General features: G+C 32.7%; 14 protein-coding genes and 1 long non-coding RNA gene across 25 annotated transcripts in view; 8 read left to right on the top strand and 7 right to left on the bottom strand.

Moving 5' to 3' along the window:
* Positions 1–1,028, bottom strand: part of LOC146932094 (Protein kinase superfamily protein) — a 5,591-nt gene extending 4,563 nt beyond the window's left edge. For all 3 annotated transcript variants that reach the window (XM_085703739.1, XM_085703740.1, XM_085703741.1), the window contains exon 1: positions 735–1,028. In XM_085703739.1, coding sequence (XP_085559865.1) covers positions 735–810 — 76 coding nt within the window. In that variant the 5' untranslated portion in view covers positions 811–1,028. The remainder of the gene's footprint in view (positions 1–734) is intronic.
* Positions 1,029–3,562: 2,534 nt separating this feature from the next.
* LOC146932093 (PI-PLC X domain-containing protein At5g67130-like) lies at positions 3,563–6,120 on the top strand. Of its 5 annotated transcripts, none has more exons than XM_085703746.1 (8): positions 3,563–3,837; positions 3,916–3,981; positions 4,368–4,481; positions 4,579–4,716; positions 4,933–5,022; positions 5,169–5,472; positions 5,621–5,844; positions 5,925–6,120. In XM_085703746.1, exons 1-8 carry the CDS (start codon positions 3,832–3,834, stop codon positions 5,985–5,987), a joined length of 1,005 nt encoding a protein of 334 aa, XP_085559872.1. In that variant the 5' UTR covers positions 3,563–3,831; the 3' UTR covers positions 5,988–6,120. The 5 variants fall into 5 exon arrangements, with proteins under 5 accessions (XP_085559872.1, XP_085559875.1, XP_085559873.1 ...); XM_085703749.1 differs by having other exon boundaries at positions 3,567–3,837; positions 4,368–4,446; XM_085703747.1 differs by having other exon boundaries at positions 3,567–3,837; positions 4,368–4,454.
* Positions 6,121–9,581: 3,461 nt separating this feature from the next.
* LOC146932092 (PI-PLC X domain-containing protein At5g67130-like) lies at positions 9,582–13,780 on the top strand. Its single transcript, XM_085703745.1, has 9 exons — positions 9,582–9,641; positions 9,725–9,799; positions 9,887–10,009; positions 10,114–10,251; positions 11,897–11,995; positions 12,100–12,403; positions 12,715–12,944; positions 13,075–13,161; positions 13,265–13,780. The coding sequence occupies exons 1-9, from the start codon at positions 9,636–9,638 to the stop codon at positions 13,424–13,426; spliced, it is 1,224 nt and encodes a 407-aa protein (XP_085559871.1). The 5' UTR covers positions 9,582–9,635; the 3' UTR covers positions 13,427–13,780.
* An 11,535-nt stretch (positions 13,781–25,315) lies between these two features.
* On the top strand, positions 25,316–28,947 carry LOC146932091 (putative F-box protein At1g67390). The gene is made up of 4 exons (XM_085703689.1): positions 25,316–26,294; positions 26,799–26,939; positions 27,064–27,383; positions 28,649–28,947. The coding sequence occupies exons 1-4, from the start codon at positions 25,380–25,382 to the stop codon at positions 28,668–28,670; spliced, it is 1,398 nt and encodes a 465-aa protein (XP_085559815.1). The 5' UTR covers positions 25,316–25,379; the 3' UTR covers positions 28,671–28,947.
* A 15,919-nt stretch (positions 28,948–44,866) lies between these two features.
* Positions 44,867–46,662, top strand: PUB26 (plant U-box 26). Its single transcript, XM_085703675.1, has one exon. The coding sequence runs from the start codon at positions 45,165–45,167 to the stop codon at positions 46,395–46,397; it is 1,233 nt and encodes a 410-aa protein (XP_085559801.1). The 5' UTR covers positions 44,867–45,164; the 3' UTR covers positions 46,398–46,662.
* Positions 46,663–67,913: 21,251 nt separating this feature from the next.
* Positions 67,914–70,332, bottom strand: LOC146932089 (transcription factor bHLH95-like). The gene is made up of 3 exons (XM_085708358.1): positions 69,973–70,332; positions 68,322–68,783; positions 67,914–68,196 (listed from the first exon to the last, which is right to left on the bottom strand). The coding sequence occupies exons 1-3, from the start codon at positions 70,330–70,332 to the stop codon at positions 68,113–68,115; spliced, it is 906 nt and encodes a 301-aa protein (XP_085564484.1). The 3' UTR covers positions 67,914–68,112.
* An 11,754-nt stretch (positions 70,333–82,086) lies between these two features.
* On the bottom strand, positions 82,087–83,970 carry LOC146932088 (transcription factor bHLH95-like). The gene is made up of 3 exons (XM_085708357.1): positions 83,584–83,970; positions 82,567–83,040; positions 82,087–82,300 (listed from the first exon to the last, which is right to left on the bottom strand). Exons 1-3 carry the CDS (start codon positions 83,941–83,943, stop codon positions 82,217–82,219), a joined length of 918 nt encoding a protein of 305 aa, XP_085564483.1. The 5' UTR covers positions 83,944–83,970; the 3' UTR covers positions 82,087–82,216.
* A 9,415-nt stretch (positions 83,971–93,385) lies between these two features.
* Positions 93,386–98,640, bottom strand: MBR2 (RING/U-box superfamily protein). Of its 2 annotated transcripts, none has more exons than XM_085703674.1 (6): positions 96,939–98,640; positions 95,020–96,864; positions 94,626–94,676; positions 94,082–94,180; positions 93,860–94,003; positions 93,386–93,762 (listed from the first exon to the last, which is right to left on the bottom strand). In XM_085703674.1, exons 2-6 carry the CDS (start codon positions 96,700–96,702, stop codon positions 93,631–93,633), a joined length of 2,109 nt encoding a protein of 702 aa, XP_085559800.1. In that variant the 5' UTR covers positions 96,703–96,864; positions 96,939–98,640; the 3' UTR covers positions 93,386–93,630. The 2 variants fall into 2 exon arrangements, with proteins under 2 accessions (XP_085559800.1, XP_085559799.1); XM_085703673.1 differs by having other exon boundaries at positions 95,020–96,721; positions 98,544–98,640.
* Positions 98,641–99,979: 1,339 nt separating this feature from the next.
* Positions 99,980–105,820, bottom strand: LOC146932086 (uncharacterized). Its single transcript, XR_015006920.1, has 2 exons — positions 103,792–105,820; positions 99,980–100,495 (listed from the first exon to the last, which is right to left on the bottom strand). It is a non-coding gene; the product is annotated as an uncharacterized LOC146932086 (long non-coding RNA).
* Positions 105,821–108,062: 2,242 nt separating this feature from the next.
* On the top strand, positions 108,063–109,648 carry LOC146932085 (caffeoyl-CoA O-methyltransferase). Its single transcript, XM_085703688.1, has 5 exons — positions 108,063–108,226; positions 108,312–108,391; positions 108,537–108,681; positions 108,915–109,046; positions 109,143–109,648. The coding sequence occupies exons 1-5, from the start codon at positions 108,134–108,136 to the stop codon at positions 109,434–109,436; spliced, it is 744 nt and encodes a 247-aa protein (XP_085559814.1). The 5' UTR covers positions 108,063–108,133; the 3' UTR covers positions 109,437–109,648.
* Positions 109,649–111,430: 1,782 nt separating this feature from the next.
* LOC146932084 (filament-like plant protein 7) lies at positions 111,431–116,242 on the bottom strand. 3 transcript variants are annotated; one of them, XM_085703687.1, is made up of 5 exons: positions 115,404–116,242; positions 115,107–115,216; positions 112,545–114,919; positions 112,370–112,430; positions 111,431–112,202 (listed from the first exon to the last, which is right to left on the bottom strand). In XM_085703687.1, exons 2-5 carry the CDS (start codon positions 115,203–115,205, stop codon positions 111,741–111,743), a joined length of 2,997 nt encoding a protein of 998 aa, XP_085559813.1. In that variant the 5' UTR covers positions 115,206–115,216; positions 115,404–116,242; the 3' UTR covers positions 111,431–111,740. The 3 variants fall into 3 exon arrangements, with proteins under 3 accessions (XP_085559813.1, XP_085559812.1, XP_085559810.1); XM_085703686.1 differs by having other exon boundaries at positions 115,107–115,287; positions 116,084–116,242; XM_085703684.1 differs by having other exon boundaries at positions 116,084–116,242.
* A 5,711-nt stretch (positions 116,243–121,953) lies between these two features.
* LOC146932083 (uncharacterized) lies at positions 121,954–122,625 on the top strand. The gene has a single exon (XM_085707724.1). It carries the CDS (start codon positions 121,954–121,956, stop codon positions 122,623–122,625), a length of 672 nt encoding a protein of 223 aa, XP_085563850.1.
* A 624-nt stretch (positions 122,626–123,249) lies between these two features.
* CER9 (RING/U-box superfamily protein) lies at positions 123,250–129,742 on the top strand. 2 transcript variants are annotated; one of them, XM_085703683.1, is made up of 9 exons: positions 123,250–123,646; positions 124,127–124,819; positions 125,577–126,344; positions 126,433–126,644; positions 126,740–127,090; positions 127,350–127,507; positions 127,590–127,753; positions 127,868–128,014; positions 128,807–129,742. In XM_085703683.1, exons 1-9 carry the CDS (start codon positions 123,308–123,310, stop codon positions 129,308–129,310), a joined length of 3,336 nt encoding a protein of 1,111 aa, XP_085559809.1. In that variant the 5' UTR covers positions 123,250–123,307; the 3' UTR covers positions 129,311–129,742. The 2 variants fall into 2 exon arrangements, with proteins under 2 accessions (XP_085559809.1, XP_085559808.1); XM_085703682.1 differs by having other exon boundaries at positions 127,347–127,507.
* Positions 129,743–131,318: 1,576 nt separating this feature from the next.
* Positions 131,319–131,753, top strand: LOC146932081 (uncharacterized). Its single transcript, XM_085707722.1, has one exon. The coding sequence runs from the start codon at positions 131,319–131,321 to the stop codon at positions 131,751–131,753; it is 435 nt and encodes a 144-aa protein (XP_085563848.1).
* A 5,496-nt stretch (positions 131,754–137,249) lies between these two features.
* Positions 137,250–143,181, bottom strand: LOC146932080 (polyadenylate-binding protein 2-like). Its single transcript, XM_085703681.1, has 9 exons — positions 142,594–143,181; positions 140,426–140,544; positions 139,643–140,299; positions 139,483–139,560; positions 139,305–139,394; positions 138,402–138,539; positions 138,097–138,270; positions 137,807–138,010; positions 137,250–137,686 (listed from the first exon to the last, which is right to left on the bottom strand). The coding sequence occupies exons 1-9, from the start codon at positions 142,853–142,855 to the stop codon at positions 137,444–137,446; spliced, it is 1,965 nt and encodes a 654-aa protein (XP_085559807.1). The 5' UTR covers positions 142,856–143,181; the 3' UTR covers positions 137,250–137,443.
* Between the last annotated feature and the right edge of the window lie 998 nt (positions 143,182–144,179).

The raw sequence follows: 144,179 nt of genomic DNA, 5'->3' as shown, positions 1-144,179 counted from the left end.
GGTAACATTGATTTTGACATGTTTGGTTGCTCTCGAGTAGAATTGATTTTGCCTCTAGAATTGATTCTAACTAAAAACTAGGATTTGTAGCTTGAGTCTAAACGTGATTTTTAAACTGAAATTCATTGTTCAACTCACTTATACGTAAATGTATCTAAACATAAACCAATTTACATACAACTCACTTTTAAGTAAATCAATTTTACAAAATCAATTCAACTTGCCAATTCAAAATCAATTTTTATCACCGTATAACCAAACATGCACTAAAAACATCAATTTTATCAGGAGTAGCTCATACTAGTACAAAAATCTTAACAGAGAAAGTAACCTATATATGCAGGTATAGACTTATCCAATTACTAGTATTAAATGCAAGTCAAAAATTGCCACTTTAAGCAGACCTAGAGTAATAACTGTCATTTTGCAATGCTATAAATCTTGGGTCTGCTAAAATTTTTCAATACTGATTTCTGCAACAATTCTAGTACTATTACTAAATGCTATTGCTACAAATTCAATCAAGATACTTCTTCCCTAGTTCAAGCAACTTTATTCAAGAAAAGACAAACAAAAAAAAAGAGAAAGAAAGTGAAAGAAACAAGCTTCATTGAATAGCCATTCAATAAATGCACTTGTTATGTTACACATAACAAAAAAAGGGTAAAAGGGTTTGAAGAAAATGATGCAAAAGCTAAGAAAGGAAAAAACTTTTTGTGAATGAATGAACTAACCAGCCATTAGAAGAGGGAGGTGCATTCCAAGAAAATGTAAGAAACCCAACAAAAAGAGAACTTTGTAGAGGAACATGGTGGTGTTGAAAATGAAGAAAGTTGAAGAATTTAAGAAGTTGAAGATAGTACAATGCTAGAAGATGGTACTTGAACATGACCCATTTTGGGAATAGTGTTCAATTTGCAAAAAAACAATAGGTTTTTGAGACTTTTTAGAATGTACTGTGTATTGGTCTCTGTGTGTCTGTGAGAGAGAGAGAGAGAGAGAGAGAGAGATTTGGTATAATGAATGTGTTGTGATGAAGAAGAACAACAAAAAAATTTGATGCTTTTGTGGGGTACACCTTTATTTAATTAGAGTCTAGGGGCCCAGGGTTACCCTTCATTTATTGTTGTTATGCTATATTGCTATCCTTCTCAAAATATCCATGTGATAATTGTTCCAACTTGTATGCACAAAATAATTCATACATAATGTATTTAGACTTAGGATTTACCATGAAATTTATTGGTTAAATGTGAATTGACTTAAAATCTAAATTGCTGAATCAGTTGTATTATTTCAACAACCAAATTTTTACAACTCTCATGATTGACTTTTTAACCAAGTAAATTTGTAATAGGGTTTGTGTATTTTATATTAAATATAAATCTTCTTAATAAATAATTGTTTTTCGATAAAAAAATTGTTATTTTTAACTACTTCAACGTGTACAATGTTGTATATGTTAGAAAAACCATTAATAGACATATCAAATGTTAAGACTTATTAATTATTAAATTAACTTTGTTAACAATAAATTTAGACGTAATTAACTTTTTTTTGAAGAAATTTAGACGTAATTAACTATAATTTTTAGGTGTTCAAATCTCTACATTTAGTTTTTTGTTTTGAGAAAAAAAATATATACATTTAGTTGAACACCTAATAAATATGGTTAACCACATTTAAATTCATAGTAAATTACATTGGTGATTAATGAGTGTGTATATGATAGTCGGGAAAATATTTGGTGGACAATAAAAAATATAGGTGTATATATTTTAAGAGAGAAAGAGATAAGAGATAATGATGTGATAGATGTGATATGTTGATGATCTGATCTATATGATATGATATAAGAGAGAATGATGCGATAGATGTGATACGTTGATGATATGATATAATTAACCACATATTTAGATTGTGTTAATCACTTATAAAGTTGTCTAAATTTAGTTTCATACAAATTAATTGTCTTGATTGTAACAAAAAAAATGATTTGTCTTGATAAATATATAGTAATAAAATTCAATTGATTTACACAAAAATGGCATTCGTTGTTGAAAAAGCAACGTGACAAGTATGTCCAAAAGAGTTCAGATTCAGAGAAATATAAATAACAAACAAATCATGTTTTACTGCATTTATGACATGAATTAGGTCCATGTATGCCTGTATTTATACTTTTGATTTGTCTTTTTTCTTTCTTTCATTTTAATGTGACAGTATGACTTGTTATTTTGGCACTGGCATACAATTCAATTCAAGCCTAGGTTTGTATTTTTACCTCTTTACTCAATGATAAAAGCTTAAAATACCTCCATTTCCCCTTTAAATATAATTTAATCAAATGACTAAATGAGTTGTTGCCGGTGTTTAGTTTCAAATACAATGATGTGTTGCAAAAAATTTAATATGAGTCATCTTCATAATTGGATCAACACTTAAAAAATGTTTAAAATTTCAAACATATCAGAAGTCGTTTTTACGTTAAGTTTAATGGTAGAGATTAATGATTATCTTCGTTTTGACGATTGAGATAAAAGTTTAATTGATATCAATTCAATTAAAACAACGAAAAATAAATGTGTAGATCACATTAAACCGACGTCAATTATGTCACTCTCTTTGCCATAAAAATTTCTTATAAATTTAAATACCGATCTACCATGGATCATTTCTTAGAAGTGACCATTGTTTTGGTACATAAGTTTTGTCCCAAAAAGGAGAGATTCTTTTCTTACATATTGTAAAAGCTTAATCCTTTACGTGGCTATAGGTGTTTCTTTCCGTTTCGGCTGGATTTTGAGGGATGAAAGAAGAGAGATTTGTCACATTCAAAAAGTCCTAGTTAATTAATTAACCTCTCAAAACTGTTGAGGGCCACATAGGTCTGGACCATCTCTCCTAACAAACGTACTCGTAGTAGTATGGACTTACCTGTATCCCCATGTGAAGTTTAGTGGGACCTATGGCTTATATAAGCACTAGCATATGTGATGTGTGCGTGATTTGTCGTCACAAGAAAATGAGAAGAGAGAGAGTCTAATATTCAACAAAACAAAACAAAAAAACTAGTAGAGAAAAAAAAAAACATGTTGAATTCTCTGCGGTTTTCGATTTTTTAAAAATTATTTATGGTTTTAATTTAGATCAGTTTGAATTTGAACACCTCAATGAAAACAAATTGTTGGTACTTTATAAAAGAAGGTAATGTGTAGTATGAGTTGTCCTCATGAATGATTGAATACAATACTCAACATAGATGAAGTATTTCAACAACAAAGAGTAGTCACATAAAAGACGATAAATAACCCACTCGAAAGAGTATCAAAGAGTTACAATTTTTTTATCCTTTTTCACTCTTTGGACGACCGTTATAACATTATTGTGTGTAACAAAAAAAAGTTATAACATTATTGTTGCTTGCAACTATTTTAAAAATATACAAGAACTAAACCTTAGTTTTTTTATTTATTATAATCCAACTAAGCTATCATAAGAATCTAATTAATGATAAGACCAAACATTTTTATTATTCTAAGCTCCATAACCCTTTGGAATTGCTTAAGACAAATGTCATGGAATGGTCGGAATAAGACATCAAGAAGGCAAAAATCTCAAATTTCAGCTTCAATTGATTTAATTATAGAAAGAATTTGAGCAGAAGTAATGTAAAAGAAGTTGGATAAAATATAGAAACGTAAAATCTTGGATGTCTTCAATCATAGAAAATGAAATATTTGAATTTTCTTTCATTGCAATTCAGTACATAATCTGTATTAGTAGCTTTGGTGTTGTAATTTGTTGAACAGAATTTAATTAAAATAGCTAATGGAGGTAAGTTTGGTTAAACTTTGCATTTTGCATGCTCTACCATTGCATAAATTTTACTCTTGCATCCTTATTTTCTTGCAGAATTACCTTCTCATCGCAACTTTGATTAGTGCAAGTCTTGTATTTGGTTGCTATGTACTTGTTCAGGTAGATTATTATCATTAGAAAGTATATAAAAACTCTTCAAAAAGTTCAAGAATTTTACATATTTGAACCATAAATACATAGTGATACTACCTTCTGTTAAGAAATTTATTCTTTACTGAATTGCTTTATATTTGAACCATAAATACTAAATACATAGTACTTTATACTAATAAATATATGTGATAAACAAAGGTATCATGACTCTAAACATTTCAGAATTATATTGTAACACTTCATACTAACTCTAAAAATTTGAGATTCTAAAAACTTAATATCAAAAGTTGCAAAGAGTTAGTATATTCTCTTCATCTTCAATTCATCAGATAATCCATGATCAAAATTTTAAGTACATATTTTTGTTTCATGTGAGAAACAATTCATAACAGATTGGGGAAACATGCTCCCGCGACGTCAATGACTGTGGTACGGGGCTGCAGTGCCTGGAATGCAACTCACAAAGCCGGTGTACACGAGTCCGAACTTCAAGTCCTATTTCAAAAGTCCTTAGTCCTCATCATACATTTTTCATTTTTGTTCTATAGCTCCTAAAATAAACTTTCTATAAGATTAATTATGATAAATGATTTGTATGTGTAGGTGATGGAGCTTCCATTCAATCATTACTCATGGCTTACAACTCACAATTCTTTCGCTTCGAGGGCAGCAAACTTGAGTATAGACTCTAAAATTTCGTCGGTCATGAACCAGGAAGACTCCATTACAGATCAGCTGCGCGTACGTCAAAAGTTTTATGTATATGGAAACTATAGATTAAAATTAAAAGACTTTAGGAATCAAAATAAAGGGGAATGAAATAAATTTCTATGCATTTGAATTCAGTGACCAATCATTTTGCTAATAGGTGTCAAAAGTTCTATGTTTATAATTCTGTCTATAATTTTGCTTAGTAAAATTTTTTCTATACTTTTAATGAGCCATTTTCTGCTGCAGAATGGTGTGAGAGGAATAATGTTAGATATGCATGATTACTATGGTGACATTTGGTTGTGTCGCGGACCGTGCACAATATTTACCGCCTTTGTAAGAGATCCTTTAATTTTACTAAATGATTATGCATAGTGAATGTCTTCTAATTTCATTTGATTTGGCAAAATCTTGATTAAGTTAAGCATTTCTCTTACATTGTTTAGAACATTGAGTTTGATTTATGAGATGTTATTCAACAGCAACCTGCTATTAATGTTCTGAGAGAGATCAATACATTCCTCACACGACACCGAACTGAGATCGTCACCGTTTTCATCAAGGATCGTGTAACATCACCAAATGGTGTGAACAAGGTGTTTAATAAAGCTGGTTTGAGGAAATTCTGGTTTCCAGTATATAAAATGCCAAAGAATGATAGTGATTGGCTAACAGTTAAAAAAATGTTAAGAATGAATCATAGGCTAATTGTGTTCACTTCAAATGCAACTAAAGAAGCTTCTGAACGCATTGCCTATGAATGGAACTATGTTGTGGAAAATAAATGTGAGTTCCTTTTATTTTCTTCTAAGATCACATTACTTAGGTTTTGATTCTTATATACTGTAAGTGTAAATAATTTTACACTGTCCATCGATCATAATTGTCGGATCATTAGGGACAATTTTAATGACTTTGTGAAATTGCATTGCAGATGGAAATGATGGAATGGGAAGAGGTCATTGTTTACATAGAGCAGAATCATTTCCAATGAACACAACAACAAAGTCACTAGTCCTAATGAACTATTACAGAAATGTTCTAAATTCCAATGAAGCATGTAAGGATAACTCATCTCCATTGATTCGCAAAATGCATACTTGCTATAAAGATGCTGGTAACCGATGGCCTAACTACATTGCTGTAGACTTTTACAAGGTACAATTTTAGAACCATTTAATTTAATTTTAAGTTAGAAATTTGTACATTTTATTGAATGGAGTTGATTGTGCATTCAGAGAGGTGATGGTGGGGGAGCTCCAGAAGCATTAGATGTTGCAAATCGAAATTTGTTTGTGTGAGTTCAGTCATTTGGGAGGTGTATTATATAATATATGCAATGTATGAAACTATACTTTCATGTCGTTTTTTTGGTTACATGGGATGTAGATCTTACATGCTTAAGAACTATACGTTATATTGACGGTTTCTGTTTCTGTCCTCCACTATATATTTAGTTAATAAGCATACTTTTGTTTTGACAAAATATAATCATTTTTGTTTGTTTCGGTAATCACGTTATTGGTGCGAATTATTCAATGGTTTTGTCAGTAATTGATCTTTGTTGAAGAACATGTTCATCTATAGTGGAGTCTCTCCTATCAATCACGTAATTTTTTTTCATTCATCGAATTTAAATACGAGAAGTTGCTTAAGCATCAATACTTGTACTTGAGTAGGTTATGCTGTTTTATTATGTGGAAGTGGTGTAGTGTGATTTTAGCACAACTTGTGCTCATATAAATAAATTTGGCTTTTTAGAAAAACAAATTTCAGGAAATTTTTAAATTACAATGTGTTGAAAAAAAAAGTCATTTAATAACATGTTTTTATTAGACAACTTAATTTGTTTTTTAGACAATTTTTCCAAAACATATCACCTTATGTAGAGCTTGATTGTAGTAATTAAGAAAATTGAAAAATTAAGTATATGTAAAAACTGTTTGTAGGCCAAAGTTTAGATTAGAGCCTTCCTATTTTACCCCTTGTTATAAATTAAATTTATTTGAAGTAAAAAGACTTAAATCAACCGGTTGATATTAAATGTCAAAACTTAGCATGATTACACACATTCAATGTTTTCTTTGTAGAAAATGAATCAAATCAATTCAACTAATTCGCATCGTCTTATATTATGTTGATTTTTTTTTTTTTTTGAAAAATCTTATATTATGTTGATAATCAATAAATGTATAATTTCAAACATTTTCGATATTCGATGGTAGACTTTTTAATAATAGATGTTTACATTTTTTTCAGTTTTTTTTTTTTTTGAAGAAATACATTTTTTTCAGTTCTAATTTGCTTATGTTTTAAAAAACATAATATATGTTAAAATAAGATGATTCGATGAAATATCATATTGCTTTAAAATTCTTGTAACCAAAAAAAATATTGCTTTAAAATTCTATGAACTTTTATATGCTTTAATGCTTGATCTACTTTACTAAATTTAACAATGAGATTGATTTCATTCATCTTCTACAAAAAGTTATTGAATGTTTAAGTATACTAAGTTTCGGTTCCTCACTGTTCACTTCACAAAATTCACAACTCCGCAGACATGACTGACTTCACATGATAGATTTTCATTATTTAAACTGTCATGGAGTCTTTGCCTTTTTCATTATTTGAAAATCAATACTTGTATTAAATGATAATGCATTATATTAATTAACTCTATCATATATCTTCTGTGGTATATGCCAAAAGAGTCTTACAAGTTAAAACTAGGAAGGGACATGTTATACAAAATGATGATAATGATATGTTATACCCTAATCAGGTTATATAAGATGATTGATTTTCTTAAATGTATTGGCCAACAAGGTAGAGGAAAAAAAAGGAAGGGAATCCCATAACGTTACGTCGTGGTAATGGTCCATTATTGCCTAACTATTTATCCCAAGTTCTTTATGTGGAATATGCTTTGTTGGTGACCATGCAATTGCCGGCCTTACTTGAACTAAAAGCAATTAATTTTGGTAAATTGCCGGCCTTACTTGAACTAAAAATTCATAACATAAGTAATTTTGGTAAATGACATGCAACTTTAAGAATATATAATTAATTTTTAAAATTTTACCTTACTTTTGAAATTACCTTAATTAACTCCATTTATAAATAATATGAAAAAAATTACGATAATTGAAATTTTTTAGTAGGGAATAGCTAGAACGTAGTAGTAAAAAAGTATTGATGTCCTGAAAACGACCTATAATATCAGACAATAAAATAGTTATAGCGTGAGAATACGGGAACAAGCATACATTAGTTCTTCTGGACGGTTTAGTTTGCAAAGGTTTTCTAGTTAAAGCTCTGGCCTATGAATGAAGTAAAGCAATCTACACTATCTCATGTTTGAGAACTTGTACGTAAAGCAACTTTCTTTTTGGGGAAAAAATAATAAAAAGTTGCTTCAACAAAATGTTTTCACAAAAATTGCTTCAAGAATTAAAATTTTGAGCTTTTTTCTTTAGTTACTAATATGACATAAGCGCTTTTTATTGTTTAAAACAAATAAATATCAAACTCCAAAGGTTTAGTATAGTGGTACAGAAGACAAATCTCAAATTTGAATCTAAGAGTTTTTTTTTTTTTTTGGTTACAAAGCTGCTAAGTAAAAGAAAATAGGAAAAAAGAGAGAGAAGCAAACTACTCTCTAGTAAAAATTAGTTCCGGCTACATTCATCTTTAGAAGACTTTGAATGTCTTTTGATGGAGAAGCATGATAACAATGATCAATATTTTAAGATGTTTCAAGTTTGACCATAAAATTCGCACATTGATTTCCTTCTTTTAGAGTACGACAAAGCGTGGTATTACTCTGCTCAATCAGATCCTTTCTGTTTTGGATCAATGCTGCATAAATATGAGACTTCGTGGTTGGCACTTTGATGAGATTAATACAATGCAGTGAGTCTAAATAGCAAACAAGCTCCGTAATTTCCATTTTCCTAGCCAAAATGAGATCTTGGTAAATTGCACATAATTCAACAAGAAGAATGTCAGTTGAAATATGAACCCTAAAAATCCTGATAAATAGAAGCCTGCATTATTATGCAAAAGACCGTCATATCCAGCTCTCGTAGGGGTGCCAAGACAACTTCCGTCGACATTAAGGATTGCACTAGAGTAGTTGTTGTTATTCCACTTGATGAATCTTTCCTCAAAGATGTGATTAGGGTTGATATTGAGGCAATTTTTGAAATTTTCTACCATAGTTTGGATGTTGAAGAAGAAAAAATTAAAATTGTTAAAAAAAAAAAACTAAAGGACTAAATTGACTTTAAAAATGATAAATTTGACAAAATATTAATTTGAAATTAAAATGATTAATTCGATCCAAACTTTAAATTTAAAAGGCCTCAAAATGCATTTGACGCACAATAACATATACTTCACCATATCTCCGTGAGCATATAACATATATATTATATGTATTTGTAACATGTACGTGTCGGAATTTGAACTTCGGACTCCTCACGTATTTATCCAACAAATCTAAAAAAAATTATATATTTTCAACCATAATAAATAGGGTCTTGCTAACAAGTGCCTTAAGGGTATTGTTTAAGGAACCCAAAAAAAGAAACTATGTCTTGAAAATACAAGTTAAACACTTTTTAAAGTCATAACTGTACAATTTCCAATGCAAAAATTACTACTTTTAGATGCTTAAACAATGCCCTTAGGACACTTGTTAGCATTTTCCTAATAAATATGTATCTCTCCTAGATAACCCGGTCCACCTTAGAAGTGCACTGGTTTATTTATGCTCACACGTCTTGCTCATAGGTTTCACACCTGTGCTTCACAAATTCAAATTTCGCATTCATTTCTCCTTTCTTTATAACTGTCACATATATATTGCCATTATTACTACCTTACCTTCCAATTTACTCACTACATTTTCTCTTCATTTCATTCATTCCTCCACAAACCAAATCATGAAGGTATCTATTCTCTCTTCTTCTTCTTCTTCTTCTTCCTCTGTTCAAAAATAGAAACTTCACTTTACCTATTTTCTCTCTTGCAGAATTCAACCATTGCAACAGCAACAACAACCCTTTTCGCCATTTTGCTTTTTCTCCATTCCTCTCTTGCTCTCAAGGTACACAGTACTAACACATTTAGCACTTTTTTTTTGTTATTTTCAATAACCCTTTTTGCTTCTTTGAGCTAAAACCCTATTCTACAGCAAGGACAAATATGCTTAGCAGACAAAAACTGCAACTCTGGTTTACACTGTGAGACATGCGTCGCAAATGGAAACGTGCGACCAAGGTGCACTCGTATCCAACCAACAAACCCCACTTCAAAGGTCTCACCTTTTTTTTTCTATGTTATTGTTATGTTCATTTTGGAGTTTTCTTGTGCTATGAATGTGTTGGTACCTAACATTGTAAAGTATTGGTTTTTATATAGGTGAAGGGGTTGCCATTTAATCGGTATTCATGGTTAACAACGCATAATTCATTTGCACTTCTGGGTCAGAAATCTGCTACTGGTTCTGTGATTCTTGCTCCTACAAATCAGCAAGATACCATCACTGCTCAGCTTAATGTAATGTTCTCTTCTATCCCTTTTTTTCTTACAAAATTATGAGTTTAATTTTGATAAGATGTGATAAAAAGTTATATAATGTCAACAAATCACAACCGATCATATGTTTTAGAAGTAGTTATGATTAAAGTTAAACTTAATCGATTGTGTAGAAATCATTTACGGTGACCGACCGTGTATATGAATTAAATTCCAAAATTATTGATTATAATGTGTTCTGACCTCAAATCCACGACACCGATTTTCTTAGGTCTTGTCGTGGTTTTGTCATTTGTAAAAGATGTTTGGGTGGATAAAGGAACGTGGATGTTTATAAACTATCTTTAGCCTCGATTTTCAAGCATATAATATTTAGTTGTTTCTAGGAAAGTTTTAAATTTGAGAAAAATGAAAGTGAAAAGAATAGGAAACCTCATTGAAAATTTAAGCATATGTTAGTTAGATGATCATTCATTTGTGGTGTCTCTCATTATGTTACGTCTGAGCCTTCTTACCGAGAAAGCTAAGGTTGTGCTTTCTGAATATTGCATCAGAACACAATGTCCCCACTTTCTGTTTTTTAATTGAAAAGGTCTGAAAGTGGTTGTTAGGTTGTTGGAGAATAATAATTCACTATATATGATAGTTTAGTTCGTGAATGTGATGCATGTGTGGTTATGGGAGATTATATTTTAAATTGACTGAACAACAACTAAGATTTTTTTTACATGGTTGAATAGTTCAATTAATTAGTTAATTACTTGTTTTGTTGGATTAGTTAGAGACTTAGTATCATAGTATGAAATGGTACTATTTTCTTGTTTGAGAATGTTTGTAGTTTTTTAATGACATGTTGGGACATGTTGATGAAGACCGATTAAATAAATAACATCATCTGTTTTTGGATAATGGTATTGAAGCAATCAAATCTATAGCTAAGAAGGAAGTTTACTGGTCAAAGTTCAAACATAAGCAAAACAGAAGTTAAGACTTGTAATTTCATCATGTTCGGATAAGCAACTTAATTAAGCGTTGATAGCACATATGCTTATGCATAAGTTATTTCTAGAGCAAAAGATAAAATAAAATCAAACGGTTTCCATATAATCTATGAGTTATTTTCATAAACTATCTTTGAGAGCTTATGAAAATAAGTTGAAAACAACTTATGGATATGTTCACAAGTTGTTTTCATAATCCCAAATAATGTCACAGTACTTATGTCGCTAGATAAGCTCAAATAAGTCAAACTAAGGACCCGTTTGGATTGACTTATTTTTTAGCTTATGAATAAGTTCTCATGTGAATTCATAAGTTCTCACTAACGAAAATTGTATTTTCGTGAGCTGTTTGTTTTTTCGTAAAATATCTTGACAAACTTATGAATAATACCTAAAAGTTTATTTATTTGCATAAGTTGTTTTGCCTAAGCTCAAAATTAAGTCAATCCAAACGGTCCCAAAACAATAAAAATAACTTCATTTCATAACTTGGCCACAATCGATCACTTGGTGAGGATTATTTACATACCTCGTTACAAAGTGAAGTTATCAACCGTTAATTGTCCAATTCCTAACAGAAAGTTAAGCTATTACAACTTTTGAGGATGGATATAAATGATTTCAGTTTCTGGCACCTTAAGTTATCTTTAACATTTTTCTTTCAGAATGGTGTACGAGGATTGATGCTTGACTTGTATGACTTTGAGAATGATGTTTGGCTGTGTCACTCATTTGGTGGCCAATGCTACAACTACACAGCTTTTGTAAGTAACACGTCTTGGACACTTAGCTTGATTTCTCTGGATAAGAAATCTGGTTATACTTTTACTTCAATAATAATTAGTTATCCAAAATGTGAACAATGCAGCAACCTGCCATCAATGTTCTAAAAGAGATTCAAGCATTTCTTGAAGCAAATCCATCAGAGATTGTTACTATCATTATCGAGGATTATGTTACTTCACCAAAAGGCCTAACAAAGGTGTTTAATGCTGCTGGGCTGAGAAAATACTGGTTTCCGGTATCTCGAATGCCGAAAAATGGTGGAGACTGGCCAACGGTTGATGATATGGTCCAGAAGAACCAGCGTTTAGTAGTCTTCACTTCAAAAGCAGCTAAGGAAGCTTCCGAAGGAATCGCCTATGAGTGGCGATATTTAGTAGAAAACCAATGTAAGTACTACAAGTTCATAAAATTTAAGTTAACTATGGAATTGGTAGCCTATATACAGCACTGATACCTCGAATTGAAGGCGTATTTGGTGTCCGACACATGTCAGTGTCCAATATCAACATGATACCGACACATGCGGTTACATTCAATCACTTTCATTTTTAAAATTATTATTTGTGTCTAAGTGCCAGTGTCTGTGACGTGTCCGGTATACATATCTGTGTCATTGCTTCATAGTTAGTAACAAGATTTCAGTTGTATATTGGTAAATGGTAAATAGAGTTTGAGAGTGCAATTTTCACTTTTGCAGATGGAAATTCAAATGGAGGAATGAAGGCTGGTTCATGTCCAAATCGCGCAGAATCACCGTCTATGAACACAACGTCAAGATCATTAGTCCTAGTGAACTTCTTTAAGGATCTTCCAGATGTAACTCAATCTTGCAAGGATAATTCAGCTCCTTTGCTTGATATGGTCAACACTTGCTATCAAGCTACTGGAAAACGTTGGCCTAATTTCATTGCTGTTGATTTCTACAAGGTGGCATATTATTAATTAGCTTATGATAAACTAAAATAGCTTTTGAATTGATATTTTCAATTTATAGAGTAAGGGTATTGTGATATGCTAGTAAAAATAATCAATTTTTTCTGTCACATTGATGTTTTAGAGGAGCGATGGCGGAGGAGCTCCAGAAGCAGTTGATGTAGCTAATGGTCATCTAGTATGTGGATGCGGAAACATAGCCTCCTGCAAGGTTTGTAGCCATACTTTCAATCTCTTTTATGTTACTATCATATACTTTTTTTTGAACAGCATGTTACTATCATATACTGAATTTTGGTTTTTGATCTGCACAGGCAAACATGACATTTGCAGCATCATGTGAGTTACCTGAGGCTGAAGTAACTCCTTTCCGTGAAGCAACACTAGAATCCAGCTTTGGCATTCTAAATTGCAAGCCACTTAATTTATTGTTGTCATTTGCAACTACTATTTTTGCCATGCTCTTGGCATTGTGAAACGATTTGGGTTTAGTGCAGTAACTGCGTCACACAGTTTTCGATCTTCCTTTTCCCACTGCAGAGAATCCAGATCCTTGTTTTGGTAACACTGATTCCTTAGATTAATATACAGGGTTTTGTGTAGTGGCTTTTGTTTTTATTTATTGTAGGTGTGAGATTTGAAAGCTGTAGTTGTAATTTTACAGTCATGTTAGGTATGCAATGGGCTCACTAACTTGATGTTGTGAAATTGTCAGTGTGCGTGCACCATGTGGTGGGTGGTAAGGTATCTTATATTGTGAAAATGCACCTAAAGTAAATTCAAATGTGTCTTTAAGATCAGCCTTTTATAATATTGGAATGTTTGACATATTTTTGATACGTTGTGGTAAGATCAGCCTTTTATAATTTCTTTTTAGGTTAAATAAGTAGATGGTCCTTCTAAAAATAAAATAAGCATTTATTTTTTGAGTGTCCTTGGTGTCACTGGGTATAGATAACGATAAAATTGTTGAATAAATGGAGCTAGCAAAATTGAGGTGTTGTTTGTACATTTTTAGAAAAATCAATTGGAAAATTATTTGCAGGACACTCAATATCAAATTAATTGTAGGAGAACAATATCGTGTAGAACAATTTTTTAAAGGAATGTGTATACGGCATTTTCCAATATCAAATTTATTAAAGTTTTTTTTTTGTGGTGAAATTTATTAAACTTATTTGCTTGCTTTTGACAACAAAAAAACAAAATAAGAACTATAAATTAATTATACTCTTTGGTAAAATCCAAATGTTTAAAGGGCTTATTAGGACGATTTTGATGGCAATATTGTATTTTATTAAATTCTTTTATGTTTTTATATACCTCTGCATCACACAAGTTAAAATTCTAGTTTTAAAAGTTAGTTAGATAATCTCATTTGAAAACGGTGACATGAAAAGCGTCACAATAGATTCAATAATGTTAGAGTTGAGTGTTTTAAATTTGATAATTGATACATTCACTCAAATTAAACAAGTAGTCTTCTATCATTTCTATCATAATTTGTTCTCTTTGAATCCTATATTTTTTATTTTGAGTTTCCACTCATTGCCATAATGTATCAATGTATTAATTCATAATTGGTACATGTATAAAAATGGAATATCTTTTTGGGTATGATTTTAGATATGGTCAATGGGAGGGTGAAGCTGCTAAACCAAGAGTTTTAGACTTTACAATAAACTCTCCAAAAACAAAAATTGAACAGTAAAAAATGGAATATATTAAACAAACAGGTTACAAGCGAATTCTCAAGCACAAGGTGTGCTAGAGAATGCTCAAAAGTACATGGTTACAAGGCCAAAGTAAAGAGATAAAAGACAGGTTAGCCAATGCCCAAACAAACAAAAGTGCTCGACCACCACATATGAAAATCAGACCGAATAGAAATATTAAACGTCTTCATCCACCAAAAGAAATGTAATTTGACTTTCTCTACCAATTGATGGATGGTGCTCTCTGTATTTTTGAAGACCCGACTATTTCTTTCATTCCACACAACCCACACACAACATAACCAAATGGTTGCATAAAAGAACGATGGGTACACAATCCACCTGCAGAGTAAACAAACTGGTAAAAATGGTTTGACACTCGACAAATTAACATGGAATGTAGGCCCAAATAACTAAGCATACATTATGAATTGGAATATTATGTTTTTTCTATTAAGTGTTGATTTATATACACGTAAAATAAATTGTTTTTCTCTTTTCTTTTTATTTAAATAAGTGATTGTCACACATATTTGCTTTTCTTTGTGTGATTAGGTTGTCTTAGTGCAGTGTTGTTTTGTTCGTCGTCTTTGTGCGATGTTTTTCTTTCTCGTCTTGTTCTGTTCAGATTGTCATACCAGTTTCAATTCAGCGCAGATCAAACCAATGACTTTAGTGTCGTCAACGTTGCAAATCTAGAGGCAAGAGTATTTCAGAGACTTGAATATAGTCATATTCATAGGCTTATGTATTTTGTCGTTTTATGTTGTTAACATAGATGTTGTGAGTTTGTTCGCAGATTCATCCTATTTGTTTTTAGCGAATTTGTATTATATCGATGTACTTTATTAATATGAATAAATGAATATCGTTTTCTTTCCAAAAAAAATGAATATCGTTTATTTTTAGTCAAAATTTGATGGATGAAGGAGCTCAAAATCATGGCCAGATTTGGCAAAATTGAGCACGATTTTGAGTGTTTTTGGAGCTATTGGTTCAACCAAACTCGGGGCCAGATTTGTTAAAATCGTGGCCCGATTTTGGATAATGTTCAGTTGTTCGTATTGTGTACTATGGGGAAATCGGGGCACGATTTTCTCGGGATCTCGACACTCTATAAGGCTTTATTTTTCATGTTTTGTGTGTGGCTTAAAGAGAAAAACTTGGAAATACAAAGGAGGTAACTTTAGGGTTGAGTGTCTTTGTAGTGAGGTTCTCTTAGGTTGGGTAACATTATAAACACATTGAGTAGTGAGATTTCACCGCTGGAAGGATCAAAAGCTTTCTTTAGTGTTTTCTCTTAGGATTCATTGAGAGTATGTGTGACTTGAAAAATGGGTAGAAATTAGGTTTTGTTCTTTGGGAGCTATTATACTAATTTCTCGTAACCCCTTTGTATCACTTTCATCTTAGTGGATTGGAGAGCTGCTCTCTCCCTTCAGAGTAGGTCTTATTGGACGGAACTGTATAAATAATATTGGTGTGTTTGTTTCCTTCTTTCATTACTTATGTTTATTGTTTTGATTATGCTTGTGGTGGTGCTCACACTTAGATTTAGGTTTATTTGTTATTGTTGTTTGAGGCTCCTTGATTCATTGATTATTACTTCCGTTGCTCCACACATCATAGTTTTATTGATGTGATTTTTTTCGAATTCACAACATAAATAATAAATCGGTTTAGTTGGGTTATTGAGTGTTTGGGGCTGGTGAGGCCAATCCGTATGTGTTGGTGAGTTAGTGGTAAAAGTCAAATACTTAATTGGTATTGATTTCTTTTGACCAAAACGTAACTCGGTGGCTATGGCCTTCTTTCACATTTCATGAAATCTTGATCATATGAAATCTTGATCATGTGCAATGAAAATAATAGAATCCTCTTAATAATTATCTTGTTTTAGAAAAGAAGTATTGTTAGTAAACAATTCTCTTATGATGTAACTATGAAAACCATTTTTCCTACTTATTAGTTGCTGGCAAACGTTGGCCTCATTTCATTGCTGTTGATTTCTACAAGGTGGCAAATTATTAATTAGCTTATGATAAACTAAAACTAGCTTTTGAATTGATATTTCTCTTAGAATAATATACCGGGTTTAGTGTAGTGGCTTTTCTTTTTATTTATTGTAGGTGTGAGATTTGAAAGCTGTAGTTGTAATTTTACAATCATGTTATTGTTAGGTATGCAATGGGCTCACTAACTCGATGTTGTAAATTTATTAGTGTACCATGTGGTGGGTGGTATGGTATCTTATATGGACAAAATTTATATGCATTTTTTTTACATGTTTTTTTTGTGGTTTTTTTACATAAAATTCATTTTTTGTGATTGTAATAAACTTTGAGAAAATTGTAGATTTAAAAAATCATTGGCAATTATGAATATTTTATACGAAGAATCAATGAAAAACACCTAAAAAAAATCTTATAACTTTTATCATCCTGTATCGTTAAGAATGCACTTGAAAGTAAATTCAAAGCACATTGGGGAGACTGTTTGTTCATGAATTGTAGTAGTAAGATTTATAACATTCAAAAATTTACTAACTGCACCGTAGAAGCTCCCATTTTTTATATACATCGTAAGATCAACCTTTTACAATATCTTTTTTAACTTAAGCCAGTGTTATTAACGAAAAAATTTGGCTAAATTACATAGGAAAAATTACACTTTTAGTCCCTTAACTTTATTTTAGGTAACAGTTTAGTCCTTTATCTTTTTTTTCATTTCAATTTTGTCCTTTTGATTCATTTACATATGAATTTTTAAGCTTAAAATTCATGATTTTATTTTCTTATGGTTTTTCAGTTTTCAAATCTATGATCCTTGTCTATGTTTGCATAAGAATATTAAATTTGAAGCTTGAAAATGTATATGAAAATGGACAAAAGGACCAAATTGAAATGAAAAAAAGATAAAGGACCAAACTGTTACCTGAAATTAAGTCAAGAGGGACTAAAAGTGTAATTTTGCCAATTACATAAGAGGTCCTTTAAATTATTTAATTATTCTCTTCAAAAAAAAAATAATTATAACAAATTGGTTCTGTAAGTTTTTTTCGTATCACTTACGACCTTTAAGTTATTTAATTATAACAAGTTAGTCTTTGAAATATTTTTTTTCGTAACACTTAAGTCCTTTAAGTTATTTAATTGTAACTTTTAGGCCCCGAATAACTTGCATTTTCAAGATTTGAAATCTCGCAAATTGTTCAGTTAAATAGCTTAAAAGCCCTAATTGGTACGGAAAAAACTTAAAAGACCAACTTGTTACAAATTAATTAACTTAAATGACCTAAGTGATAAAAAAAACATAGAAGATCAATTTATTACAATTAAATAACTTAAAAACCTCTGGTGTAATTTAGCCAAAGAATTATTTTAAATAGTTTTGGATAAAGTTTTCATGAAGAACTTGTAATAAAAGAAATTTTGAAATGGTGCAATCCATCAGAGTGCTCAAGTAGACCTTATCGTGATATATCATTTTTAAGCAAATATCTCATAATTATATTTTTCAGTTTTTTAATGACTTTTTTCATTACCAATTATTCCCACTTGGGATCAGGAAGTTAATATGACATAACTCGTAAGTAAAGTCCGATCAATGCTTATTTTAGTCAGAATTCAAACTCTGACCTATTTTGAATGATTTGTCTTAATTCATTGATCACTTGAACTCAAACACATAGATATAGATGGAAGACCCTGCTAAAGTTGGAGTTAGAATATTTTCTACAAATTAAATTCATCTAACCTGGTCTATCGTCTCATGGATCGCTGGTTCTTTTAATCAAGAGAAAGAATATTAAAAAGAATATTTGATGATGTTGTGCGTGGACTATATCGTCAGTTGAAATTTGAATATTGATCATGTGCTACTACTAACATGTTGCCCAGAATTTATGATTTTACGGACTAGTTATAGGGAGCATATGTCTTCTCAAATATTGGTTAAAGTCCTTATATCATCAAATCAGACGTAAAGGCATATGATATTTAGAAGACTTCTTTCATAACTTGCTATGGTCACTATAAGCACCAATTTATGTCATATAGAGTGACAAAAACCTGTTGTATTCATGAACTATTTTTTTATTTTTTTTTGAAAGATATTCATCAACTATATGAATATCATCTTTAATTTAGACCATACTTGAATGAATTTAGAGTAAATTACAATATCTTCCCCTCAAAGATGCTTGAATTACACTCCCTTCCCCTCTTATGTTAAAATATACACTCCCCTCCCCTATTATTCAAAACATATTAGAAAATATTTCACTCCCCTCCCTTGAGAGAAACTTGAATTACATTTCCCTCCCCTCTTAAGTTAAAATCTACCCTTTAGTCCCTCAATAGTTTTTTTTTTATTTCTAATAATCTAGAAAAAAAATAATCTAACACACTTCAAAGAAAAATAGTATTGCGGGTTCATTTTAATATAATCAAATTTTGAATACATATCTTTCTTTATTTTTTATTCACAATTTCATTAACATATAGTTTTAAACCATATTATAAAATATGAAACAACCCAAAATAAAATTGAAATATTTAAAAAATTACTAAAGTCAATTAAGTATGGTTATTTAAAAGTGAATTTTATACTCTAAATTATAAAATTAATAACAAAAGATTTAAATTTAATTGTAATTGAAAGATAGTTAGGAAAGAGGCTAAGAAGGCGATGAGCGAAGCGAGAACTCAAGCATTTGAAGGATTATACCAATCTTTAGGTACCAAGGAGGGGGAGAAATCCATATACAAGCTTGCGAAGGGACGAGAATGAAAGACAAGAGACCTGGACCAAGTGAAGTGTATTAAGGACGAAGAGGGTAGAGTTTTGATGCAAGAAAGAGATATTAAGGATAGATGGAAGAAGTATTTCCACAACTTATTTAATGAAGGATATGAGATCTTACCAGACTCTAACAGGTTAGACATCAGAGAGGAGGACCGGAACTATAACTATTATCGTCGAATTCAGGAGCACGAGGTGAAAGAAGCGTTGAAAAGGATGAGTAATGACAAGGCAGTTGGGCCGGACAACATACCTATCGAAGTGTGGAAAAGTCTTGGCGATAAAGGAATTGTGTGGCTCACAAAACTTTTCAACGAGATTATGAGGACGAAGAAAATGCCAGACGAATGGAGAAGAAGCACCTTAATTTCAATTTATAAGAACAAGGGGGATATACAACATTGCTTGAATTATAGGGGAATTAAGCTAATGAGTCATACCATGAAGTTATGGGAAAGGGTAATTAAGCGAAGACGAAGAAAAGAGACTCGGGTTACGGATAACCAATTTGGTTTTATGCCTGGGAGGTCGACTATGGAAGCGATCTACTTACTTCGACGCGTGATGGAGCGATATCGGACGGATAAAAAAGACTTACACTTAGTTTTCATTGATTTAGAGAAGGCGTATGATATAGTACCTAGAGAGATTTTGTGGAAAGCCCTGGAGAAGAAAGGGGTGAGGATTGCCTATATAAGAGCTATCCAGGATATGTATGAGGGGGCTTCGACTAGTGTGAGGACGCAAGATGGGGATACCGTAGATTTTCCCATAACAATAGGACTACACCAAGGGTCAACCCTAAGTCCTTATCTTTTTACTTTAGTTTTGGATGTACTGACGGAACATATCCAAGAGTTAGCACCGAGATGTATGCTTTTTGCAGATGATGTAGTCTTGCTTGGTGAGTCGAGGGAGGAGTTAAACGGGAGGCTAGAGACTTGGAGGCAAGCCTTAGAAGCGTATGGCTTCCGCCTGAGTAGAAGCAAGACGGAGTATATGGAATGTAACTTCAGCAAAAGGAGAAGTGGGTCTACCTTGGAGGTGAAAGTTGGAGATTATATCATACCCCAAGTTACACGGTTTAGATATCTTGGGTCCATAGTACAAAATGACGGAGAAATAGAAGCTGATGTACATCATCGTATTCAAGCTGGGTGGTTGAAATGGAGAAGAGCCTCAGGTGCTTTGTGCGATAAGAAAGTACCACTTAAGCTGAAAGGAAAGTTCTATCGGACAGCAGTCAGACCGGCAATGTTGTATGGTACGGAGTGTTGGGCGGTTAAGAGCCAACACGAGAGTAACGTAAGCGTAGCGGAGATGCGGATGTTGCATTGGATGAGTGGTAGGACTAGACAGGATAGGATTAGGAATGACACCATTAGAGAGAGAGTGGGGGTAGCACCTATAGTATAAAAGTTGGTAGAAAATAGGCTTAGATGGTTTGGACATGTAGAGAGAAGACCCGTAGATGCTGTTGTAAGAAGACTGGATCAAATGGAGGAGAGTCAGGTTAAAAGAGGTAGAGGAAGACCTAAGAAAACCATTAGAGAAACCATTAGAAAAGATTTAGAGGTCAATAAGTTGGATCCAAATATGGTTTTTGATAGAACATTATGGCGTCATTTGATCCATGTAGCCGACCCCACTTAGTAGGATAAGGCTTGGTTGTTGTTGTTGTTGTAATTGACATTTAGATTATAAAGAAAGAATTTATATTTTTTAAATGTGATTCAAAATTAATATATATTATAAAAATATTTATTTATGTTAAAATAGATTAAAGTGTAATCCATATTTAATTATTAAGGGAGGGGGATATAATTCAAACATCTTATAGGGGAGGGGAGTATAAATTTTACTTTTCAATGGAGGGGAGTGTATATTTTAACATAAGAGGAGAGGGGAGTGTAATTCAAACATCTTTGAGGGGAGGGGAGTGTAATTCACTCATGAATTTATTGTTGTCTTTATTGCAATAGTTGACTTATTTTGAGAACAATGAGAAGCACAAGGAGCCTCTCAAAACGACATTGTAAGTACTATAAGACAATTTACATCATTAACAAAATTTCATTTGTCCTTCTATTAAAAAAATATCGTATTTCCTTTGAAAAAATGGTTAACTAAATGGTTCCTATAGATATCTAGAATTTTGTTTTTAGTTCCTAAAAAAAAATCAGATTTTTAGTCTTCTAATTTTTTTCTATCAGCATTTATAGTCCTTGTAAAAAAATCGTCAGCATTTTTGGTACCTAAAAAGCTAAAGAAAAATGTTATAGGGAATAAAAAGTGTGATTTTATTTTAAAGAAAATAAAAACGAAATTCAAAATATTTATAGAAATCATTTAGTTAATTAATCCTTAAAAAAATGTACGATATAAGGGAACTACCGATTCAAATTAGAGTTGGGATCTTTCCCTATTAGATAAACCCTTTTATTTGAAGATAGATAAACATAATCATGAATATAATAATATTGATTTTTAAATAATATTACTCTATTTATGCTTAATTGCAATTTTGGTCCTCCCATTTTTACCATTTTGTAGAATTGGTCTTCTTATTTTTGAATTTGACGGTTTTGACCCCTCACTCAAATATTTGGTTCAAAATACGATGATATGCCATATTTTAAATGAAGTTTTAAGAAAAAATTTCTTTCAATTCCATAGATGTTGGTCTTCTTTCATCATCATATCATAAACCACGTCATTTAAAACATATTTCACATTAATTTTTTAGTTAAAAAATATGATGAAATGACTAAAATTGACAAATTTTAAAATAGGTGACAAAATCCGCAAAATAGTAAAAATAACGGAACCAAAAATACAATTAAGCCTTATAAAAAGATTTATATCTCTAATAAAATATTCATTAAAGTTAGAACAAGAAATTCATTAAATAGAGAGATCTTAACTTAATACATTGGTAATTTGTTGTAATAAGGGCATCTCCACGGGGGATATCTAAGAAATTTTCATGTGATATTGAGTTTGTTCCTTTTTTTATTTCTTTCTGTCTATTGAAGAAATATGAGTTGGCAAAATGGAATGCATAAATTTTATGAAAATAGCTTTAATTAAGATGAGGTAACATTGAAATAAAATAAAAAAATTATGTAAAAAAATAAATATAAATTTGTGGGTTACTGTTTTTGTATAAAAAAAAAAGTGTGAGTGGTTTAAGAGTTGTATATTCTGTATATCATTATCACAAAATATGTATGAGTGTTTTTTAGAGGAAAATATGTATGAGTTATATATGTATTATCATGGGTTAATTATGTTTTTGGTCCCAACAAAATTGCGACCTTGTAAGTTTAGTCCTTACTTAATTTTAATAGCTTTTTTAATCCCTACAGAAAATTTCTGCACTCAATATTAGTCCTTACTCAATCCAGATTTGTTTAATTTATGCTTAAACTCTTAAGTTTTTCAACAATTTTTTACAGGCGTGTTAAGAACGTTATTAAAAGGTCCTCCGAAAAAAAAATCGCAAAAATTTTATTTCTACGTCCATATGTTTGTTACTTATATCTTAAACTTTTGTCATTTTAAAAAAATCATATTTAATTTATTTCATGTTAAAAAATTATAGATTTTAGTAAATGAACCTTTCATAGTGTCCTAAACTTGTATAAAAAGAATATTTAAAAAATTTAAGAGTTTAAGGATAATTAAACAAAATTTATTTTAGCAGGGACTAAAATTATAAGTAAATTTTTTTTTGTAGGGATTAAAAAAGCTATTAAAATTAAGTAAGGACTAAACTTAGAATGTCGCAATTTTATAAGGACCAAAAACATATTTAACCCTATTATCATTGTATTGTAGAAACTAGAAAACATTTGATAGTAGTGTAACTAAGTCAAAGTGAATTCCTTAAAAATAAGGGTTAAATATATTTTTGGTCCCTATAAATATACCAACTTTTCGTTTTGGTCCCTCTAAAATTTTCCTTCAACTTTTAGTCCCTATAAAATTTTCAATTACTACTTTTGGTCCCTATTTTTAAGTTAATTTTTGTATTTTTTAATGAAATTATGCAGAAATGTGTAGAATATTGTAAGAAAAATTCTCAGAAAAAAATAAATTTTTTTAACAAAACATGAATTTAATATGAATTTTTAACCGTAAAAAATGTAAAAATTCATATTAAATTCATGTTATGTTAAAAAAATCTAAGGAAAGATTCTTATAATATTATGAATTTTTCTGCAAATTTTTATTCAAAAATATGAATTCTACGTATGATTTTACTTTAAAAGAGGGACCAAAAGTGAAAAGGAAAAATTTTTAAGGGACTAAAAGTTGAACGAAAATTTTAGAGGGATTAAAACAAAAAATTTGTATATTTATAGGGACCAAAAACATATTTAACCTTAAAAATAACCATAGAGTGTGCTATAATGTGCTCTAATGAATACACGGGATAGTAGGAGTGCACGTGTTGAGCATTTGTTTAACAGAGTGGAATTGGGTTAAATTATTACTAAAAAGAATAGATTAAATTATTTGACCTATAAAGATTTGGATTAGACGAATCAAGAAAAAAGATCGAATTCTTAGGGCGAATCGCAGGGCCAACTAGGCTTTGATTAGGTTCTACACTCGTGGGTGGGACATGGTTACCAGAACAAATCACAAATGTTATGTAAAAGCGAAGTGACATGAAAGAAAGCGTCGCGTAGATTCAATAATGTTAGACTCTAGTGTTTTAAATTTGATACATTGACTCAATTGTTAAGAGCATTTCCTAATCCGTGAAATTATTTACCCGTTTCTATATTTAACAAGTACTTCTACCATAATTTATTCTCTTTGAATCATAATTTTTTACTTTGAGTTTCCATTCATTACTAATTAGATGGCAAAGCGGACTGACCCGCCCCACTTAGGACCTCCCCGTTTAAACCGCTTAAAACGGGACGAGACGAGGCGAGTCAAATTAGGTGGCCGAGTCCAAAATCTCACCCCGCTCCGATTAGTGGCGGTCAAACAAGTTTGACGGGCCGACCCGTAAAAAAAACAACATTTTTTATTGTATTTTTTTACAACTTAATTGTTACAAAAAAAAACTATGTTGTTTTTATCATAAATTGTCGAACTTAATATCATACTTAATAGCAAATAATGAAAATTTGCCAACAAAAAACAAATCCAACAACCAAAATAAATCTAAAAGGATAAAATAAGTATAAACGAAAAAATAAAAACGAGTTAAGCGGACCTGCTCGCCCCGCCACGAGGCAGCCCCGTTTTTTCAACGAGTTACGGGACGAGCCAATTATAGAAAGCGAGTTCAAAACTTCGACTCAGCCCGTCAAAAATATTGAGCTAAATGGACCGGTCAGACGGGTTGGACCCGTTTTGCCACCCCTACTGATAATGTATCAATTCATAATAGGTATTTTTGTAAAAATGGAATATCTATGTGTATGTGTATGATTTTAGATATGGTCGGCCGGAGGGTGAAATAGCTAAACCAGGAGCTTTGGACCTTACAATAAACTCTCCAAATTAACATGGAATGAAGGCCCTAATAAATAAGCGTACATTATAATGAATTGGGATATTATGTTTTCCATACATGCAAAATAAATTTTTTCATCATCAACTTTAATACTTTTATTTATAAATTACAAAAATAAATAAATAACATAAATTTTATAAAAATATTGTTATCAATTTTAATAGGGCCTCACTATTTTTATAAAGCCGTAAAGCCTCGCTCAAAAATCGCTTTCGGCCTCAAAATCTAATGGGCCGGCCCTAATTGTAGAACATATCATAACATCGTGTCTATCCAATCTTGTTATATATTAAAATTCTAGCAAACAACCTTTCTCACACAACAATTTCACCAATAGTGGCATCTCCTCATGGTTTTGATTCCCTAGAAAAAATGACAAGATCAAAAACAAAGAAAAAAAGAAAAAATCGTGGAAAACCAGACCTCATAAGTACACTGTCAAATGACATTTTGTCTTCCATCATCTCTTATCTTTCCATCGACCAAGCCGTGAGAAGCAGTGTCATTTCAAAGAGATGGAAGTCTTTGTGGAAGCATGCATCACACCTTGATTTTGATGGGACACACATGATAAAACCATTATTCTTTCGAGCCATCGAAGAAGATGCTCGAAAATATAGTGAACTGGTTCATGCCATATTAGATCGTCATCAAGGTAATTTGACTAGTTGTCGATTTAAACATTCCCCTCAAAATATTGCCCTTGGTGACGTGGAAGGATGGGTTGAGCTTGTGAAGGAGAAAAATAAAAGGTTGAATTCTTTGACTCTAGAATGTCTGGATTCAGTTCTAGCTCCTAACAATCAAGATCTTAAACCTAATTTTCTTTCTGAGGTATTTTCAAAACTTTCTTCACTAGATCTGACCAACTATGCACTGGAACATTCGGTTTTATCAGCATTTATAAGTGGTGAAAATTTGAAGATCTTGAAATTGAAGAAGATGGATCTACAAAGTGAAACAATCAATGGGATTTTAAAAAAATGCTTAGGTTTGGAGAAGTTTAGCCTCATTGAGTCAAATGGATTCGATGTACTCAAAATTAAAAACCCTAATCTTAAGTTTTTGGAGCTTAAGTGGTTGACTGTTGAAGAGATAGATATTTATATCGAGGGCCTTCAAGTTGTTGTGATTGATTCCCTGATTTGCCCGAAAAAGGGTCTTAAAATGCGTTCTCAGAATCTCGATACTTTTTCTTCTTCTTATGATCCAACTATGCAAAGCATTTATTCGAGTGGAAAGAGTCTCAAAACTCATGAAATTCTTGAAAATTGCATTGATCTTTTTGTAAGTTCTTCCCTTTTTATTTTTATTTTGGTTATAAATTATGATCAATTACTTCAATTATTTATCTTATGATCGTTGATATTACATAAAATTACAAAAATTAATATAATTGATGTAACAACACTTATAGTCGTGATTACTAGATCTCGATAATACTTCTTCTAAAATCTTGATGTAGAAATTATAACCAGAATTTTAAAAAGATTATTCAGTGTGATCTAGATTGTTACATCAAGATATTTGATATCTTTGTGATTGAAGTTGTATTTCATTGTGATTCTTTACAATGTTGAGGATTGTGATTTGAGTTCAACCATCACTGCGATCACAATTTAAAATCTTTGAGATGATTGTTGCAAACCACAATTGAAATCTTATTATTGTGATTTGAATATATGTTGCATAAAATAATGAACATTTAATTTGAATGTTCATATGGATTATGATATATTTTCATTTCAATATAGTATATAATTGTGCTAACTATATATCACTTCAATGTAGGAATCTCAAACAACAAACAATTTTCAAAATCTATCGACCTTATCAGTTGAATTGGATTTGAATAATATAAGAGAAGCTTTGGCACTTTCATACATACTAAGGTCATGCATCTATCTCAATACCCTTGAAATTTCTATACCGGTATGTGACTATTAACCTTATTGCGCTATAACATTCCTTATGTTATTGGTTTCTTAACATGTATTAAAGAATGACACTCTTTTATATAAAATATAATGTTTTGAAATGAAATTATTGTTTATAGACTCTTGGAGATTCATGTTTAAGTGCCACTTCTCAAGATTGTGCTCTACCGTTTCCTGAGACAATGTTCTGGCAGAGGGAGCAAATGTACAATTGTATCATTCACAAATTGAAATTTATGACAATGGTGGGATTTACTGGAAAAGATCAGGAAGTGCAATTTCTAAAACATTTGATTACAAGAGCACATGTGATAGAAAAGATTATTGTAATTTGTGATATAAGAACGGTTGACAAGGCAAACGATCTATTGTCACTTCCAAGAGCTTCAGCTAACCTTTCAATCATAGTGAAGTCCACATACCGGATGATCTATATAAGGTAATTTTCATATTTTCTAACCAAATTTTTGCAAAAAAAAAAAAAAAAAATAGTCAGAAGTAGCACCCTAGTTTCCCCTTGCTTTCTATGCTTGATTTTGTGCATATAATTTGTCGTTGGGTTGTACTTTTGGTGTAAATAAAATTAAAATGGAATTGAGTTAGTTTCCAAATGTTGAAAATCCATATTTTTGTGTAAAGAATCGTTGTGAATTTATTCACCCTATTATGAATTGATTCGCTACTATTTTATTACTTTTGAATAAGTTTACAGAAAATACTAAGCATTTTCTAAACAAGTTTTTACTTCATAATGTATTTTATTACTTTTTAAACAACTATGTAAATTAATTCATCTAGTCACAAGTCGTTTTCGAATTGATTCACAGTCAAGTGGTTCTTTAAATCATTTACATTCAACGTGAATCAGTCTCCACTCTTTTTTTAGATTATTTACTTATTTATTCTATTAGTTTGTACTTCTGAGGTTGTTGTGGTATATAAGTACATGATATCTTGATATAATCGATTATATTTGTGTTTTTTAACCTATCACTATTATCTCAAATCATGAGATTGAGGAGTGATGATTGGGTATGTGTTGAACTTGTGTAATTAAGTGTTTCCTATGACTTTAAACACAATAATTTGTAAAGAATATCAATGTGACGTGTGAACTAGTATATGATGGTACTCAATTGATATTTAGAATATGATGTACATGAACTCTGAGTCGTAAGAACGGTATTCCATTTTGAAAATGAATAAGGGGATCTTTATGTGTATTGTACATATATGACATACATCATATCATTGAACTTGTATGTGGATAGAAAATAATTTATGAATTGAGAAAGTTAAGACCATGAGAGGTTTGCTAACCTGGCCTTGAGGGTTTTTATATCTTGTGTGCAACCTCAATGGAGCGTATTTTGATTATCAATCCTAGCTGGTCACCCAATAATATCTTATTAGTCACATTGAGGCATGTTACACTTTTTTTTGCTATTAAGTGTGTATTTATAATTTACTTTCTTGATTAAGTTATAATAGTACCACAAGTATATATAATAGAATTGAAGAAACGTTATTATGTCATGCTTAGATACGTTATTATATGGTATGCTTAGAATATTTGCTATTATGATATAAGTTTGTGTGTTTGTTCTACACACTTTAATTAAAATACTGTATAAATATGATTTGAAATTCATATCTTGTGTTTTTATGACCCTTTTTTTTTTGTTGCATGTTTCATGTATGCAGAAGTTTGTTAGGAAGACGATGAGGAGTGATTGTTGAGCCTTTGTCCTGGAAGACACAGTATAAACAAACATTGATGTTATGTTATGTTATTTTTTTTAGGTAATATGTTGGTTTACATGTATTAACATGATTATAGATGCACTATTGAGACATCGAGATATTATTTTTCATTGTCTTTGATTTATTTAGTTTTCGAAGAGATGAAATTGTGATACATTATTTTAAAAAAGTTTGTATCAATATGTTGTGGGTCCAACTTAATCAGAATGTTATGTGTTGAAATTATAGAAATTAGGTGATGTTCTTATGGTGCAAAAAATAAACTGATTATTTATGGGTTAAGTAAGTTTTTTGTCCCTCAAATATCTCAAATTTTGTTTTTAGTCTCTCAAAATACTTTTAAAAGGTTTTGGTACCCCAAATATTTTTAGTCACGACTTTTGGTTCTTATTTTTAAGCTAACTCATGTGTACCCTTCACATGTTTGAATGAATTTTTACAATGATGTTTAAAATATTAGAACAATCTATCACTTAAAAATTTAGAATTTTTTAACAAAATATAAATTTTTAAAACACTGCTAACTTAAGATTTCATATTTAATTTACCATTTGTTAAAAATATTTAAACTTTTACAAGAGAAATTTTTATAATTTACTAAACATGATCAAAAAAGACAATTCAAAATTTCAAATAATACACGTGATTTTACTTAAAATTAGAGACAAAAAATGGTGACAAAATATATTTGTGGACTAAAATTTGATGAATTTTTTTAAAGAGACTAAAAAGCAAAAAATGAAAATTTCATAAGGAGTAAAAATTTATTTAAACATTTTTTCCTTATTAATCCATTATAAACTTATGAATAACAGTTATCGAAAAATTTACAATACCGTCCTCGTTTCATTTATTTGACTTGTGTCTTTAATATCCATTTTTCTTCATTATTTTTTATTTAAATCTATCACATTTTTATTCATTTTAAAAAGTGAGAAGTTGTCACATGTCGACTTTATTTTTTTTATGTCACTTCACTGTTATCATGTTTTTTTTACTGCAAGTGAGTTGCTAAAGAATGTCATTGGAAGATATAACTCATACCCGAGACAATTGTTTGTCAGTAATCAATTAAATTAAAGTTGAACTTTTCTATATCTTCTAAATAAAAATGAGAATAATTACATTATACTAATTATAAAAAAAATACACATTTTCAGTCATTCTAAAAAGTGACAAAGTGTCATTTATCAACGTTGTCTTGTTTTTTGTCTCTCACTTCATTGTTTTCGCATTATTTTATACAAATGAGTCACTAAAGAGTGTCATTGGAAGATCCATTCATAGACGATACAATTATTTGTCACTAATGAATTATTTAAATTTTTTTTTATATCTTCTACATAAAATGGAAGATGTTATCTCTCACCACGGGGCACTACGAATTCTCATTTGCATCCTTAGAGGATTTATGCACGGTTTAGGCATTAGAAACAGTTAACTTGAAACATGGGGTCCTTCGTCTATTTAACTTGAAACCTGCTCAAGTATGGATAAAATTAATGGAGCTGCCCAAAGAATATTGGATGGATCTTGCTCTCTGTGAAATCTCTAGTTCAATCAAGACTCTTTTGATTATTGATAGCACTACAAAAAACTTTGTGGTTAGCCATTATGCACGTTTGTTGGTGGATATGAACCTTTCTTATAATATTTTTCATCAGATTATGGTGGAGAGGGGAGGTTTTGCATTTTTTGTATAGGTAGTTTATGAGTGGCTACTTGACTTCTGCTCACATTGCAAAAATATTGGACACAATGTTTCTACTTGTTGTTGGTTGCACCCTCAGCAAAAAGGCAAGGTTGATAAAGAAAGAATTGACAGGGGTACCAAAGGCAAGAAACCAGAAAAGCCTCATCAGCAAACCTCCTTGGTCTGAAAATCAAAAGATAACCCTGCATGTATGGGTTCTTCAAAAGCATTTGAGACACCAATTGCTCAAAACGCTATCATTCTCCTCTATGTCGTTGAACATAGAGTTGTGCAATCTGAATTAAGAGTAACATGTGATGCACAACCACTTACAAATGAAGCGTAACCAGCTATAGACGATGAGCAGTCAGGCCTAGAAGTTGCGCTGCAAGTGATGGATGAGACACAAATAGTTTCTCATGCTGCACCATAGATCCCTTTGATCACTGCTAAGTTGACCGCATTGTTTCATTTATCGCTACATGATGTCGCATATGAGATTGTGAGAACAAGTAATACTGAGTAAATCCCAATTTTGGAATTGGTAACCGTTAATGTACATATGGAAGCTATAACTTTGGTAGAAAATGTATCAAATGATAGCGCAAAAGTCAATGTTGAAGCCCCCTATTTGTCATTATTTACTGATTGCATGCATTTGTTTGGTACTATGTAAGGAACTTGATATTGTTAGCAAATATCTTATTCAAGGTAAAAATGCCGACGTCTCTTTTATGCCTTATCTGATGAAGAAGCAAAAGAAATAACTCAACAAACTAAATTCCTATAACACTCAATCCAAGGGTGGTTGAGTTGCACCATTTCTTTTAAGGCAGTTTTCTTTGCTTTTTCTTGTTTTTTTTTCCCTCTTTTCCTTGCTTTTTGAGGGTTTAGTTTGACCCCAACCCCCTCCCCCCAACACACTCTAGTGTGTGTGGGTGTGTATTTTCCATTTTTTTAATAACATATTATGAGTAGGGGCATAAGATGGGGGTATTTGCCACTAAAGAATGATGTTTGGGCGTACAATTCATACACATGACAATTTTTTTGGCCAATAACCACTCTTTGGTTAGGTTTTGACTCAGTTTTTCCAGCTCACATTACATATCACTTTCTTCAGTTTTGTCATCTTGGAGGATCTTTAAAGAAATATCGGTTACTGTTACACCTAATTTGGCTATCATGTGTATGGGTCATATGGAACGAGAGAAACAGAAGAACTTTCAAGCATGAAGAGATCTCTTTGAGTCAACTTCTTGAGAAAGTAAAGCTACTAACGTTCGGGTGGTTGCAGGTGAAATATCATACTGTTTTTTTTATTACCATTATTGGTGGCAATCCCCTCTTATGTGCTTGTGATCAATCTCGTAACTCTTGATCCTTCTTTTTTCTTCTTTTCTCTTGTTTGGCTATTTTGTATCAGGATTTTTTAATCTGATTCCTTCTGGCACGCCTTATGCTGGGAGGGATTAGTTTTGTGGTAATATATTTCATTTTAGCTTCTTCAAAAATAAAATGTGTCATAAGGACACTTGTAAAGGAATCAAATATAGTAATTATGTCTTGGAACATATGTAAAACCACTTAATTTCATAAGTTTCATTTTAAAACCACAAGTGTGACTCTGCCAATGGTGGAGTCTCTTAATTTCAACCGCTTGACTCATTTGGAGTCTAGTAATTTAATTAGGTCGTTCTCTTTAGATGAGGTGAAGCAGGTGGTTTGGGACTACGATAGTTTCAAGAGTTCGGGCCCTGATGGTATTAGTTTTGGTTTCATCAAAGATTTTTGGAGTGACCTTAAGAATGATTTTATGCAGTTCTTGTCTGACTTCCATTGCAACGGAAGGTTATTAAATGGGATTAATTCTACTTTTATAGCGCTTATTCCAAAGATGCCTAGCCCACAACAGATGAATGATTTTAGACCGATTTCCTTGGTGGGTTGTATGTATAAGGTGTTGGCGAAGGTTCTGGCTAACAGATTACGTAATGTGATTGGAAGTGTGGAGTCTGACTCTCAGTCAGCTTTTGTAAAAGGGAGGCAAATTTTGGATGGTATTCTTATTGCTAATGAAGTTGTTGACGAATCGAGGCGCTTGAATAAGGAGTTGTTGTGTAAAGTTGATTTTAAAAATGCATATGACTTTGTTGACTGGAAGTTTCCAAAAGCGGTTATGATCAGAATGAATTTTCCTACTTTATGGAGAAAATGGATTTTAGAATGTATCGGTACAACAACGACTTCTGTTTTAGTTAATAGTTGTCCCACTGATGAATTTTCTCTGGAGAGGGGCCTTAGGCAAGGTGATCCGTTATCCCCTTTTTTTGTTTCTGTTAGCGGTCGAAGGTTTGAATGTTTTGATGAAATTAGTGGTGGATGCCGGGTTATTTCGTGGGTATCATGTTAAAAGATTGGGCGAATGTGCGATCTATGCGAGCAGTGTTGATTTTGTTTGAAGAAACTTCAGGCTTGAAAGTTAATTTTCACAAGAGTATGCTGACTGGTGTTCATGTTACAGATTTGTGGTTGAATGAGGTTGCAGTGGTAATGCATCGTAGGACCAGGTCAATTCCTTTTGTGTAATTGGGATTGCCAATTGGAGGTGATGTTAGACAGTTGAGTTTTTGGAACCCTGTGATTGACCGTGTGAAAGCCCGCCTTTCGAAGTGGAAAAGTAAATATTTTTCATTAGGGGGCACATGATTCTTCTGAAGTCTGTCATGTCCTCTCTTCCGGTTTACTTTCTTTCTTTCTCAAGGCTCCAACATATATAATCTCTTCTCTTGAATATATTTTTAAAAGATTTTTTGGGGGGTTGTGAGGACAATAGTAAAATTTCTTAGGTGAAATGGGACTTTGTTTGTTTATCAAAGGAGGAGGGTGGTTTGGATGTTAAGAGGTTGAGGGAGTTTAATCTAGCATTGTTAGGGAAGTGGTGTTGGAGGATGTTAGTGGATAAGGAAGGTCTTTGGTATAGAGTCCTAGCGGCTAGATACGGTGAGGAGGGTGGCCAGTTTAAAGAGGGGGGGGAGACATTCTTCGGTGTGGTGGAGGATGGTGTCAGGTATTCGTGGTGGGGTGGGTTTGGGCGTGGGAAGGTGGTTTGACAACAACACACGTCAGGTAGTTGAGGATGGGAGGAGTACCTTCTGATAATTGGGTTGGTGGTGTGTCGTTGGGGGTGCGTTCTAGCAGACTATTTGAGTTAGCCGTTAATATGTTCATTTCGGTGGCGGATATGGCACAACTAGGGTGGGAGGAAGTTAGGGACTGCTCTTCATTGTTACTTAACTTTGTTTTGCAGGCTAGTGGTGTTGACAAGTGGAAATGGCTTCTTGATCCCATTAATGTTTATTCTGTCAACGGAGCTTATAATTTCCTTACAACTTCTGATGAACCATTTGATAGGGGTTTAGTTGACAACATTTGGCATAAACAGGTACCCTTAAAGGTCTCAGTGTTCGCTTGGCGTCTTCTTCGCAATGGGTTACCAACAAAAGATAATCTTGTGCGAAGAGGAGTTTTTCAGGAAGCTGACATCAAATGTTGGAGGGTGCAGTTTGGGGGAGACGGCGAAACACTTTTGCCTTTGGCAAACTTGTTTACTTTTGCCTTTGGCTATCACGACTGGTGGCGTTACCCTCTTTATTGTATGAGTTTATTTGTTGGTTGTTGCCGTTTTGGTTTTGTTGACATTGTATTAACTCTCAGTATCTACTCTTAGCATGCCTTGTGCTAGGTAACACTCTCTCTGTGTTTATATTATATTTCATTTTGGTTTGTTCAAAAAAACAATGTTCTAAAAGTCTAAAATATATTATTCTCAACAACACCTTCTTTTTTTTCTTCTAACAAATGTCATAAGAGCACAAAACACTTGTTAAAATGATTCTATAAGAAAAAGATAGTTAATCCAATCAAATATAACAAAATTTATAGGTCTTTTTATTGAAATCGTAAATGAACATAAAACAACAACTAAAAAGAAACAAAAAGGGTCATATACAAATATAGCTATATATTTCAATATTTTTATACTATTAAAAAGTGTGAAACTGTCATTAAAGCTTAACTTGACTAGAAATTTTCAAATTGTCAAGTTGAACACTTTCCATCTAAATTTGAATTCAGGACCTCATACAGTAGAAACTCTTTAATTTAATACTCGGTAAATTAATAAACTCTCTAAAATAATAAATTTGTCTGGTCCCGACTTGGGCCAATGTAAAAAAATTGAAAAACTCGATAAAATAATAAGATAATAATTTTTCGGGAGATCCCTTTATAATTTTCGGTCCCAAGAAAATCATAAATTAATAATTCATCTAAACTGAAAAAATATATTAAGAATACATTGAACACATTTGTTCCTCTTGTTTACATTTACTGTACTTCAAAAGTCATTATTGATTTCCAGTGCATATGAACACAGTAGTTACTAATTTACGTTGAGTGTCCCAAGGTTCGCTGCAACGTAATTCTAAGAGGCATAGACTAATTTGCCTTTTTGTTTGGTATGTACAGTATAATTACTTAAAAACTCTTTAAATTAATAATTATTAATTTATCGATAAATTAATAACTCTCTAAATTAATAAATTTCTCCGGTCCTGACATTATTAATTTATAGAGTTTTAACTGTAATTGTATACGTTAAACTCGTAGAAAGAAAAAAAAACTTATTAAAATATTTATTTTTTAGTATTTATTTTCTGCAGATGGGATTACTAATTTAATTTTCTTGCCGAGAGAGGTACTTATTTGGTGTCAACTTTTATGAATTTTATGGAGATAATTATATCTTAGTAGTGGAAAATACTTGAATGAACACAAGATTTTATACCTAAAATTTAAACACACATAAACATATATATTATTTAATTATGTTAAAAGTACGTATAATTTTATTATTTTTTATCTATTTTTTTCTTTTATGAGAATGCTCGAATCTTGTGTACAAAAGTTTGTATCCACGCGAGATTTTCTCCGTAGCAGCAGTAAGAGCATCCATAATGGTAGTCCACTAACAGATACTCCTTAAATGGATCACACGTGTACACATCATTTATTTATATTTTTTTTTAATAAAAGTACCTATTAAAGACTCATTGACTCCATTAGCAATACACTAGTAATGACTTCAATGAAAAGTACTTAAATAAGTCCCACTAACTTTACATCATTAAACAAATAATTTATTACTTCTTTTGCAAGTGGGACCAAGTAGTACATATTTTATTGACAGATACTACCCACACCCCAAATAATCCAAGTTACACCCCAAAGTTACTAATATACCCTTTATTCATGTTCACTGCACATTAATTATGTATACGTAAATTTAGTTTACATAGTGTATGTAAACTCAGTTTACGTAGTGTATGTAAATTCAGTTCACATGAGTTAAGTAAACTGAGTTTACATACACTACGTAAACTGAGTTTACATACACTATGTAAACTAAATTTACATAAGTAAGTTAAGACTGAGTTTTTAGTTCATGTAAACTGAGTTTACGTAGTTTATGTAAACTGAGTTTACATACACCAAGTAAATTGAGTTTAGGTGTATGTTATTTCTTTTTAGAATATGTACGTAAACTAAATTCACGTGAGACCTATATGTAAACTAAAATTATGTTACCCTTCTACGTAAACTTAAATCAAACAAATCGATGTCGATAGACAAACGTGAAATTAACAACAACTATAAACATCCATGGTAAAATTAACAACATCGAATAAATCATAGAGCAAACGATAAATAGAAACTCGAAGAAATTTATGAAATTCTCTTACTTGTATTAATCGAGTACGTATCAATGGAAGAGATGTTGATTCAATTGACGATTTTAGTAGGTATTGATTGCATATCCATGGTGGTTTGTGGGTTAAAAAGGGGTGAGGGTTCAGAATGATAATAAAAGAAGGGTTTTTCGAAAGAAGGGTTTTTATAAATTTAGATGAAGAGGGCAATTTTGGTATTATTGTAAAAATGTTAATAAATTTGGGTGTAACTATGATTATATGGGGTGAAACTAGAAAGAGTCTATTTTATTACTTCTTTTAAACGTGAGACCTGTTAGTTGCCAATAGAGATATGGTCCTTATATAGTAACTCGTTCCTTAATAGGGACTCATTTTTTCTTCCTTCAATGGGAGTCCTTAATGGAAAGTGGTCCTTGTTAAGTAAGGACCCCCCATTGGAGATGCTCTAGGTAGTACTACTAAATACTACTATCTTCATCTCATTATAATTTATTTCGAGAGAAAAATTGTCCTAAATTATATAAGTCGTTTTACAATATCAATGAAGCTTTAATGTTATTTTTCGTATCGTACCATTAACTATTTTTTTATTTTATAGAACTTTAACTATTTATTACTTTTTTTTTTTCAATTCTTAAATTTATTTTTTCCATGACATTTATTAAGAACAATTTTGTAAAACAATTAATAATATAATTTTTTCATATAAAATTAATTACATTTCTTAATACATGTGAAATGGATAAAACATCGTATAATTTGGAACGGAGAAAGTAAAATAAATATTGAGAAATGAAAGTTGAAAATTTCAAGTGAACTAAAGAGAGAAATAGTACTACAATATACTACTCCCTCCGTCCCATATTACTTGACCTAGTTGACTCTGTCACGTATGTCAATGCACAATTTTAAACTTAAATTTCTTTAATAATCTAGTAGAAAAAATTACGAAAATTTGATATTTTAAAAATATTAATCGAGACGAATCTAACAACATCTTATATGCTATATTTTGTTTTTATATATTAGTAGAAAAATAGAGTCAAAGCATGGTACATGAATAGTGCAAATATTCTAAATAGGTCAAGTAATATGGGACGGAGGGAGTATTCCTTAGCTCGCTTGAAATTTCCATCTTTCATTTCTCTATTTTATAGGGAGGGAAATTCCAAGTGACCTAGGGAGTACTAGAAACAGTTAAAAAAGAGTGGATGAAAACAGCTGGAATGCACGTGCAAAGAAGGGAACAGTGTGTTTTGGAAGAAGCTGTAGTTGCAAAACATTGCCGGGTTGACCAGAGACAATAGGGTCACACTTGAACGTCCTTCTTTCGTGCTCGTGCTTCTGGGCCGCATTTGTCTCTTCCCACACGCGTGCCGCCAAATTCACCCACCGTCCTCTCAATTCTCATCCACTTCCAAACATCACAAAGTATACTCACCTTCAACCAAACTCCGTATACCAATATCACTTGTTTTATAAAGTATTCATCCGTTTTAAAATGAATGTCGCTTTAGCCAATTACACATAAATTAAGGAATGAAATAAAATAGTTAAATGTCATAGCAATTTTACTAAAATAACCTTACTTTATAAGAACAAGACAAACTTAAAGTTGCATTGAAAATTGTGTGAGAGAAAAAAGTTTAAGTATTCATTAAGGGTAAAGTTTGAAGAAAAAAATTAAAGTTGTATTGGAAATGTAAAGTGACATCATTTTAAAACAAATTTTTTTGGCTAAAGTGGCACTCATTTTGAAACGGATGGAGTAGTATACAATTTCTTTCTAAGCAAGTTTTATTTTTAGGGATTCTATGCAAATTTTATCCAATAGAGTCTCAGTCAACTGAATCCTTAAATTCTTACTAATAAGCATAAAAAATGAGTTATGAGTTTTTCTAACCTCGGAGGAGGTCCAGTTTCAATCATGACCATTTGATTGGTCTTTTATGCTTTTTAATGAACCCATGTCAGCCAAATCAATAGTTGGGATTCCACTGAACTCTCCAGTGACCGGAGAAGATCCGTGTCCTCTAACCAGTGCCTTAAAGACAATGATTAATGAATCAATTAGCAAAAAATTTATTTTAGAAATGCAAGATTTTACCCTTGTCATAGCAATAATTACACAAATTTTTCTTGTAAAGTTACTTATTTTAGTACTTTAATCAATGCTCAAAGGATACTCATTAGCATTCTCCTTAAAAAATTCGATCCAACACCTCTAAAAGTAAATACTATTAAACTTACTTAGGTTTGAATATAATTGAACTGACCTTAATTATAAACAAAAACTTGTCAAACAAAGTTGACGTAATTGTTTTAAAATTTAATCCAAATACATTTTTTTGTTATATTTTTTTCTTCTTCTTATAATTAAGGTCGAAGGGAGTATTAGTCCTTAGTATATCATTTTAATTTTTATGGACGGTCTAGATCATCTTTATCGATCTTAATTTAGTGGATTTACGACAAGTCTATGTCATGGTCTGTGTGAGCTCTAATGACTTGGAGTGACCTGACCCGTTGAAAAAATGAGTAATGGCTCAGTTTAAAACACATGTCTCTAGTAGCTCTCACATTTCTCTATTTCATCCCTTCTTTCATTCACTTACTCATATCTCTCTCTCTCTCCCTCTCCCTTTATCTTTATCGTATCTCTATCTTCTCTTATTAATATTGGATCTTCTAGAGAATTTTTCTTGTCTGTTTTTTTATTACCACCTTCACTTAATATCATTCTTATAAATTATTCTCACTTAGTATCAATCCCCTGTTAAAATTATTCACTCCCCTCATCTCTTATGTAACACATATTAGAAAGAATTACAACTCAGACCATCCACAATGGTGGGTGTTTCACCTATTTAGCACCACATTAAATAGACACCCCCATTGTGGAGTATAATACATGGGTGCCTATGGAGAAGGGTGGCTATGGAAGCACCCTCTCTCTCTTAATTTTTCATGGGTCCCATTTAATAAATCTTAATGAAATAAATAAATTTTGTTGAAATGTAATGATATAAAATTATTTGTGATACCTATTTAATAATTTCTTTTAAGGTGCTGAGTTGGAGAAAATTGGTGCTTATTAAGTATTACGGTAAAATGAGTGATGTGGACATACGAATTTAATGTAAGCACCCAATTTAGGGTGCTCTGTTGTGGATGGTCTCATGTAAATATATGGGCATTGAAAAATGAATTGTATATTCTAAAACATTAAATTGACTATAAAAATTCAAATTTAATTATTATTGATATTAAAATTATTAAAAAATATATTTTCGTAAATGGTGGCACAAGTTAGCAGATATCATAGAAGTATTTAATTTTGTTAAAGTTGATTAAAGTTTAATACATATTGAATTTTTAATGGTTAAGTTTGTAATTTGGGCCTCTCTTAAGAAGAATTGTAATTTACTCGTTTTTACTTCTCAAGAGCAAAAATGTATATTTTAATATAAGAGAGCAATGTATTTCAAACTTCTCAAAGAAGAGGAAAGTGCGAATAACTCTAAACATCATGATGAAAATGTAAATCAATTTTCTATCCGAAAAAGGGAAAGTAGGTAAAGTAGTAAAACAATATCTATAGTCAAATTTATTACTATTAACTCCCTCAAAAAAAAAATTATTACTATTAACAATTTTTTTAATTCTCGTGCTTTCCTACTCAAAATCTAACATCAACATTGAATTTTTATACAACTTCTAACTTTTATACTCTTTATGTTGTTAATTATAAGTAATTTTTTTTAAGTTCATTTAATTACTGATCTATGTGATCTATAATAATAGAGAAATATATTAATAATAAATAGAAACAGAGAGAGTATTAATTAATAGAGAGAGCTATGAGATGAGGGGTAATGTTATTGAGCAAAAAACATAAATGATATTTTTTGTATTTTATGTAGCTTGTATTTGAAACAAAAGATTATCCTGTAAGACAAAATATCATGCGTAGGTGATGCACAAGATTCAGAAAGTCACTCAATAATAAAAATTGTGTAATGCGTGGAATATAACAAAGTGTATGTCTTGTTTTTTTTTTTTTGGTAATAAAAGTGTATGTCTTGTTAATTGTTTATGCAGTGACATGAATGTATTTTAAGTGAATTGGTATTTTAAAGGAAAGATTGATTTTAGTTATTGATGGACGAAACTGGCAAGTGCATTAAAGAGGTTCACAAGGTTTGTCGTTCAATTCGATAAATAGTAGAATTTATTAGAAATAAATGAATTTAAAAGAGATGAAGTGGTTTACGGGGTTTTAATTGCCCTGCTCTATGCGAGATTGAGTTTTGATTAAGAAGTTTAACGGTGATTAGAGAATCGTTGAACCCCCTTTCGTCTTTGTTGGAATTAACTCGATTGATTATTAGTTTATGACTTGTCTTTGGATTTAAGAAAGTATAACATAACCCTATGATAGAACGGGGGAAGTTTTATTTTAATATCGTTGCAATACAATCAATTACAATTGTGGCGTTCCCTTAAGATGAGTCATATCTCTGAATTCATACTTAGATTTGATTAAATGAATTTAATTCAGAAACTAAGCAATTTACTACTGTCTTGTTTGGACGGAATTAGGGTTGTCACTCCTAATATTCTTTGTCTAATATATGGTATATAAACAGGCATATACATATTAAATTAAATTATACACTTGAATCATAAACTGAATAAAAAACTTTATTAATTGAATTCAACAAATAAGAAGGGGTTCATCGTGGAACTCTAATCAAAGAGGTTTAGTTGTGCATGCCAACCGACATCATTACAAAACAATAGAAAAACATACCCTAGAGAGAACAAAAGGTTAATTATGTTTTTGGTCCCTACAAAATGGCGACCTTGTAAGTTTAGTCCTTACTTAATTTTAATAGCATTTTTAATCCCTACAAAAAATTTCTGTACTCAATATTAGTCCTTACTCAATCCAAATTTGTTTAATTTATGCTTAAACTCTTAAGTTTTTCAACAATTTTTTACAGGCGTGTTAAGAACGTTATTAAAAGGTCCTCGGAAAAAAATATCGCAAAAATTTGATTTCTACGTCCATATTTTTGTTACTTATATCTTAAACTTTTGTCGTTTTAAAAAATTCATATTTAATTTATTTTATGTTAAAAAATTATAGATTTTAGTAAATGAACCGTTCATAGTGTTCTAAACTTGTATAAAAAGAATCGTTAAAAAATTTAAGAGTTTAAGGATAATTAAACAAAATTTATTTTAGCAGGGACTAAAATTATAAGTAAATTTTTTTTGTAAGGATTAAAAATGCTATTAAAATTAAGTAAGGACTAAACTTACAAGGTTGCAATTTTGTAGGGACCAAAAACATAATTAACCCGAGAACAAAAGGATGATGGATATCTTCTGCCGTGAGGCTTTGATGCTTGACCCTTGCCTTGTACTGCTAGATTTCTGAATGAATAAAAGAATGTGCAATGGTCTTTATTTATAGTGCATCATTACTTAGGGGTTAAGAGAATAAATCTGGATTTTATTTCCACCGATCCAACTTTAAAAACAAGCAAACATCACTTTCTGCCTGTAAGGCATGCACAAGGCGCATGGGATGAGGCGGAGGGGGTCATGAGACAGTAGCCTAAGCTGCCTCATACGCATGGGCGCATGGTTCATGTGCAGGGGCGCATGAGCCAGTAGTTCCTTTCTGAATTTTGCAATTTTCTTCTCTTTTTCGAGCGTTCTCCCGTCTTGAAATGCCTTGGAATTTGAAATGAATTTTCTTCAACTTGTATTGTCTTCAAAGACCTTCTAAAAACGATTGAACTTCAATCGTCATATATTATCCTCGATTCTCCATGTGATGTTTTGTTTTGCCGATTTACATGATTTCTCACTAAAAAGACTCAAAACATCTATGAAGGTGCATGATTTAAGATAAAATTGAATCGCAACGACTTAAATGAAAACAATACAAAATATTCCTCAAACTATTGACAAGTCCCTTAAATGACCTCTTATTTGCCTTCAAATGCAAAGAAAATAATTAAAAACCTAGCAAAAAGTATCACGCGGTGTTCCATCATCAAGTACTAATGAGTTAAATGTAATGTGATTTATGTTCGGATGCATTTATATAAAACAGAGTTGAAAAATAAAGTGAAGATTAAAAATCAACTCTTGAATTAAAAACTTTCAAATTCTACCTTTAAATTATAATTAACGGTTCAAAATCAATTATACTAAAGAAACACCTAAACATGTAAAAGACAATTTCAAAATTTCAGAATCAATTTTAACTCTTCTTATCGTGAAACCAAACAGATTCTATTGTTCAAATATCTCACCCAACTGTTGTTATGACACTGGACTTTAATTTTGATGCGTTTGCTTATCTATCTATATACATTTTCTAGTTAGTTGTTGAGAGGTCGAAGGACCATCAACATAAATTTCAAAGGAATCACTGTTCTATTCAAACAAAGTTGAATTTTTATAAGAAAATACAGGTCATAAACTGTTTAAGATATACATATACCCCATCCATTTATATAGACATCGACACTTTGAAATTTTGAGATATTAGCAAGATAACAAAATCAATATATTAACCACTATTTGGTTTATACCCCATCCATTTATATAGACATCGACACTTTGAAATTTTGAGATATTAGCAAGATAACAAAATCAATATATTAACCACTATTTGGTTTATACAAACAAAAATTTATTTAATTAAATACCAAAACCAAGATCTCATTGTCACGACAAAACTCGAGCTTTATTTCTTAAAATTCAGAAATGTTATATCATATGTTTTTGTTTTTTTATCAAGTAATCTAATGAATAGAAAAATTCACTTTAAAAATATGAACGAATGGGGTGTTTAAGATTCGAACTAAAGTGGACTAAATTCATCAGTATTTTTGTGATTTATGGATGCAAGTAGGTTAATTGAAAATGAAGGAATATCTAACGTAGGTGTCACTTGTTGAACCAACCACGTCCACAGATAGGACCACTTTACTAAGGATGGCAAGCACCCGTTATTGTTATCCACACGAAAGTTGTTTTTTGCTCAATAAAGAGGTTAGACAACCTGGACCCCCCACTTTCCTTCTAATTTCTTCATCTTTGACCTTTGACTCATCATCATTACCAAACGATTCAAACCTAATCATATTCCCTAACTTATTTGCACCTGCTCCTTTCTTAATTTCATGCTCCTTTCTTAATTTCATCTATTATCCAAACTCTCCCTATATATGGTCCTATACCATTATTTCTTTTTTCAATTTCCATTGATTCCTCTAACCAAACAAACTACCAAATAATGGAAAATATCCTTGTTAACGAGTGCCCTCAGGGCACTCTTTAAGCATGCTAAATTAGAAAGTTATTCTTTAAAAAAGTCAAACAGTTCAATTTCCAATGTATTAAATACACAAGTTTTCATAAAAAGTTACTATTCTAGGCTCTTAAAGAGTGCCCCGGGGGCACTCGTTAACATTTCCCATTTTATATTTATGAAGTCAGATTCTTAAAAAAATTATCGATGTTCAAATTTTTAAACATTACATTACCTAAATTGCATTATGCACTTAAGATATCTCTAATTAATAAAAGAAGGAATTCCTCTAACCAAACAAACTACCAAATAATGAAAAATATGCTTAGATTTTATCTACTCTATAAGTTTCATGTAATATATATTATTTTATATTTATGAAGTCAGATTCTTAAATATAAAATGGTGTGTGTAAATATACAGTGCCCCACTATTCAAAATTCTTGGATCCGTCGTGTAGTTAATTAATACTATCAAATTATCAAGTCTCTGTATGTGTGAGCAGCAGCTATCAAATTATCAAGTCTATGTATGCTTCTTTTTTTTGTGTGGCATATCCATGTATGCCAAGAATCATTTGTTTTGATAGAATATATGCCAAGAATCATATGCTTAGTACACTCCATATGCTTCAAGATGCCACCAAAAAGGCAATGGATGTTTAAATTATTCATTCAACTTATATTATATCTTCAATAAACCAACTTCTTGAGCTTACAAGTGTATTCGGCTTGGGAGAGATTTTGACATCAAATATCATTTAATTCATAACAGTGTGATAATTTCATCATATTTTTTTCAAGTGGCATTCATATATCCATTGCAATTGATTATAAATTGTATAAAAGGCTTTCCTACCTTTTCCTTTTTAATTATAAAAGCTTTGACAAGATGATTAATCAGGTTATGCAAATAAACAATGGTTTAGTCAATAACTTTGCAATGAACCATCAAATAATCATATACATTGATCCATCTCCTGTACATACCTTTCACTACACACAAAGAGTTGCAATGAAACAGTTCAAAGCTTTCTTTCACCTCGATTTGCAAAACAACAAAAGCAGAGTCTAAGACTAGTCTAAGATAAAAAAAGTAAAGAGAACAAAAAGGCCATGAATGCAAAGAAAGATGAAAGAGACATAATAGAGAAAAGAATGGAAAAAAAAGAGGGAGCAATGTGCAGTGCAAAGTGACCCCAAAAAATACTAGTAACAAATAAAGTAAAAAAATGAAATGGAGGACAAGACGTAATTAGTTGATGTACACAGGAGTAAGATTTTAGGCAGGAAAATAATAGTGGGACCCATAATAAGCATATTTCATTTGACCAATCCTTTGTCTGTGATTGAATTCCCCAACCAGGGTTAGATTCCAAGTTAGATGCCATGCCACCACACACCACACGTGTGGGAGGGGGCAATAAACGAGTCAGGGGGCATGGCAGAGAGTTAAGGGTTGGTCCCTCTCTCTGTTCCTGTTGGGTATGTTCCTCTGTTTCATCTCATATAAGAGAAAGCACACACACAACTTAGCTAAAGAGAATTTTCAGAGCCTTCACATTTAGCATTATTATATTTTCTCGTACTATACTAGTACTCACTCTCCTATTATAAAACCTCATTCCTCTTCTGTCCCATAACCAAAAAAAAAATGCGTGGCCGTTTAGAACCATTAGATTTAGGGGTTCAAATTCCTTACCACTTCAGATGTCCAATCTCGCTCGAACTCATGCGAGACCCGGTGACTGTCTCTACCGGTCAAACCTACGACCGAAATAGCATCGAGTCGTGGGTTAACACCGGTAACACGACGTGTCCGGTAACCCGGACCAATCTCACAGATTTCACCTTCATACCAAATCACACCCTCCGCCGTTTAATCCAAGATTGGTGCGTTTCCAACCGCGCGTTTGGAGTTCAGCGGATTCCAACACCCAAACAACCCGCAGATGTTGCTCTGGTTCGTTCTTTACTTAACCAAATATCTTCCCATTCTGCCCCTACTCAACTACGTCTCAACTCGCTCCGGCGACTCAGATCGTTAACTCGTGACTCGGATTATAACCGTTCTCTTATATCCTCTCTCAACGTTCGGAATATTGTATTACCTATTCTTTTTAACAACGGTTCAGACGAGTTAAAAAATGAGTCACTCGCTTTAATAGTTCTTTTTCCACTCAGCGAGTCAGAATGTACTTCACTCGCTTCCGATTCAGATAAGATTAACTATCTTACAAGCCTTCTTTCACATGATTCCTTCGATGTTCGAGTCAACTCAGCCGCGCTTATTGAAATCATCGTCGCTGGAACTCACTCGCCGGAGATTCGTCTTCAGGTGAGTAATGTTGACGGGATCTACGACGGTGTTGTTGAGATATTGAAGAATCCGATCTCATATCCACGTGCGTTGAAGATAGGAATCAAAGCTTTATTCGCGCTATGTTTGGTGAAACAAACGCGCCACCGTGCAGTTTCCGCCGGTGCACCAGTGGTACTTATTGACCGGCTTGCTGATTTCGAGAAGTGTGATGCTGAGAGAGCATTAGCAACAGTGGAGTTGTTATGCCGAGTTCCGGCTGGTTGCGCGGCGTTCGCCGGTCATGCTCTCACGGTACCGATGCTTGTGAAGATAATATTAAAGATATCGGATCGTGCGACGGAGTACGCCGCCGGTGCGCTAATGGCGCTGTGTTCGGAATCGGAACGGTGTCAACGAGAAGCGGTTGCGGCGGGGGTGCTGACTCAGCTTTTACTTCTGGTGCAGAGTGATTGTACTGAGAGAGCGAAGAGGAAGGCGCAGCTGTTGCTGAAGCTTCTTCGGGATTCGTGGCCTCAGGATTCCGTTGGAAATTCTGATGATTTTGCATGCAGACATTTTGACTGATTTTTTCTTTTTCTTTTCATTATTGTATTAATCTCTCAGAATTTGTAATGTAATTCATTAGTGAAAAATTTATTTAGATTTGAATACAAAATAGAGGAAAAAAATGGACATAGATTTGTGAAGTTAAGGAAGCTTAGAATCTTTTTATTTTATTTAGACTGGTAAATAAATAGAACTGAATTTCTGTATTTCATTCATTTTTCTTGTTTGTATGTAGTAAGATTTATTATTGTTATTATAAAATGTAATGTTTGATTAGAGTTTATATTTTAGGTTCTGTAAATGTTATTGGAAGGTGGGTGAGTTTCGGGAATTTGGTTTGCATGTGAGAATCTTGTGGTGATTGGTTTGGAAGAAAACATTCACTGCACTGCCATTTGGTGAAGTACACGTTTCTGAAAGCTCAATGGACACAAGTGTTTTTGACTTCCAAGGAACATCATTTTGAATAATCATTATGTTGGGGACTCTTATTCATGGCTGCTCCTTCTCACCAAAGAAGAAAGATACTTTTCTTTATCTTTTTTCTGTAGTCTTTATGCTTTATACATCAATTTGAACGTTGTTCTTTCCCGCACTCATCTCACCACGACTAAACTCGATTTTATGTTAGGTGAACATCCTATTGAGATAGAAAGAGATTAGAGAGAGCGATAGGGTTAGATATATACTAGTTACATTTTTTTTATTGAGTGAAATTCGTGTAAGTCTCACTATCTTATGTGAGATTCATTTTTAAAAGGTGAAAGCCACGTAGATTTCATCCAATAAAAATGTTATAAAGAAAATGTCTATAATACTTTTCCTGATATGATAGGTCGATGATGTAAAATGAAAAGATAAAGATAAAATATAACGTTGAACTTATGTAGAAGGGTACATATAATTGTTGCTTTTATTTAGCGAATAAGCCATTTTCTCCTTGAATTTACATGGATTCGACAACTTCGCCTTTGAATTTTTTTTAAAAAACCATATTTGTCTCTCAATTTAATTCAATTATATCCCTCGATCATGTCCCGATATTAGACGCAATGACTTGCAACATTATGGCTAATGCATCTGTCCATGTCACCTCCCGCGTATGCAAGGTTTAGTTTGAAGTTTGCTATTGGAATTTGTTTTACGGTAAAAACGTGAAAGTGATGTAAATGGACACATCAACGTGTAAAAAACACTTAATAGTGAGCAAATTGAGAGACTATTTGACTATTTCAAAAAATTCAATAACGAAATTGATCGATGTACACAAATTCAATGATGAAGTAGTCTATTTGTTTCAATTATTCATATTGATGCAGTGTACTGATAAATAATGTTATGCAGATATGGGTTGAATCCAATTAGAATCTTTGAATAATAACAGACAGATCAAATGTACATAATAAATGAATAAATTATGCTAGAAACTAGAGACACTGTATTCCAATGGAAAAGGCTATCTGATATGGGCCATTATTGTTAGCATGTAGGTGAATAGCAGTTATAGTCAATGACTATGAAATTTGAGCAAGAACAAAACAGAGAATACAGCAGGGTTGCACGGGTTTGAAACGTCTTTGAATAAAAAGGAAAATAAATGCACATGTGAGGAAACATGGTGAGGTCTAGTGGGTCCCACAAAAATGACTTGGAAAAAAGGTTTATGTGGTTTACAAATAGAGGGGGATGGATGATGGTCACATGTTGGTGAGAATGGGGAATAAAACCATGGAATCATCACATGGGTACATGGGTGCTTGCTTATTTGTTATATCTCTTAGGTCACTTTTCATTTTTTTCTTTTGTTGTGATGGCCACCATCACTAAGAATCCAGATTTTTTGTTCATTGATTGAACACATTCACACACTTAAACGGTCCATGACCATCCGACCGAGATTAAACGGTAAAAAGAAAAAAGTTGATTTTGATTTAAACTGAAATCACCGTGCTTGTAATCTATATTGTTTCATCTCGACTAGACAATTGCTAATCTTCTAACTATGTGAATCGTGCAACACCAAAATTATCGAGCTTGAGATCTAGGCTGTTTAATGTGGATCGAACAATTGCTAATCTTCTAACTATGTGAATGCACGCAATGAATGACTATATTCTACTATGGTGCTCACACATCACATGTCCAACTCAACTTTTGTTTTTGATCCAAAATCGCTACTCCCTCCGTCCCGGAATAACTGACCCATTTTCTAAAAAAAAGTGTCCCAAAATAACTGACCCATTTCAATTTTCAATACAACTTTCATCATTCCCAATACAATATAACACTAAATAATACTACTTTTATCATTCTCAATACAATATATTCCACTTTTCCCTTCATTTATACACTTTTCTTAATCTGTGTGAAAAACCAAAGTAGGTCAATTATACCGGGACGGAGGGAGTAACAGATAGGAATTTAATTTGTCATTCAACCCCAGAATATGTAGCACTTGGGACCCATTATTTACTGTCATAGCTTTTAGCTTTTTCTAATTATTCATTTATTCCCCTCTATTGGGACACCAACCACTCAAATTCTACTCTACAAGGTGAAACACATCACCTAAGAAATGGGGTAATGGGGTAACCTTTCCAGCTAGTTTTTAACAAGAAAAGCATTATTTCAATTTTCAAGTCAGAGATTGATTGTATAATATGTAAAGAAACGTTGGGTAAGATTTCATTCATAATTCGTCGGTGTCTTGCTGCTTTTAGGTTATATCCAAGAAAACAAGTCAAAATGTTTATCCTATTAATTTGAGGTTGAAATCATTGATATTCTTGACAATGAGGTTGTTTTGGTTCATTCGCGTGCATGATAAGTTGTTTTCATGTTTCAGAAATTCTACTGTACTGTTGAGTGATTTTTCTGAATACAATATTCAAGCCACTACAGTTAAAGTCTACGATTGAGCAGTGAGGACAAGACAAAACTCAGCAGAAACGTGGATATTGTATGTATGCATTCATAGATATTTAACCACCACATTCACACACTATTTGAAGTTGAAAATACTATAGTGAGGTGAATTACATACATTACAACACGTGCTCTTCTTTACTACCAAAATTCAAATTCACATTGACAAAATGTCGGTCATTTTGGAATAATTCAACTTCTGTTTAGAGATTAAGATCATCAAAATGGACTGATGTTGTCAAGAACTAAAATGATGCTCCATTGGGAGGATTATTTTATTTTTATGTTTTATTTTAGTGTGAATATTACTATGATTGTAATAACTCTTTTTTTTTTTTTTGGAATAACCTACTTTAAAAAAATCACAATATACCTCCCTTTGAAAAAATATCTCAAAATACTCTATTTTTAAAATCATGGCTCAACTGTATTGTTTAGAACATCGAGGTATGAATTGTGGATCTCATTATTTGAAATAGCGAGGTTGGTCCACCCTATTTTTCCTTTAGTTTCCTTTTTTTTTTTGGGGGGGGGGGGGGGGGGGGGGGTGGGGGGGTAAAATATGGAGTAAAAATTAATTTGAAATACATAAATTAGAATTAAAAATCACAATGTTTGAAAAAATATCTCAAAATACTCTACTTTTAACATCATGACTCAACTGTGCTGTTTAGAAGAACGAGGTATGAACAATGGACTTTGCTATTTGAAATAGCGAAGTTGATCCATCCACTTTTTTCTTTTCTTTTTTTTTGGGAGTTGGGGGTGGGGGCGGAGTTGGGTAAAAGATGGATTAAAAATTAACTTGAAATATATAAAATGAAATTATAATTATATAATAATTAAAGAACAAATTACATAGAAATAAAAAAAAATGACGTACTTGACGATGATCATGTGCCACATGAAAGATACCGATAATGACGTGTAAGATTTATCTGTTGGGGTTCGGGAGTTTCCTGTGTGGGTATTTGACGACGTCTTGCCCTTCAGCTAACTAATAATTGTTGTAGTTCTTCCTCTTCGCCATTTGACTGCTTTGCCCATGACTGCTTTCACCTTGTCGTAGTGCAATGACTTGCTTGTTAAATTAATGTTACAATATTATCATGTATTTCAAGCGACGACGCATCCAAAAAGTATTATCACTTGAGCTTAAAGGCAAAGGACTCGTTGACAAATTGACCGAAGTCAAATTGAAGTGTCGAGATTTCTAAATCAAACTCATTTGTCGGTATGAACCCATGTCGTAGGCGAATTTTAATGTTTAGCCCTTCTTTTGTAATATTTTCTCTATAATCCGATTAAAACTAAACCAAACTAATAAATAGTCCAACTCAATAAATTTGACATTTTTTTAGGGGTTATATCAAAGTGATAAGGTTTGAATCTCAGTGGATCGTAGCAACAAGGTCTCTCTACCACTTATAATACCCCGAAATTTGTAATTTTTAAAAGTTAAAATACTAATTAATATTATAAAATATAAAAGAATTTACCTTTTTACCAGCACTATAATTTTGTTATACTATTAAAACATATGCATAAGCTAAGATGAGAATATATATATATATATATATATATATATATATATATATATATATATATATATTGATTAAAAATGCATAGATTTTTGTTTTTTTGATAAGCCAAGAGCAAAATGACATCAAAAAGAATAGTGTCCAACTAGGCTGGAACAATACTCTCCTCTCTTGTCAATTGCTCATATATATTATTAAAAAAAGGAAAAATTACATAAAAATTGGGGGGGGGGGGGGGCATAAAACCTGACCCAGTTAACAACCCTAACGGGCAAAAACAAAAAATGATCCATACAGTCGGTACAACCCTAAACAATTCTAACAATTAAGCACCTGTCTAAAGTTTGGCGAATGAATCGATCGTCAACACGAATCGGATCACGTACCATCAACTCCCTGCAACAACGACAACAAGCATTGATGACTCTTTCGAGTCCACACAGTCCCATGTCAATCAACAAGATGACTGGGATACCCGAGAATGACGTATGAATCGTCTGCCAACACATAAACGATCCATGTAACGCCCTCCTTTTTATTTAATTATTTTAATTAGTTTTAGAATATATTTATATATTCATATGATGTATATGAGGGATATATGATTTGTTGAGATTAGATGTCTTTTTATAATTTAGTTAATATATTTTGTTGAGCGATATTTTGTTATGTTATATGTTGGTATTTACTAGCATAATATATTTGTTAATTGTTATAGATATATATTTGTTATTTGGTGTATTATTATATATTTAGTAGAGAAATATTATTTATTAGAATATGAGGATTATTAGTGTGAGTAAAATTGGAGGTTAGAATAGAAAGAAGAATAAGTTGTTGGGCCTAAATAGATTTGGGAAGAATATTTTAGTATTATAAATAGAGAAGTTTAGGTTAGAAAGAGTTTACCAAAAACCGCTTTTTGGAAAAGAGGAGAACAAGAAAGAAGAGAAGAGAAGAGAAAAGTCAAGAGAAGAAGAGAAAACCTTAGGAAAGAAGAACGCTGCTGCTGATTCAGGAATTAATCTAAGGTGAGGGTGAGACTATCTTGCATTAATATTAAGTTGTTAAATCATTAGATTACATCTAACAAGTTGGGGAGAATTTGTGAGAATTTGAGAATTAGGGTTTTGAGAGAGATTTGATGATTAGATGATGAAAACTTGTTGAATTGATGTAGAAATTGTGTACAAACCTTACATAATCATTAGGATGATAATTAGAATCAGTTTTGAGGTTAGCACCATGAGATTATGTGAAACTTGAAGAAAATCTGCATTCTGCCCGAATTTTGATATTAAAACTGGTATTGATCGGTGCAGAATTGGTCTTAGGTGTAAACACGAAAGTTGTAGGTATGGAGGTTAGCTTTCTAATGTCATTGGTCTCACGTCAAAACGATTTATAGAACTCGAGTTATGGTCAAATTACTGCACGTAGGTCACCGTGAATTTTTATGGACTTTCAGCACAACTTTTCCGAATTTAAAATGAAAACTGGTATTGATAGGTACAGAATTGGTCTTAGGAGTAAACATGAAAGTTTTAGATAATTTTGTTAGCTTTCTAGTGACTTTGGTTTGACGTGAAAAATAATGTTTGGTCTTTGAGTTATGATGAAAATACTACAGGGAGGTCTTAGCGAAATTGTACAGTGACAACATTCTCTATTTCATGTTTTTGCGTTTTGTTCATATGTTTCTGTTTTGAATTGATCCTTGTTGTAAACATGAAAGTTATTGATATTTGTGATATCTTTCCAGTAGCTTTGGTTTGACATGAAAATATGTTGTGGATAATTTATTATGTTTTTACAAAGATACATAGTGAATTATTATTGATGTTTAAATACAATGTTATATGAAGTTGTTTATGATTGATGAATATGATATTTTAAGATGTTGTTTATTATCATTTGATATTGTTATATTATGATATGACATGAATTATTTATGTGATCCATATGTTGTCAAGATGCTAAGATGTTAAGATGTTAAGACGTTAAGATGATAAGAGTTGTTAAGTCGTCGAGTCGTTATGAAGTCATCAAGTTGTTAAGATGTTATGTTGTCAAGATGTCAAGATGTTAGGATGTCATAGATGTTCATGAAGTTGTCTAAGTTGTACGAAAGTTATGTCGTTGCATTAGAGTTGTGTCGTTGCATAGTCAGAGATGGGGGCTTAATGCCCGACAGGTCCTTTATGACCTTAGAGATGGGGGCTCAATGCCCGACAGGTCCTTTATGACCTTAGAGAAGAGGGCTTAATGCCCTGGTGGTACCACATGCATAATGAAGATGTCTAAGATGATTTAAGATGATTTGAGAAGTAGAAGTTGCATAGTCCAATCGAAGTTGTTAAGATGTTGAGATGTCAAGTTGTTAAGTTATTAATGAAGTGCTATGATGAATGAATTCGAATGATTTATGATAAGATGTTACGTGAGTTATAATTATGTTGATATATGAAGTTGATTATGAATTTGATTATGAAGTTGTTTTCGGTAATGCTATGTTTTGATAATAATACTTATGTGAAATTACATGATGATGCTTATGATTATATTTGATATTAGGTGTTGATGCTTATAAATAATGTTTGATGAAATGTGGTGACATTTGTGATTAATATTGATGTTATGTGATGATTGTTGGAGACTATTATTTGATGTTATATGATGATGTTAAGATTAGTAATTGATAATATATGAAGATGTTTATGATTAGTATTAAGATAGTTTTACGACCAATATAAGAAGATTAATGACACTAGTTAAGGAAGTTTAAGTTGTTAGATATGATTAATGAATTATAAGATGTTTAAGTTGTTGAATGTACTTTATATGATTTATATGCTTAATATTATTGTTTGAGAAATCTCACCCCTCTGCTTGGAAATGTTGCTCTTTGTATGAGTAACTTGCAGGTAACCAAGATTAGTTGCGGTCGTGAGTGAACTCCTCACAAGTGTGTCTTAGGTGCTCTGATACGTAACGGGATGAGATTATGTCTTCTATTTCTATTCCTTACGTATTACTTATGGATTTTTATGAATAAATGTTGAACAAGACTTGAGATTTTTATGATGAGGCATGCGTGCCAAAGACTTTTTATGTTGAATGAACTAATTCCGCTACGAAGTTTTGAATTACTTATGTTAAATGATTTTGAAGAATAAATTGCTATTTATTTAGTTTATGAATTTTTAAGAAGTGTAGCATTCCGTTAAAGTTGAATTACTCTGATTTTTAATTATGAAATTTTTACGTTGGGAAAACGGGGTGTTACAATCCACGATCCATCAACTCCCTGTAAAACAACAACAAGCAATAATCGCCCTTTCGAGCCAAACCATCCATGAACACGACGTTGCGATTCAAAAAGAATCAACATAAGCCGGAACTGATTTTCCTAACAGTAACCAAACAATCCAAATTCATTCAAAAATGATTGAGACCGATTGAAGACCTTCCCCAATTTCTCCGTGCAATGGATGTAAACCCGTAAAATTTGTGACCTGCAGATCTCATCAGACCTGAGTTAAAACCAGAGAACAAAGCAAGATGAGCAACACAACAACAATCAGACAAAACCGAGAAAAGTCATTAAAAGAGGCAGATGTGAAACTCGGATCAGAAAAGATCTAAGGTCACATTTTTCAAATACAACATCAATCCACCACCACCGTGAGGGAAGTGGAGTTTTGATCCAGATCCGCAACCACCAAGGTCACCGACGTGAAGGACGATAAAGGTGGTTGAAGAACAAGAACGTACCGCCACCATGGACGACGGCGGCACTGGAAGAAACATACCCCTGAAGGAGTTTGGTGATGACGCAGCCGTGGAGGCTGATCGCATCACCAGTACCAAGGCTACGTGATGGTCGGGAGATTAGGTGGAAGGATGGTGATGGCGGCGGTGAAAGGTCAAAGAGCGGTGATGATAATTTGCGATTGAGAGAGAAAGGGGTAAAGCGGTGACTATTCAATATTCTGTCAAAATAAAAAGTGACTATTCAATTTTCGTCAAATGCATAGATTTCATAGATACTCATTATATATAAAGGAATAAAGCATAAATACAACGTTTTTTAAGAGATAGAGAACCAAAACTTAGTGTCAAATAAAATAAATAGTAAAATATAACGATTTGGTTAAGATCTCATAAAATCGATTTTACTACTATCCAATCAATGACTACAAGAATTCATTGTTTTAACGGCATGTATTTGTGGTGGATTTGAGTCCCACGCAAATTTGCTGCAACAATATATGCATTTGCGGCGGAATAAACCCACACAAATGCATTTATGTTTGAAAAAAAAACCATTCGGCAGAAAATTGGCATTTGCGGCAGACTGAGAGTCCCACGCAAATGTCCTTCTAAGTCAGCCTGGCTTTTGCGGCGGACATACAGTCCCACGCAAAAGCCACTTTATGGGAACCTGCATAATGACTTTTGCGGCGAATCAAGTCCCACGCAAATTGTAGACGCTAAATTTGAATTGACATTTGCGGCGGATATAGACTGACGCTAAATGTAAGCGGGAAAAATTTTATATCTCAAATTTTGCGGCGAATTAAAGTCCAAAGCAAACAACACCAGCAAAAATTAAAAAGGGATTTTGCGGCAGTCCTAGTCCCACGCAAAATGTGCGCTAATGCAACATTCAATTTTTTTTCTTCTGTGTATATATTTCACTTCTTTCTCTTACATTCATTCTTACACTACTACTTCTCTCTATAACTTCTCTATCTTCTCTCTACATCTTCTATAATTTAACTTTTCTATCAATATTTCTCTACTTTCTCTCTACAATTTATATGCTTCAACTTTTTTAATTTTGGTTTATTATTAATAAAATAGTAATAATATGCCTTATGGTCAGTGGCGTAGCCAGGATCCTGGAGTAGGGTTCAGACCTTTCAACTTTATCAGAGCTATCAAAGTTTTGTGCATTTATTTTTTCTTTTAATTATCATTTATTTATACTACTAAATTTATTAATTTCGTCATTTTTTTTCCAACCAAATATCTATTTTTTCTGCATAAATGTTTAATTATTATTTTTTATATTTTCCATATTTTTGTATAAATTATAAATTTCAAAATCTATCAAATGAAAGTTAGAATTTGTGGAAATTATAAATTTATAATTCTAAAGCATAATAATTTGGTGTATAACTTTTTGTGTTCTTGAAATATGTTTCATGGGAAGAAGTAAAAATAATTTGCATAAGTAATTGGTTACAGAGAAAATGTGAGGGAGAGTAATTTGGATACACCTTGAATTTGAGTTCATGAAAATTGAGAATAAGTAAGGTTTATTTTATTTTATTTGGAAAAGATGACATTTGGAACCAACTTGATTAAATAGGGTAAAAATTTGTCTAATTTATTTATAATTTGGGACAAAGAAAGTGAACTTTTTCTGTTAAAATTTAAGATGGTGGGAGTATTAAGTTATGAAAGAATATAAAATATTTAGTAATATATATTATATTTGCAAGAATTAAACATTGCGACATACTTGGTTTAGTGGTAAAAGCTTCTTAAAAGACTTTTAGGATTTGTGTTCGATCTTCAAGCACTTCACTTTTACTTTAGAAGGAATTCAATTATTACAATTACAATTATTAATAAGAAAATAAAAGAAAACAAATGTAATAGGAAAAACCAAATAGAGAGTTAGCCTTTTAAAAAAAAAAAAAAGAGTAATATCAAAAAGGAAGTCAATTATCTCTAGTTGAGCCAAATATTGTTGTGCTAACATAAAAGTGAGACTCGTGTCATTCATAGGGTGAGAGAAACTTGGGTTATTGGTGCAAAATGTTTGGTTCAATTGCAATGTCAAAATATGAGGAGGTTCATCCTTAAAATATCAGGAGGTTCAAGCACTAATAAAACAGTGCAATCATGTGCAAATTTTAAAAGCCAGGGGATGCAACTGCATCCCCTCACTTATTTGTGGCACCGACACTGCTTATGCTTAATAATATTAAATGAAGCATTTTTTTTACTTATGTTAAAAGTAGTAGTATAAATTGATTATGTTTATAGTGAAAAGTTTTATTACAAAAAACAAAATATGTATCATAACTAATTATTATTATTATTATTAAATTATATATATACACACACACACATACATACATATATATATATATATTATAAAAAAATAATTTTTTAATATATATGTATGCTTTTGCGGCTAAAAAGTCCCACGCAGATGCATACATATTTTTTAAAATTCGGTGACATTAGCGTGGGTCATAATCCCACGCAAAATCCATGTATTTTGCTGCGGACTGACAGTCCGACACAAATACCCTTTCTTTGTCAGCCTGGCTTTTGCGGCGGACTGAGAATCCCACACAAATGTCACTTTTAGCCAGCCTGCATAATGGAATTTGCAACGGCTGGTTTCCCACGCAAATGTATGTTGGCTTTTGCTGCGGCTAGTTTCCGCCCAATCTTTTGCGAGTTTTTTTTGCTAGGGCCATTTTCGGCTGCAAAATGCTATTTGCTTGGCCTTTTTTTTTTACCTTTTGCGTGGGAATTTATCCCATGCAAAATTCGTACATTGTTGTAGTGAATAAAACCAGATTGGTTTGTTTTGATTCGGTTTAGATTCAAACATAGAAAACCCCAAACCAAATTTATTGATTTGAATTAAATTTTTAAGTTCAACGGGTCGTTTTGTTTCTTACTCCTCTGTATATTATGATGATCAGTTATGAAATATTTATTATATGTTATCCTTGACTATAGTAGAAGAGGTTTGACACCCACAATATAGAGGACCAAAGTTCAAATATCATTTGAGAGAGATATCCACATATTTAACATCTTAACGTATTGAATATGATTATCCTTGATAAAGAAACCTATGAAAAACAATAAAAAAAATTATTAGTTGTTGTTACATTACTTTTGACTCCATTACCTTTAGCAAAATAGTTTTTGGGCTTAAGTGTAGTTTTGGTTCCCCTATTTTGAGAAAACCACAATTTTTGTCCTCTTATTTCTAATTGCATAATTTTGGTCCCAATTTCAGAAATTTAGATCAATCTAACATGAAAACAACGAACATAATTGTTGAGAGTCTTCATAAATAAGATGATAAATTGGATTGTGACCAAGCATACAAAACCAAAACAAACGCAATTCAAATGATCGAGCTGAATGTAATTGAGCAATTTATTGTTACGTCGTCAAATTTAATGGTCAAAATATTAGAAATGTGGGACCAAAATTGCAATTTTGCCAAACCAGACGAGTCAAAAATACATTTAAGGTTAGTATTTATCTTCGATGGTGAGTGGTGACGACTAGTTAAGCTTTGCATTTTGCACCAAATTTAAAGTGTCTCGTTTAAATTTGGTTTCATTTCATCATTGATTGCATATCAATGCCATTGTACGTGTTGATAGATAATTAGATATAAGGAGGAGAATCATGCATGATGAAGAGGCTAGGAGCTATTGGCTATGGAAAATGTTTTTTTTGGGCACATATACATCTATTAAATATCTTGAGAGAGTTATATCATAGATGTGGTATATTGATGATCAAAATATAATTAAAAAAATATTGGTGATCTGATATGAAGAATGAGATAGAGAAAAAAAAAATGAGATGTTGAATGTGCATTGCAGAGTTAGAGGGTCTTCAAACATCATTGTTGCCTATTAGCTTTCAACTTAGCCAAGTGATTTGCAATGAAACATTGAATAAAGAATTTCTTTACGAATGAAAGTAGACTATGATTTTTGTTTTTTTTAGCTAAATAGAAAATATTTTGATCATTAATAAGACATCTAAGCCCCCTAAATTCGTGCCAATTAACTCACTAACATCAACATTGAAAGCAGGGGCGGTTTCACTGCCCGGCGACCCCGGGCGGTCGTCCGGGCTCGATCGATAATTTTTGTACATTAGACCCAACCCAATAGCCCATTAACACACTTATAAAAATAAAAAATTGGGCAAAATTTGAAAATTCTCACACGCAAATAGGCTCGGAAAAGACATTTATCTCCTAATTTTATTTAGCACACTATTGACGGGTTCATCTTTCTTATTTTAACGGGTTAATTGTTCAAATTGACCCTGTAATGTACATTATGTCTAAAAATGACTCTGTAAAAATAAAACATATATTCTAACATTGTAAAATATAGCTTTACACATAAAATATAGCATTGTAAAAAAGACCTACAAGTTAAATTTTTTCACTATTTTTTCATACATGTTTAGCACGTTAAAATATAGCTTTACATAAAAAATTAAATTTCTTCGACCAGGGATAATTAAAATATGTCGTTTGTCGAAAATTTATAATTTTTCTTTGTGTAAAGCCGTATTTTAACGTTCTTAACTCGCCTCTAAGAAAGCATGAAAATATTCAATCTTTTGGTTGTTTTTTTGGACTTCGCGTATATTACAAGGTTATAAATAATAAAAATCTCGAATTACATGTTCAAAATACATGTTATTTAACTACAAGGTCAATTTTTCAGACATCACGTATATTACATGATCAATTTCAATTAATAACCCTATTTTAAATGGTACTTTTGTTGACAAAATGAGGAACCTCTTTTATTTCAATTTATGACTGTTTATATATTATGTAACATGTGAATTTGCGATAAATTTTTTGCCCGGGCTCTATAAATTTTCTGGCTCCGCCACTGATTGAAAGCCACTAATTCCAATGCAAGATGTTTCTAAGGAAGAGGCTTATTAAGAAGAATGCTTAAGCTTGGAATTATCACAACCAAAGACAATGATAACATAATTCAGTAAGGGAAAAATTGTGTGCAAGTCTTCAAGCCTGAGCAGTTTCCATTAAAGTCAACAAGACCAAATCATCAATCGATGGGCGATGAAAATGTTTTGAAGTTGTTACTTTTGGGAAGTTTGTAAATAGCGTCAGGATGTAGGAAACACTCAAGAAATCACCCAACTGGGGACTTCGGTTTTGGAAGTATGCAAGGTGAGGTGATCTTGAATGTCCTAAAGATCCTTAAGGAGGTTTGACGCGTCAAGACCAACATAAACAAAGGATTTTGTATCACATTCTTATTTCATTTCAACCAATTGCATTGAAAGAGACATGTAAGCAACTTAGGCTCTGATTGGTAAAAATAGCGGATAGCTGATAAGCTAGCTGATAGCTTTTAGCTGATAAGCTAGCTGATGACTGATGACTGATAAGCTAGTTGAAGTGTTTGGTAAAATTAGCGGTTTAACTAGCTGATAAATGTAAAATGACATAAAAGGGTATTATTAATTCAAAATATAAAGTTTATATAACTTGATATTTAAATATTCAGGAATTCTTAATTCAATTTTGTTTTTTAAAAAGTAATTGAAATTTATAAATTTAATATATCTTTTATATTGTAAATTAAATTTTATTCACTAAAAAATTTATTTAAGTATAACGAGGTATATATACTTTTTTGTCAACGGAGGTATATATATTTTTTGTCAACAACATAAGGCAAGAGAGATAAATGGAGGTATTTTGTAAAAAAAAAAAGAAGATAAATGGAGGTATATATTGTCAGCAACATAAGGCAAAAGATAAATGGAGGTATATATATTGTCAGCAACATAAGGCAAGTGAGATAAATAATAATGAGGGATGTATTTGTAAAAAAAAAAATAACGAGGGATGTATATTTATTAGGGAAAAAAAACGAGGGATGTATATTAGGGAATTGTAGGTTGGAATTAAATTATAATAAAATGGTAAAAATGGATTTTAGATAAAACAATAGGGGTAAAAGTGGAAGAAAACATGAGAAGCTATAAGCTATAAGCTCAAACGCTACTTGGAACAGCTTCTGAAAAATAGCTTATAAGCTCGTGAAATAAGCTATAAGCTCATGGTCAAAAAGTGTTACCAAACAGAGCTATTTTTGTCAAATGAGCTTATAAGCTAGAAGCTAAGAGCTAAAAGCACTTTTTTGGTGTTTACCAAAGAGACCCTTAGTTGTTTTTTTAGGATTGATTTCAACCAATTACGGGCCCAGCAATTAAATCCAACTAACAAACTCACCTATAAAATTAAAATTTTAATGGTAATTTTAGTTCTTCAAAATATTGTAGTTTGTAATAATATATATGTTCTATTTTAAAATATGACATAACATAACTCTTAACTCTTGCGTTTTTTTATAATTTTTTCATGACAATATAAACAACATACATAAATAAATTTACTTGTAAAAATAATTAAAATTAGTGAGAATCAAACTTGTGAACTCCAAACACATTGACTTGATTATCTTCCACTAAGCTATAATGCTTGCTATGCTATTTTTTTGCAACTTTGATATAGAAAGATAAATATGTGCGCGCGCGCACGAGCGCGTTAGTGCACATGCGTGCATTCTAAGACAGTGGCGGAACTAGGGGGTGGCAAGGGGGAGCCTTGGCCACCCCATCTTAAATAAAAATATTTTTTTTTTATACCCTGAAATTTGGCAGAATTGTAAATGATACTTTAATAAACCCACTTTTCTTGTCTAGCACACTTAATTTTGTTTCTTTTGTCAATTTTAATCATTCTTGTTTATTATATTTTGTTAAATTGTGAAACAAGATGTGTCCTGGTTTCTAGCCTTCTAGCCGATAACATGTCAGTTTATATTGAAAGGAAAATTAGTTAATGTATTATTTTCGAGTCAATTATTGATGATTTCAAGTCATCCGCAACGCACTTAATTATCCATAATCTTATCAAGACGTGAAAAATTGCTATCTGACCAAAATCAATTTACCTTTACTATTCAAGGAAAGTTGCTAAAATGAAAGTAAGAATAAAAACACTTGCACATGAAAAGCTATTTTAACCTTTTTTTCTCCGAGGTAAAAAAGTATTTTAACCTTTGTTTTGTGGATTATGGTAAAAATTTAAGGATATTTATGAATTTAAGCATAGTTCGGTGAAATTATGTTGAGTAGCTTAAATTTATTTATGTTTTTGCTAATAAAAGAGTAGCTTTAATAAGTCAATGAAAATTGTTTACCACAAATAGATGTAAATTTATTGAATTCTAGTCTCAAGCTCACCAAAACTGGGCCACCTTCGCATGAAGAGTACATAGTGTGGAAATAAATGGGTAAATAAGGAGTTTTATGATGGAAAAGTTGCTTATCCATATTTGGAATCGAAAAAAGAAAATGGGAGAGAGATATTAGGCTTCATCTGACCATTTCATATATAAGAAAATAAAAAAGAATTATTTTTTAACCTAAAAATTTGATGTCCAATACGTCTCATTTGTTTTTAACGTGTATTTTTTAAATGTGCGTAACTCATAGAAGATACAAAGTAAAAGAGAGTAGAGATAAACTTTTTTTTTTTTTAGAGAAGAGTAGAGATAAATTTATTTAGTGCTACATATAGTGTATGTATTTTGACGTTCAAATAACAATTAATAATAAATTGTAATAAACACATTTAAGAGGTGGTGGTCCAGTCCGTTTACATGTTTGGGCATCGGCTAATTTAATTTGAATCTTTTGGTTGAGTATTTGTAAATTTTAGTGGTTTTCTTGGTACGTATTGTGTTAAAGAGACTATTTTGTTAGTGTTATTATATTTCATTTTTGCTTGTTAAAAAAAATTAATAGATTAAAAAAACATCAATCACATATTAAATATGTTTTTCGTCTCTATAAAATGTTTTAATGTTCTTGTAAATATTTTCTTCAACTATAGGTCCTCCAAAATATTTCCTTCATCAAATTTAGTTTTTATCATTTACTTTTTATTGAGAAAAATAAGAATACAAAGTTAGCTTGCTGAAACACCTCTTCTTTTCTCTCTTTTTTCCCTCAGCCAAAAAAAGACCTTCCACACCAAACCATCACAATTTTATCAATTCATCCATTTTTTCCAAATCCAAGCCACATGCAAGAGTACAATTAGATTAAGCATTAAATTCCAACATGATAGAGGGTTTAAAGAGAAGAGAAGCAAATGGGTTAACATTAAATTATCCACATATGAGGTGAAGCATTTCTATTTTTTTTGAGGTGAAGCATTTCTATAATCTGATAGTAGTATTAATAGTATCAGTTTTCCTAATTCAATCTACTTATATAGTTTGTATTCAAATGTTGTTTGCCTATTTTTATGTGTTTCTTTAAATAATGTAAATTGAATTATTTTTATGTGTTTCTTTAAATAATGTTGTCTGTATAGAAAAATCAATTTTTCAACAACTGGTAAAATGTACCCAATTACACATGACTGTAAAAAAAATGAACATGCCCAGAAAAAGTCTTCAACATTTGTGTGATTTTTTTTCACTGTGTGGGGTATAGGTTAAGTTTGTTGCATTTATGTGATTTGCAAGAGAATGAAATGGAGTGATAGTGACCTAAAAATAGGGGTGACAATATGATCCATGAGATTCATATCCATCTAATCCATCAATTAGAAAATCTATCCAATCCATCCACCAAACAAAAAATTTATTAATGGATTGAGTCCATCCATCTTATTTTAAAAATCCAACGGATCACCTCTTTGAAAGAAAAAAAAATCCAATGGATAAATTCAAATAATATTTAATCTTTTTTATTGAAATAAATATATTTTTGATAAAATAAAAAAAATTAATAAAAAAAATTATAAAAAACTGATAAAAAAAGAGAAAAAAAAAAGAATTTTTTAAGATTTTTTTTGAAGGATTAATTTTTTGAAGGCTAAAAGTACACTCTCCAACGTTTGGATATCTTAATATGTGTTTTTTCTCTCTCTCAAAATATATTTATATATTTTGCTAATATAAATATATTTTTAAGAGATATCAGAATTTTTTCAAGAAAGATTATTCCTTTTTTGGGTGGTGTCCTTCTTTAGTTGCGAAAATTAGTCATCTTTTTTTTTTTAAAGGGAAATTAATCATAAATGACTACCCATATACTTGCCCCTAAATAGTCACAATTTTTTCATTACGTATCAATGCAAAACTAGCATGATTGATGAGCGTTTCTTTTCTAAAGAACAAAACAGATCACATAGTCAAAGCCCATGCCCCTAGTTATCTTTTTGTCTCACCAAAACAAAGGTTGAAAATTACATAAAACATATTTTATACAATAGTAAGTATGATGTATTTTTGTATCACAGTCTTATTTGATTTCAACTAATTGCATTGAAAGAGACATGTAAGCAACTTAGTTGTTTTTTTGGATTGATTTCAACCAATTACAGGCCCAGCAATTAAATCCAACTAATAAACTCACCTATAAAATTTTAATGGTAATTTTAGTTCTTCAAAATATTGTAGTTTGTAATAATATATATGTTCTATTTCAAAACATGACATGACATAACTCTTAACTTTTGCGTTTTTTTGATAATTTTTTCATGATAATATAAACAACATACATAAATAAATTTACTTGTAAAAATAATTAAAATCAGTGAGAATCAAACTTGTGAACTCTAAACACATTGACTTGATTATCTTCCACTAAACTATAATGCTTGCTATGTTATTTTTTTGTAACTTTGATATATAAAGATATATATGTATGCGCGCGCGTTAGCGCACGTGCGTGCGTTCTAAGACAATGGCGGAACTAGGGGGTGGCAAGGGGGGGCCTTGGCCACCCCATCTTAATTTTTTTTTATACCCTGAAATTTGGCAGAATTGTAAATGATACTTTAATAAACCCACTTTTCTTGTCTAGCACACTTAATTTTGTTTCTTTTTGTCAATTTTAATCATTCTTGTTTATTATATATTGTTAAATTGTGAAACAAGATGTGACCTGGTGCTAGCCGATAACATGTCAGTTTATATTGAAAGGAAAATTAGTAAATGTATTAGTTTCTAAAAATGACTCTATAAAATATAAAACATATATTCTAACATTGTAAAATATAACTTATATAGCATTGTAAAAAAGACCTACAAGTTGAATTTTTTCACTATTTTTTCATACATGTTTAGCACGTTAAAATATAGCTTTACACAAAAAATTAAATTTCTTCGACCAGGGATAATTAAAATATGTCGTTTGTCGAAAATTTATAATTTTTTTCTGTGTAAAGCCATATTTTAACGTTCTTAACTCGCCTCTAAGAAAGCATGAAAAAATTCAATCTTTTTGTTGTTTTTTTGGACTTCGCGTATATTACAGGGTTATAAATAATAAAAATCTCGAATTACATGTTCAAAATACATGTTATTTAACTACAAGGTCAATTTTTCAGACATCACGTATATTACATGGTCAATTTCAATTAATAACCCTATTTTCAATGGTACTTTTGTTGACAAAATGAGGAACCTCTTTTATTTCAATTTATGACTGTTTATATATTATGTCACATGTGAATTTGCGATAAATTTTTTGCCCGGGCTCTATAAATTTCCTGGCTCCGCCAGTGATTGAAAGCCACTAATTCCAATGCAAGATGTTTCTAAGGAAGAGGCTTATTAAGAAGAATGCTTAAGCTTGGAATTATCACAACCAAAGACAATGATAACATAATTCAGTAAGGGAAAAATTGTGTGCAAGTCTTCAAGCCTGAGCAGTTTCCATTAAAGTCAACAAGACCTGGGCGATGAAAATGTTTTGAAGTTGTTACTTTTGGGAAGTTTGTAAATAGCGTCAGGATGTAGGAAACACTCAAGAAATCACCCAACTGGGGACTTCGGTTGTGGAAGCATGCAAGGTGAGGTGATCTTGAATGTGGTAAAGATCTTCCTTAAGGAGGTTTGACGCGTCAAGACCAACATAAACAAAGGAGAAGAAATAAGAAGGAGATCCTGGGTTGGATTCATCAAGGTCATGGGCAATAACTGAGAGAATGATGATTTTGGGAATAAGATAAATACAATATAAAATTAGGGTTTGGTAAAAATGAGAGTGCTTGGAATAAGTTAAAAGATTAAAAGAAAGCACTACGCATGTAAGCAAGAAAGTAAGAGAGGAAGAGGAAGTAGATAGCAAAGGGAAGGACATATAAGGTTTAACCAAGCTATTTATAGAAGAGGTTCACCTAATAATAAGGTTGATTAAATGCTCCAACTAGTTTGAAAAATCAAGATTACTGTTGGGATGGTTGATTTGGCATAGTTTAAGAAATCTATTAAACCCTAGTGATTTTTAACCCTAAACCATTTATTAAAACCTTCTCTCTCATTCTTCTACAGTGATTCTTTTGATTCCTAAGCTTCTTCCAGATCTAATCATCTCTTTCGATCCCTAATCCTTTTTAAGATCAATTTAAATTAGTTAGCAAGTTCATCAAACCACAACATCACTTCCTCCACAACCACATCCTGTGCCGGCAACGAATATTTCACTTCCACGTGATCTTGAAAACTCCATAGTATTGGCTATTGCCGATGAGAATGAATTGCATGATCGATACGAAAATTTCAAAAATTTCATATTTCAAATGATATATTGGAGAGATAGATCTACATCATTAACGTTGTGCTTAATGGTTGTGCACTTCAGTGGCGGAGCCAGGATTTTCATAGAGCCTGGGCGAAAAAATTACCGCAGCGCAAATTCACATGTGATATATATATCGAAATAAAAGAAGTTCATTATTTTTTCAACAAAAGTACAATTTGAAATAAGAGAGATGAAGTATAATCTTTCAACGGATGTTGTCAAACACCAACAATATCAAAGCCAACTCAATGAGGTTTGTTGGGGGTATACATATTCAGTAGATTATTTGGGTTCGCGGTACATTCGGTTCAAATATACTAATCGATACATTATTAATGAAAACAATTATTTAGGAAAATAATTATTTACTTACAAACATTAAAGTACACGAGTAAAAATATTACTCTATCCGGTCCTATTTATAAAAAACAATTTACTTTTTAGATTAATTGAATAACTAATGTATATGGTCTATATTCTAAACCAAATACATAAATTATTCAATGTATCTAAAAAGTCAATTATTTCTTGTAAATAAGACCGATTGAGGTAACATTAATGTAAATAATTCCTTTCAAGAAAAAAAAAACCTTAGATGGTTTTTCTTTGCAAATGTATTAGTGATCAAGAAGTATACGGATAGATTACTCAAAAAAGAAGTATACGGATAGTGTTTTAAAAACAAAGAGTCTTCTTATTCCAAAAAACAAAAAATCTTGTTAATATTTTTTCATAACAATGTACTAGTAATTATTATTTATCGCTGTGCATGGGTAATCAAAGAGTAGGTAATATCTTTTTTAAAGGATGAAAGGCTATAAGAGTAATTAATATTTAGTAAAAAAAAAATAGTGGTTAACACCGATTCTTCAGAAAACAAAATAATTAAAGTTACTTTACCAACTAGACGAATCTCTCTCTTAACTGTGCAACTCATCTTCCTCAACACACTCTTCTCTTCTCCCCTGTTTTTTCATTATCTCTCCTTTCTTCCAACTTTCAATTGATCATATATATAATGGAAGCCAAATCTACAATACAACTTGAATTTGCCTCTTCATAACCTCTCAAATTGAAATACGAATCTATTATAAAACCCAATTTGTCTCCCCTGTTTTTTCATTATCTCTCTTCTCTTGACTATGATTGTGAGTTTGCCCAATATATATTTTTTTTCAAGTGTGTTAATCGACTTTGGGTTGAACCTATTGTGAAGAAATTATCGATTGAGCCCGGGCGAGTGCCCGGGGTCGCCGGGCGGTAGATCCGCCACTGGTGCACTTGTACTTATGAGAATGAACTTGGTACCTTAGTTTCCAATTGCAGATCTCAACTATCCGCTAATGCTAGTTTCAGTCTAGCTTTTACCCAAAATCAAGCTAATAAAGTCGCTCATAATCTTGTTAATTAGTCTAGCCCTATTATATTTTACTCTCCTTATTATTGTATTTTTCTGAAAGGACTCTCATTATTGTATTGATACTATTATTATGAATGGAATGAGATAAGCTTGTTTTGCCTAAAAAAAAAAATCTAAATCCTAACATGCTTTTTATTTTACGATATATATCATGACATACTTCAAACGATGGAAATGGATATTCCATTTGTTAATTTTCAAAGTAAACTTTATTAATTTAAATAAACCTTATGCAGCTTACAATATTGGAAAAGCAAACACAAAAAGCATATAATTAAACTGGTTTAAACACCATAAAAATTGCTCATAGGACCATCAAAGATGGCCATTTCTAATTGTTTTCGATCGGGCGAAAATAAAATTCATACGGAATGAAAAGACAAGTTTTATGATCAACATTTTAAGCGATCCGCGTCATAACTTCTAAAGCTGCTTGCTTGTAAGTTTCCTCCATCGAGTTTGCGCCATGTGAAGCTTGTTTTGCCTGCAAAATCAACACAATTCAATTGAGTTGTTCACACTCGTACTACTCAAGAAAATGCATTACATAATATTAAAAATGTGTTGATATTAAAAAATGATAAAGAGGAGAGAAGGTTTGAAACTTACATGGGCCATAATCATGTAGAAGTTTCCATTTGCATTGCACATAATGTTGGCAGAAATAACATCAATCTTATGTTTCTCCAGCACCAAAGCAATTGTGGTCAAGAGACCAGGCTTCTTAGTTGCACAAATGCAAAATTGTGCTTCACCACCACATATGTTCAGTACAACATTTTGAGAAGACCATGTTTTAAAACCTACATGTTGTGGTGGAGGTAATGAAAATGCATTTGAAGTTACAATTGCGCTAGACAAGTTATTATTATAACTTGAGGATCCTTGATCAGCTAAGAATGCTTCCCTTGATTCATAGGGATGCCACTGTGAGTTGATTACAGATGACTCACTCCCAAGTGGGGATACAGATTTGAGTCTTTCTTGCTTCTTCTTTTCTAGCTTTTCCTTAATTTCTTCAAGATTTTTAATGTGCTTCACTGCTGCATCCACAATGGTTGATTTATCAGCCTGTAAAATATCAAAATCAAATTAAACATCTTCCTTAGTAAATAAGTAATTGTAGTTTTACTAGAATATAATCATTTGTATATTGATAATTATAATTATCACATGAAAAATTCCTCCAAGAAAATTATTTATTTCAGTGTTTTAAATCACTAATCAAATTTTCCACCAATGCCATTGACTTAAATTTTCTTAGGTAGCAACAAAAAATATTATTATTATTATTATTATCAATTATAATTATATTGATTATTATTAATAAAAAAATTAAAAATTAAAATAAAGACTTCAAGTCCATGGGTTGGCTCTAATACTGTGTGCCCTAAATAAATGAATACTATCAAACAATGTCTAATTAAAATAAAATTATTTTCTCTTTTCAAGTGAGAATATAATGGCCATTTTTTTTTTATTGTGTCCACTCTCTAATCTCTTTAACTACACCTCAACCGTAAGATTTAACTGACAATTGAGATGAATGTATTATCTCATATTGTAACTCAATTGTTGGATTAATCTCACGATTAAGATTGAGTTTTAGATTAACCAAACAATTGAACTTAAGTGGTTAATGAATTCCACAAAGGACGAATGGTTCAGAAGAACCTGAATTCCATTCCTGAATGGATCGATTTTTGGTAAAATTATACTTACTTCACGACCGAACTGAGGTTGACACAAAGAAAATTGAATTTTAGATTAATTAGTTCAATAATCAAGGTGCAATCAAAGATACTAATCATAGTAAACGATCCAAGTTTGACATTGTATACGAGCCAGATCCCCATCTATGGTAACAAGAAGGATCAAATTTTAAGAACCCTAGTAGATCTATTGCCCCTTTAAGAACCCTAGCTAGATGGGGGCTTTTAAGGATCGTGATCAAGAACGAAAAATACATCTTTTGTTGTTACCCTAGCTTATATGAGTGTTGTTTTTATTATTTTTTTTAGCCTGATCAAGAAGGAGAAAGTTCAAATAGTATAGTGAGAAAATAGAGATGTTTGTGTCCTAAATACATTTTTGTATTTGCCAAATCGGAAAAGATATAGAAAAGATAAGAAACATGACATATATGATTTTGATAAACTTTAAGGGGAAAAAGGAAATACTTGATTTTCAAGCGATTAAAATTATTATGATCATGCAAGTATTATCTTTGAAATGATTGAAGATAAAAATGAATTTATACCTTAGAAGGAAGTTCAGGAAGCAAGGCATGAAGGCTATCGAACATGTTCCTCATTTTCTTTCTCCTTTCTCTTTCAGTCAATATGTGCATTTCATGATCAAAATCACGATACTTTTTATCTTTTTCTTCACCAGTTGCAATATTATTCTCACTTCTAATTACAACCCCACCCCGATTTCTCTTCTTGCTCACGGGAGCTTCTCCTTCATTGATTCCTTCTTTCTGGTTCAATGGTTTTGTGTCCAATTGTTTGCTACTCTCACCTAAGTTATGATTAGAGTTTGGGAGATCATCCCATGGATGATTTTCCCAAATGAAATTTGTTTGAACATCTTGATCATGATCTACTCTCATGGCCATGTTTGTTTCTGAGAAAGAAAGAGAATACAAGACACTCAGAAGAACATAAAAAGAAGAGGAGGGGAATGATGTATTTATATACAAAAGTATGGTAGATTTTAGTTGAAGTTTCTTAGAAAAATATTAAAATATGATAATTGAAATGATTAGTTTGGTTTAGAAACTTCCAAATTATAATCATAAGACAGTTGTTTTTACGATGAATCTTAACAAATACAAATAAATTAATTATATTAGTATTTATCATTAAAAAATGGGTTAATTAAGTTTTTAGTCCCTATAAAATAAAATCACACTTTTTAGTCCCTGTGACATTTTCCTTAAGCATTTTAGGGACCAAAAATGTTGATGGAAATTTTTTATAGGGACTAAAAATGCTGATGGAAAAATTTTATAGGGACTAAAAATGCTGATGGAAAATTTTATAAGGACTAAAAAGTTTGATTTTATTTTATAGGGACTAAAAACAAAATTTTGAATATTTACAGGGACCATTTACTTAATTAACCCTTAAAAAATACATACTAGAACTAAGAATTGTGTATAACAAATTAAAACTATTTGGTGGATATTCTAGATGGTTGTAACACCATGAGAGAAAGAGAAAATGAGAGTCATGTGATAGATGTAATAGGTTAATGATATGATAGGAAGAGAAAGAAATATATAGATAAAATGAGATGTTGAATGAGTGTTAAAAAATATGAGATATACATGTATCATTGTCGATAACAAATACAAAAGATATCTCACAAATTAGAGTCCCACCACATCTATACCACCAACACTACTTCCTTGTGCTTAGTACAACTTATTTTATTTTTACAAAATTAACAATTCAAATATTCAAAAGTTAAAACTAATTAATTTTATTAATATGAACTAAATTTTTATCAAATATGATGACATCAAAAAAAAAATTTGTCAAGTAGTCTGGTGGCTAGAAATTCTCTTTCTAAGGAGAATAAGTGAGGTGGGTGGGGTTCGAACCTCATCCCCTGCATATATTATGCGATGTCCTATCAATTGAGTTAAGCACACAGAGACAATGACATCAAACTCTTACCGCTAAGCTGACATTTCATGGACAAAATATTTTGTTTATGAAAAAACTTTATATAATTTATGATTTATACAAAGAATATTTTAGTTATAAATTCTTTTTCAATTTCCAATTCCATTATGGAATTTGTTTATTTTTTCTTTTTAATCACATCAAGTCTACCTTTAACATATTTTCCTATGAAATTAATACATACTAGTACTAACATACGTAATATTCTTTTTTTGGTGATGGTCGGGGTTTGAACCATGGACCTTGCATATATTATGTATTGTCCATACCAACCGAGTTAAGCTCAGGATGACATACATGATATCCTCTCTCTAAACAAATGCAAAATTGAGTAAAAAAAACAAATACAAAATATAGCTTATCTAATTGTTTTCTTTACAATTAACTTGTAATGTATATAACAGTTATTTTACAGCTGTTTTACATGAGTTATTTTGGAATATTTAAACTTTAAAAATTATAAATTAAAATTAATTTATTAATTTTTTTAAAAAATGAATGAATTAATTTACTTATTCAAAGTAAATTGATTTTATTAAAAAGTGTTTATTCCGCATTACATTTCCAAGCGGTGAAATGATATATCCCATAACCATTTTTGTTTTTTTCTTCTAGTTTAAATGATGAAGGATTTTCGTTCTTTTCTACACTATACGCAAAGAGTACACTCTTAACTGTATTCTTAACCAAAGAGAAAGAATAATGCTAATGTTATGAGTATATGTAATGATGATTTAGATGCATGTTGTCAGCATTAGTTCTACATTATATTCACCTTTATATTGATGATGATATCATCTGTTCACCGTCCATTTTTTGATTAAAATGATACAAAACAATTAACAAAAAAATATTGAACTAGAAGAAATGTGCCGCGATAAAAAGTACTTTTTTTTTGTCAAGTAACCTAGTGGCTAGAGCTCACACAATTAATAACCTAGTGGCTAGATCTCACACAATTAAATGTGGAGAAGTGGGGTGTCCAGGGTTCGAACCTCGGTCCCTGCATAAAATATGCATTGTCCCTACCAACTGAGCTAAGCTTACGAGGACCGATAAAAAGTACTTCTACATAGGACAAAAACTTTTAGAATTATATTCCTTCATAAATACATAAAGCTATTGCCAAAATGATACATTAATTGATGGTATACGCTCTTAAAAAATGGAGTATGTTCCTTTTATCTAGAAAAGAAAAAGATATTTTTATATTTAAATTTGACATGTGTTAACAATTTATGTATAAATTCAAAAAAAAAAAGTATAAAAATGTAAATATTTAAAAATTTAAAAATAATTTTGAAAAAATAAAACATTTAATATATTTAATGGGGCAATTTATTTTCTTAATACTTGTAAAACAATTTCTTTTTCTTAATATCCGTAAATTTTGTAAGTTTGTCTAATCGAAACGTTTCAAAATGGAGATTTGTGTGTTATGTTTTTTTGGTTAATTAACATAATGCCAGCTGATGAGCAATGATTAGTAAGTTAGAACAAATCTAATCATTAGAGGGTAAGTATTGCAAGACTCGTTTTACGATTTACGTTTTGATTAATGAGTAGTTTTCTACTTTCTAGTGTGCTCAAGTTGTAAGGAAAAAAAACAAAAAAAGAAAAAAAGTTGTATTGTGTACAGTTTCATACTACTCCATCCGTTTCAAAATGAGTGTCGTTTTAGATGTTTACACACATATTAAGAAATGCAATGATTAAGAGAAAGAGAATAGTTATTTTACCAAATTATCCTTATTAACTATTGGTTAGTTTTAAAAGTAATACTTTGTAAGTAGTGTGCTGAGTATTAATTGGAGGGTACAATTGAAAAGAAAAAGTTATTATTGCATTGGAAACTGAAAGCGACACCAATTTTGAAACAAATTTTTTTGGCTAAAGTGACACTCATTTTGAAACGGAAGGAGTACTACAAAACTAAGGGCGTAGCATACGCCATACGCCACCCATCACCAAAACCACTTTGCCTTCACATCGCCAATTTTTCCGTTTCATAGAATCTTAAAAAGTATACATATTGTCATTTAGTTGCACCACCATTAATTGTCAGTAATTACTTTTTGACGCAAAATATGGATTGTTTGTATAAAACTAATAAACATCCACTAAAATTTACACATACAAGTGCGAGATATCGAATTCGAATTCAAATAAAAATATCAAGTTTAATAATATCAACATTATCAATTGAGTATGGTCAAAAAAAACATTATCAATTGAGTGAACCCTAATACACAAAAATATATATTTTTATGCCACTCTTAATTAAACAAAACAAAAATATGTCACATGCATATTTTGTATTTTTTTTTATCCTTTCTCTCATTGATGATTTGAATTAAAGGTGTATATAAAAATATTATTTTCTTTTCTATATAAAAGGAGTAATCATTTTCTCTTCAACTAAAATGTTAAAAAAGTTCTAAAATAAAAACTAAAATATTAAAAAAAAGGTTAAATACCACTTTTGGTCCTTTTAGTTTGACAGAATTCCCAAGTTAGTCCTTTAAGTTTCGAAAGTTTCAATTTGGTCCTTTTAGTTGTACAGAACTCCAAAGTTAGTCCTTTAAGTTTCTAAAGTTTCAAATAGGTCATTTTAGTTTGACGAAATTCTCAAGTTAGTCCTTTAAGTTTCAAACTAAACGGACCTATTTGGGTCCCAAGTTAGTCCTTTAAAGGGCTAACTTGGGAATTTCATCAAACTAAAATGACCTATTTGAAACTTTTGAAACTTAAAGAACTAACTTGGGAATTCTGTCAAACTAAAAAGACTTAATTGAAACTTTCGAAACTTAAAAGACTAACTTAAGAATTCTGTCAAACTAAAAGGACCAAAAGTGGTATTTGACCTGAAAAAAAGTGTGAAAGTCTCCTTTTGAAATGGTAGAAATGCAAAAAAGACTATTCCCTAACGTGGCTTTCACACACTTTTTTAACATTTTAGTTAAAGACCAAATGATTACTATTTTAAAGTGATGATTACTTTAAAAAGTGAACTCAATAATCATGAACAATTTGAGTACTAGTACGAATAATGTTACGTCTAACTACTCCTCTTTAATGAATGTCATATTTATATCAAGGGTCATGTTAACTTGTGCCCTAAGGACACATGTTAAGGAATCCAAAATGAGCAATTTTGCATTAGAAATCATGATAATTTAACTTTTAAGAAGTTGACTGCACGACTTTTGATACATATATTTCTATAATAAGTTCCTTAACATGTGCCCTTGAGGGCACAAGTTAACATTTGCCTTATATTAAAAAAATATTTTAAAATGAGTGTTATTTTTAATGTAATAATGAATACTTTTTTGCCACTCTTTTTTTTTTTACTAACATAAAGTTAACTATTATCATTAATCAACCAATATTCAATACAAAAATGATAAGAATAAAAAATACGGTTACTAGATCAAGAACAGGCCGTCCTAGCTAAAGTATAAGTAACCATGTTCGCTTGTCTCATAACAAACTTCACCTCGAAGTTGGAACGTTAAAGATAACTGATAAATAATATTAGAAACAATAGCATAGAATTTCGAATCACCATGGCCCAAAGACGATAGAGTTTGCACTAGAGTAGCTGAGTCGAACTCGAAGCCAACTCAGTCCCATATGTTTACATCAGCAAAATGAATGGCATCGAGTAAGGCTATTGTCTCCCACTCCAACACTGTCATATTTGCCCGCTGTATTTCGTTTGAGCCCGAATAAATTGCCCACGAGAGCCTCTAACATAACACGCAAAAGATGTAAGATGGTTACGGTTATGGAACACGACATCCACATAGTTAACTTTGTTTTTTTGGAGATCGCACGTACACCAAAAAAAGAAACAGATCGCTTTCTCCTCTCTCTTGAAACAACCTTTCCAGCCACCGCGATCCCCTCTCTTCCTTCACATCCAAACCATTCATGATGTAGCTCCGACGTTGAGGTGGCGCGATCAAATCATTTGATTTCGCGTCGTCACCCTCTTCCAACACAAGATCCTCCGATGGGTTTAGCGGTGGTGGCCATTGCAACGCCGGTGGTTTTTTGTGTGGTGGTTCGTCAACGCGTTTGTATGGGTTACACCACAAAATGCGTCGGTTCTGGTTTGGTCTTTTTCGACGCCGCCTTGTGGTGACTGGAGTGGCTCCATCTAAGTTCTGTTTGATGGTTCTGCGGTTGTGGCTCGTTCCCGGTGGTGGTTCCTCGTTCTAGATCTGTTTATGATTTAACGGGTTTCTGAAAAATCCGGTTTCGATCCGGGTCATCTCAGTTTCGATCCGGATCTAGTATCTTAAAATCACTATTGGCTCAGCCGTGGTGGTTAGGTTCTGTTCTGGTTCCTATTTTTCAACGTTGTTGGGGTCGACCGTAGTGTTGGTCGTACCACTTTTGTGTTGTTATTGTGTGTATCACCCGTTAAGGGCTTGTTTCTGTGGTTTGGCACCCTCAACGTTGTATTGCTCCTCCAAGATCATGGATGTGCTTCGTAACAAGTCTTCTAGACTAGAAATGGTCATGCACTTGTTGTTCGTTGTTGATGTGAATGGTGGGTGCAAGTGTTACCGTGTTGGCGGTGCTCGTAGTGCTCAGACCCATTGATTGACCATCCCTCGACCTGGCCTTCAATTGGTTTTTAGTTGCTATCTATTGGATTTGTCTAGAAATGGTCATGAAGCTTTCTGTCGCAGCATAGTGGGTTGCAGGCGTGGGGTTCTGTATCCGTGTTGATAGTAGAATCTCTCACCTTCACGAAGTTTGGCTCTATATAACTTGGATAAGGTTTCAAAATCCTCATCAGTCTATCTGATGTTGGACTGTTTGGCTCGAAAGAGACGTTATGCTTGTTGCTTTCGCAAGGAGTTGTTGGTTCTTGGATCCATTCAGTGTTGACGGTTTGTCCATACACCGCTTGCTAGACATCCACCGGTGTTATTTTTATTTCTGTGTATCACCCGATTGGGTTGGCATACATTTTGTGTGGATTGACTGAGTTAGGTTTATGTCTCCCGAGTTCTTTTTTTGTATTTATTTTTTCCTTTTTTTAATAATACATATGAACACATGACATAGACTGGAATCTGCAAGACATTCCAACTTTTGGACTGTTTTCTATTCCTTTATATGTATTTGGACTCTTGCCTTTTCAAAAAAAAAACAAAATTGCACAAATATTTTAATTAATTAAATAATTATTATAATTATCTTTATTTATGAGGGGTAACCTTGGCGCAACTGGTAAAGTTGTTGTCATGTGACTGGAAGGTCACGGGCTCAAGTCCTGGACACAGTCTCTTGTGTAAAAAACAGGGTAAGGCTGCGTACAATACACCAAATGGTGGGACCCCTTCCCGGACCCTGCGTATGCAGGAGCTTTAGTCCACCGGGTTGCCCTTCTTGTTTTTTTTTTTTATAATTATCTTTATTTATATTATTTTTCTAATCTATGTATAATAAGCAAATGTGTCATTCTTTGTGTGACAAAAAAGTATAAAAGTAAAGTTTTCTTTTAAAAATAAATACCGCTTCATTTAAAACTGGATATTTGACCCATCCTCCGCACAGGTTTATTGTAAAGGGATTGACATACGAATAAGGATATAGCCAACATGATAGGAATGAAATTGGTGCGATACATTTTTTTAGTATTAAATAAGTGTGCAAAAAAAAAGGCAAGAGGATAGGAATGAAATTGGTGCGATGCATTTTTTTAGATGGAATTTGTTAGGTAAAATTATTGTTAACCTAATATAGCAAATGAACGGGAAAATATTAGGTAAAATTGTTGCAGACCTAACAAAATTAATAAATAAGGATACTTATTTATCACATATAATTTGTTCTTTTAGATTACCGATGAAACTTTAATTGGTTTTTTTTTTATAGACATACTTGTATTTATCATATTTGAATAAACCTAACTACTACGGAAACTACTACAAATTAATAAGGATACTTTAGTAATAAAACTCATTTTATAACTGTAGAAATCAGCACACTCAACTATTCCCATAAGAACATGTCTGAAAAGAAAATATTTTTATAAGAAATGTACATACAAGATGTTTAATATGAAATAAAGAGAGTAATGACCATATGATGATATGTCATCTTACGTTATTCATAGCATGTTTTTCAGTTATTTTCAGTAGGTTTTACCAGCAAAACGGAGGAGGGTTAGAACAATTGCCTATGATTTTGGAACATTTGTAATGTTTTTCTATATTTTGAGTCTGTAATTCTATTCTTCCCAAAACATAGATGTAATTAACAAAGAAATCATGTAAATCAGCAAAGCAGGAACTTCCGGAGATTAGTGAAGACCTTGGAAGATCAAGAATGAAGATTCAAGAGGCCTCATAAGACTTTACAGAGGGATGAATTTTGTTCCCAGGTCCCAAGACATCTTATATGGAAGCAAACACCCAAAAAGATTAAAAAAAACAGAGAAATTGGGCCAGAAACGCACTCACATGCTCCTAGGGAATGATTCATGCGCCTAGGGCATGGTTTTCATTGCACTCTCATGCGCCTAGGGCATGAGGTGTGCGCCTAGGGCACTGAATAGTGCTGGCCAAAACTGCTTTTTCCTACTTTTGTTGGGAAAGCCCGGCTTTTGGGTCGAACTTCAGGTGGAAACTCCCCTCATAAATACCACATTCCTCGTTCACAATTTCTCATTCAGAACAGGAGCAGTTCAAGAGGAAGAAACACACTATGAACTTTTCAGGAGGAGTTTCTCTCTCCTCTCCAAGTTTTTCTAAAGTATGTTTATTTCTTTTGTAATTTGTTTTTAGTCACCATGGTTAACTAAATCTTTTTAGGCTAAGGTTCTAAGATGAACCTTTATTTTATTTGTTGGATAATTATTTAATTTAAAGTCATTTATTTAGTTATTTTTTGTTCCTATTTAGTTTTAATGTAGTGCGTAAAATTCATCTCCTCTAAAGCGCAACCCTATTTTACACACTTAGGTAGTGACATAGCCTAATATTGATATTTATATCTTGATATTTGTATTTGTCTATCTAGGAAGTAATTAGTTAGTAGCTAGCGAAAGATGCCCAAAGTGAGTAGACCCTGGTAGTAAGTACTTAGGAGGTGACATTACTAATATTGAGTAAAATCTGCTAAACCCAAGATGTAATTAGTTAGTAATTAAGGAAACAAGTGACTCCACGACTTAAATCAGCCCAATAACTTCATTATGCTCGCACCTTGTTAAGATAGACGCTAATAGAGTTGCCCGTTTGTAGAACTACCGAGAGGGAAAGTGTGCTATGTACTCCTAAGATCCATAGACGAGAAAACCTTTAGGGGCAGTGGACATCATACATTTGGGAATTTAGGAACGCCAACTTAAGTTTATGTTTTAATTACCCCTGCGGGAGTAAGACCCCACACGTAAGGATCACCGTGTGACCAGTAGGTGCAACTCAACATGCGGAGGGATAGACCGAAATTAACCGAGAGAGTAAGACCCCGCACGTAAGGATCACCGTGCGACCAGCAGGTGCAACTTGACAAACCGATTAGGATACCACGTCCCAGCGGACTCATCACTTAGATAGTCTACTTATAATAACTGAACAAGACTTGACTGTTAATTAATTCCAACAAATGAATAGGGGGATTCGAATAATTCTAACCGTTGCCAACATTTCCGCAACTAAAATAGGTAACTTGCTCTGTTGCAAACAGATAAAAATTGAAAATCTCTAAACCCTCAACTATTTTATATTTTATTGTTCAAAAATAAATAACGTTAATTGTTTGGACGAAACGACAATCCATGTGGATACGATACTACACTTATCACTTTATTACTTAGTAAACGATTTGGTACACTTGCCTAATCTAACCATCACCATCATTATTATAGACATTTTTTTTTTTGTTAAGTAATCTAGTGGCTAGAAATTCACCTCTTAAGATGAATAAGTAATGTGTCTCGGGTTTAAACCCCGACCCCTACATATAATGTCCTTACTCATGAGCTAAACTCACGGGGACGTCATTCTTGTAGGCATTATTAGTGTCAGCTACAAGGAACAAATTTGAAGTTGAGAAAATACTATATATATATATATATATATATATATATATATATATATATATATATAGATGATGTTTATTATGAGAATGACTATCTTATATGAGAATGGTGAGAATGATTATTAACCATTAGATTAACATTTAATGGCTGAGATTAAAATATTCAATTGAAAAAAGCATGTGCCTGTGCGTTTATGATAACCACGCCCAGCTCTTCTTCTTCCACATACATGCTACCTTTTCAATCATAGTATAACCTAACGATTCTTTTCATAGATAGATAGATGAATGTATCTCTTTCTCCCTATTCCTATTATTTTTTCTCGTTACGAAGATTGGTGTAACAATTACCCAATTAAAAATCTTTTCTTCCTCATTCATCAATGTTTGTGAACCCAGATTCAACAATTTCAAAACCTAAATTCTCAATTTTTTGAATCTGAACAAAAAAAAAAAAATCAAATATGGAGTAGTTGATCGGGAAATATTATTTAGAATCTTTTTTTTTAAACTGGAAAACAAATTAAAAAAAAAGTTGTAAATGTTGGTAGCCCCAATTTTTCATAATCCTCTTTGCGTTCAACGAAATAAGAAAGAGTGAAGTGTAACCTTTTCCATACATACTCTTTTCCAATAAGTGCCCATCACCATTCCCTTTAGAGACAATCAGAATAATCATAAAGTGTTGTTGTTTATGGAAGATGACGGTGAATTGGAGAAGATGAGGAGAGTAGTAGTAGTTCACAAGATTGGATAGCGTGAGGGGAGGCACATGCTTTTTTCAATTGAACATTTTAATCACAGCCATTAAATGTTAATCTAATGGTTAATAATCATTCTCACCATTCTTATATAAGATAATCATTCTCATAATAAACATCCTCTATATATATATATATATATATATGAAACAAATATGCGTATAGTAAAAATTTATTATGGATGCACGTATGATAGTGTTGTATATCAAAAATAGCAACTTTTATTGTATCCACAAAAATTTGAGTGATTGTTTACACCTAAAATCATAATCACGTCAACCAAAATTGGTAGATATGCGATTCAAGGACATACGAGATTCTCTCGGATGATATCAGGTTAGACAATCGCTACTAAAGTCGAAAAAGAGTTAGTTGAATCTTTCTCAGATCTACTAAGGAGTATGTGGGTCTTCAGGATATCAGACTTAGTCAAATCTCAGTAGAACTGGACAGTTAGGCAAGCTCCGTGTTTATTGCGCTGCTAACCAAAATGACTGATGGAAACAAACACATGTTTCAAGGGAGGTTGTACGCATTGGACCCTGTCAACGGATCATGTCGGAAAATGGATAGCCATAAGCCGAAGTGGGGGCCCACGTACCTCTTCAATGAGATAAAACTAATGCACTACCCGCACAAATAGCCGAGCAAGGCTAAACATTATGGTTCATTTTGTTTGACTAGTAGGAAACTATGATTTGTTTTACAAATACTCATCATGTACAATTTTGAAACACACAATCAATCAAACTTGTGTTATTTAAACAATTTTATCCCTTTACCTTTTTGTCTTTATCATTATGCATCTACTAGACCATCGACCCGTGCTAACGCACAGGTCATATCGAAGGTGATATTTGACGGTAATATGTAACAAAATAGTTTAGATGAATGTCATGATTGTCATATAGTATTTCATAAAAATTAGGTTAAAATTAGGTTAAGTATAGCGAGACGGGTTAACATTTATAAGTAAGAGATAGTGAGACGGGTTAAAATTTATAAGTAAGAAATTTCCAAAAAAATAGCATATAATTAGGAACATAGTTTTATTTTACTTTAGATAAACATTAAATGCAAAATTGTTGAGTCAAAAATTAGGTTAAAATTAGGTTAAGTATAGCGAGACGGGTTAACATTTATAAGTAAGAGACTAGTTTAGTAGCTAAAGCCCCCCAAAAACGGAGTACTTAACGCTCTACTAGAGTTATGCATATGTTTTGATGAAAGCTCGAGGCATTTTGTCCAAGCTCAACCGATGGGTTTCTCATCCATTGGTTCGATGGTTGAATCTGAGGCTACTATTCTTCAATTAGCAATTTAGATAGCGACAACCAAACTATCGTTAATGTTGTGCTTAATGGATGTACTTATTAGAATGAACTTGGTACTTTAGTTTCAAATTGTAGATCTCATTTATCCCCTTATGCTAGTTTCAATCTAGCTTTTACCCAAAAATCAAGTTAATAAAGTTGTTCATATTTTTTTTTTTTTTAACTTGGTATCTGACCCAAGAACCGACTAATCTGAGGGGACTAATCCCTCCGTCCAGGGCCTATTTAAAACGTATAAACTTTTCCACCGAAATTAACATCAGAAGGAATCGAACATAAGACCTTAAGAAGAACACTCTAATATCCCCAAGCCAACCATTAGATCAACGCCATAATCATGTGGAAGCTTCATAATACTATTTCAGTCTAGCCCTATTATATTTCATTCTCCTTTTTGTATCCATACTATTATTATGAATAAGATAAGCTTGGTTTGCCTAAAAAACATATCTAAATCATGACATGCTTATTATTTTACGATATAAATCATGACATACTTCAACGATAAAAATGGATATTCCATTTGTTAATTTTGAAAGTAAATTTTATGAATTCAAATAAACCTTATGCAGTTTACACCGGAAAAGCAAACACAAAAAGCATATAATTAAACTAGTTTAAACACCATAATCAAAGTGATCAAAACTCTAAGCGATCCACATCATAATTTCTCCAGCCGCATGCTTGTATGTTTCCTTCATTGAATTTGCGTCACGTGAAGCTTGTTTTGCCTGCAAAATTAACACAATTCAATTGAGCTATTCACACTCGTACTAAAGAAAATGCATTACATAATTTATTTTTGAATTTTCTTTCTTTTGGTTTGCTGAATATTCAATTCTTTTTAATGAATTAATAAGATGTTATAACATATTTGTTGTAGGATAGGCCAAATACTATTAATTTTGAAAGATAAACAATTTATTCATCACTGAAATAGTTCAAAAATGTGTTAATATAACAAAATGATAAAGAGGAGAGAAGGTTTGAAACTTACATGGGCCATAATCATGTAGAAATTTTCATTTGCATTGCACATGATGTTGGCAGAAATAACATCAATCTTATGTTTCTCCAACACCAAAGCAATTGTGGTCAAGAGACCAGGCTTCTTAGTTGCACAAATGCAAAATTGTGCTTCACCACCACATATGTTTAGTACAACATTTTGAGAAGACCATGTTTGAAAACCTACTTGTTGCATTTGAGGTATTGAAAATGCATTATTTGAAGGATTTGAAGTTACAGTTGCGCTAGACAAGTTATTATTATAACTTGAGGATCCTTGATCAGCTAAGAATGCTTCCCTTGATTCATAGGGATGCCACTGTGAGTTGATCACAGATGACTCACTCCCAAATGGGGATACACATTTGAGCCTTTCTTGCTTCTTCTTTTCAAGCTTTTCCTTAATTTCTTGCAGATTTTTAATGTGCTTCATTGCTGCATCTACAATGGTTGATTTATCAGCCTGTAAAATATAAAAATCAAATTAAACATCTTCATTAGTCTTGAGGTGAAAATAAGTTATACTTACCTCAAGTGCAAAAATACAAAAATATATTTAATTATCAAGTGATTAATGAGTTCCACAAATGACGAATTGTTTGGGAGAACTCGATTTTCATTCCCGGGTGGAACAATTTTTGGCTAAGTTATACTTACCTCACCGCCAAACTTCGAAGGTTAACACAAGAAGAAAATTGAGTTTTAGATTAATTAGTTCAACAATCAAGGTGCAATCAAAGAGACCAATCATTGTAAATGATCCAAGTTTGACATTGTATTCGGGCCTGGTCCCTAACTATGGTAACAAGAAGGATCGAAGTTCAAGAACCATAGGGGATCTAGTGCATGAAAAAATTGAGTTTTTTTCTTTTTTAAGAAACATGACATGTATGATTTAGATAAACTTCAAGGGACAAAAGAAAATACTTGATTTTCAAACAATTAAAATTATTATGATCATGCAAAGTATTATCTTTGAAATGATTGAAGATGAAAATGAATTTACCTTAGAAGGAAGTTCAGGAAGCAAGGCATGAAGGCTATCGAACATGTTCCTCATTTTCTTTCTCCTTTCTCTTTCAGTCAATATGTGCATTTCATGATCAAAATCACGATACTTTCTATCTTTTTCTTCATCAGTTGTAATATTATTCTCACTTCTAATTACAACCCCACCCCGGTTTCTCTTCTTCCTCACCAGAGCATCTCCTTCGTTGATTCCTTCTTTCTGGTTCAATGGTTTTGTGTCTATTCTTTTTTTGCTACTCTCACCTAAATTATCAGAATTTGGGAGATCACCCCATGGATGATTTTCCCAAATGAAACCTGTCTGAACACCTTGATCATGATCTACACTCATGGCCATGTTTGTTTGTGAGAAAAAAAGAGAATATAAGACAATAAGAAGAACATAGAATGAAAAGGAGAAGAATGATGTATTTATATACAAAAGTATAGTAGATTTTAGTTGAAGTTTCTTAGAAAAATATTAAAATATGAATATTGAAATGATTAGTTTGGTTCATAAACTTCCAAAATATAATCATAATGCAGTTGTTTTTACGATAAATCTTCACAAATACGAGAAACTAATTACTATTAGTATTTATTATTAAACAAATACTTATCAGATCTTAGAATTGCGTATAACATATGGAAAATGTTGGATGTACACCCTATAGTATACACCTTGAGAGAAAGAGAAAATGAGAATGATGTGAAAGGAAGGAAAAGAGAAATGATATTTGTACAACCACTTTTTGACAATTTTTGAAACAACCCTCTCTCTCATATTCACATGTGTTTTTATTCTCTCTCTTCTTCTTTCTCTCTATTGTTTTTATCCAATAAAAAGAGAGGAAAAGTGGTTGTCACAAAAATTGTTTAAAATTGGTTGTACAAATATCATTCCTCAAAGGAAAATAGATAAAAATAAAATAAAATAAAATGTTGATTGGTGTTGGGAAACATGAGATGTACATGTATCATTGTTGATAACAAATACATTGTTGAAATGATTAGTTTGGTTTAGAAACTTCCAAATTATAATCATAATACAGTTGTTTTTACGATGAATCTTAACAAATACATATAAATTAATTATATTAGTATTTATCATTAAAAAAAATACATATTAAAACTATGAATTGCTTATAACAAATGCAAACAATTTGGCGTATATTCTATATGGGTGTGTATACACCTTGAGGAAAAAAAATAGGAAAAATTTGGCGTATATTCTATATTGGTTAATGATGTGATAGGAAAAGAAAGAAAAAGATAAAATGAGATGTTGAATAGTGTTGAAAAATAAGATACGTGCATGTTTAATTGTTGATAATGAATACAACCAATATCTCACGGATTAGAGATCCACCACATCTATACCACTTACACTACTTTCCTTATGCTTAGTACAACTTATTTAAAATTTACAAAATTAATAATTAAAATATTCAAAAGTTAAAATTAATTAATTTTATTAATATGAACTGAATTTTTAAAGAATTTGATGGCATCGAACTCCTATCACTAAGCTGACAATTCATGAACAAAATAGTTTGTTTACCAAAAACTTTATATAATTTATGATTTATACAAAGAATATTTTACTCAAAAATTTTAGTTTCAAATGTTTTTTCGATTTCCATTAAGGAATTTGTTTTTTTTTTCTCTAATCACATCAAGTCTACCTTTAACATATTTTCCTATAAAATTAATATATACTAGTACTAACATACACAATACCCTCTCTCTAAACAAATACAAAATTGAGTCAAAAAACAAATACAAAATAAAACTTATTTAATTGTTTTCTTTACAGTTAGTTTGTAATGTATATAACAATTATTTTACAGCTGTTTTACACGAGTTATTTTGGAATATTTAAATTTTAGAAAATATAATTTCAAATTGATTTATTAGTTTTTTTTAAAATAAATTGATTAATTTACTTTTTGAAAGTAAATTAATTTTATTTTTTTAGGGAGAAAGTAAATTAATTTTATTAAAAAGTGTTTATTCTGCATTACATTTCCAAGCGGTGAAATGATATATCCCAATCCCATAACCATTTTTGTTTTTTTCTTCTAGTTTAAATGATGAAGGATTTTTGTTCTTTTCTACACTATACGCAAAGAGTACACTCTGAACTGTATTCTTAACAAAAGAGAAAGAATAATGCTAATGCTGTGAGTATATGAAATGATGATTTAGATGCATGTTGTCAGCATTAGTTCTACATTATATTCACCTTTATATTGATGATGATATCATCTGTTCACCGTCCATTTTTTGATTAAAATGATACAAAACTATTATAAAAAAATATTGAACTAGAAGAATATGAATTCTACTTGCAAACTAGTATGTTGCTTGGGTGAGAAATGTGCCACGATAAAAAGTACCCCTACATAGGACAAAAACTTTTAGAATTAAATTTCTTCATAAATACATAAAGCTATTACTGAAATGATACATTAATTGATACTCCCTCCGTCCCGGAATAACTGACCTATTTTCTAAAAAAAAGTGTCCCAAAATAACTGACCCATTTCAATTTTCAATACAACTTTCATCATTCCCAATACAATATAACACTAAATAATACTATTTTTATCATTTCCAATACAATATATTCCACTTTCCCCTTTATTTATACACTTTTCTTAATCTGTGTGAAAAACCAAAGTAGGTCAATTAAACCGGAACGGAGGGAGTAGTATACGCACTTAAAAGATGGAGTATGTTCCTTTTCTCTAGAAAAGAAAAAGATATTTTTATATACACCTTTCATTCAAATCATCAATAAGAGAATGGATAATCCTTCAAAAAGAAAAGGAGAAAATGTTGAAATAAAATACAAACAAAATACAAAATATGCATGTGAGATAAAAAAGATATATATACATTGAAGGTAGCTAGGCTTGCGAATATTCTATTTAATTATAAAAAATATCTACTATAATAAACATCATTTGTATCAAAGTGACACAAAAAAAAAAATTGTTTACTTAAGAGTGGCATAAAATATATATATTTCTGTCTATTAGGATTAACTCAATTGACATTGTTGATATTACTAATAAACTTAACACTTTTATTTGAATTCGATATCTCGCCGTTGTTTGTGTGAATTTTAGTTGATGTTTATTAATTATATATATATATATATATATATATATATATATATATATATATATATATATATAGATTCAAAAAGTAATTACTAACAATTAGGTGATACAACTACACGACAATCTATATGCTTTTTAAGATTCTATGAAACGGAAAAATTGGCGGTGCAAGTGAAGGCAATGTGGTTTTGGTGATGGGTGGTGTATGCTATGCCCTTTGTTTTGTACTCCCAGTTCTATTTACAAGAAAAAGTTGACTTTTTAGATACATTGAACAATGTATGTAATCTAGTCAAGAACCTAAACCAAATACATAAAAAGTAAATTGTTTCTTGTAAATATGACCGGATGGAGTATACAACTTGAGCACACTAGAAAGAAGAAAACTACTCATTAATCGAAACGTAAATCGTAAAACGAGTCTTTTCATACTTACCCTATAATGATTAGATTTGTTTTACTAATCATTACTCATTAGCTGGCATTGTGTTAATTAACCAAGAAAACATAACACGCAAATCTCCATTTTGAAACGTTTATATTAGACAAACTTACAAAATTTATGGATACTAGCGGAAAGACGGGCACTATCGTGTCCGTCTGTCCGCTCTTTCTACTGCGCTAACGCATGTGATTATTTTATTATGTTTGTTTGTATAATTTTGATTAAATTTTTTAAATTTTTAAATATTAATGGAAATTATTGATATATTGATTTATAAACAAAATATTGTCAAGTTATATAACAATTATTTATGAACTCAACATATTTTAGTTTGTCTGCATATAAAATAAAGAAAAAATAATGATCTTTTATTGTTTATTCTAATAGTAATTAGTAACATCATAACATAAATGTATAAATGACATTTTATGTAAAAGAAACATTGTTATGATTGCGATAAAAGAATATCTTTAAAAACTACATTTTTCGTAAAGTCTGCATCTTCTCCTTCTATTTTCCCTTCATTAATGAGAACTTTTGTTGAATTTTGAGAAGCTCATCTCGTTAAAGCTACATATAATTGACCATGACTGAAAACATGTCGTGGAAGATAGATTCCGACATTGGGAATGGTCTGCCCTTTAAGATTAATTTTTGCTCACATTTGTTACTAATATTTTTTTAGAGGATTTAAAGTCCAATCTTCAACAATATTTTTTGCTCACGTCTATTACTAATCTTTTTTTAGAGGATTTAAAGTTCAATCTTTAACAATATTTTTTTCTCACGTTTGTTACTAATTTTTTTAGAGGATTTAAATTCCAATATTTAACATTATTTTTTGTTCACATTTGTTACTAATTCTTTTTTTTAGAGGATTCAAAGTCCAATCTTTTCCAATATTTTTTACTCATGTTTGTTACAATTGATCAAAGACTAAGGATGAGTAATTTATATCAATAAAATAATATGGAATACTGTTTTTTGTGGAAGGGGTATGAAAATACTTGACAATCTTTGTCGGTTGTATTGAGGGGAACAACACAGATGTACAACATAAAAGCGGCTGATAAAAAAGTAACATGAGTTGTTGATTTGTGCTAGTTTTTTTGTGAGTTTGATCTTTGGTTAACAGAGGTAAAAGAGGGTTAACGGTGACGATTAGTAACATAGATTACTAATCCACGTATTATTTTATAATTGGCTATTTGTATTTAAAATTAAGGGTATTTTTGGAAAGAAAAGTCCAACCCAAAGATGTGCTTATAGATAAAAAAAAAAAGCGCACTATCATAGTTTGTATAAGCAATTATAAACCAGCAAAGTCAAATAATTCTTAAAATTAATCGTAAATAATTTGAATCATAATCACTTATAAACCAGCAAAGTCAAATAATCCATAAAATTAATCAACTTTGATTAGTTGTAACATGAAAGAAAAACAAAACTTACAGGTTAATTCTGAATTCTGATGCAGAGGGCGAAGAGAGATTGAGAAAAACTAAACAATGTCGGAACGAACTATGAACTGTGAGAACCCTACTTATTAATATTTTTAATATAGTGCTAACAAATCTGTTTCTAAAAGACTTTGAATCATAATATTTTTGCTCACGTTTGTTACTAATCTTTTATTAGAGGATTTAAAGTCTAATATTTAATATTATTTTTTGCCCATGTTTGTTACTAATATTTTTTTAGAGGATTTAAAGTCCAATCTTTAACAATATTTTTTGCTCACGTTTGTTACTAATCATTTTTTTAATATAGTGCTAACAAATCTTTTTCTAAAAGATTTTGAATCATAATATTTTGCTCACGTTTGTTACTAATATTTTTATCAGAGGGTTTAAAGTCCAATTTTTGACATTATTTTTTGCTTAGTTTGTTACTAATATTTTTTTTTTTACTCACGTTTGTTACTAATCTTTTATTAGAGGATTTAAAGTCTAATTTTTAACATTATTTTTTGCTCATGTTTGTTACTAATCTTTTTTTTAGAGGATTTAAAGTTCAATCTTTAACAATATTTTTTGCTCACATTTGTTACTAATTTTTTTTTAGAGGATTTATAGTCCAATCTTCATCGGCTATTATTTTTGTTTAAAAAAAAAAAATTAAAAGAACTCATAGACTCGTGAGAAATAAAGCAGGAAAAAACATAAACTTTGGATTATTTTTTTTCATAAGTGATTATTGTTCAACTTTGATTTTCTTAAATTCTGATTCATTCATTCTTCTAACAAAAAAAAGTAAAAACAAAGCTTGAATGGTAATGTTAGCGGAAAGTAAATTGCTTGAAGGATAAAACAGAAAGATATTCAATTCATGAAGTGGATCTTAAAGATATTCCACTCAATGGTGCTTCAGAAGTATTAATCAAGTTCGTGAGCCTTGGAACTTTCTAATTTTTTTAGAGGTGATGAGATGTGATCAGAGGGTATTATGATGAATTCTGGATCGATTTGAATTCATGAGAAGAGACATAAAGAATGCAAATATAATTTTTAAACTTTTTGTGAGTTTGATCTGTTGTTAACGGTGGTAAAAGAAAGTTAACGATGACGATTAGTGACATTGATTATTAATCCACGTGTTATTTTATAATTGGCTATTTGTATTTAAAATTAAGGGTATTTTTGGAAAGAAAATTACAACCCAAAAGTGTGCTGAAAGGGGTAGTTTTCTTTATATATAGTATAAATTAAGAAAAAAAAATTTGTTTTACAAGTGTTAAGAAAAATAATTACAACATTCAATTTATTAAATGTGTTAATTTTTAAATTGATTTATTTCATGTAAGAACGAATAAAAAGATGTGATCAGAGGGTATTATGATGAATTCTGGATCGATTTGAATTCATGAGAAGAGACATAAAGAATGCAAATATAATTTTTAAACTTTTTGTGAGTTTGATCTGTTGTTAACGGTGGTAAAAGAAAGTTAACGATGACGATTAGTGACATTGATTATTAATCCACATGTTATTTTATAATTGGCTATTCGTATTTAAAATTAAGGGTATTTTTGGAAAGAAAATTACAACCCAAAAGTGTGCTGAAAGGGGTAGTTTTCTTTATATATAGTATAAATTAAGAAAAAAAAATTTGTTTTACAAGTGTTAAGAAAAATAATTACAACATTCAATTTATTAAATGTGTTAATTTTTAAATTGATTTATTTCATGTAAGAACGAATAAAAAGATGTGATCAGAGGGTATTATGATGAATTCTGGATCGATTTGAATTCATGAGAAGAGACATAAAGAATGCAAATATAATTTTTAAACTTTTTGTGAGTTTGATCTGTTGTTAACGGTGGTAAAAGAAAGTTAACGATGACGATTAGTGACATTGATTATTAATCCACGTGTTATTTTATAATTGGCTATTTGTATTTAAAATTAAGGGTATTTTTGGAAAGAAAATTACAACCCAAAAGTGTGCTGAAAGGGGTAATTTTCTTTATATATAGTATAAATTAAGAAGAAAAAAATTTGTTTTACAAGTATTAAGAAAAATAATTACAACATTCAATTTATTAAATGTGTTAATTTTTAAATTGATTTATTTCATGTAAGAACGAATAAAACAGTCAAATATTTACATTTTATAAATAAAATATTTTTTAAGAAATTATAAATATATTAATAGCACATGTCAAATTTAAATAAAAGCTTAAGGAAAAAATATCAAAATTGTGTGTTATAAGAAAAGCGGAAAGAGTGGTTTTTCTTGCATTTGCACTGCTTTCACAAACTTTTTTAACATTTATTTAGTTGTAGAGCAAATGATTGCTATTTTAAAGTGATGATTACCTTAAAAAGTGATCTCAATAATCATGAACATTTTGAGTAGCAATTATCTACACGTCACTGTACCTAATAATGAATGTTATAATAATGAATTTTTCTTTTTTAGTTTCCTTAACCAGTGTCTGGTGGACTAGTTAACATTTCCCTAAAAAATACTCTCTTCGTCCCTCAATAGATGACCTAGTTGACTCCGACACACGTACCAATGCATATGTTTTATCTTTGATATCTCCAATACTCTATTAAAAAAAATTATGAAAATTTAATATTTTAAAAATATGGGTCTTGTTAACTAGTGCCCCCGGGGCACTAGTTAAGGAAACAAAAAAGGAAATATTTGCAGTGAAAATATAATTCTTTACACTTTTTAACTTTGACTACACAAGTTTCAAGGTCTTTATACTATATTTGGCTTCCTTAACCAGTGCCCCGGGGGCACTGGTTAACATTTTCCTAAAAATATTCATCGAGATGAATCCAACAACATCTTACATGATATTATTTATATTCGTGAATTAGTAGAAAAATATGGTCAAAGTATGTCAAGTCAATGATGTATATTGTCAACTAGTCATCTATTGAGGGACGGAGGGAGTAAAAAAATTGTTCTAAAATGGATGTTATTTTTAACGTAGTAAGGTTATTTATGCCACTCTTAAATCAACATATTTAACTTTGTGTTTTGTGTGAATGGTGAATACACAAATACTTTCATTTAACAAAGTGACACAAATATTTTAAGAAACCAAAGATAGAAACATTTTGTTGGAAATTGTGCATTCAATATGGAGAGGATCCTCTCCATTTCATACAATAAATGGCAATGTCCATTACTATAGTTTTGTAGCAAATATATGATATAATTATTGTAGAAAATGGAGAGGATCTCAAATCCTAGAATTATTTCTCCTTTCGTTCGTCCTTTATTTAGGAAATGGAGAGGAACTTCACCCTTTTCTTTCTATTCTACAAATTGATCATTTGCTGTTGGGTTGCTTAAAATGAAGAAATAATTCATTTAATCTGGAGGAAAGATGAATGAGAGGTGAACTAATTTACCAAAGACTTATCTCATCCAAATTAGTCAGAATAATTTTGATCTTTTTAGTTGATAAAATTGAATTAAAAAAAACAGATGCTTTTAAATCCATAAAAAAGGAAACACTACTCTTGAAAAACACATGCCTTCTACCTTCTATTTGAAAAGTACTGCTTGTAAAGTAGGTTAACTTTTATAGTACATTTTTAAGGTTTAAAGTAAACAGTTTTTTTATAAGAAACTAAACGATGTTTGGAAAAATAGCTTTGATTGATGGATATCACGCACTGTTGAATTGTGTTTGAACAATGGCAAGAGTGAACAGTGTATTATGTAGTTTCAGCTTTAGGATTGTTGGAAAAAAATTTGAAATATAGAGGGCATGACATAAGTCAAATCTCACATTATCCATCCCTAACACTCGGTTTCAAAATTTGCAATTCAGACGATTGCCTTTGGAATCTCTCTTTTCAAATCCGACTGAACCAATAATCTGATTCAAACCAAATTTTTCAGTTTGATTCAATTCGGATTGACACATTATCCATCCCTAATACTAGCTTACAAGTTTGATGAAATAGGTGAGGGCTGCATGCAAGAAAGCATCAACACCTTGAAGGATAGAGGAAACAAGAACTAGAAAGGTGATTTCATTCTGGTGTAACAGTACATTAATCTTAGCTTTTGGATTTTCATTGTGTGAAAAGTTTACCTCTATGGCAAGGTCCCTTTTGCAACAAGTGTGGAAAGAAAAGAAACGGATTGAAGCTTTCAACCAATTACAAAGCAGTCACAGAATGAAAATTTGACAAGGTAAAATTCAGAAGCAAAATAAAAATATATTCAAGTGTGCTTAGCTACTGCAAAAAAAGGACCTTGGAAAATGATAAGGTCCAATTTTTAAGACTGTCTTCGGCAGAAAAACGCTGGTTCAGGCAGAAGAAGAAGAAACAGTTGTGGGAAGAAAAAAGCGGTTCAGACAGAAAACCGGTTCTAAACCGGACTGAACCGAATTGACAAAAAAACTATTTTCGAAGGTGGTTTTATGAACCGAATCATACCAGAAATTTGGTTCAGTTCGGTTTTGTTCATGAACCATGCACACCCCTAGCTCTTAGGATTCTCTGTGTCGTGCAAACTGGCATGAACTGAAACCAATAAATCAAACAAGAGAAATAGACCGTCTATTTATACAACAACCAAGCCAATTCCCACTAAGTGGGGTCGGCTACATAAAGGACATGTAATTATCCCCAAAAATAGACCATCTACATAAATAGACGGTCTATATCACATATAACAAGCAACCAATGTACTATACTCGGCACTTCAGCGGTCAACAGTCTTAAACTTATAATGAAAATCAATAATGTAATTCAAGTGCTTTTAGATATCATAAAGGACATGTAATTGTCCATTATCACAGTATAAATGTAATTCCACTATATAGCTTAACCACCAATATTTCTTTTTTATGTCTATTTTTTTATGTGTGTTTTCGTTCCCAATCTAAGATGAGAGGAAGTTCATTGAATAAAACAAAGTAATAGATAGAAGCAACAAAAGATAAAAACTGATAAATGGATATGATATGTGAGGAGGGAGAGATTCTCCTCGTCACGAGGCCAAGGCCGTTGTTTTGCAAATTGGGCACAGATTCTTCTGCATTAGCCACTGTGTGATGCAGTTACTGTGGAACTCGTGCCCACAATCCAGCAAACCAAGATTCTGTCCATCAACATATTCCTCCTACGATCATGGAAGAACAAGTAAAACTAAGCATCAGCAAGAGAAGAATCCAAACATATCTTTGTATCATACTGGCTGAATCAGCCATTTCTCATACCTGACAGATACAGCAAGGTTCGAGATCAGAAGAAGACTCTGTCATGAGAGACATGTAAAATCGCTGTTTCATCAACTTATTGATTATATCTTCACTCAGTCCAGTGCTTACGTCTCCTATACGCTCCTCCAATGCCAACAATTCCTGTAATCCAAGTTGAAGTCAGAACTAACGTAGAGCAGCATTGCTGATGGATCAGAGTACCATATATCATCTTTTTACCTCGTAAGACATGTTATCAACATCAAGGCGCATTTCTCTGTGTCTGTCGTGCATTTCAGCCATGCCATGATATAGGAACGGGTCAAAGAGCATATAATCCTGACAATGCAAATGTAGGTCAAAGGAAAATGTTGTGAAGTTAGCATTCTCAATAGTCTACAGGCCTGTGCTTGCTTCAAAGCATGCCAACATGAAAAGAATTGTGAACTAAATAACTAATATACGGTGAAATTTCATCTAAAAACGTGCAAAGAAACAAAAGATTAACCAGAATTATTGATTACATTTTTCCTTCAACTCGCATTCAATTTATGGGGTCTAATTGTTATAATTGCTGCATACTGGTATTAGCCTGATTCTACTATAAGCATTTTGTAAGCATTGCATCCGAAGATGAGTATCTCCCTCAGATAAAAGAGAAATAGGGTCGTTGAAAATTCATCAAGTGTAATAAAATGATGGCAATAATACCTCGAATACTGATTTCACGACACAACATATGGATGTAATTTTTCGAGATATAATTATACACTAAAGTTCGAACCTCAGCTCGTAAGTTCTCACCCCTCCGCATTGCTAGCAGGACTTGGCGAATCTGGAACATAGAATAACTACATGGTTAGTTCATGTAGGCACCACATTTAGCTAAAAATAAGCAATTTTGCTCACAGAGAAACTGACAAATTATAAAAAAGATGAGACAGCACAAAGAAATTAGATGAATATCAAGACCATAAGTATTACCAGGCTATACTGTTTATCGTATGAATCAGTGAAATCGCACTATTTATTCAACAATAGATATTTCCTGTTGTCTGAATTCTAAATCCAGGCTATACTGATATATTTAGTATAGAAATATCATCATACCAGCACGGCATATCCTTCAAGCAGAAGTACAGCATATTTTAAGAAAGTAAACTAAATAAAAAGAATACCTCAGATATAAGCCGGCGTCTCCCCTCATTGTCAAAGGGTAATGTTCGCAATGAATGAGGAGCAGAGAGAACATCACCACCCCTTCTCTCCGTCATAAATGATGGTCTTGGATGTGGTTGATTACTGCTAGAACCCTGAGAAAATGAAGGAGGGCCGGAAGTAGAGGAGGAATGGCCATTATGAGTACCAGATGCTGAGCTGATTGAGGGAAAAAGGGACCAGGGACTGAACTCTGAAACTCTCTGTAGATTTTCTGATGGGACTTCATGGTTAAATGTCCAGCTGGGATTAGGCAACGAGTGGACGTTTGAACTAGATCCGATCCAGGATGGAGGAGGTATGCCTCCAGCATTGTTCACATTGCTAGAAGATGCATACCAACCTGCAGGTTCATGTCCTGAAGATGCAGGCATGTTCATGGGATGCTCGGTACCATCTCTTGGGAAGATTCTTAAATTAAAATCATCACGTACTGCTCTTTCTCCTGAGCTATAAGAACTTGAAGATCTGGCCACTCTAGGATTAGCAGCTCTATTCCACGGAAAAGGATGCATGTGCAGGGATGGTGACTGGTTTTGTGTCACAGCAGAATTAGCAGCTGTTACTCCAGCTGCTCCAGCTGCTAACCTTAAATCCAAGGATTCGTTAAATGAGAGAGAGCTGGGTATTTGATGCGGAGAAGGGTAATTATGATGTCTAGCACTCCCTGTTGATGTTAAATTGAGAGGTACAGATTCCGGATGATGTAGATGGGTCATTCTCCTATCAAAGTTTCGTAGAGGCCTTTCCACATTTTCCGCAATACTTACCATTGAAGGAAATGCATTGGAAGCTTCTTGTCTCGCTTCATTTCTTGTATTCTGCTGAAATGGAGGGCTAGTAACACGGAAATCCTCTAAAGGTGACAAATCACCTAAGCTTCCAGGAACATTAAGATCAACAGAATCAGTAAGCCAGTAACCATTTTCAGATTGTACAAGGGAACTCGAGCTTCCTCCAGTACACAGTTGCATAGAACTATCTTCAAGGGTCTTTCTTTTGCAGGAAGGACCCCAATTAGCTAAAGAAGAACTTGAACTGCCACTATCTCCCCAAGCCATGTACCCAGAGCTTGCTGATGAAGCACCTATTTGGTTGAATGAAGAACTGCCAATTGATGTCTTCTCTCTATCTAATCCAAAAGGATCGTTGTTATTAACACCGTTACCAGTTTCTTTACCTTTCCCGCGATCAGATGAGTTAGCAATGTGCTCCATACCAAAATTAATACCCTGGGATGTATGATTGGAGCTGGAACCTTGCAAAAAGGAAGGATGAATTCTGGATTGGTTCCCAAGTAATTGCCTTTCCTCGGGTCTTGGACCATCCTCAGCAATAGCACTGCATGAAGAAGACAACCTTTGTTCAGATTTTAGACCATCATCGTTGACTTGGTTGACCAGATTCAGTCCAGAACTGGGTTCACCGGTATTCCAGCCATTAAAGCTCACATTAGGACCAGTACCACGTAAACACGCAGTCTCACCAGAAGACCCCCTATAATCTGACAGCCGGAAATCTACTGCATTTTGCGCATGATTCAAGGAAGACTGATGATTCATATCAGTGCCGTTAGAACTAGGCCCTTGCATCATGTTAACAATTGTTGGGAAGGACCCAATAGTCCTCCTTTGACCTTGCATCAAAATCAAGTTACCCCACCTAAATTAATGAGCAGAAAACACGTGTTAGATTCTCAAATCTCCAGCTATGTATAAGAGGCACAAAAGAGTCATGGATATAACCTGCAGAATGCATGAGTTACGACACATAGGCTGTATAACTAAAGTGTATAACATGCTTTACTAGACATAGTCAGTATTCAGCCATTTGATAGATGCAAAAAAAAAAAAGAGCTAGATGGTAAAAAAAAAAAAACTAAGATATACAAGCAAATGTGACTTCAACAATTCGTAGTGAAGCACAAAACTGTTCCAGTAAGTAGTAACACATGAATAAGAACAAATGTGCATATTATTTCCTTGGACCAATAATTTCTGATTCCGTGGTAAGGAGCTCATGCATCCTTAATCGGAGATCTAGACCGGAGAAATGAGAAGAAATAAAACTAAAATTTTATGAGTAGATTGTCACCAGGAAAACTCACAGCTTTAATATTATGTTAGTTGCTGAATATTTTAATGACAGTTTTACACCCCACATACCAAGCATGACAATGACATTTGTAACAAATTACAACCCCCCACTTTTGCATGTCTAGTTTTCCACCAAGATTAGAGGAAACTAACTTCAAAAAACAAATCTCCAACTTTAAATTCATTTGCCAGCTATTGGATTATCGATACACTAAGTTAAATACGATGTGGTGCTAGTAGCCACAAAGCTATGAGATTCACGGCCAAAGCAAAAGAAGAATGTAATTCATTTAGGAGGTTGGCCCAAGCACTATAAAAGGGGAAAAGGTTGCATCATGAGGGATTGAACCTCCGAAAATAAATGTCACACCTAGTCTTAAAATCCTTAGACCAAGTGAGCTACAAGTTGGGTGGTAAACAGCAATAGTTTTGACAAGACATAATCTTACTGCAAGGAAATCAGTAGGAGCTCGGAAGGGTACACAACAAATGTAGAGGGACCAAATAGAGAGAAAGAAAGAAAGAAAATATATATACTTATCAAGTATCAACAAAACCAACTAGTTCATAAAACTCAACCAATTATCTTGTGCTGAAATTGGTTAAAATGCATTGGCACAATGCCAAGAAGCTAAATGACTAATAATCAAAATCTCTACTCTTTTTTATTGATCTGTAGACGAAGTGGCAAGCACCACCTAAAACTCACACACACAAACTGCAAGGTCTCGAGTGAAGATGTCCAGCCTAGCAATATCGGCATTTCCAGTTGAGCTAGGCCTTACGAACATCAAAATCTCTATTCTGTAAAATTCGCATCACTATACCAAACAGAGAAACTAAATATGCATCCTAAAATACATAAGCTAACATACTACATAAGCACAACATTAATCAGGTTAAAATCAATAACAATAAACAATTAAACATCTCTAAGATCATCAAAAAAATAAAGCTTTACAATACCCAATAAACAATTCCTAACCTTCCTTGAAAGTATAATAAACCAAATCCAAACAAAAATAAAAATTAAATTGAACTTAAAAATTAGAAGAGAAAGAATCAAAGACACAGCTTCAAATCAATTAGTATATATATTTCAAACAAAAGGGTAGGGATTAAAAAATTATAACCAAAAAAAAAAAGCAAAATTGTGCATGAAATATAATGGGTTAACACGATCCTCCAACAAAACACCGATAAAAACGATGCAAGAACTTTATTACACAAAAAGAAAAAACGAATTTTTCAAACATCTTTGTAACCACCTCCTAAAAAAACCGAACTTTTGTAAAAAAAAAAAAAAACATCATAGTAAAACACAAAAGAAGAACATAAACATGAAAGAATTGAAATCGATGTTAGAATAAAGAAGAAAAAATCATTACCAGAGGAAAAGAGATCCTGAATTGAAATGGGTGGGTGAGAGTTCTGAGGATGAGGATGATGATGATGAATGATGATTCTTCTCTTACAACAATTACTGTTTTTTTTCTTTCTGTGTTCTTTTTTTAATATTAAATAATAATAAATAAATAATTGATGATTATTATTACGAGTGAGAAAAAAAGGCAATAAAAAAAAGAGAGAGAGTAATTAAAGGAAGGATAGAGAGAGAGTGCATAATCTACAATATCCTAATTTAAGATTTTTTAGAGAGAGAAAGAAAAGATATGCTTATGCTTTGGTTCGTGTATCAAACGGTGTTACTCGTGGATTGCATCATCGTGTCATAATTATTACATGTCATCCTTAGAATATTCGTCTTCTAATGCTTCTTCTATTCGTTTTTACCAAAATCTTTTTTTTTTTATATAGACAATCGATCAAATTAGACCTTAATATTAATTTGCTATATTAGCAAATATCTATTTAATGAGGTATGATATGATGCATGTTTAAAAATAAAATAATATTGATTGATTGTGTATAAAAATTATCTCTATTTTCTTAACCAAAAACAAAAAAGAAATATCTCTATTTGAAAAATAAAATTATTAAATCAAATGATTTGATTCAGTAGTCTATCAAATGAAAAATTATTGAGAATTTGAGTTCAACTTGTGGGTGAAACAATTCTTGATCATAAGTTATTTATGTCTCGACCGAATTACCATTGTCTCCTTCCTCTACCATAAGTTATTTTGATTCTCAATCTTTTTTTTTTTTTGGTGGTGGCCGAGGTTCGAACCTCGGACCTTGCATATTTTATACAATGTCCATACCAACTGAATATTGGTTGTTGCTATGTGAAAAAAAAAAGTTCACACTAGAATTCTTGATGCTTTTTATCTTGTTTTGCCCATCGCACACTCTCGAGTTAACTATTTACTCCCTCACTCACATGTTAAGTGTTTCATTCAAATTTTTCACGATTACTTAGAAGATGATTAATAAAGTTGATTTTAATGGTAAAGAGTGTTTCATTTATTAAAACATTTTTATTAATCATAGTTTATGGAATAGTTATAGATGATTAAAATACAATAAATAAAGGTATGTTAGTGGAAATGAAAAATAAATGTTGTATTTGTATTGTAAAAGAGACAAATGATTTAAGATAAATAAAAGCCTAAATAAAATTAGGAAATAGGTCGTCTAATTTAAAACGGATTAGTAGTATAAATCTACTCGTTAAGATTTTTACCAAGCACCATGCTTGTAGAATTCTGCTCAATTGACAGAGGCGCATGATCAAGTTCAAAACACCATCCTAGAAATTAATTCATGTTTGTCACACTCATTTTATACGAAGGAATTTGATGTGAGAACTTATATAGTTGATTCGGTAGAATACAACACATATTTTATCCATTCTTTCGAGTTTTCAAGAGAATTGTAAACCTTCACACTAAGTATAAAAAACTTTAATGCAAACATCTTCAACAAACTTCCATGAATTAAACTTAATTCCAACAAAATAACGACACAACATAATAATACAATTTAATACAACATAAACATCTTCATCATGTCGAACCAAACTCTTTAGAATTTCTTCAGAAGATCTCAGTAACAAACATCCAACTCGATCGTTGAGAACAAGATGTGCTGACAAAATATCGAGAACATATTCCTCACATCGTCGTCATTCTTGAGCATCATCTGGTTGAACTGCAATCTCCCGGCTGAGTTGATCGATGGATGTCGATACCGAACACTATTGACATTCCTTGTATCTCTGTGGTTGAGTCGTTAGTTGATTTGATCCAGTTGATCTTTCATATCTACTAACGTGACATCGACCTGAACCCTGACCAAATTGGGTTTCCCACCGTTGAAGCTGACTACAACTAACATCGTGTTTGGATCTACTGGATAAATGTCCATTGGTTCATATCTACATCATAAGAAATTAAAAACAATCAACGAAAAATTCATTCAAACATTTCATCAAACACTTGAAGTGCAAAATATACATAAAACTAAAAACCAAAACATAAACATGTAAACATCTTAACATTTAATCAACTTAAATCTATTCTATCAAGGATTCATAACATAAACATGTAAACATTTAATCATTTACTATAAAAGAAACCAAAATTTACATAAATCCTACAACTAAAACATTTCTAATTTAAGAGGAAAAATATAACATATAAACATAAAATGTCAATGGTAATGGATTATGAAAACTAACTTGTTATTGGAGTGGTGGTTGATTTGAATTTGACGAAATTTGGTGTGCGGTGATTTGAGAGAGTTTTTAGACATTGAGTTTTGTGAAATGGAAGAAATAAGCTTCGAGCTCAGCTATATAATAACGCAGCGTGAGTTAACTCACGTTGGGGTCAACTGTGAAATTCGGCGTGAGAATGAGCAATTTTAAAAGGGATAAGAGTAAAATTCATATGTAATTAATTAAATGACATTTAAATAATTTCCTTCTATATTATTATTATTATTATTACTACTACTACTACTCGTGACCGTCTTTCTGCTCTTTTTATTGCGCTAACGTTTGAAAATTATGAACGGTGTTTTTTTTATGAAATTTTGATTTTGATTAAATCTAAAAATATAAATGTTTGTTGTTTTCAAGTTATAACAAAGAAAACTAACCATGATTATCTATTTCAATGACATCAACAATATAACAAAAAATATAACAACAATCTTCATTATAGGAAAAGTCGTTTGAGGGTATAAATGGGATAATGAAAAAGTAAGTATAAATATACTCATATAGTTTGTTATACTTGTGAAATGAAAAAGGAAAAAAAACAAACAAACATATATATATATATATATATATATATATATATATATATTCGTATCATGTTTATTATATTTTTTTAATATTTAAATTTATTCTTATCTATTTGCTACATGTGTTATTTGTATTTAAAATTGAGGGCATTTTTGGAAAGAGAAAAAGTTAGCCCAAAAGAGCTGAAAGGAGTAGTTTTCTTTATATATAGTATATATTATTATTATCAAGTAGTATGTTCAGATGGCTATAAATTCACTTTTTTAAAGTGAAGAAGTGGGTGTTAGAATATCGAACCCTGACCCCAGCATATGTTATGCAATGTCTTTTTTTGTGGTTGCTGAGGTTTGAACCCATGGACCTTGCATATATTATGTATTGTCCCTATTAACTAAGCTAAGCTCACGAGGACATATGTTATGCAATGTTTCTATCAATTGAGCTAAGCTCATAAAAACTCCTTAATATTATTTAATTAATTAAATATCATTTAAATATTATACCAATTAATTTAATTAAATACATCTTTCTCTGTCACCAAAAAAAATACAACTTTCTCTTAGAAAGGATAACGCATTTCATTTCTCCAAAGATAGTTAAGGAAGTACAATTTGGAGGATAATAAAAAGAAAGAAAAAAAAAAAACTAGAGTTAGACTCGAATATAGTCGCTCTATCAATATTATGAACAACTTCATTAGCTTGTCTCTAAATAAAAGCTAGATTTTAGCTAGGACTGGAGAGTGATTAGGACCTACTACTAGACAGTAAAATGCCTAGCTCGTTCTCGTACAAACAATCATTAGCCATCACATTCGTAATTGTTTGAAAATCGCTTTCAAAAACAACCTGCAGTTTGAACCTCAGTTCAAAGCAATTTGGAGGACATGTTGTTATATAGCTGTAGCTTCTCACTCTACCATCGAGCTAACATAGGGGGAAAAACCACCATGCACTTGGATGAAATGGCTCGAGTTGTCCCAAAAACATACGACAATGTCGAACCTCTTTTAAATTGCGAAAAGAGCACACTCATCGTTGCCTTTTAGTCGCATGGTCTAGATATGACGCCAATCGCTACTTGTTTGAGAATTTACTTCATGAGCTGTGAGGTTCATACACATCGACCTATATGCCATTTTGATCGTATGGGAAGCATTAGGAAATGCCTTCAATATAAGTGTGTTATGAATGGCTAGAGAATGAAGAGGAATTTAACAAATATCTATTGTGTGTTGTGGGTTCATGATTGTAGCAATCAGATAGTGATTCCAAGTGTAGTCAGTCAAATTGAAGAAATGAGAAACCTTCAGGTTCGAGAGGTTGCTCCGATTAGTATTATAGACTGCATATTATGTCTTGTAGGGATCCCTGTATCAGACCAAACATTGATGTTACTTTCATCACCAACTTTCCGCATATAACCAAGATATAAGATAAGAAAAGTGCTCAAAATGCTCCTCCGCGTGTAACTTAGATTGTGTTTGATATTGGCATCCAAAAATCCACTAATTCTAAGAAAATATGTAGCTTTTAGAACTTTGTTAAGGAGAGAGAGTAAGAGTCTGTGAAAAGCTTATATCCTTGCTTACCCAGCATGGAAAGATTAAATCCTATAAGATCCTAGATATTATGACCTCCACGATCCTTGTAAATTGTCATCTTGTCCGTTCTTAACTAATTGATACCTCGACCACCGTTTTTCTTCGAGCCCCAATAAAAAGAATTCATCATGTGCTCAATTTCCTCTCTGTAAGTAGTGGGGAGAATAAAGCTCCCGTACAATATGAAGCGATAGCTTGGGCCACTGATTGGATTAACACTTCTTTTCCTTCTCTTTAGAGGGATCTAGAATTCCCATTTTGGGTATTCTTCAATATGCGCTCCTTGATTAAAAAAATCGAAGATTAATTTTTAGTCCCTACCAATCATATATGGAAGGCCATGTTATTTGTCTTTCCTCGTATATTCAGCAACCCCCAAAATATTAGTGATAATAATATGACAAGTAGTGCCGGTGTTGCAACTAAAAGCTATGGAAGAATTTTGGTAGTTAATAGCTTATGATGAATCATGGAATGATGTTTTTAGTCATGTTTTAGAGTCTTTTTCTATGCATTTGAAGACAATAGAGGTTTTAGAGTGAGTTGCTTATGGTTTGGGGAATGTTTTGTAATGTTTTAATTTTAGTTATTGTAATTTTATTTCTTTTATCATCAGACAACTTCATAGATGTTTTGAGTCTATTATAGTTTAAATCACGTAATTCAACCAAGTAAGACATCTAATGGAAGTTATAGAAGTTAAAGAATCAAGTGCAACAAAGATTTAAATACAAAACAGCTTGGAAATTTTTTGTCCCAAGTCACATGAACATATCAAGGATGAAAAGCACTTTAATGGAGAAAAAACGGGAAAAGTTACCTGAGTCATGCGCCCCGCGCATTTCTATGCTCATAGACAGTCGCTGAAGTGTTTGTCTATCCGCTTTCCTAATGCAATTAATTTTATGTAGGAAGAGATTTGAATATCATAATTGTCCGTCTATCCGTTTTGCTTGGCTAGAATTTTCAAATCATAAATAACATTAAGATTTGAATTTGAAACAGAACTCCTATGCTTGGTTAAGACACTTAACTTATATCAGGCTTATCTTACTCACGATCAATATATTTATGACTATCGGGTAATGCCTCAAACTTTGCAGAATCAAATTAATTTTGTTTTGGAGGGGAGACCTTTTTAATCTACAATATTTGCACCCTATTAATGATTGTTGAGTTGTCTTTTTTATGGAAGGCCAATTGAGATTATTTTGGTGTGGGAAAACATGCTCTCCATGAGTATTGACCTTCCACTTTTGTACCGGTTCTGAGGCATTGAAAGCTTAGACACTATGTAGAGGTAATCTTTTTATACTTCACAATAAAGTGTCCAATAATATAGAAGGAAGTCCATCATTTTCAACTTCAATGTAAAAAGCAAAAGCCTACTCCTTTCACCGTGGTTTCAGCATACAATTTTTCTGCTACAGCATTGTCAATTTGACGTCACAACGATGAAGGCACGACAAGGTAGAATGCTGCGACAAGAATCAGAGACCACAACACAATGGCAGAAGATGCACGAAAACAGATCGTCTCTCTAATATTTTTCATCATGCATTGATCTCTTTCGTTCATCCAATAAACAATGTCATTGACCATATGCCATAGACCGAGATGATTGGCAGAGATTGGACATGACCGAGATGATTGGCAGAGATTGGACATGACAACGAAATCGATAAGATTATAGAGTAAACCGACAAATTTCAAGAGTATAGAGTAAACCAGCACTGCTGCTCCCACTGCAATGTTCCCATAAATGCAATGCTTGCTATCATGTAAACCGAAACTACCTGCAGAGCCATACATAAATTTTGAACAAATAGCTTCAGAATTCTTTAGATGGCTATGATTTAATGCTATATAAATTGTGTACAGTAGAATTAATATACTGCAAACTCGCATGATGAAAATAATATCATAATACTAGAGTTGAAAAAAAAAATGCAACAACAATGCTAGAAGACCTATACACTTGATAAAGGTAAAACCCAAAAATGCAAAACAAAAGCAGAAAATTAATCTAATCAATCCTTTCTATGGAACCAAATTAGTTAAGAGATTGAAGGTTCAATTCAATAAAATTTCTATCATTTGGTACTTCTTTCTGATAATGCAGTTCTATTGCAAAGTTTACTAACTGTATAATCAGTTATGAAAGAATACACAAGAACTAAGTTGACCTAAGAATTACTTGGATATAGAATTGCATCTGTTGTGAGATGATTATTTCATATGAAATAAAACAACAACCTGCAAAATTCAAAGTCAATGTTACTATGTATTGAAGATTCTATGGTTTAAAATAGAACTCCATATAGTAGACTATATTTTAAAACTATATGTGAACTATATATAATGTAAAAATGTAGGTTACATCAAAAAATTAAAATAATGTAAGATAGGAAAGACTGAGACAGAGTTGCAATTACAGTAAATTTCTACAGTATTAGTTGCAGGTTATTAATCAAATCCATTCATTGAACAAACACTATAAACATTTATGCAGCGAATAGTCAAACCCTATATCATATAACAAGAGAAGCATATATATGAACCTTGGTAATAATTAAGTAGTGGTAGCAATATAACAAGAGAAGCAAATTTGAAACTTGTTTTGCAGTTTTTTGTCCTTTTGTTCCACAACAACTCTCCCTTCTCTTTCCCACAACAACTCCTCTTCTAATTTCACCCACTTATGTCCCTATCACTTTGACTGAACTGGACTTTTCCCTTCCATCAGTCCACACCTAACAATTAAATAAGGAAAATAATTAGGATCTAATTATATTATAGTATTTTGTTAACACCATTACAAAATTAATGTACACACTAAATCCTTCATTTAGTTAATCATCAATTATTAGGATCAAAGCTTGTACTGGTCTTTTTCTTAGTCTATTGGTTTTTCTTCGAAATTTTAGGTGGAAATCTTGTTTAACCGATTCTTATAGGGAGTGAGTTATTCTAGTATTGACATGGGCATATACTAATTACTAATGAAAAGAAAACATTACTTTACCAAAAGAAGACTATTAAGTCTTGCAATTGCATGCATCAACATTCCATCTGAGTCAACAAAGTTCAACTCAACCACATTTCAATATTTTACTAGGTCAGGGTGTGTTTTTAATTATATGGTGACAAAAATTGATCTTAAACGTAATATTTGATTCTCAATAACAGGGAGTTGTATATAAAATAAGGGAAATGTTAACGAGTGCTCCCGGGGCACTCTTTAAGACCTTTAAAAGGTAACTTTTTTTGAAAATTAATGTAATCAATGCATTGGTAATTGAAATTTTTGACTTTTTTGGTGGAATAATTTCTTCTTTTGGAATGCTTAAAGAGTGCCCCGGGGGCACTCGTTAACAAGACCCATAAAATAATTATGTTTTCCTTTAAAAAATAAAATAATTATGTTTTTTTAATAAGTTGCTTAGTGGTTATAGTTCACACATTTCAAATATTAAGAAGTAAGGTGTATGGGGTTCGAATCACGACCCTTACATTACGCATTAGTATAAAAAAGGGATTAAATATTTCAAGGATAAAAATTAAATTAAATATGAAACATCATTGAAAATCTCCAAAAACATAGTTCAACCGGTAATGATATTATACAGTATATGCAAGAGTCGGGGATTCAAACTCTAAACTTCTCACTTATTCAATTTAAAAAGGTGAAATTATAATCACTAAGCTAAAAAAAAATGTAAAGACAAAAACTTCAATTTTCAATTTAAAGTTAAAATGAATTTTAGAGTCAAAATAAATTATACAAGAAAGCATCCAAAACATGTCAAAACTAGTAATTTAAAATCAAAGATGTGTAGTAACAAAGAAAAATCAAAGATATGTTTAATTTTCCTTTTCATAAATTTGGTAAACTAAAATCATAAACATTAGAAGATGACCAACTCTCACATGTCTAGACACAAAGTACCCTCACTCACCTCACCAACCCCAAACCAAACCAACTTCACTTGCCATGTGTAATTTTCAACCACACCCGTGGGACCACGCCATTCAACCAACCCTTTGTAGATCACCCACATCCAACCGTCCATCTTCGTTTGTGAATCGTCCATGTATTATGTTACACAAATATAAAAGTAAGAAATTATTTTGAAAATAAAAAGTATCAGTTTGTGGACCTATTATTAATCGACCTTTTTTAAAATACAAAGGTGACCTTATTTTGCAAATAATCCATGCATGGAAATGCATCATCCTTTTGAAAATGGGATTATCTGAATTCTTAAGTTACGTGAAAATTTAATACATTTCATTTTAGATAAATTTATTATTAAAATTCACACTTAGATGGCCTAAAAATTAACACTTATTTTTAACAATTCAAATAAAATATACGACGAAATGAGTGTAATTTAGTTGGTTAAGCATCGTCAAGCTTGGAGAGAAAGATCATAGTTTGATCTTTGAAAACTACACTATTGAAAAGGGTGAAGATATCTAAACATCCAAACAAAATTTATTTTGATAGTCGATTCAAATTATCAAAATTTGTGAAAATATTTTGTAAATTGTTAAGTTGGCAAAAATATGTTAATTTTCAAATTACCATTTGCACATTTTTCTAATCTCAAATCACATTTAAGGGATGTTGACTACTTTCGTTTTGTACAAATCTTTACAATTTTAACATTTATAAAATATGTTTCGGTAGATAAAAAGTGTGAGTATTCTTTACAAGAGATTGTGTTTTTCTTTTGTTTTAACTTATAAAATAAATATATATTTTATTTTATTTTAACGTGAGATTGTAAGAATTCATTATAAGATTATGTCATTCCCTCAAAAGAAAATTAGATGATGTCATTTTCATAACTCATTTTCTATAAATACAGAAAATCCTCAAAAATGAAAAACCTCGGTCAAAAAATAAAAGAAAAACATCAATAGTGGACTGGCCCACACTCATTGCTTTGCTTTAGTATAAGAAAGTAGACCTCACCAACCACGAACCGGACGCCAACCGGTTCAACCAAACATCACACCAATTTTCCTAAACCATACCGGTTTTTCCCTCCCTTATATAACCATCTTCTCCCCTCTTCTCTAACCAAGCTTCATTCAACTCTTCGCAACACATATCAGAAACAGAAAAAGAAGCAAAACATTCCAAGAATTTAACAATGGCAACCAACGAAGATCAAAAGCAAACTGAATCTGGAAGACATCAAGAAGTTGGTCACAAGAGTCTTTTACAAAGTGATGCTCTTTACCAGGTACACACAATTTCATTTTTTGCCCATAATTTAAATTTTTTAGCATGAATTTTTTTGTTCTTAACAAATATTTTTTGATGTGCAGTATATTCTAGAGACCAGTGTCTTCCCAAGAGAACATGAAGCCATGAAAGAGTTGAGAGAGGTCACAGCAAAACACCCATGGTAATAATTTTTAATTCATGTTAAATTAAATAATTATAATCAATACTCGATCTACCATATTAATTAGGTTCCATTGAACTTATATCAATTGGACAATTTTTCTGTGTTTGTGATTGCTGATTAATTGAACAAAACAACAAAACAGGAACATCATGACAACCTCTGCAGATGAAGGACAATTTTTGAGCATGCTCCTTAAACTTATCAATGCTAAGAATACCATGGAAATTGGTGTCTACACTGGCTACTCCCTCCTTGCCACTGCCCTAGCTATTCCTGAAGATGGAAAGGTATTTATTTATTTTTTAAACTTTTTGAACAAAATATTTTTTTTACCATTATATAATCAATTAGATATATTTGATATTAATGACATTCAAACTATGTCCTTTTGTTAGAACTTTTTTCATTCTTTTGTGTTTAGTAAAGTAAGGTTAGGTCAAATAATCAAATATTTTCTAGTTGAGATATCATGTAAAATCAAGGGTCTAATACTTAATTTTTCTGGTTGTAATTGTTACAGATTTTGGCTATGGACATTAACAAAGAAAATTACGAATTGGGTCTACCTGTAATTAAAAAAGCTGGTGTTGATCACAAAATTGATTTCAGAGAAGGTCCAGCTCTTCCAGTTCTTGATGAAATGATCAAAGACGTAAGCTTTACCATCTTTTTCTATGAAGAAAAAAAATATACATTTATGAGCATAATTAATGAACATGACTAATTTGATTTTTTGTTAATTTTTTAGGAAAAGAATCATGGTAGCTACGATTTCATTTTTGTGGATGCTGACAAAGACAATTACCTCAACTACCATAAGAGGTTAATCGATCTTGTTAAAGTGGGAGGTGTGATCGGCTACGACAACACCTTATGGAATGGATCTGTGGTTGCACCCCCTGATGCTCCATTGAGGAAGTATGTTAGGTACTATAGAGATTTTGTTTTGGAGCTTAACAAGGCTTTGGCTGTGGACCCTAGGATTGAAATATGTATGCTTCCTGTTGGTGATGGAATCACTATCTGCCGTAGGATCAAGTAATTGATTTGCATGTGCACTATCATGTATTGCAATGCTCCACATTATTGATCATTATTGTGTGGAAGCTACAGAGCATTTAAAAGTCTTCAAGCCTTCTTGTCTTTTGTTATTTTTCTTCAACATATTTGTGGCTGTAATTTTCTCTTGTCATTGATCTTGAAACTTCGAATAATTGAAAGTTATATATATATATAATTGGTCTTTTATTCTTACTTGATTCATTTCCATAAACATGTTTTATTTTGAAGCCAATTGCATTGGTTAGTTTTTGGATCAAAAAATGAAATGCTACCAAACATGGTTTTAAATTGTGGTTAGATGTTTACTTATACCGACAATTTTGATATTGTGGCAAAATATGAGAAATTTCTCTCTTAAATGTTAATATTGTGGCTGCAACAAATTTGTATCATCTTTTGCTCATAGATCCATGTTCTTTTGGTAAAAAAAATGGAATCGGATTGTGTACAATCACACGTATCTCAATCATCCGATCATGTCTAAACGATTCAGATTTTAAACTCTTCTTTTATATTTAAAAGAAATCAAAATCGAAATAAATTTGGACAGTCAAGACAAGTGCAGTCACAATGCATCTAATTCAATTCCGCAAAAATGAAAGTGATAACAAACTTCTACCCACTTCTCTTCTGCTCTCATTGTTGCTTCCTCCACTCCACTTGATCCCACCCACCAAACCACACAATTTGATCCTTACAGACATCTACATCCCAACTTCTCCTACATCATACCTGTTTTTTTTTTTTTTTTTTATATGAAATGTTGGATTCGAAGAATCTCAATGAGGGAGAGGAAGTGTGTGTTAGGATGAAGTTCCTGCTAAACATGGCAGCATACAAGACAAGCGCTACCACTAATTTTTTATGAATCACCATGGAAATGTTCTCGGTCGTGAATTTTATTTTGCTCTATTTTAAATGTGGATCTACGGTTTGAGTTAAATAGTTTTTCAAAAAATCTGTCAAACAAACACTGATATGATAGGAAGAATAGTAGCTGCTGAGCTTAATATCTTTGGAATACCACTCTTGTGGAGCAAGGTTTATTACCATTTTCAATCAAGTATTGGCTAATAACTAGGTTCCTCTACTCCTCCCTTTCTATCTTAAAAACAACTTCCTCAAAAAATCAAAGCCTCCTTGATTTTTACACGGTACAATTGTCAGACCTCCTGCTGCGTCGCTTCTACCATTTTGCTCGAAAATCATACTCGTTAACCATGACATGAGGAGTTTGCAAAGCACTATTTCTAATGCTTTTGCTTTCTTTATTTTTGTCAAACACATGCAACCCCTCCTGACCATAATCCTTAGGTAACGTGTGGTTGCATAGTGAGGACTTAAATCTTATTTTTGTTTTGAATTACTCTTCTTATGCTTGATGTGTAGTGTATGCTTGTTTTTTGGAGATGTTGGAATCCGTCGTGGCCCTACAAGAGTAATGGCAAACTGATATTCTTTGATGCTTAAGCAGGGTTGCTTCTAAACCTGTGAGTTATAACTGTTGCAGTGCAATGTTGTTGCCTTTTTGCATACACTGCACAATCAAGCTCTTAGTTGTGTATGTTTAGTTACCGTGATGTATTTTCAATATTTTACAGTGTTATTGGGTACTGATTTGATGTGGTGAACAATTGAAGTTGGTGTTTTTACCTTACTTTTCAACTAGTGTTTGTAGAAAAGGAAGCATGCTTATGAGTTGGGAATTGTTGTTAGCCGAGTAGTTTTCATAAGTTAAAAACTAAATCAAACTGTCATTTGCCTTCTCTTTTAAGAATTGAAGGTGACACTAAGTTAGATGGAGAAGCTACTACTCTGATATATATATGGTGTGTCACATGATCAAATTCCAAATAACAGCGAATCCAAACATGTTATTAATTTTATTTTATTTTGTGAACTGCTTATTAATCATGATGGAATAAGTAAAATTATGTAAAACTACACAGTGTAAGGAGGTGGTAATGAGACTAATTTTCTTTTGTAAGTTTTTCTTGTTATTTGTTTAGCATCACACAAAACAACTATTGCAAACCAAACTCATTACATATATCAGCGCGTTTAATCTGAAATACCAGTAAAGCAATGTCGATATATGTACACCGGCAATTTCTACAACAGAAAACCTCTCACATGATGGCCTCAGCTCCGAACCGCAGTAATAAAAGAAGCCATTGCCACCCAAAAACACCAAAATCCGTCAAGAACTAAAATTCAAACATGATAGAAAGAATATTAGCTGCCGAGCTTAACTTTATTTCCATTCTCAATCATGTTTTTGTTACTATCTTGTTCCTCTACTCCTCCCTTTCTTTCTTCTTAAAAACAGCTTCCTCAGAAAATCAAAGGCTCCTTGTTTTCTCCTCGGTACAATTGCTAGATGTCCTTTGGAATTGCTCCTATCATTTTGCTTTGAAGTCATATCTGTTTGCAAAACAGTTCCATTTTCAGATTGAAGAAGGGGAGGCTGTTGTGCATCTTCAGCAGTTTTGCTTTCTTCTTTTTCAACAGACTTATGCATCTCTTCTTTAACATCATCCTCGGCTTGCATATGGTTGAGTAGTGTGGATCGTTTGATCAAGTTCTTCTTCTGAGATGGAATGGCCATAGAACTAGTCGTGGATACAACCTTTTCTAAAAGTGCTGCTTCATTAGATGAAGCAAGTGCTTTGAGTTGTTTCCCAAGGTTGGCAATACTCTCTTGGCACTCTGCTAACTTTGATGAAGCTGTTGTGATCTCCCAGCCCTGATTTTTTTTCATTGAGATTTGTTGATTTAGTGTTTGATGCAAATGAAAATAGAAATATGATTGACAATGCAAACAATTGATATGCCATAGCAACATACAGAAAAATATAATCGATAATAGTTTGCGAGATATATCTTGAGTTAAATAAGATGCAAATTTCTTACAGTTTGATATATCTTTTCCACTTCGCATCTGCCACTTGTTGGAGATTCCTTCTTTGCAATGCTGTTACCATGTTTACAAAATCAGATTCATCAACCAGCAAAGCAAAAGAAAATTGCAAAAGGCTAGAAACCGAAAAGGGAGAAGGGTGAAAAGAGATTATCTTTTCCTGTTTACCTTTCCAGCTGAAGTTGAAGCTCAAGACATGTTGCTTCTAATTCCTCACACGAGTTCTTTTTGTCCTCCAACTCAAATTCTAATGACGAAAACTTTTGAAAGATGTTATTTAACTTTGCCTGGGCTATTGTAAGTTGTGTGTCAAGATCTTCATTTATCATCATTTGTTTTTCAATCTGCTCTTCAACCATGGCTTTGGATTCTTTCAATGTCTCTATTTCCGATTCTAAACTTGTGATGCTATTTTGCGCTTCATGACATTGTTTTGTCAAATTCTTACTCTCATTAGTTACTGACAGAAGCTTTTCTTCCAAGTCTTCCTTAGCAGATTTTGTATTCCTCAGATCATCTTTTAATTTTCTAATTTCTTCAAGATAGTCATGCTGATTACTCTCACCGGACTTATCATCTGGATATGCAACTGAACGTGTGCGGAGAGATTGTTTGTCGTCAACATCTATTTGATTTTCATTTTCATTTACTGACAGAAAACTGTTAAAATGCTTCTTGATCTTATCCCTTGCAATTGACGCATTTGTGGAGTTAGCGCAGTTATTAATGCTCCAGTCCAAAGCAAATGCAACTTCCTCAGCAAAATTTTCAAAATCAGCTCTTCCTGTTAGTAAATTTTTGCAGGTGTGAACAAGTTGATGCAAAAGTGGATTCAAGTCTGAAACCTTCCATTGGAAAACATGAACAAAGTAATCTTTGGATTTAGGTGATGGAGATAAGTCTGAAACTGAATTCTGGTTCTCCTCTAAGCAATCTGGACCATTGTTGCAGATAAATGACTTTGGAGCAATTCCTTCAATGAGCTTGATAATTCTATGGACTGCTTCTGTAAAACCACTGAAATTTTTAACATGAAAAGAATCAGATTCTCCATGATGCATTGACTTTTGAGTTATCTCAGATTTGCAAGAAGCAGTTGAGCGATTTATACATCCGAATGCGATTTTTATGTCATCAAATAATTCATCAAGACTTCGTTTCGATATGCGTTTCTCCTTCAACATGGCATTCAAAACAATCTGAAGCCAATCAAATTGGTGTTGATTTGTTGTATGTTTGAATTCCATCTCCTGATTTGTCTCACCAAGGTCAAAATCTTGTTCAATTGGCACTAGCTCCCTCCCACTTACATCAGACAAGTATCCTTCTTTCGGTGTATTAACAGAAACTATAGCCCTTTTCTCCATCTCAACAAAATCATCCATAGAGTACATGTCCTGAGCTTCTATGGCTTTATTGTTCTCCTGAATTTTAGCCTCCGAAACACGTAAATGTTCAAGTTCCGAAATAAGAGCATTTGCCCAGGATCCAGAAGAGATAGCCTCATCATCACTAGAAATGTCAAAATTTGACATTGAAGGAAGTTCATTTGATGTAGGATAACACCTTGCTAGCTCCATGGACTTGTAATTTTCAGAAAACTTTCGAAGAAGAATCTCAGCCTGTGACAACCTGGATGCTGTTTCACCATACATAAATCTTGAAGAATCTAGTTCAGAGTTTTTCTCGTTTAAAATTCTTTTGAGAGCCTTGTTTTCCTCATCCATATCCTGTATATGTTTGATCATCAAGCCGATACTCTTCTGGGATACTCGTGTAGAGTTTCCAACATCATTATTTTTGTAAAGCATGTCCCTATTAGGATTTAGCTTCTTTCTTACCATACCTGTCTCTTTTCTCACCGTTCCAATTTCATTCTTCCTATTCACTGGACCTGCAAGACCAGGATATCTTTTTTGAATCACGAGACGGAGTCTCTGACACTCGGCTTCTAACTTTGAGACTTTCTGAGAACTCTCAAGATATTGTTTGTGTGATGCATCTGCATACTGACGGCTATAGTCCATCTCCTCCTTTCGTATCTCAAGTTCCTTCTCCAACATGTGAAACTCATATCTTAGGAATGCATTCTCCTTTTCTGTGGAATCTAACCTTGTCATCAGAGTCTTAAACTCTTCATCTGCTTCTTGTTTACATCTTACTAGGTCCCCAATAGATTCCTCTTTGGAGAGCAAAGCATTAGTTAGAGAAGTATTCTTAGCAGTTAATTCATCTATCTTTTTATTTGCTTCTGTAAGCTTCTCTTCCAATTCTTTCTGAATCTTCTCATGATCTTTTGATATATTTGGAATGATAACGCACGGCGTTTGCTCTTGTTCTTCTTCAACACAGCTTAGAGGCTGCAAAGGTTCCTGCAATGTTTCATCTGTAGGAGTGACAGTTTCAGCAGACACTTCTTTGGCTAAATCTTCATCAGATTTTACTCCAACAGGAGAATCAATGAGGACTTTTGCCAACTTCTCGTTTAGACTTCTCGATGATCTTTTCGATCCACTTTCCTTATCTGTTGAAAGATCGTGTGCCTGATAAATGTAGTATTGTTAGTATATTTTAATCAAATCAAACATTTCTCTAGTGAATTCAGCTCTAAAAGGAGAATTATAATTGATGAACACATTGTCAAAACTTAGAAGAGAATAATGGCTCAATATGTTTCTGGTTTGCACAAAATGTGTCATGTAAAAATGTGTGAAATAAAGCTGTAAGTACCTCTTTTTCAATGATTTGAGAAGGACTGGAAACTTTTTCAGCTATAAAGATTGTCTTCTCGATAGATTTTTTCCTCCAATGCCATGGCTTGTGATTCATGATTTCAGATTCTATTCAAGAGCATAAAGAGAAAATTTCATGCTATTGTACAGTAACTATCAATGAGGATAATTTCTATTTCCTACATTTAGCAGTAAAAAAATTCCACTGAGCAAGCAAAAAATTAAACTAAACAAATATAGGTACATACTACATACTAGAGAACTGAGAATTTCAAAGTCAAGTTAACTCATTTACAAGTTATTAGTGCACAGACAGACATGTGCCCATTTGTCCGCTTTTCTCAACTCATTTGTGGAGCCGTATGACTGGACACTTTGGTTCGTTGTTGAGAGTCTTGTTAACTCGTTAATACTTGATGAGGCTTTTGCTGGAGAGGGGGAATATTAATGTGATGGCTCACATTTGTTTGGAATGATTTCAGAGCCGGTGATTTGAGCTCCCCTTGACCCCAACACTACCAAACATGAATAAGAGCCAAGTACAATTGTATATAACTACAGCTAACACTGACTATATATTCACATTTAGACCATCATGATTTTATAGAGACTACATACTATACACATATTTCCATGCAAATTTTTAGAAGATTAATTACTATCCATTTCCATCCTTTAAAATTTGGTGGGACTAACATATACATGCTTTCACGTATATACTTCTGAAATTAAGTTATGGCAGTACCTATTAGTATATTAATATTACACACTTCAATATAGAAACAATGTTTTCAGTTAAAACTGCTTACAGAACTCATAATCTGTCTTAATGAAAAGAAGAGAAAAAAAAAACTGTTTCAAACTGCCAAAAATGCTATGCACTGAAAATCTATAACAGCATGGTTTAGAGAAAAATATAGAACAAAATGTGCACCAACAGGAGTTAAAGAGAGCATAGTGCTGCAACTTGTATACCTTGCAAAACGTAGCATGAAAAAGACTATAACAAGTTTTGTAAGACCTTCTGGTGTGAAAATGTAGTTGGAAGGTGAAAGTGAAAGAAATGAGAAAATGAGAATGGCTGGTAAGTTGCTAGAAAAAGTACTTTGAACGGATATTTGTCATAGGATGCTTAACATCTCCACCGACAGCTCATAATATATACAAAGTTTCCCACCTATTATTAATTATTTAGCTTAGATGTTACCATAAAGTTAAAACAAAAATAAATAACCACATTCACATTATTATTATATTGCATGTGATGGAGTGAAAGAGAAGCTAGTAATAGTGTAGAAGATAAGTGGTGATTAACCACGTATGGTAGAGGAAAGTCATAAGGACACATTTGTAGTGGTAGTATTATATAGGTGAGACCCACGCCTACATTGATTTTTTTTGGCATGAAACATGGCAAAGGTTATCACTGTCACATTTTTTTGTATCGCACATGAAAGATAGTCATGTTCGAGACACGATCAGACACTAAATATCGACACATCATAATCATGTTCGCGAGACATGATCAAACATTAAATAACGACACACATTTTTTAGCTAGGGTTTTCACATTGATTTTTCATGTATTAGAAAACTAGCTCTTTACATTAAATCCAATTATAGATATGTATATATGTTATTGGTGAAATGTGATAAAATTGGACAATGCTATTGAAAGTTTGAAACACTTTCCGTGAAGCGCGGGGTCAGAATAATTGGCAATTTTTTCAGAGCATTATAACCAATTAAAAATGATGATGTCTGGTATGTTTGTCTATGTAGGTTGAGCTGATTGTTGGGGGAGAAGTGTTTCACCTAGTTTACAGTTGATAATGTTTAAAAGTTGTTGAAAATTTTCAATGACGAACAACATCGTCAACTTTAAGTAGAAGTTCAAAGTTCGTCGTTGACGTTAAACTCTTGACGATCATATAATCAAGCATTATTAAGAAAGTTCTCCGTTGATGTTATACATTGTCGTTAGATCTTATCAACTGATTTAAGCTCACGGGGACAAGTCATCGTAGTTTGAAGATTATTATAATGTTTGGAAACTGAATTTTTCCTTAAATATTAATTTTTTTTTTAAAAAAATGTTCATTATATTCCACTTCTACAATTAAATATCAAAATACTTCACTTTTACTCTCTAAAATTACTTTGACATGCTTTAAAATTCCAGGGCTGTAGCTCATGAGAATAATATAATCGAAACACAGCTATCAAGATAAAATCTTTAATCATGAAAGATCTATTGATGATATACATGAATGCTTTTTCTTTTTCTTTAATTTATGGATGAGGTCCATGACTACTTGCAAGCAAGGTCACTTTCACTTCCTTGAACAATAAGAAAAAATAATTAAAATAAGTAAAAAAGGGGAAGAATATAACAAGCAACTATCTCCAATTAGGCTTTATTTGAGTTGACAATGGAACCAACCATTTCTTGTTTCTTAGCTGTGAATCTATAAATTAGTTACAATAAAACGCTTTACAAGATTGGTTCTTTTGATTAGTCATATATATTTAAATATTTGGAGAATTTTTTTGATTTATTTGGAAAATGCCCCCACATCACCTTCCAATAATAAGCTTTAACAAAAGTGGAGAGGATAATGCAAATACTTTTGACTTTGAAAACCATCAAATGCATACTTTACTTTAAAGGGGTAAGTTTTTGTTTTCATTTTGCAAAGTGGGGAAATAAAGGAAATAATTATGATACAGGAATTGTGTCTGTGTTTCCCAAACAACATGATGGGCAATTCTTCATCATGTTGCATTGAAATTCTTCAATTACTTAGCATAATCACTGGAATTTTTTTCATTTTTTGTCTTCAAAGCCTAATTCAATTGTTAATGTATTGTTAGGTTTAACGTTTTATGTGATTTTCCGGTTCAAATCTGGAATCTTCACAAGAAAAAAATGTTCGTGTACATGCAGAAAAAAGATGGACAGTATTTTTCTTCTTACACAATTTAATAATTTCGTTTTTAGTCTATAGTAAAACTTTTGGAAATTTAGTCCTTGATATATTTTGAATCACTTTTGTCCCTGTTGTTAACCAAATGCACATGTAAATAGGGGAATTAGTCACTTTAGTCCCTGAATGGGAGAGGATTCGTCACTTTAGTCCCTGAATGAAGAGAAATTGCAAAACAGTTCTTGCATGGTCAATTTCAGGGACTAAAGTGACTAACGGAGTCTACATTCAGGGACTAAATTGACTGACGAAGTTTGCATTCAGGGACTAAATTGACTAACAAAGTCTACATTCAGAGACTATTTTGCAATTTATCTGCATTCAGGGACTTAAGTGACGAAACCCTTCCGATTCAGGGACTAAAGTGACTAATTCCCCACGTAAGTAATTACATTTTACGTGACACGGATAACATAAATTACCTTATTATATTAAGGACGGATCCATAGCTTGATGACAGTGATTGTCTCATCCTTTCAACAAAAAACAAACCAGTGATTGTGTCATGTCATGTGTATTATGTTGAATCAATTTAAGTAAGGATATGTGCGAGGAAGAACTATGACCAAATTAGAGCTCGAGGATTGAGGAGACCTTGAGGGTACTGTCAGGAAGAAATCTTAGTAAAGGCCGGATATACACTATTGGGGCCGTTCATTGTATAAACCAACTAGACATCTCTTATATGTGGGGTAGGAGGTAGCTCCTCTATATATGTATCAACTCAGAGATAGTTGGATCCATTAATTGATGATTAAGTTGCATTGCTAGAGTCATTAGACCATGCAGCACTTCATTTGAGTACTTAAACAGATCCCGACCGTACATATTATTCGTTTTATAATTAATATTTGCTAAGCACCCAACTATAAAATTGGGTCCCTGCAGTAACTCTATATCATTAAATTTTAACAATAATTTATATATTCATTCATAATTATATAGTTTTAACATATTGAAATAATTTAATTATAAATTATAAAAAAAAAGTTAAAACTTGAAAAAACAATTTAAAATAAATGATGGTAAATTATTTGTTGTTTTGCTTAAATCCAATCACCGTATATGTTTGGTTTTTTTCTCATTCAGATGGGTAAATTATTTGTTGTTTTAAAAAAAGTTTTGGTTGAAAATTTAATGTTGATCCATTAAATATTACTCTTGCAACTAATATATAATTTACTTTTTAACATTAAAATAATATAACAATTGAATATAAAAAAAATAGAATTAATTGCACTTGTGGGACCCATGAGTAATAGGAGAGAGATGGTGCCTATAAAAGCACCCATCTCTATAAGCATCATATTAATTGGTGTCGCAATGGGGGTACCTATTTAGCATGGTGCTAAATAGGGGAAGGACTCCCCATTGTAGATGGTCTTAGGCCATGTGATCTATGTGATATCTTGGATATGTTAATGGCGTTGTTGTGATAATTGTTATATGTGTTGATGTTGTATAGAAAATATACATTGATTAGATGATAACTGATAATATTTAAATTGATTAGTGTTGATGAATTGGTTTAATAATGAACTATTACATTGATTCCAAATTATAAAGTCACTATGGTAATTTCATACAAATTAAAAAATATAGTTAATTTTGTAAAGGAAATAGAAAATGCGAGTTATTTTTATTGGTGTTGATTGAAAGTATACATGTTAAATGAGTCTCATATTACTTAGAATTATAAAGGAAGAGGGAGATCAACACTATATGTGTGTGCCCGCGCTCTAGTTTTTCATTAAAGGAAGAGTTAGAAACACTTTATGTTTATATTTGACTCTTCTTTCTCATTGTTTAAAATATTTCTCAGTGGTTCATTGTTGGTGTTTATGACTGATATCATAGTAATAACCTATCACTTTAGGTATATAATGGTATAAACTGTAATCTCCAATTTTTTTCTTGATAGTAATAAGTAATAACCTATCATTGTTATTGTTTTTGTGAGCTTAACTCAGTTGGTTGTGATATTGTATAATATATGTAGGAGTTGAAATTCGAACTCAAACACCTCACTTATTCATCTTAAAATGTAGGTTTCTAGCCTCATCATTTTATTGTTCATATAATAATACTTTTTTTATATATAATTGTGCATCTACTAATTAAAATTTATGGACAAAAATTATTCTTCTCGTTTTACAAATTGCTCAAAAACATATTCCAATAATAGTTAACTGTCGTTCAACTTCTCAACATCAGTTAATTGTAATTGGATCAACAACAGTTAAAAATAACAATTTAAAAAGTGAAAAGAGCAACTAGTGCGCGGAGCCACATATAGCTCCCTCTCAGCTTGTGCAGTAGTGCCCCCACTAATTTTATGGCTTCATGCATATTACATATACACTAATACACATTATTGTTTTATTTATTTATTATATTTACTCAAAAAAAAGTTTTATCAACCTTCCATGCATATGTTATGGAACCTATTAAACAAAAACGTCTGAATAATTAATATATGATAATAATGTAGTTATACATTATAGAAAAAGGTTTCTATTATAAAAAAAAATTAAAAGGTTTTGAATCAAAAGGAGTTATCAATCTTTCTATTAAAATTACAAAAACAAATTTTGTTTTTTATTAGTTATCCTTATCCTTATTTATTAATTTTGTTACGTCTGCAGCAACTTAACCTAATTTTTTCCCGCTCATTTACTTTATTAGGTTTGCAATTATTTAATCTAACAAATTTCATCTAAAAAAATGCATTGCACACCAATTTCATTCCTATCCTCTTGCCTTTTTTTTTTGAAGAAAATATTTTCTATCATATCAATGATGTTACGGGCTAAAGATTATTTATTGGCCTCTATTATAGTCGAGAAAACCCGTGCGACGCACGGGTCAAAATTCTAGTTTAATTTAAGTGTCTTTAGTATTGTACATTGGCGTCTAAATTGTTTAAGATGACCCTACTATATATAAAATTAGAATAGGGTTTCTAAATTATTTAAGATAACCCTACTCTATATATATATATATATATATATATATATATATATATATATATATATATATATCGTTCTTACTATTCAAAATTTCTGACTACATCACTTAGAACAACCATCTTCTTGAACTGTATATACGATTTAGCTGCAAGGCCGAGTATTCTTAGTTGGGTGATCTTCTAGGTCTGTGTGCCCCTTGATAGGGTACCAAGCTCTAAGTACGGTACACTTTTATTTTTTTCTAATAAAATTTAAAATACAAATGATTATTTTGAGAACAAAGTAAAAAATCGTGATTTTATTACCAAAAGAAAAATGTCGTGATTCTCTTTATATATATAATTCATACAAAAAAAGTAGAGTTTAATTCATGTTTGTGTACAACTATTTTATATGTGTATCTTTTTTTGGTAGGCGGGGTTCGAACCTCAAACCTTGTATATATTATGTATTGTCCTTATCAACTGAGTTAAGTATCAACTGAGTTAAGTTCGGAGACATTTTATGCGTGTATCTGTTACAATGTCGATTAACAAATATAACAACTTAGGGTTGGGGGGTTGGGGGTGAGGCAACTTAGGGAATTTAATAGCGCGTTGTTAGAGATGGGTTCTGGTATAGGGTGTTGGCGGCGCGGTATGGCGAGGAGGCAGGGAGGTTGGAGGTAGGGGGCAAGAGTGGTTCTTATTGGTGGAAGGAGATAGCGAAGATTAGGGATGGGATAGGTGGTTCAAAGGAGGGTTGGTTTGTTGAGAGAGTGTCGAAAAGGGTGGGGGATGGAACTAGTACATTCTTTTGGTATGATAGGTGGTTAGGAGATGTTCCGCTCCATACGCGGTTTAGCCGTCTATTTGATTTATCGAATAATAAATTATGTACGGTGGCTGATATGTTTCATTTTGGTTGGGAGGATGGGGGTGAGGCGTGGAGCTGGAGGAGGAGATTGTGGGCGTGGGAGGAGGAGTTGGTGGGGGAGTGTAGAAGTCTTCTTAATGATATTGTTTTGCAGGCTAATGTTTCTGACAGGTGGCAGTGGAACCCAGACATCCAAGGGGGTTACACTGTAAGCGGTGCCTATCACATCTTGACGACTCCAACCGAACCTACAGAAGCTGGTATGCTTGATCTTGTCTGGCATAAGCAGGTACCTCTGAAGGTATCCATTTTTGCTTGGAGATTATTGCAGGACAGGTTACCAACCAAGACTAAACTTGTCAGAAGAGGCTTGCTTACTGCCGAGGAGGCTGGGTGTGTTGCAGGATGTGGTCATGACGAAACAGCGTCTCATTTGTTTATGCATTGTGACAACTTCGGGGCTTTATGGCGGCACATAAGGTCGTGGATTGGTGTTTCAGGTGTCGAACCTTATGATATAAGTGAGCATGTTGTTCAGTTTATTCATCTTACAGGGCACTCTAGGAAACGAATATCTTTCCTTCAGCTAGTTTGGCTTCTTTGCGTTTGGATGGTGTGGAATGCTCGTAATAATAGAATATTTAATAACATCCACACCACTATAGAACAAATATTAGAACAGGTTAAATTTCATTCGTTGGGGTGACTTAAGGTTAATAAAGCCAATTTTGTGCATGGTACGCAGATGTGGTGGTCGAACCCTATGTTATGTTTGGGTATCGACTGATTGTAATTATGTAATTATTGTTTGACGGTTACTCTTTTGGGGGGCCCTTTGGTACACCTTGTACTGAAGTGGATGCACTACCGGTGTTAATATATTCCATTTTTACGTCTCAAAAAAAAATATAACAACTTATATATTTTTCTTAAAAAAACCTTATATATTTTCATATTTATCTAGCACCGCCTAAAATGTAACAATGGTATCATTAAAAAAAAATGTAATAGTTAGACCAATATTTGTTTTTCAAAAATTGTTCAAAAAAAAAAAGTTTTGCCATAAAGAGATTATAAGGTGCAGGCAATGGCCATAACATAACCTACCATAACTATCATCGTCCATAACATAAATATACCAACCAAACACAAATCACAACCCTCCACGTCACCAAAAACCCACATGACCATATACGTCACCAACACACGTACACACGCGTAATATAAATCCCAAACAAGGGCAATCCCGGAATAACATAAAATCCCTACGGCAACCCCTCTCTTTCTCTCTCTAATATCCCACCATTTCTCTCTTTCTCTCTCTTCACCTTTTTTTTTAATAATTCTCATTTTCACTCTCCACCGACTCGGTCGCCGCGGACTCGGCGATGGAGATCGCTAACGAACCACCGCCTTCTCTCGACGGAACTCCAATCGCCGCCACCACACCCTCCTCCTCTTCCCCTTCCTCTTCCTCTTCGTCTCCACGCGGTTCCAAAGGAAAGGAGATCGATGCGGATGCGGTCGCCACCGCATCGACAGCACCGCCATCTGCAAAATACGATGACGACGATGAAGATGAAGAGGATGTTTGCCGTATTTGTCGGAACCCTGGTGATGCTGATAATCCGTTACGGTATCCGTGCGCGTGTAGCGGCAGTATCAAATTTGTTCATCAAGATTGTCTCCTTCAGTGGCTTAATCATAGCAACGCTCGTCAATGCGAGGTTAATCACCTTTCTCTTCGTTATTGTTTATGTGTATAGTGATCATAGGTTATTTAGCATAATTTTTCATTTTTTATTGAATTTTTTGTTGAATTTATTATCGTTTTTTCGTAAATTGAGCTATGATCAGCTGTGTAGTGATGAAATTGAATAACAATATTCATAAATTTCATAACTTTTTGCTAATAATAATAATAATTTAACGAAAATTTGGTGCTAAGAATTAAGAAAGGTTATGCTATTGTATTGTATGGCAAATTTATGAATACGAAAGTTATCAATTTTTAATTTATATTGAAATAAATGAAGAAAATTGAAGACATGTTTATTAACAAGACTTGCAAAATGTTTTCTTTTGAAATTATGTAGTAGGTTTTGTTTCACATGCACACCAAATTTTTGCCCTATGCACCTCTCTAAATTGTGATAGATTTTCCTTGGTTGGGGTTATTTTGTTGATGGGCTTAAAATGTGTTGCAGGTTTGCAAGCATCCATTTTCCTTCTCACCTGTTTATGCAGAGAATGCTCCTGCTAGGTTGCCTTTTCAAGAGTTTGTGGTGGGAATGGCGATGAAAGCTTGTCATGTTCTGCAGTTCTTTGTGCGTCTGAGTTTTGTGCTGTCTGTGTGGCTCTTAATTATACCTTTCATAACATTCTGGATATGGAGGTTAGCTTTTGTGAGGAGTTTCGGTGAAGCCCAGAGGTTATTCTTGAATCATTTATCAACGGCGGTTATTCTGACTGATTGCCTCCATGGTTTCCTGCTTTCTGCAAGCATTGTCTTCATTTTTCTTGGGGCTACTTCTTTGAGAGATTACTTTAGGCATTTAAGAGAAATTGGGGGACAGGATGCGGATAGAGAAGATGAAGTGGACAGAAATGGTGCCCGGGTTGCTAGGAGGCCTGCTGGACAAGCTAATCGTAATGTTAATGGTGATGCAAATGGAGAAGATGCTGGTGCAGCACAAGGAGTTGCGGGGGCAGGTCAAGTAATTAGAAGGAATGCTGAAAATGTTGCTGCGCGATGGGAGATGCAAGCAGCACGTCTCGAGGCGCATGTTGAACAGATGTTTGATGGTCTGGATGACGCTGATGGAGCAGAGGATGTACCCTTTGATGAACTTGTTGGCATGCAGGGTCCGGTTTTTCATTTGGTTGAAAATGCATTTACGGTATGTCTATCATTTTTTTTTTCAATGTTTGCTGCTCATATATCACAAAGTCGCAATGTAGTTTGTTTTGATACTGCTTCTCTATATAGAAAATGGGTAATCTGACCTAGGAAAAACCTAACTCATAGTTGCATACTACTTCCTATGTTCAGTTATATTTTGATGATCATCTAATCCTGGTGTTTCTGGCTTGCCACCGTTTTTGTAGTTTATCCTTTTAAACATATGATTTTTTTATGTTATTTACACCTTAATGTGTTCCGAACTCAAGAAACATTTTGGCACTTTTAAACATATGATTTTCTTTGTTGTTATTTACACCTTAATGTACTCAAGAAACATCTTTGCCTGGTTTAAATGAGCATGTTGATGGAGCTTTTAACATCCAACTTCAATAGGGGCTTCTTGTTGCAGAAACCTCAATGTTCTGTTTGTTGAAAATTGATTGTCGCTGAGTTTTCATCATTACAAAGATTAGTTCACTTTTCTGATTTCCCCCCTAGTTGCCATTCTATCGATGTAATTGCTTGTTTATAGTGTAAGTTTTCAAATCATCAACTGAAGCAGTATTCTCTGGGTGGTCATTTTCCAATGATAATTGGCTATTGCTTTGATATGACAACAATCTTTGTTTTGTACATTGTGACTTCTGATTAGATTTTTTCAAAAATCTGAATATTTTTCTTTCTCTAATGAAATTAATTTTCTATCTACAACATTTATTATTTGCAAGCTGAATGATTTGTTCATTATGCAGGTGCTGGCAAGCAATATGATTTTCCTTGGAGTTGTAATCTTTCTGCCCTTCTCATTGGGTCGCATAATTCTTCATTATCTATCATGGTTCTTTTCAACTGGTAGCGATGCGGTGTTATCGGGGGTAGTCCCACCTACAGACACTTCTCTTTCCCTAGCCAATATTACATTAAAAAATGCATTAACAGCTGTTCAAAATTTATCAACTGCTACTCAAGAAAGTGGATCAGTTGGTCAGATTGCAGAAATGCTAAAAGTGAATGCAAGTGAATTGAGTGAAATGTCGAACAACATAACTGCATCTGTTTCAGATGATCTCTTGAAAGGAGGGTCAATTGGAACTTCCAGGATTTCTGATGTTACTACTTTGGCAGTTGGATATATTTTCCTATCGACTCTAATTTTCTGCTACTTCGGTATTGTTGCGTTAATTCGCTACACAAAGGGTGAACCTTTGACTGCAGGAAGATTTTATGGTATTGCTTCTATAGCAGAGACAATTCCATCTCTCTTCAGGCAGTTTTTAGCAGCAATGAGGCATTTGATGACCATGGTGAAGGTGGCTTTCCTATTAGTTATTGAATTAGGGGTATTTCCCCTGATGTGTGGGTGGTGGCTCGATGTTTGCACCATACAGATGTTTGGGAAGACAATGGTTCACAGAGCTCAGTTCTTCTCTGCTTCTCCTTTAGCAAGCTCATTGGCTCATTGGGTTGTAGGGATCGTGTACATGCTACAAATTAGCATATTTGTCAGCCTTCTTAGAGGGGTAATTTCCTTTCACATGATATAATGCTTAAAGCTTTGCTTCTTTTTTTATGCAATGTTTCATATGATATATTTGTTTCGAATGGCAGGTTTTGCGGAATGGGGTTTTGTACTTCCTTCGGGATCCGGCTGATCCAAACTATAATCCATTCCGTGATCTGATAGATGATCCTGTGCACAAACATGCTCGCAGGGTTTTGTTATCTGTTGCGGTTTATGGGAGTTTGATTGTTATGCTGGTATTTTTGCCAGTTAAACTTGCAATGCGGATGGCACCTTCCATTTTTCCACTTGAAATATTGTAAGCTGGCCCCTTAAGCAATTTTAATAGTTGATGCAAAATACATAAAACTCCCTGTTACAGTTGTTAAACTTGAATCTGTTTATTTTGTGCAGGCTATCTGATCCCTTCACCGAAATTCCAGCTAACATGCTTCTCTTTCAGATCTGTATACCATTTGCTATTGAGCATTTTAAACTCAGGACAACTATCAAATCCCTTCTTCGCTATTGGTTTACAGCAGTTGGTTGGGCGCTTGGTTTAACTGATTTCTTATTGCCTAGACCTGATGACAATGGTAATCAAGAAAATGGAAATGGGGAGCGAGGTAGGCAGGAAAGGTTACAGATAGTACAAGCAGGGGTGCACGATCAGGGTATGGTTCCATTTGCTGGCGATGATTTGAACAGAGTCACTAATGCAGATGCTGGAGAGGATTACGACAGCGACGAACAACCTGATTCTGAGTGAGTTCCTTGCAAATTAAAATCCTATAACTATATTAGGAATCATCCAATATTGCATTTGTGTCTATCTATATAGTTATGTACACTTTTGTCTTTGGGGTGGAGAAAGAGGGCATGATGTGGTATTTTTTCATGGTTTTTTTGCGTTTCCATAATGAAATGCATGAAAAGTCTACTGAAGTCATCAGTTTCTCTGTATAAGCATGCTTTTGTATTATTTTGTCATCATCTGATTAGATATATTTAATGACTACAGCAGTTATGCCTTTGCACTTCGCATTGTTCTTCTGCTGGTCATTGCTTGGATGACACTCCTTGTCTTCAACTCTGCCCTGGTAGTTGTACCAATATCACTGGGAAGGATACTTTTCAACTCCATTCCTCGTCTTCCTATAACTCATGGCATTAAGTGCAATGGTAAGCAATTGATTGAACTGATTTCTTTTGTTTGTGTGCTTCATAACTCTGAATTGATTTGTTATCTTATTTCTTTTGTTAGATCTGTATGCCTTCATCATTGGAAGTTATGTGATCTGGACTGCTGTTGCTGGAGTTAGATACTCAATCGAGCAAATTAGAAAACGGAGGACTTCAGTTTTGTTGAACCAAATTTGGAAGTGGTGTAGCATTGTTGTCAAGAGTTCTGCCCTTTTGTCTATATGGGTAAGGACGATTCTGATTGCTGATCAGTTTACTGAACCCAACCTTTTGATAATGCATAAATTTTCATTTGTTCTTTGGTGATCAATTCGTTTTTTTTTTTTTTTTTGGTTTCAGATATTTGTCATCCCAGTGCTGATTGGGCTTCTCTTTGAGCTTTTGGTCATTGTGCCAATGAGAGTTCCGGTGGATGAAAGTCCAGTATTCCTCCTTTATCAAGACTGGGCATTGGGCCTTATATTTCTCAAGATATGGACTAGATTGGTGAGTTTGTGTCCTTCATTATTTTTTTTCCTCTGTTAATCTTTTGTTGATTGGCTTTAATTCTTGTATGAAACCTATATCAACTTCTTTAAATGCTTCAAAACATAACATTAAATAAATGCATGCTATCATATCTGGCAATCTCCATCTTAATTTAGATTACATGGCCTTCTGCTCTACTCAAGTAACTAGTAAATGTATCCTGCTGTGCATTGGTAGCGATTAAAATAAATTCCTAGAAATTTTCTTGAATTTATTCATTTTTATTCAATTGAACCATGTAATGAGACATGAAATAGGCACTATATTGTCCTTATGGTATTCTCATTTGATGAGACATATGACTTGTTTATAAGAATATAAAATTTATTTTCACTAATGATGTTGATTTTTTTGGGGATTGTAATGGCAATGGTTGATGAATTATGAATGACGATTTCTGAAAGATTCATAGTTAATATAATTGGATATATGAGTTTTATTAGAGGAGAGAGCCTCACTGAGTACACTAGTTTCTTACCATCTACCTTTTTTAGATGATGAATTTCCATTCAGCTGACAAAAGAATTATCAACCAAAAGAAATTGCCAAAATGTTCTCACATCTGACTAATAATAGGGATAATGTAATGCCTCGTTTCTTTTTCAGTCTCTCTTTCCGCCATTGGTAGTTTTTTGTTGTTTTTGTGTCACTGGCCATTTGTAGATGGGTTATCTGTGTCCCCAAGGTTTGTTCTAACAATCAATTGGATTCATTTATGTTCTTCTAGTATTGACTTGGTTCATTGATTAGGTTATGTTGGACCACATGATGCCTCTAATGGATGAAAGTTGGCGAGTAAAGTTTGAGAGGGTGAGAGATGATGGTTTCTCCAGGCTGCAGGGTCTTTGGGTCCTACGGGAGATTGTTCTTCCAATCATAATGAAACTATTGACAGCGTTATGTGTACCTTATGTTTTGGCCAGAGGTGTGTTTCCAGCACTTGGGTACCCATTGGTGGTCAATTCTGCTGTCTATCGATTTGCATGGTTGGGATGCCTCTCTTTCAGTTTCGTGTGTTTTTGTGCCAAGAGATTTCATGTCTGGTTCACAAATCTCCACAATTCAATTCGTGATGACCGGTATCTGATTGGCCGGAGGTTGCATAACTTCGGAGAACATGTTGAGAAAGCAAATGAAGCTGCAACTTCTACAGGAGTGCAGGATGCTATTTTACTTGGTCCAAATATAAATCAACAAGATCGTGATGCAGATGTTGGACTTCGATTGAGGCACGTAAATCAACAGGCGGTCTGAGTGAATTGTTTGTCAGGTAGGAAGGAAGGAATCTCTAGGAAGTGTTCAGTCTCTGGCTGGCATGGTTCTTCATGAATAGCTTATGTGCCTGTATGCAATACTCTATCTATACACGTGTGATGTTAGATAGTTATAACACTTCTTGTCATGACAACTAGTACTGAACTTGAGATAAACAGTTTGTGCATGTTACTTAAATAATTTAGCTAATAGTAGGATAATAAAAATGTAGAGCATTTTTTTATATTTTTTTTTATTTTTGGAAGCGAAGCAGAATGCATGCTAAGATAGATGGTTTGTAATTAATTAGAAGTTTGCTGTTAATTTATGGTGCGTTGGTTTACTGTGCTAATTTAAGTGCATCAGATCGTTCTCAATGTTTTTTTAATCAACTTTTCAATGCTTAGTAAAGAGTTGAGGTTGTGTTCTTAAGTTGTTTTTGTGTGGGCCTACACTTCTCAAGTTAAATATGAGAAAACTCATTTTCATTCTGCTTGTAAAATCATGTTTAGTTCTTCACTTATCTTATGTTTAGTTCTTCACTTATCTTATCGGAGTTTCACATTTGACATCACATTCCCCCACTCCCTCTCCCAGCACACCCTTACTCCCGATCTCCTCGTGCCAATCCCTGTGGTAATGGTGGAAGATTTGACCACCACTCTCAATAGCTACAAAACTTGATGACAAGGTGGAAGAGATTTGCTCACATCTAGATGGTCTAATGACAAAATGGAAGAGGAAGAGGTTTGCTCATTAGATGGAAGGGGCGCTGCCTGATTAGTGGAAGAGACATGTTTGACGACAGAGAGGGCCTCCACTAAGAAGATTGCGACTGATCTTGGTTTTTTTTTCCTTCTTGATCTAATTTTGTTTTTCTTAGTTTGATTTAATATGTGAATGCTTATTTGATTTTAAGATGTTTGAATATATGATGAGTATTACTTTTCCCACCCTATGTCTTTCCTCGCGCGCCCTGTTTTTTTTCAATTTTGCCCCTGCTCCGGATTACATTGTTAGAATTTTGCAGATGTTTCCGGATTTTAAATTCCGGAATACTGTTTTACCAGAAGTAAAAATAAAATAAAATGCGAATAAAAATAATAAACAGAAATAAAAAGACATAAGCATAAAAAGAAATCATTTTATTAATATATGAACAATACATTACAGTAATTTTCAAGTTTTCAAGCTTTTTAAGCTTATTACATCCTAAAACTATTTTTAATCCCATCCTATTACATAAGTTATACCAGTGGCTCCAGCTCTAACTCCAGCCACTGATGGAGAGGAAAGAATGTGGGAGGAAAGAAGATGGCGGGGAAGAAGAAATGTTGTTGGTGGGGAGACAGAGGGGGCACAGGTGCCTCTAGGGAACAAGAGACCATGATGGTCAACATGACACCCGGGCAAACCAACCTCAGATTCAGACTGACCCCTACCCTATTGACCGATCATATGACCCCTGATGGATTTCCAAAGAGACCTCTTTCTATGAAAGGCCAACGATGGAAACACATCGTTGTAGAAGAGGAGAAGAGAAGAAAGAAGAAGGTGTGAAATTTTTTGAGAAAATGAACCATATTTATAGGGGAGGGGGGATAAAAACCTGTGGGAAGCCATAATTACAGTCAAAAAACGTGTAAAAACATGTTTTTACACGTTGACCACCACCCAAAACATTTGAAAAACGTTTTCTTTGTGGTGCAGACCACCGGCCAAAAGCTTCTGGTGCAATCCGGAATATATAATCCGGAATGCACATATATTCCGGATTATATATTCCGGAAAGATACGATCATGGGGTGAATCAAAAGAGAACTTGGGACTTTGTGTATAGCGATGCTTGGTTCGGATTTTAAAATCCGGATTGCTTCAGCATTGGATTCTTTTGTGTGTCCCACATTGCACCGACAATTTTCGTGGTCCACAACGCCCATATACCTCTATAAATAGGGGTGCCTGTTTTCATTACAAGTAAACTACCACGCCCAGATACCTCGGCAACATGGAATTCCCTAGCTTTGATCCGAACACCAAGCTAGCGGCAGTCTACTACAACGGTGGAACACCACCCCATCTGTTTAGGATTCGCGGCGATGTCACCCTCTCCGAGCTGAAGGATGAGCTGGATCAAATCAACCTTCAACTCAACCACAGAGACACGAGGAGGGTGGTCAGTGTTGAATATCGATGTCCATTGTCCGACTCAGCCGGATCTCTACGCTTCAGCCGGATGAAACTCACAAACGACGGCGACGTGAGAACCATGTTCTCTGTCTTTGGTCAGCACAGCGCTAGAGGACCGATCGAGTTGGTCGCTTCGTTGGTTAGATCTGCTGAACAAATTCTGAAAAGTTTGCACCGGCCCAGGAACTACGAAGAGATCAGGGCTCTGCTAGAGGGACCAGAGGAGGAGGAAGTTAGTTTAGATGATCTGTGATAATGTGTTATGTTTTAATTAATCGTGTGTTTTATGTTGTTTTAATTGCGTGTTAGTTATGTGTTGTTGAAATAAGTTGTTGCATTATGTTTTAATTGCGTGTTTTATTGCGTGTTAGTTATGTGTTGTTGAATTTAATTGCGTGTTTTATTATGTTTTAATTTACGGCAAAGATGTTCATTTAATCGATAAAATAACCAAAGTTATGCTTTTCGGATTACGAAATCCGGAACAACATAGGGCGTAAGTGTATTCCGGAAAACGAAACCCGGAATGCCTCAGCATAGGATTCTTTTGTATGGACCACATTGCACTAAGAGTTTATGTGGTCCACAACATCCAAGGACCTCTATAAATACATCCTCTCCGGTTTTCACCTTCAATACCATCAAAACACACAAACACACCAAAGCAAACCATGCAAATTTGTCATCAAGCTGAGGATCTTTCTCATGCTGTTTTAAATATATAGATCTCTAGATAACGGCATGATGAAGATCCTCAGCATGCTATCAAAAATATATAGATAGTCCTTGATGCCTCCTTGATAGATAGATAACTCAAAAATATCAAGAGGTTTCTATGAGTTAGATCTTGCTGCCTGCAGATGAATATGTCATTTGGCAAGGCAGCAGGATCTAACTCAAAGAAATCCTCTTGAAAACACCTTGCCTTTCTTCATTGTGTTGCAGATCTAACTCCAAAGAAGAGGTTCTTATGAACTCGATCATGTCGGCCTGCAGATCGTAACATGTCAGTTGGCAGGCCGGCAGGATCGAGTTCAAAAGCTTCTCTTCGAACCACCTTCCCAAAAGATTCATCATTTATGTTATTCTGGTGCATTTCGGACTGTATAATCCGGAAATACTTCATGCATTCCGGATTATAAAATCCGGAACCACTCAGTAACAATTTGGTCGGTGACGTTTCACCAAAGCTTTGGCCGGTTAGTGGAGTTTTAAAGCGTTTTTTGGACGGTTTTGAATGAAAAACACGTTTTCTTTGACTTCCAAATGACATAGGACTTGTTTTAGGCTATAAAAAGGCTTGGGTCTTCAACATTTTCCTTCATTCTTCTTCACCTCCTTTCTTACATTTTCTTCAAAAAAAATTAGTTTTTTAGGTAGCTTTTAGGAGTGTTTGTGGTGTCATGGTCATTGTTGACCGCTCATACGACCCCTGCAATTGCATTTCAGCTTATGCGGGGGTCGTATAACGGTCAACAGAGACCCTTGACATCAAAGAAAGACACAAAATATTCATATTGTATTTGTCCGGATTTTATAATCCGGAAACACTAACAATTTGGTTCGGAATATGTAATCCAGACCAGGGGTATTTTTGAAATTTTTGCAGGGCGCGCGAGAAGGTCATAGGGTGGGAAAAGTAAATCTCATATATGATTGGGTTAAGAATGTTTGAATTTGAGTTTTGATTTCAATTTGTGAATCAATAGCTCTTATTTTGTTCTATTTTTTATCCGACTGTTCAGTTTTTTAAGGGGCATCTCTTCACTTTTGGCCTTGGAATTTCAGATTGTTGGCTTATCCACCTCCAATATAGTGCAAATTAAGAGTTGGTCTGAGTTGTTCTTAAAAGTTAAAAATATTGCATTGAAAATACTCTAATTATTCAATCGTGTCATTAGGTGTGGGTCAAGATCCTATTTATTTCTCAAAGAAATGGAGAGCACAATTTATGAGATAGAAACAATGGGGATATTAGGGGGGTCTACTTTTTAAAATATTTTTTAAAAAAATAGGTCCTATTAATAATCAGCGTGTTCAGATCTCTCATAAATTGAGTTCTCTTTCTTTTAAGAAAGAAGTCGTTTTTTGCACATACTACTAGTCATGGCAGGTGATGGTGAGCATGAGATGAGTGAATTCAGTTTGGTATAGCGCTCATTTTGTCTATGATAAATGCATTTGAGACCGTTTGAGTGTCGCAACTAAATATGCATGAGATGTTTTGAGAGTTAAGACACCTAACTTATCATCTTGATTTCATTGCCAACTAAAAATCAGTGATGTAGATATATGGTGACGATATACTTTGTGTTGAGGTCCTTGAGGTTAACTAGGTATATTGTTGGTGGGGGAACTTAGGATGGTGAAGTTAGTGGGTGTTCCATGGTACATATCTTGAATTAAAAGACTGGTGCAAAAGGATTCTTATATTAAATGATGGCTTCTTGGGTGGGTCATCAACTATATTGCTCATGTGTGTGGTTGAATATGACTTGCAAGTTGGAGCAGGGGGTGTTTTCTGCCCCAATGTAAATATGTAATATGTAAGTCTCATACTCCAGTATGAAATCTCACGTCCTTACACATAAATGATGAGTTATTTTTGTGTGAACGTGAAAATTTAAACACTTCATCATCTGGTCACGCTAAAGAAAAAAAGTAGGAAAAAAATTATAATTAAAGAATATATATTTTAAATCATTCTTGACCAAAAAATATATATAAAACACTTTTTCCCAATCAAACCAAATAAAAACAAGATAACCCTGAGATTTTTAGTGTATTATGCGAACGATTTTGTTTAAAAATCTAAAAGTGGAGAGAATTGGAGGACTTTGAAAAAAACGATAGAGAACAGAGAAAGTAAAGGGAGGATAGTCTCTCCATGCAAATGCATGTAATTGTCTCTAGAGGGCCATTTCATGGTTTTTTTAAATAACATTTTATTGTTGGGGACGTGAGCATGCACTTGGATTACACATTCTACCGCATCATAAGATCATACATGTGATTTTTATTGTTAAGTCTTTCAGTTTTATCAAGCAACGCAGTTTGATCCTGAGTGGGGCCATTTGCATAGTTAGAGATTCTTAGATATGTGATTTTTATTGTTAAGTGTTTCAGTTTTATCAAGCAACGCAGTTTGATCCTGAGTGGGGCCATTTGCATAGTTAGAGATTCTTAGTATTGATTAAGGTAATTACTGGTTAGTTATATATAGTTAGTTATATTAGTTAAGGTCATGTTATGGCATTTGTTAATGATTTAAAATAGAAACAATTGATAAATTTAAATATAGAAAAAAATTGTTTTTGATGTTTTAGTGTCATGAATACACAATTTTTAAGATAAAATTTTCTCTTTAAATTTCGTAAAGAGTGTCCTAAGACACTTAGCAATTTCTTATTAGTTATTATAGAATGACTATATATAATATACATTATACACATTGTAATCGATCAATTTCATTCTATTATTAATTCTAAATTGTTTATATCTTTCATTTCAGTACTATCTTTGTTGAGTTCTACTGTGTTTCTCAACATGACATCAGTGCTATGGCATCCACAATGAATGCTCCATTGTATTTCCTTTGGAGAGATCACCCTAAAAATTAAAGTTTCTCCGATCTTAAAATCTAAATATGGGTTTTGTAGCTAAGATGGCAAAAGGAGTACGAATTCATTGTCTTTTATTAAAGACCTGGTGTTGTGTGGCCAGAAATGGCCTTTAAAGGCGGCAACTCGAACTAGAATGGTTATAGTTTTTGATGATTCGTTTATTGTAGGAGACAAGGGTTGACGAGAGCATGGGAGCTAAGGGTGGGCAAAAATACCAAAAAAACTGAATCGAACCAATCAGTTTAGTTTTGTTTGGAACAATTTAGTTCAGTTCAAAACAGTTCAGTTTGATTTTAAAAGTTCCAAAATTCAATTTCATTTGGTTTGGAACAGTTCGGTTCATAACAGATCAGTTCGGTTCAAAATGAAAACAGTTTGGTTATTTTAAATTTAGCAAACAGTTCGATTCAATTTCCATCGATGGAGGTGCGCGACACTTGCTGATTTTTTTTATTTTTTGAAAAAAGGGTTGTTGATTTAGTATAAAGGTGTATGATTAAACTTTGATGAACAATTTATCCAATGGTGAAAAATGGTCTTGAACCATAGAAGACCTATACATGTTGTGCACCATTTACTAATGTTGTCGACTATTATTGTTATTGCAGACTATTCAATGTAAAACACACTATGGATAGCAAGGCACTAAGCCAACCTAGAGAAAGTAACAAACACAATAAAAGACCTAAGTCTCACCCCTTTTAAATTTCAATGGTGATCTCTAGCCTACTCAACCGTTTCAAAGCACTCAGTTTTCTTGCTCCGCAGATACTGGCAGCACATTCTAACAAACTGCCTTTCGAAATTTCTGGAAAAACTAGAGGTTGTGTCCCCACAGCTACTGTACCGGAATCGAAGTCCTTTTTCTCTATATCATGGATTGCAGACAACCAGTTGCAGGATCTGATGATGTCCTTGCAACTTTACACCTATTCTGCTTCCGACCACAATCTGGAGTAGGGGTGTCAGTGGGGATTTTCAAAGCGGATCCCCGCGGGGATTCCCCGTGGGGGCGGGGACGGGGAGAAATATTCCCCCGTAGCCACTGCAGGGCGGGGATCGGGGAAGTATCCCCCGCCCCGCGGATTCCCTGATCCCCATGAAAATACAATAATGTCCTTACATTTTCAAAGAGACTCAATATTTACCTCTGGTTTTTGGGGCTTTTCACATGGTTTAATAAAATAAAATAAAAAGAAAAAGTGTAAAATATATAAGGCTTTTGGTTACTGGAAAAACAGTACAGATTCAGATGAAATGGGTTCCAATTTCCAAACCCTAGCTGCGCCTCCCAATTCATTCATTCACGGTTTCATTCATTCATTCTCCATCTCAAATTCCTAAGCTTCACTGATCTAAGATTCAAATGAAAGGTGCTGTTTTTTGGATCTGTAATAGGTGTTTGTGTTGCTTCAATACCTCAGCTGTCAGTGCAGGTTTTTATTGATGGCTGGGCTTTGGGATTGTTCATTTGTTTTTTGGCTTTGTTTCATGCTTTCATGTTTCATGCTTCCTGTAGCAGTGCTTATTTTTCTGCACTAGCATATTGTTCCTGTTAGCTTTGTGGTAGTAGGCTGTGGTTTTTCTTTTGTTCTGTATCAGTTGGCCATTCTCCAATCTTAAGTATTGGATTCTGCTTCTCTTTCAGATTCTGCTTCTCTTTATCAATCTTCTCTTCATCAATCTTCAGTATTGGAATTGTACATAGCTTAAATTTGGAAAGGAAAAAAAAAACGTGGGGCTCCGTGGGGATCCACGGGGACGGGGATCGGGGAAAATATTCCCCCGTAACGGGGATCGGGGACGGGGAACGGATACACCGGCGGGGCGGTGATCGGGGAAGTATCCCCCCGCCCCCGATCCGCCCCATTGACATCCCTAATCTGGAGTCTACACAATGACACCATCCCATGCTCAAAGAGGAGCGGGGTCGTTTTAATTTCATAATTCATAAAGAGTGCTGCAAATACTGGTTTTATTTGCTCGTTCGTACCACAGCTAGAGGTGGTGCAGCAACGCACCTCTACTATCAGTATTCATCGCACAGACCTCGCGTTATGCATCTATGCAAAAAACAAGATATTTTCTCCACACCCAAAACGGTAAACAAACACACAAACAGACAATTTCATGGTTCTAAATTCAAGTCATAATAAATAAATATCAGCAGTCAAACATGCCTTCAACCCAAGGGAGGAGATCCAAAAACCAGTAATATCTAGTCTAACGAAACAACTCAATCTGAAAAGGGGATAAAAACCAGTGCCGGAAAGATAAATAGTCAATCACCAAGGAAGTAAATCCCAACAGCGTAAATATCTTAAGAAGCAAGGCTGTCATTAAGTGACAATGAAGACAACTGATCAGCAGCACCACCAGCCTGCTGCTGCGCAACATTCCTAAGGACATCCATCGCCTCTGCCACCTTTGCTTTCAGGGCCTCTGGTGACTCGAGCAAGTGCAGAACTTCAGTCTGGTCCATCTCCAGAAGCATACCAGTAACTTTGGCAGCATTGTCGGGCTCCAATTGTTCCACAAGTGGGTAAAGATTCTCACCCAGCATCTGCAAATATACAACCAACCAACAACTGTTAGTTAAGGCCACTAAAATGCAACAAATGGAGTTTAGCAAAAACTCTAGGAGTTATTAACATAGTAAACATCAGTTGAAATGACAGCCTACCGTTCTCTGCTGCTCAGGAGATGCATTAGCCAGATGAGAAGCCAAAGCACCAATTGGAATTTGCTGGGAAAGTGATGCATCACGAAGGGGCATCCCACCCACATCATAAGGAACAGAATACATGCCTCCAGCAACTCCAGGCATGGGACCATCAGGCATGCCCCTTCCAGGAGGATAGCGATATACACGACCCCTAGGGAGCATCTGTCAAACACAAAATTATCAAGTCGGTGATCAAAAAACAAAAGATGATCCACAAAATTATATACACGAGATGGAAATCCACCAACCTGTTGTGGCATAAGCGGAACTGGCTGCTGGGACTGCTGGACTCCACCTCCACGTCTTCCACCAGGACGCTGCCCTTGCTGTCCCTGCTGAACCATTGGCACAAAGAAGTTTGGCACAGGTGCCCCACCAGGTCTCATTCCAGGCACAAGTTGTTGTTGATACCCAAATCCAGGCTGAGAAAATTTGCAGTGACAGACATAGTTTAATGAAATTACTCCATGACTTAAAAGGACAAATCAGAGGACTAATATCAAGCTCAATTCATTATTGCGCTTGCTAAAGCTTAAAAGTTAAACTGGTTTACCTGGGAAGGAATGATGGCAGGAGGGCCTTGACCATAAAATATTTGTTGACCCATACCTGGACCACCAGGGGGATACATAGGCATGCGAGGAGCAACGGATGGTGGCATCGAGACAGGACGCATTTGAGCAAATTGAGCCTGCATGAAGAATGGGGTCCAAAAAATTAACATTACTATGAAATTGTCTTATTTGATGATAAACAAGACGCAATATCATCGTAGCCCACAATCCCACTCTTACGAAATTGAGACCGACAACCAAAAAAAATCCTAAATATAACTGAGGCCCAAAAAAATAATATTACAGCTTATATACAACACAAGTGTGTTTAGAAGATTCCGTATGATGTGACTAAAACAGCAAAAGTTTAATTATGTATTTGTATTGCTCATGATTTAAAAATCAAAACAGTCATGGATTTTGTTTTTAAGTAATAAACCATAAAATTATAAGAAATCCAATATGAAAATATTTTATATTACCAATAAAATGACCATATTAAATCATAAACAAGATTACCACATTATATACATCATACAAGATAACTAAGAAGCTAAATAACAATAATTTATAAGTGTGCCTAATATCCAGGGCTTGGTTATAAAAATAAAAAAAAAATGGTTGAATTAAAACAAAAATATAAAACAACTAACGCCTGTTTATAGTATGAGTTGCCTAGATGGATTAAAAACAAACAAAAAAGCAGACCAGCTCAAACTGATTTACTGCCACAAAATCATCAAAAGTTTTGCTGATTTGAACCCGTTCACATGTTTGCATTGGTTCTATTATCTAGTTTTTTTGTCAAACACAGTCGGCGCAAAGGTTTTCCATCTGCCCCCATGGGTGTGGTTTGTGTTTTCTAGTATGTAGAGGTAATAAACAATTGCACCTACGCATACCTGCAGCCTAGCTCTTCTATCTTCTTTCCTCTGAGCCAGAGTCACATACAGAGGTTTGCTTACCACCATCTTGCCATTCATCTCCAAGAGCTAGCAAACAATTGAGCACATCAAAAAAATCATTTCCAAACTAAAAATTCTTCGGCTTTATTAACCAATAATATACAATATGACTTACAGCTCTAGATGCCTCCTCAGGAGTAGAGAATGCAACAAACCCAGATCCTCGACTTACGCCATTGGGGTCTCTCATTACCTTTCAAGTGAAAAGAAAGCAACATATGACTATGTACCTAGCGAATATTTAGTGAGATGTCAGTCATATAAATTATACATACCTTGCAAGAGGTAATTGTGCCATAAGAGGAGAACAGCTCCTTAAGTTTTTCATCAGCAATGCTATCGTCCAGATTTTTGACATACAAGTTTGCCCCTTGATATTTATCCGCAGCTTCTTTCATGCTCTGCTCAAACTTAATCTTCAGTTCATGCTCCCTTTCAGATTTCTTTTGAGCTTTTCCAACATACCATTCCTTGTCATCAATTTTTTTCCCATTAAGAGCCTCAACAGCTCTAGCAGCATCATCGGTACTCTCAAAGTTCACAAATCCAAAGCACTTTGATTTCCCATCCCCATCCCTCATTACTACAGCACTGGTAATTGTTCCAAATTCACCAAAAGTCTTCTTCAACTCATCATCAGTAGTTGATTCTGAGAGATTCTTAACAAAAACATTGTTAAATTTTGCCCTGTCACCTGTACTCTCTCTCTCTTGCTTGCGAAGGAAGGGTCCCACATAAACTTGCTTATCATTCAAAAGCATACCATTAAGCTTTTCGATAGCTTTTTGAGCAGCCTCCTCAGTATCAAATTGAACAAAGCCGTAGCCTTTTGATTGGCCAGATCCATCCACAGCTACCTTGCAAGAAAGGATATTCCCAAATGAAGAAAAGGTATCATGCAACGCCTTATGGTCAATCGCCTTGTCCAAATTCTGCAATAATCATTAAATTAGGAAGATTGAAAATGGATAGAAAAGGTCCAACTAGTACATCAGTCCAGAAGCTTAGCAGAATTCTTTCCATTACAAGACAATGTGGAAGAACGAAGATATCTATACCTTAATAAATATATTTCCTTGACCACTTTTGCGGATGCTGGGATCACGATGTGAATACATAATGCGAATGGGCCTGTTGTTGAGAGGAGTGAAGTTCAGAACATCCAATGCTCTCGCAGCTGTATCCACACAACAAATATATTATGAACAAAGAGATACAAAACAAATGATTACCACAACAGCAGCAAAATAAAAGATTGTATTACTCGAGGATAAAAATGTGAAGATCTGTAAATGAAGGTAAAGTTAATCAGTGTACAAATTAGGTAAGTGAAAATCGCATCACATAAATTTTTCATGACATGAGGATAGATCATGAAAACATTCTGTTGTACAATATTCCTTGCCCACAACTCAAAAAAATATAAGATTGGCTATAACGAAGTACACAACATGCAATTATTTTAATGTTTCATGTGCTGTATTAGTGATAAACTCGTCTTACTGTTAATAAATACAGTCACCAATTGACCGATTCTCATACATTATACGACATGTCTGTAATACAATACTTTGAGAATGTTTGAGAAAAAATCTAAAAGCAGATCGACAAGTGTTTGAGAATAGAGGTAATACTAGAGTATTCAAGTTAAAAGATCATTAATTGCAGTCATGAATCACAAAGTTACAGCGATAGAGAGAAACAAAATATAGCATTTTTATATCAAAAACCAAATATAAGTATGGAATCCATCCTTTTGCCAACGAGCAAAGGGATGGATTCTTATTTCAGTCAAATTCTTAATTCAATGAATTATGTTGCCTGCAAGCAAATTAGGCCTGCTTAATGTAAGCCACACACACTGTATATGCAGGCCTTCGACTGGTATGCAAAATTTGCAAGAACAGCTCTATATGAATCTAGCTTTAAAATATTCTTATTTGTTGAACAGTCTCCATCTAAAAAATTCAGTCAACCTAGAGGTAACCAGCATCGCTTATATTGTTTGAACAAGAGCTACCACATGATTTCTACCACAGTATTACATTAACTATTTACTGCTCACACTGCTCAGTAAGTATCCTTTAAACATGAAAAATACGAAGGTAACATCAGAATCATCAAGTAGTGCAAGTATCAGTTCGGTAATATGTTAAATTAGTGGAAAGAAGGGAAAAAATATGTATCCAACCCATTCGACAAAAAGTCAACAATCTCCCAGACACAAATTAGCTTTAGACATCGCATGGAAAGTTCATTTTTCCCCCATACGCAATAGCACGCATGCAAGTTTTAGTGTATTCATCAATTAAAAGTGTTGTCAGTCGCAGATTGTAGAGAAAATAGTGGTTTGTTAAAATTCCGCTACGCAGCAATGTTGTACTCATTTGTGTATTACGGAACAAGAGACATTAGTTCAAATTCCGTTACACAACAGTGTCGTATTAAATAGCGTATTGCAAAACAATAGTTGTTAGTTCAAATTCCGCTATGCTATAGCGCCGCTATAGCCACTATTTAACATTGGTTAAACAATTTCCATTGGCAATTATTGCACTGCAACAGACATCATCAACATGCATGAGCAATATATGTCAACCATAATCCCCGATTAATTTGCTTGACAATAAGTAAAAGCCTTGTTTTTGTTTTAGAAATTAAAGGTATATAATTAGTGTCATTAAATAACGGCTATAGCGGCGCTATAGTGTAGCGGAACTTATACAGATCACTATGGTTCAGCGATACGCTATTTAGTACAAAATATTGTCAAATTGCAGCTATAGCGGCGCTATAGCCCTACTGAGAAGCGGACTTTAAACAATTTCCTATCAACGATTGACAACACCGGGTGTAATATTTTGATTAAGATAACAAATGTTAGCAACTATTCTTACTACAATCAAATAAATCATCCTTTCGATCTCACGAGAAAAAGCAGAACACAAAATCAAACTACTGGTATAAACCTCACACCAGAGAATTAACAATAATACAATCATGAATTCAACAACAAATTAGACATGAAACCAGTATCCAAAATTCACTCATAACCCTGCTTCATAAACTAATAATTCATCACTAAAGATTAAACCTTTCTACAAACCCATTTCTTAAATCAAACAACCAATCCAATTCACAGTATTATTCATCAAATCAAAACCTAAACATTACCAAATCACACAATGAATAACAAAAAGTAAACAATTAAATTAAATTAACTAACCATCTTGTGGATTGCTATAGTTAACGTAACCATAACCAAGTGACCTCCTGGTAGTCAAATCCCTGCAAACCCTAACACTCACAACCTGACCCAATTGATTGAACAAATCATACAGCTGAGAATCCGTCACATTCATATCAAGATCTCCAACGTAAAGCGATGTCGTCACGAAATTTCCACCACCACCGGCCGCCGCTGCGGCCGCCGAACCACCGTTAGGACCGGTCATCGCATTCTGAGGCTGAACCTGAACCTGGGCCATCTCAATTTCACAAAAAAATTTGATTTTTTTTTTCAAAAATGTTTTTTTTTTCCTAATTTTCCCCTTTTGTGATTTTTTTGAATTTTTTTCTCTTCCCCCTCCTCTTGTTATTGATAACAATAAAACCTAGGAAGAACAGAAAAACCTTAGATTCATGAAAATTGAAACAGAATTTTTTTGATTTTTGATTTGGGGAAAAAGAGGAGAGGGAAGGGAATAAAAAAACGGTGATAAATTCGAATATAAAGATAGAAAATAAGATTAAATTGAAAATAGGGTAATTGATGTTGAAGAGTTGTTGAAGTAGCAGAGCAAAGCACTGCGGTGAGGAAAGAGAAGTGAAAATGGAGAAGTGAGAGAAAGTATATAGAGACGTAAACCCTAGCACAATCCAACGAGGAGATCTGAACCGTTGATTTGAGGAGGGTGTGGGGCCAGGGGGATTTGGTAGATAAGGATTTGGAGGAAAAAAAACCAGAAAGGGAATAGTGATGATGAGTGTGTGAAGTGCTGTAAAGGTAACTGGTGAAAATTATAATGAAGGAATGCCAGTTACAGTACAGCTTTGTGTTCCTAATTTTTAATGATCTGTGTTGGTATGTACTCCTACTTTGATTAGTAATTTAACTGATATACACGGTTATTTTTTTGTGTAAAAATATTTTACACATGCAATCCAACCAATTTTTTTTTTTTAGGTAATGCAATCCAACCATTGTTATTGCTACATCATTTACCGAGTAAAAAATATATGATTTTCGTTAATTTGACGTGGCAACATATGAAAGATATATGTATAAATTTACACCGACAAGGTATATAAATTAAATTGTTTTTTTTTTATTTTTTGACGTACCATTTTTTGTTTTGGTAAAAGTTAAAAGTGTGGTTGATTTGTTAAAAGACAAGTATTGTATAGAACATCATAGCATAAACATAATAACACAATCTTTAAAATAAAATAAAAAACATAATAATACAAAACAAATTTTAAGGTATTAAACAATTTTTTTGTCTTGTATGATGTTTGGTGGATAAAAAATTATTTTGGTATTTTAGACAACTTGTACTTTAGACAAAAAGTTATAACGTGGTTTAGTGAGTAAAAAAATTTTCAACTTTATCTTGTCTCCAAGTGTGTCATGTCTTTGAAAGAGTTTTACAATTAAACAAAGTATAACTAGAGTTGTCATGTCATGTTCATTATTTTTTAGCATATCAAACACACTCTAAGAGTCAAAATATGTGTTGTTAATAAATTTAAGATATGCATCTTTGCATGTTCAGTTTTACGGTGAAAAACATTGTTTTTAACGAATTGATT

This window comes from Medicago sativa, chromosome 4, assembly GCF_051527215.1.
Source record: "Medicago sativa cultivar Bolivia chromosome 4, Bolivia_mono, whole genome shotgun sequence".
NCBI lineage: Eukaryota > Viridiplantae > Streptophyta > Magnoliopsida > Fabales > Fabaceae > Medicago > Medicago sativa.
This window is presented reverse-complemented; position numbering and strand designations above follow the sequence as displayed.

Bases quoted from the DNA above. Each gene is read 5' to 3' on its own strand.
- LOC146932093 (XM_085703746.1), top strand. The intron at 4,482-4,578 runs GTCCTTAGTCCT...TTGTATGTGTAG, and splicing joins CTTCAAGTCCTATTTCAAAA to GTGATGGAGCTTCCATTCAA. The intron at 5,023-5,168 runs GTAAGAGATCCT...GTTATTCAACAG, and splicing joins GCACAATATTTACCGCCTTT to CAACCTGCTATTAATGTTCT.
- LOC146932092 (XM_085703745.1), top strand. The intron at 9,800-9,886 runs GTACACAGTACT...CCTATTCTACAG, and splicing joins ATTCCTCTCTTGCTCTCAAG to CAAGGACAAATATGCTTAGC. The intron at 10,010-10,113 runs GTCTCACCTTTT...GTTTTTATATAG, and splicing joins CAACAAACCCCACTTCAAAG to GTGAAGGGGTTGCCATTTAA.
- LOC146932091 (XM_085703689.1), top strand. From the start codon at position 25,380: ATGACAAGATCAAAAACAAAGAAAAAAAGAAAAAATCGTGGAAAACCA. The intron at 26,940-27,063 runs GTATGTGACTAT...TATTGTTTATAG, and splicing joins CCCTTGAAATTTCTATACCG to ACTCTTGGAGATTCATGTTT. The intron at 27,384-28,648 runs GTAATTTTCATA...TCATGTATGCAG, and splicing joins TACCGGATGATCTATATAAG to AAGTTTGTTAGGAAGACGAT.
- PUB26 (XM_085703675.1), top strand. From the start codon at position 45,165: ATGCGTGGCCGTTTAGAACCATTAGATTTAGGGGTTCAAATTCCTTAC.
- LOC146932089 (XM_085708358.1), bottom strand. From the start codon at position 70,332: ATGGCCATGAGAGTAGATCATGATCAAGATGTTCAAACAAATTTCATT. The intron at 68,784-69,972 runs GTATAAATTCAT...GATATTTTACAG, and splicing joins TTCCTGAACTTCCTTCTAAG to GCTGATAAATCAACCATTGT. The intron at 68,197-68,321 runs GTAAGTTTCAAA...TTGATTTTGCAG, and splicing joins TCTACATGATTATGGCCCAT to GCAAAACAAGCTTCACATGG.
- LOC146932088 (XM_085708357.1), bottom strand. From the start codon at position 83,943: ATGGCCATGAGTGTAGATCATGATCAAGGTGTTCAGACAGGTTTCATT. The intron at 83,041-83,583 runs GTAAATTCATTT...TATATTTTACAG, and splicing joins TTCCTGAACTTCCTTCTAAG to GCTGATAAATCAACCATTGT. The intron at 82,301-82,566 runs GTAAGTTTCAAA...TTAATTTTGCAG, and splicing joins TCTACATGATTATGGCCCAT to GCAAAACAAGCTTCACGTGA.
- MBR2 (XM_085703674.1), bottom strand. From the start codon at position 96,702: ATGCAAGGTCAAAGGAGGACTATTGGGTCCTTCCCAACAATTGTTAAC. The intron at 94,677-95,019 runs GTATTCTTTTTA...TCTATGTTCCAG, and splicing joins GACGCCGGCTTATATCTGAG to ATTCGCCAAGTCCTGCTAGC. The intron at 94,181-94,625 runs GTTCGAACTTTA...TTGCATTGTCAG, and splicing joins GTGAGAACTTACGAGCTGAG to GATTATATGCTCTTTGACCC.
- LOC146932085 (XM_085703688.1), top strand. From the start codon at position 108,134: ATGGCAACCAACGAAGATCAAAAGCAAACTGAATCTGGAAGACATCAA. The intron at 108,227-108,311 runs GTACACACAATT...TTTGATGTGCAG, and splicing joins AAAGTGATGCTCTTTACCAG to TATATTCTAGAGACCAGTGT. The intron at 109,047-109,142 runs GTAAGCTTTACC...TTAATTTTTTAG, and splicing joins TTGATGAAATGATCAAAGAC to GAAAAGAATCATGGTAGCTA.
- LOC146932084 (XM_085703687.1), bottom strand. From the start codon at position 115,205: ATGAATCACAAGCCATGGCATTGGAGGAAAAAATCTATCGAGAAGACA. The intron at 114,920-115,106 runs GTACTTACAGCT...TACATTTATCAG, and splicing joins CTCAAATCATTGAAAAAGAG to GCACACGATCTTTCAACAGA. The intron at 112,431-112,544 runs GTAAACAGGAAA...ACATGGTAACAG, and splicing joins CTTCAACTTCAGCTGGAAAG to CATTGCAAAGAAGGAATCTC.
- LOC146932083 (XM_085707724.1), top strand. From the start codon at position 121,954: ATGTTTCATTTTGGTTGGGAGGATGGGGGTGAGGCGTGGAGCTGGAGG.
- CER9 (XM_085703682.1), top strand. From the start codon at position 123,308: ATGGAGATCGCTAACGAACCACCGCCTTCTCTCGACGGAACTCCAATC. The intron at 123,647-124,126 runs GTTAATCACCTT...AATGTGTTGCAG, and splicing joins GCAACGCTCGTCAATGCGAG to GTTTGCAAGCATCCATTTTC. The intron at 128,015-128,806 runs GTGAGTTTGTGT...TTCATTGATTAG, and splicing joins TCAAGATATGGACTAGATTG to GTTATGTTGGACCACATGAT.
- LOC146932081 (XM_085707722.1), top strand. From the start codon at position 131,319: ATGGAATTCCCTAGCTTTGATCCGAACACCAAGCTAGCGGCAGTCTAC.
- LOC146932080 (XM_085703681.1), bottom strand. From the start codon at position 142,855: ATGGCCCAGGTTCAGGTTCAGCCTCAGAATGCGATGACCGGTCCTAAC. The intron at 140,545-142,593 runs GTTAGTTAATTT...GTGTGGATACAG, and splicing joins CTATAGCAATCCACAAGATG to CTGCGAGAGCATTGGATGTT. The intron at 139,561-139,642 runs GTATGTATAATT...TTCACTTGAAAG, and splicing joins GCACAATTACCTCTTGCAAG to GTAATGAGAGACCCCAATGG.